The sequence below is a fragment of the Nothobranchius furzeri genome, chromosome 12 (genome assembly GCF_043380555.1).
Source record: "Nothobranchius furzeri strain GRZ-AD chromosome 12, NfurGRZ-RIMD1, whole genome shotgun sequence".
Taxonomy (NCBI): domain Eukaryota; kingdom Metazoa; phylum Chordata; class Actinopteri; order Cyprinodontiformes; family Nothobranchiidae; genus Nothobranchius; species Nothobranchius furzeri.
Window position 1 is genome coordinate 38,577,848 of NC_091752.1, and position 144,179 is coordinate 38,722,026.

Consider the following 144,179-nt stretch of genomic DNA (forward strand, 5'->3'; position numbering starts at 1 on the left):
CGCCAATAAATCATACAACCCATCTCAGAGACATACTGGGAAGCAGAATTACATGTAACGCCACATGATTTATAACAGATGTGATGGAGTAGTGTTTATGGAGTCAGCTTGACGTGCAGTTTTTGCGCTGGTTCGCCTCCCAGTAGTGGAAGTTTTAGGTAGTTTACAACCTCTTTTCTTCATTTCTAGCTACACTTGCCAGTACTATGTTTAAAACAATTTACTGGTATACCGTTTAACATTAAATGACTAATGTGTTTTTTTATTTATTTATTTGTTTATTTAGCCAGTGTGAGTCCATTTGTGAGCAGAGTTTCAACTAAAATGCTGTTTAGGAACGACCAAATTCAAAGAACTTTTAGAGACATAAATATTTTGCTGAAAATAAACATTACAACTAAAATTTAAACAAATTAAATGTTTCAGCTGGCTAAATAGATTGCTGACGTCCCCACTGAGAATCGAACCAGCATCAGCTGAGGGGAAAGCAAAAATTAACCCACACAATCTTGCCACTAGACTACCAGAGCCTAGTCAATGGTCTGTTATGCTGTTGTACACCAGCTTTGTTAGATCAGCTGTGGGCAGATATTCGCTAAAAGAAACCTTTTCATTTCGAGATATATTCAGTCTTTGTCATGTAGCAAGTTATATTTATCTTGTTTAATTGGAGCATAGAACATAGCATTAACGACTGTAAACTAGTAACAGCCGTAATTCATGTGGGTCAGGTCCATAGGCGTCATTTTAACCGGGGACGCCGGGGACATGTCCCCGGCAAAATTTGTGATTGGCAGCTGTGTCCCCCCCACTTTCAAAAACGCCTGCTGATGAGGATTTTTGTTTTACCAGCTCAGATCTTATACCAGGGGTCGGCAACCTGTTCCCATCAAAGAGCCATTATTACCCATTTCCCACGGTAATTTTGGACGGACCTTAATAAGCAGCGACTTAAGTGAAGCAGGCAGGTCGCGCTAGAAAATTTCGTTTAAAAAGACGTCATAAATGTGTTCCCCCGTCATTTTTATTTATAAAATATGAAGTAAAAACTCACAATTTAATTTTCGTTCATTTGTCATTAATATTTAGTCTACAACTGTGCGTTAAGTGGACCATCTTCCAGTAAACGCAAAGCATCCAGCCCACCTCTCCAAATGCGTAAACTGTGCATCAGCCGCTAGTTAGGCGCGTCGCGCGATCGGCCCAGACAAGAGCAGAGCAAATAGAGAAAGAATAGAGGATTATTGTGTCTGGATGTGGATGGAGATTACATTTTACAGCAGCCTGATCATCATTTAAACACGTAAACCATCACCTGTCTTCTAGTCCACGCTGTCAGCATTATTTAATTGGTGTGTGTGTGTGTGTGTGTGTATGTGTGTGTGTGTGTGTGTGTGTGTGTGTGTGTGTGTGTGTGTGTGTGTGTGTGTGTGTTTTCCACTTCAAACACTGGTCTAACCAACCAGACCAGCTTGTCCAGTAACATATTAATGTTACACTTCATGTAGGCTAGGAACGTTTCACCTGCCGTGGCCCGACCGCTTCTGCTCCACATAAACTTTGTGCGTGATCAAATGTCTCTACAGGTGCTTTCTGAGCTGCTATTCTGCCTCAGACTGGATGCGTCATGCGTCTCCATATTAGAGACGGGAACAAGCGCTGTTCAGCCAAAGTTTCATAATTTCATGAAAAGAACATTTTTCCAGGTGACACATCCCTCAGAGAGACCGGGTTTCCAGACCGCTTCAGTGGGAGGAAATCTTATCGCATGCGCCGTTCTGCACTGCGCTGCGAACCCCAGATCTTCAGCTCACTGTCCACCGTGGGCGCTCCAAGCCGCGCTGAACAGTGTCCAGTATAAAGCTCTGATGTTCTGATGGGAATATTTTACCTCCGCGATGTGCGTTAACGATTAAAATGTCAGCTCATCCATGTGCATCAGTGTGCGTCGGGGTAATTCTTTCAAACCAAGCAACATCCTTGAGTTCATCTGTCAAAATAAACAGTCAAATGGAAATATCTGTAACCTGCCGTTTAACTGTTTTGCCTTCCTGTGAAGATTGTTGCAACGAGAAACAATTAAATTTGATTAACCCCAGAGCCACCCAGAGAACCAGAGCGCATGTGGAAGGTTCCTCCCACTGAAGCGAGAGTTTTCCAAACCCTGTCTCTCAGAGAGACTTGTCACTTAGAAAATGTTCCCTGATGATGAAACTTTGGCTGAATAGCGCTTGTTCCTGTCTCCAATGTGGCGACACATCCAGGAGCCGTCTGAGGAGAATCCCAGAATCTCACATCCTCTTCAGCTCATAAAGTGCCGATATGATTCCGCACAAGCGTGACGCGCCAACCCGGTCTCACAGTAAGACCGGGTTGGACCTGTTCAGGTTTACGCAGACAATCTTTACATTTAGAATTGGCATACAGATGTAAAATTAATGCAGTAAAATATAAAGCATTTTATTTAAATATCCATTCATTATTTTACATGCAGAGAGCCGCATCAGATGGATGGAAGAGCCGCATGCGGCTCCAGAGCCGCGGGGTGCCGACCCCTGTGCTAGCCTACTTTGTTGTCCCCAGCAATTTTTAAACCCCACTCAAGTGTATGGTTATTGTCCCCAGCAACTCTGAAAACAAACTGACGCCCTTGGTCAGGTCAGTTTGCGATAAAGTGGAGAACAAACGGAAGTCAGTGGGCTAGGCTGAGTTTGCGTGAGTGGGCGGGGCTGACTCTGGTGCAGCTCCGCCTTTGTGGTTCTGCAGCGAGCACCCTCTCGAAATTCCCGAACACGTAGACGGAGTTTAAGACACGTGGGAAAGTTTGTGTTGTCCTCCTTAATAAGATAAACAAAGGCGGGCGTGCACTGTGTTGCTCTTGGAGACTCTGAACCACATTATTTTATTAATCTACTTGCTTTTCTCTCATTGCCATACATGTCCTTAAACTCTGCTCACACACACACACACACACACACACACACACACATGCTCACTGCTCTCTCCTCCCATTAAGCAGCTGTGGCGAGACCTCCGTGCAGAGATGTTCGCTCCTCAAAGGACACACACGCGGTTCTTTTTTCCCATCCCACTGAGCGGGAGCTCCGTGCTACAGACAGAGCTGTTTACTTAACAGCATCCAGCCTTAACCCTCTGGAGACAGGCGCTGCAGATTTGCAACAGTTAAAACCTACCTACTTGGTTACTCCACATACGTATTTCATGATCATTTTTTAACTCAGAAGTACCCCTGAAGGACTTAGTTGTTCGTCCTCTTATCAAAACTTATTTTGAGCCTGGGCTGAGCAAATGTCCGCGCATGCGGGACCCCCCCCCCCACTGGCTGATCCTACTCGCTAATGAGGCAGTAGGCATTAATTTCAGCTGGCCAATTAGTCCATAGTGTCACCTCGGTCCCAGTTGGATCTCCAAGGAGGAGGTCCAAAAAAAGAACCCTAACCCTTCGAAACGGAAAATGCACATATTACCCAGACGTGAAACCAAACTCCGATCCTGTACCGACTGTACTGACCCTAATGTGCAAGCACCATTAGATGGGTTTCAACTGTTGGTTTAAAAAGCAGGAATGTGACCCATTATTAGGAACCAGGGAGCAAAGAAAGTGACTGACTCTCAAACGTTTGTCTTAAACGTGTTCAGATAAAACTTGTTAAAAACTTTTTCATTAATTTATCTGCCCAAAACAATGATACGTATAAGGAACTTGTTAATATTACTAATCTGTTTAAAAGTAGCCTCGTCGCTCATAGCTCTAATCATTTACTTCCTCAATAAGCAGTGACGAGCGGGTGAGCGCTGCATGTTCCCGCTGAGCAGTGAGCACAGAGAATAACCCGCGCTACTGCTGCAGCTGGGGCAGACACCACAGCTGCAGCAGCGCTGTTACTTTTACCTTATTTTTTTGTCTAGTCCTGTCTCATCAACAAAAACTCCCACACGTCTCGTCATGTTCTCGCCACCAAAAGCTATTTGTAGTTTGCCAGCATCTCGTTTTCATCAGTGTAATATATTTGTGATGGTTAACAAAAACAATACTGTGTTGAAGAACCTCTCACCTTCCAGGATGTACTGGAAATATCCAGGCTATGCAAGTGCACAATTCTGCACCTCCTCACACACCCTCCCCCACTCTCCACGACACTGGCATAAAATATTGGTCTCACACAGTGCTTAATTTGAGCTGGGTCTTGCCAGAACAAGATCCGGGAACTATTTTACTTTGAAAGGACCGTTCCGGCAACTGTCTGCTAGGATCCAGCAACTCAAGCGACAAACTTGTGCTACACGCAGGATTCAAATTACAGGTGAGCTAAAGGGAGCTCCTAGAAGCCCTCAACACACCCAGGGGAGTCCGAAACGATCCTGGTTCTACTTATATTACATTATCTATGTGGACTCTCCAGGAATTATTTTGAGCTAAGAGGCGCAGAGCTCTGATCGTTGATGCGCTCCAGACAGATGTGCCCTGAGCACGGCCACAGTAACATTATCAAGCGTCGCCACCTCAAAAACAAAGTTAACACATGATCGTTTATGTCGGCTCATATCCTTTTATGCTCTCTGTCTTTTATTTTTGACTGATGGGTTTTGCTAATGCGGAGCAGAGTGCATCACCTGTTTTGTCCTCCGGTGACTTCACCGCACCGATGCGGTCTGCGCGCACTCCACTATATTTGCGGTCGGTAGGTCTTTTTGAACTGCAGTTCAAAGGTAACTCATGAGGTGAATATATAAGAAGCCAGGTAGCAGTTTTTCTTTAGGATTGAGAGGAGATGCAGGAAGATAATAAACAGAGACTGGAAAGAAAAATAGTCAAATAAAAACAAGTTCCTTTTTCTACCTGGTGGTTGTAACAAACAGACACCACTGAAAATAATCAGAAGTGTGGAACAGAAAATGAAATAACTCTTTCAATGTTTAGAACAGCAGGAACACTGAGAGGCTGCAGGCGCATCAATGAGTTTGCGGCCGCTGCGCAGGGGGAGGGGGCTGACGCAAGGGAGCAGTAAAGATGCAAAAACTACTGTTGTTAAAAGAAATGTGTGTTAACTTAGAAAATGTGTGCGCAGTTTTAATTACTTATCAACCCCCTCCACCCCACCCCCCGTGCGTGTTCCAGCATCTGTTTTACCTTTAGTGATCTTTGGTTTGACACCAGTGTTTGCGTTCCGAGAACATTTGATTTACAAAGTAAGCACTGGTCACACGCACACACACACACACACACACACACACACACACACACACACACACAATGTCGTAGAACCATCAGGCTAGATGACCAGAGTGCAGCTCATTTAATATTCTATTCATGTCTTGGTCAAGTAGACCATATGCATCAAGGGGTCTCATGTCCAGACCAGACCTAGAGAAACTCATTCATGTGTTCATTTACAGCAGGCTGGACTATTGCAATGGTCTGGTTACCAGTAAACTACAGAATTCATTTCAAATTACTACAACTATTTTACAAATCACTCGGCTGCATGAGGCCAAAGTACATGTTGGGTCTCCTTCCAGTATATACGCCCAGCAGGGCTCTGAGATCCTTAGGAAGCAGTCAGCTGGTAGACACTCGGATCAGAACCAAACAGGGTGAAGCTGCTTTTAGCTACTATGCTGCACACAGATGGAATCAGCTTCCTTGTGACCTCAAATGTGCCCTAACCCTAGTAACATTTAAATTAATATTTAAAACCTTTATGTACTCATCAGCCAGTGAATAAATATTTTTATGCTGTACCTTCTACATGGTAACTGCTCACCCTTTACCTTTGTTTATTTAAATAAAAAAATTATGTATTTCTGTCATGTTGATTTTAATGTTCTTGCTAATGGAAAGCACATTGAATTGCCTCTGTGTATGAAATGTGCTATATAAATAAATCTGCCTTACATTGCCTATTGACTTCAAAGACTTTTTTTACAATGCATTTTTTAATGTCCCAGTGACATAAACACATTACCCTGAATGTTACTAGTTATGTCTTTTGTAACCAATCGCCTTTCATTATCAAATGCCTTCACTACTCCCAGTAGAAAAGTTCCAAAAAAGGAAAAATGCATTTTCATCTTCAGTTGGTTGATATTTTAAAAAGGTCCTTCGATGATGGCAAGAAAAACTTGCTGCCATTTATGTAACTGCAGCTGGAACTTGTAGCCTAATCTTCCAGAAAAATGCCGTCTCGCTCATCTTGTATAATAGAGTATGACCCTGAATGTCAGCCAGACACATAATGAATCTACGTGTGAGGAAAAAATGTAGCAACACTTAAGGAGAGAAAAAGGAAGTTGTAGCAGACTGCCTGCTTTTAGTTGCAAGTACTCACTGACTTCACAAGCTAATACTTCAGTTTAAAGTAATGGTTGAAAAAAAAACACAAAGGAAAGAAAGACCCCAACAAAAGCATAGACCTTTTATAAAGAAGACCTGGTAACATTTCCATAAGACTGCCTGGAAACAGGACATATTGTATATGCACCTTTTTAATCAACCACTTGTGCACTTGTCAGACTAATAGTCATGTTAAATACAGTCTCCGAGGTGACACATTGTGGAGACGTAGTGCTGTATCTAGGCCATCATAAAGCACCACTTAGATGTGCTAATAAAGAAGCTTCTCCCAGTACAGAAATGAAGTCATCATCGCAGTTAGAGGATGTCCTGAGGCGGGGATGAGAAAGAAAAGATGAAAAAAAAGGTGGTTAGAAAATGAGATAGGCAAATCAGCGGAGAAACAGAACTGGGGTTAGAAGACAGAGTTAGTGTGTGACAGTGGAAAAAAGAAAAGAATGAAAGAACGAGAACAAACTGTCCCAAAGGACCACTCATCCAGTGTCTAATATAGTTGTATTCCCTCTGTATATCTGTTAATTATGTCCTCTGTAACCATAACGGTGAAAAGCTTGTACTAGTAGGAATACCTGGGATACGAAAAACTAAACAGAACTACTTATATCTGGGTTAATTACTTTACCTGCTGTTGCAGGGCTGAGAGTTTCTTGCTGACTTCTTAAAGCTGCGCTGCATAGTTGCCAGAGAATGTTGCTGAGAGCACACCAAGTGGCCGCCAGAGGAATTGCAGTCAGCAAAATACGCACTGCTGGGATGTTCAAAGCTATTTGTTATTATTTACCTAATAATTTCATATTCTTCTTCCTATTTAATATAATTTCCTACTGCCTTAAATTCCAGTAACAGATGTAATGAAATAGATTACAGTTTTTAATGAGCCATAAGAAATGGGATTCCATAGGAAATATGGAATCCACCCATCCACCTTATGGATCGGTGGGTTACTTAAACTAAAAGATTGGATCTTTTTATTGCAGGGATTAGATAACCATTACGTATTTGTTGTGAGCCGGGAGGTGAGCACTCTCCACACACACCATTATCTCACCTGTGTTTGAGCTTCTCTGGTTTCAGGAGAGAGAGAGAGCAGCAGCTGCGACCCATCAGCTGAGTAGCAGGCTGCCTTCATAAGGAGGACGGAGGATGCTTCTGGTTGCCGGATGATTACGCCTCACTGGCTGAGTCATCCCTCCCCATAACCTGCATTCTTGTTTTTGGATTCCTACTGCGTTACCATACAGTTCACGGTCTTCCTCCTCGGTCCTCCTCCTCTCAACTGGTTCCACCCCGCTCACTGCACAGTCTGCCCTCTTTCTCCTACCTGCTGGATACCCATCACTCTGCGCTCTAGGACGCTCCCTCGCTCTCCCGGCTCACCCCTCCTCGGACATACCACTCCTCGCTCCCATCCGTAAGTCCTTCCGTCAACACTTCCCCTGTCATACTGCAACTCCCATACTCACGTCTGCTACTCTCCCCTCTAGACGCTGCTTCCCGTTCTCTCACCCGCTGGATTTCCAGTGCACCTTAAGTTATTATTCTAATAAAGATTTTTATTTTTTCTACATCCTGCCTCCGAGTCTGATTCTGCATGTCCTGGGTTAAACACTTGCCACAGAACATGACAGTATTCACTCGGAGACGACAAAATAGAGAGTCAAGTTTCAAAGTTAAGAATTTTATTACTAACAAATTAAACTAGACTGACTTCAAAACTAAATGTATGGTGTAACTAAAATGGATGAGACGGTGGTTGGATGACGTGTGATGTTAAATCAGAACCAATAAATCCGAAGACGCGATTGTTCTGACGGGAACTGAAGATGTTTTTACATTAAGCTTTGGTTAGGAGGTCCATAAACACATGAGACACCATTATGTCAGTCTACCTACCCTTCGTGGAAGTCCTCTGTAGATCAGGAATATCGAGGTCCAGTGGACCCTCTCTGGAACTGAGCCGGTAGGAAAAGCCGTGGTTCCGATCAAACCCGTCTTGAGTTACTTCCAGGTACACAACAAGTTATTGGCGTCTGGTGAGACCCAAGCCTGGGTCCGGATGGTTGAGCTTTTGTTCTGAATCATCAGAACCATCAGAACCACGCCTCCATCAGATCTGTAAGATTCTGATTGGATCAGTGAAAAGAATGTGTTATGTCTTTTTAACACTGTGTGAAATGAGTCCTGTTGGAACACTTAAAGTCATATTACTTATTATATTCTATAGGATCATAATAAAGTAATTAATATTTTGATTTCACAGGTCAGTCACATCTTATTTATTGACTAATACTTTGATGGATTAGCTTTATTAAAATGGAGTTATTTGATTAATTAAAAGAAAAGAGTTCATTCTTCGTTCTTCTGTTGAGCTGAAAATAAGCAGGTTAGAGGGAATGCATGAGACCTCGAGACTTATCTCATGCAGACTAGTCTTGAGCGAAGAAGGGAAAAACCACAGTCTTTCCATTCCGTTGTACAGAAAAAAAGGACATGCCACTTCACAAATGCAGAGATCCAGGATGGAATTATTTGCCTTTTGGGCTGCTTCTGAGCATTGAACTTGCCCAGAAACAAGAGGACCAGTGGCCTGAGACGGAACCAGGCATGAATTGCTGGTAGGATTAATCTTCAAATGTACATTTCTAGCAGCCAGTTTAGCGAGCTTAGCTTATCTAGTGGCTAACTGAAACAAAACACTAGCTACTCTTGAACATTATGTCATGGCACATACTCCCACAGGGTGGTAAACCTCTTCAAAATGGAATGGCTACTTCTACATGCAATTGCACCCACCTTAATACAGCACCTTAATAACTGTTGCATCTCACTAATATTTGGGCTTCTGAAATGAAAAACTAGGCATGAATTTCACAGGGCCAATCAGTTCATAGTGTCACAAGCGTGGGTCACATCAGTCCCAGTCGGACAACCAAGGAAGAGGCCTGAAAAAAAAGAGTCACCTAAGAACAGAAAATTGACATATTTGTCACGATTAGGTAGGGGGAGGTTGGACCCAAAATGCAGAAACCCAGAACGACTCGAGGCAGGAGAGGTTGTAAGAAAAAAAATAATTTTATTAAGGAGGGTAAGCTCCAAAAGGCACGAAGAACCTGAGAAACTAGAGGGGGACAAAAACAACGCTGACATCAATGGACCGACAACACAGAGAAACACAGGCAGGGTATATATACAGACACTGGGTGATAGGAGACAAGGGGCAGGCATGTGGGAATTGGGTACAGGTGAAAACAATGAACTAAGGAGAAGTAGAAATAAGCAGGGGAAAAAAACCCAAATATAATCCTAAAAACCAAAGCTACTGAAGTAACCAAACTAAACTAAAAACATAATAGAAACAAAGACACAGGGTGATCTAAAAAGAAGAAATAAATGATCAAAGTGGGGAAAGGAAACGCACACTAGAGCAGACAGAAGAACTGAAACAATAACCCAAAAGGTGGGGAGATTAACAAAGTTAGGGCAGATTAACTAATGCTAGCGGGTAGCAGGCTCACGATCAAGCGGGTTCCGAAAACAACACGATGGCTGTGAAACTAAGAAAATTTAAACTACAAGTGGAAGAAAAATTTCCATCATCCTGCTTATTCTTAGTTGTCTGCAGCGGCATGGAGCAGAACTGCTGCTGTCTAGTTGCTACTCAGTCTGCTCCACACACTGCAACTGGTATATGGCAAGCCACTGTAGCATGTAATTCACAAATGTGTCTATCTTCAAACATAATTCTAACTGGACTATTGCTAACTTGAACAAAATAGATACTTCACAATTACATTTTTAGCAGCAGAAATTAAATGTTATCATCATTTCCAGTAGCTACTACGGAACACGTTAATGAAATACCTTATGGGCCATTCCCATCTGTACCGGATCGGCCCGGGCCGGGTAGCACCGGTCGGCCCCATCCTGGCCCGGTTGATTCCACACATCCTTGCCTTAAGCCCATGTAGGCTGATTCTACCCACCAATCAGAGGCTTGCTCTAATGGAAGGTGTGAATTTGCTGTCAGCAGTGGGTGTGTTGGTCCTGGTCGGCCTGAAGCAGACCCGCTCGAGAAGAGGGCTGAGAATGAGCCTTGGTTGGCCCGGAAAAATACCAGGCCACCCAGATATATAAACAACCTACGCTACCCGGCCCGGGCCGACCCGGTACAGATGGGAATGGCCCATTACATACTACTGATCATAGTTTAACTGTGGATATATGTAGATATGCTATTTCGACTAAGATGGGTGATATTACTACAAACTTAAAATGTTATTGAAATTTGGGTGAATTTTTTACATAAAATATCTAACTATAAATATCAGGTAGGAAACAGGGAACTAGACACCAATTTAATACACGTTACGGAGCCTTTTATAACAAGAGTCTGACATTTCAGCCTCATGATTTTGTAGTTTTATTTCATATTTTTAGCAGCAGACCATGGTCTCGTTTCACTTGAAACATTGTCAAATGGAATATTGGATTAATCAGAAGATTCAATAGAATATTCAAATACTAAAATATCCAAAAGCTGCAGTCCTATTTTAAACCTTTAACAGAAAAGACAAACAAACAAAAAAAAAAAGAAACAAAAACACAACCTGCACCAAACCAAGGTGCGTCTGAGAAGGGAAAAGTTCATAAATGCAACACGGTGGTGTTGTGCTTGAACAAGTTCGTTTAAAAATCAGTCAAGAACTTGTTCTTTTTTTTTTTGTGAACGTAAACCAAACTTGCACATATTTTGCGTGATGAATAATAAAGTGAGCTCTCATTCTAGCGTGTGTGAACGGGTTTATGAACGGCACTCTCACAGTTTGAGAGCTCCAGATCTCCACGGAGCTAAAGCCTTAGCTAAAATATCCTGTTAACCAATTTTATAAAAAGTAGACCACAAAAATGCAACTATTATACATAGTAGCGATCAACGTGGCATCTACTCTTCTATGTCTATGCCATTGAGGACGGGCCTCTGTAATGAACAAATCTACACTAATTTGAATAAAAGAATATTTTTTTTTTCAAAATTACATTGACAAAAATGTCTGAAGATATTTCAGAATCAGCTTTTTTGTCAAGTACAAGAGTGCGACTCACGCTACCAGGACTCTGCTTTGGTGGTTGTTTTATGCACTACTGGTGTTTTTAGTGTGTATTATAAGCACTACTTTTGGTTTTTAGAGATCGTAACACATTTTGTATGCTTTTTGTTCTGTGCTACAAAACCTGCGACCTTTGTAGCACCAGTGCTATAAGCTAAAAATGTTAATGTACAGCCCTGTTCTAGTGATCCTTTAACGTGGTAACTTTTTACCAAATGGCATTTTTAAACTACAGATTTACTCAATCTGGTAATCTGGTTGAATTATAACATAACTGAATGTAAATAATTTAATTTAAATAGTTCTCGAACTTGTTTACTATTATTCTCCTTTTCGCAAAACATTCAGATGAGGTGAAAGTGATTAAAAGCTGGACTTTTTTGTTGGTAATTTTTTACACTTTTAGGTTTTTCTGTTTTCAGATCATTTGACAAAGGAGAAATCCAAGCTTTCCTTCTTTCTCATGTTGGATAGTAATAAACATGTCAGAAAGTATAAAGTGTTCTCTTTGACCTCTTCTGGGATGTGTTGATTTCTACAGTGAACATATGGCTAGACAAGAAATCACACACAGTTTCAGAGTAAAATCCCTAGTGATTTTCAAAATAAAAGTATTATAGCAATGCAATTTCATATATATGAAGCTTACGTGTGACCTAACAGCTTATTTACTCCCTGTGTCATTCCAGAAGTACAGCGGTGTGTTTTCATGGCTTTAATCCTGGCAGTGGAGAGGTATAACATCATATATGACATCAATCAGTGATAAGAAACATGACTACCTTCTTTTTGGTTTAATGGTGGATTGCATAAACAAACCGTGACCTTTGAAGTCATCTTGCGATGGGTGAATGACAGACAAAAGCATCTCGGGGGGGTTGTAAAACCCTAGAAGGCATTATACAAATACAAGACATTTACCAAGAGAATTTACTGTTTCTATCACATGGATATTCTTTAGGAAATAGACTAACAAGGCCTATAGATGCTAGTTTGAGCACTTAAAAGATAAAATCTACTTCAATACACTCCAGATATATTCTTGGAGCTCAACTTCATATAGTTTCTTTCTATCATGGGAATTTACTCAGAATGACAGCATGTGACGGAATACTAATAGAAGTGTAAGGATTACTAAAGTAACAGCGCATTGATTTATCAGTCATTTGAACAACAGCTATGGCTTTGGCTGTGGTCAAACCAACAACATTGATACTCGACAATTTGTGTCCATAAGCTCAAATTATACATTTTTGTGCCCAAATGGGAGGTCCCATCACCGCCATGTTGACCATGTCACAGGTCCCGTCATGCCCAGACAATCCAAAAATGGGAAAAGAGGTGGAGCTAAGGATGGGACTGTTACGTTTGGAACAGGGTTGGAACAAATTAACCAGTGTAGCTACTAGCTAACTTGGCTAGGCCAAGAAGCTAAGAAAGGCTTCTTGGACTGGGGTATCCCACCCGCAGACTGGCGCCCGTGCAAGGTTGTAGTCATGCTGGTCGCCTGTGGAGATCTAATATGGACTGGGACAGTTAAATTACAAGCGGAACCTCAGACCGCTGCGATCATAACAGGGCACTGTAGCCTTTTACATCAGCTCTTGCTCCATGGTCGTAGATAGGTTGGACATTAGCTACATGCTAACCCAAAGCTAAGAGAGTTTTTCTGGCCATTTTCAGCAAGAAAAACATAGTAGAGCGACTCCAAAGTCAAGTCACCTCTGGCCTGCTTAGTAACAAAATCATAACTAGGTAATGATCTGTGTTCTAGTGACAGCATCCACCAGCTGACAGGTTTACAGCCTGTTTATTTTATTTTTTCAACCAGGCCGTAAATATGTTTATTTCTGCTGTGAAATGGGCATTTTTAACATGGGAGTCAATGAGGATTTGCTCTCTTCTGCTGCCAGACCCTAGTGGATGAGGGTAGAGCTGCAATTTTTGCTACTTCCGGAATGACTTCATATTAAATATTTAATACATTAAATATGTATTCACATATTCTAGTTTTGTCCTGTACTCTTACACATTGTTTTCTTTGTGATAAATATGATTCCATCCATTGTATAGCTGTTGTAGAGAGGTTAAAATGTGACAGTTTGCTCATTAAAATCCGATGATTCACAGTATCAAATGCTTTCCTTAAGTCAAGAAACACTGCTCCTACTACCCCACCAGTATCAATCTTGGACTTGATTCTCTCCATAAGAAAGCAGATGGCTGTGTCAGTCGAGTGATGTTTTCTAAAGCCAAACTGCATTGGATGAAGATTAATTGGACTATGTGCAATAAGTTGTTCTGCGACACATTTTTCCATTATTTTTGAAATAACTGGAAGTATACTTATTGGTCTGTAATTTCCCAGTGACAATGGGTCTCCTGATTTAAAGACTGGTATGGTTACTGATGTTTTCCAAGGATCTGGGTAGACACTTTCCTTTATGGATTGATTTATAATATTGGTAATTGGGTAAATGAGTGAGCGATTATGATTCTTTAGCAAAATAGTATCCAGACCAAATGCATCTTTAGTTTTAGAGTTTCTTAAGTCATTGATGATTCTGTCTGTACATGATGGTGTTATGGTTGACAGATGAAATACTGGAGTTTTTGTATTAGTGGCAAGTATTTTGCAAGTTTGAACTCCACAACTGTTTGTTAAGGTATTTATACTATCTATAAAATGAATATTGAGGCTTTCTGCAGTACTGATTGGATCAGAAATTGCCTCATTGCGTAATTAGATTTCCCTGATAGTTCTATTCACTAAAACATTTCCTGTTAATTTTTTTAAGTTATTCCAGATTTCTTTTGTATTTCCTTTTGCATTGACTATTGTATTTATAGAGTAATCTGCCTTTGCATCTCTCATTTTTATTGTTACTTTATTTCTAAGTGAGGTAAAGATTTGTCTGTCGTTTAATGTTTTAGTTTTTAGTGCAGTCTTGAGGGCGTAATCACGTTGTTTCATTAAAGTCCATACATCCCCTTTTAACCAGGGTAGATGCTTGATTTAATGTGGTCTCTGTTTTGTATTTTTCATGAATCGACCTATCGTATTCTGTAGAGTTGTCATAAATATATCACAATCATCATTTACTTTAGTATGGGTGAGTATTTTTGTCCAGTCTATTTCATTTAATGCAACTTCCAGATTTTGTAATTCGCTTTTGGGAATACTTTTTTGAACAGCTGTTTTATTATGAGGCCGTGTAAACCTGTTTTTTTGAGTTTTCTTGAAAAGATTGTGGTCAGATAAACCTGTAACCATATTTTACGTTTTGTGTATTATTTCACTCCTATTGCTAAAAACTAAATCAATACATGTTTCAGTTGGTTTACTTATCCTGGTGGATCCTTTAATTAGTTGCGAAAAGTCGTGATCAATAGTTAATGATTTGAGCTGCTCAGGGTTGGATTTGTTTAACCAGTTTATGTTGAAATCTCCAAATAGGATTATTTCTCTCTTCCAGTTACAGTGTTTTAGGATTGCTTGTAGCTTATCATAAAATATCTTTTATGAAAAGGATTTGGCAGAACATCACCAGCCAAGAGAAGTATTAGCAGAAGATTAAAGTAACCAAGTAGCGGTCTACCTGCTAGCTCCTGTTTCTGTTCACCTTGGGGTAGCCTAGCATGGCCACGGTCCAGTACTGTTGTGAAGAGCATATGCTAACTCCATTTGGTTGGGTATAGAGTTTGTTTTACCCTTTTTCTTGGCCATAGAGCTCAGAAGAAGATAGAAAGCTATCCACACTATTAAGCAGGTTGTTGATAGAATAATCCAAGGTCTTTTCCGTTTTTTGGATGGTTTGGATGTGTTTTTCAGCAAACTCATAGGAGCTGTCAAACTGTGTGTCTGCACCTCGGCAGCCATCTTGCTTCCAGCACAGTGCTTTGCATCACATGTTCTCTCTGTGCATGCGTCATATTTGCTGCAGAATTATGGGGGTTTGGGTCAAACAAGCTCAGTGGTCCTGTTGACCAGCAAGCAACAGACGCTGTTCCAGAAGCCATCTACACGGTGAGATTTGTAACTAGCACCGATACAAAACTAAAACTGGCTATAATACGGTGGTGGCTAGTGCATAGGGGGCACTAGGGCACCACCATACCAGTCTCACAAGAAGAGGAAGAAGATAGGAATCACCAAAAATAAATGAATGAAACTAAACTGCTTTTAAGTGTAATTTAAAAAGTTCTCTCACACTTTTACCAGAACCAAATCGACTTGTGACGTATTTCTTGTTCCTTTTTGGTCGCAGCAATCTTTACCAAAACCCTACGCTATAACTGGCACATGCCCGCTGGATCACCCTCCAATATAAAGAATAGAGAGAGCCTTTGGGCACAGAGGTTTGCAATGGAAGCATGTGCAGAGGACTGGGCCTTCCGTATTAACCAGTCACAGGAGGTGAAACAATGTAAGCCAAAAAAAACGATGAGATGTAGCATTGGAGATTGGTAAACACTTTCCAGCAGGTTAAAAAAGCCCTAATCAGTCAGGAATCAGCTCAGTGTGATGTTGAGACATAAAATTACTGTATTTTCACGACCATAAGGCGCACCTAAAAGTCTTAAATTTTCTCAAATGTATGCGGCGCCCTATTGTGCGGTGCGCCTATTGTGTTGTTGTGAGACACGAACGTAGTAGAAGACAAGGGGTGTGGCGTGAACGTGCGGACTTGAGCGAAGACAGACCTGTGGATCTGCCACATCGTCATCAACATCCTCGCTATTTGCCTCAGACTCCGGCTGTGAGTCTCTGTCCACTTCCTCTGCTTCCAGTTCACAAAACAGCCGTGCTATCTGAACTGCCTGGTGGACATTTATCCTTCTCATCATCCTTTATTAAAGCTTAATAAAAGCCTACTAAACTGCAGCGACAATATATCTGTCCGGATCGCTCCAAAATATGAAGTTTACCGTCAATATCTGTCTAATTGTTTGTTGTTACTCCGTTCGCGCTACTCCTTTCCCCGCAAAGCGGCTCCTTTTTGCGCACATCTCGTTACTCGTGCAGCTTTCCTCTCTCTCTCAGCTACATAATGATACTTTTTATCAATTGAATATGTGAGACTTCCACCAACAGCAAAAGGATCTCATGATTTTGTGGGGTTTTTCCCTTGCACGGATTACTAAACTGCTGTTTTGACAAGTTATCAGATTGTCTAAAAATAGGTTGTTTTTTTAGTTTAGTATAACTCCGCTTTTACGTTGCCTATTAACAAAATTTAAATACTGGGGTGTAGTTTATAATCTCCTTTTTAAAGCTGAATTGAAACCGAAACTCAGGGAGACGGAGTCTTGCTGCTACAGCGTCCCAAATCAGACCTGTGCAAAAGACGTGGATATGCATCCATGGACCCCAGAGGGTTAATAAAACACAATTCAAATCACACTGTTTTCTTAGGCCTATTAATAAGACACATATGATTTTGTTCACGTGGAAAGTTTATGTGGTTAAATCCACCAACTACCGGTAAACACATTCTGAACTTCAACAGCGGCGCTGCAAGCAGCTGCGACCCAAAAAGTACCAGAACCGCTCTCGGTGCATGCGCAATCATGCATCAACACTGCTCGCCCGCTATTTCCCTAATAACACACGCTGTTTCTCGGTTTTGTGATTGAGAGTGGGAGGTTGAGGTTGATCCAGACAAGATCAAAGCTGTTAATGAATGGCCAACACCCTCTACACGCAAACAGTTACAGCGTTTTCTGGGATTCGCCAATTTCTACCGCCGGTTCAGAAGGGTCTACAGCCAGATCGCCGCACCTCTCACCCAACTCACCTCCATAAAACGCCCTTATTCCCGGTCTTCGGAGGCAGACCAAGCTTTCACCACTCTCAAGACTAACTTCACCCAGGCTCCGGTTCTTTCCCGTCCAGATCCCTGTTCCCAGTTTATACTTGAGGTCGATGCTTCCGATACAGGAGTGGGTGCTGTCCTCTCACAGGTCTCTCCAGCCGATCACACTCTTCACTCCTGTGCCTTCTTCTCCCATCGCTTAACATCTGCTGAACAAAACTATGACGTGGGCGATAGGGAGTTGTTGGCCATCAAAATGGCTCTGGAGGAATGGCGTCACTGGCTTGAGGGGGCAGAGCATCCTATAATCATTTGGATTGATCACAAAAACTTAGCATACCTCAAGGAGGCCAAAAGGCTTAATCCCCGGCAGTCTGGTTGGTCACTTTTCTTCTCCAGATTCAATTTTGTCATCTCTTACAGACCCGGACCCAAGAATATCAAGCCGGATGCCCTCTCTCGCCAATATGCTTCAGACAAGGACACAGAGCCCACCACTGTTGTACCGTCATCCTGCATTGTTGGTTCGGTGTCCTGGGACATTACAAACAAGGTTTTGGAGGCTCAACGGGCAGACCCCGACCCAGGTACTGGACCTCCTAACATGACCTATGTTCCTTCCACTGTTTGCAGTTATGTGATTCATTGGGCCCACACTGCCCAATTTTCCATCCACCCTGGCATCGGCAGGACCTTAGCTCTTATCCGCAGGAAGTTTTGGTGGCCATCTCTTTATAGAGACGTCAAGGAATACATCAACGCCTGTCAGGCTTGTGCCAGGAGAAAGAGTGATCATCAGCCTCCTCAGGGTCTTCTCTGTCTTCTGCCTATCCCCTCACATCCTTGGTCCCATATCGCCTTAGACGTTGTTACCGGTTTGCCCCTTCCAAGGGTTTCACCACCATCCTCACAATAGGCTCCTCCAAGGCCTGCCACCTGGTTCCCCTACAGGGCATTCCCACCTCCACAGAGACCACCAACCTCCTAGTGGACCATGTTTTCCGTCTTCATGGCATTCCCTCGGAAATATTGTCCGACCGTGGCCCCCAGTTTGTATCCCGTGTTTGGCACGGGTTTGCATCAGAGCTTGGAGCCCGTGTGGCCCTCAGCTCTGGCTTTCATCCCCAGACAAACGGGCAGTGTGAAAGCATGAACCAGGAGCTGGGGGCCATGCTCCAGTGCGTCTGTTCCTCTTACCCCACTGGATGGAGCTCTCAGCTGTCATGGATGGAATATGCCCACAACTCACACACACCCTCCGCTACAGATCAGTCCCCTTTTGAGATTTCACTCGGTTATCAGCCTCCTCTGTTCTCCTCTGATTCTGGCTCCCCAGTCACAGCTTCCCAGTTCACCCTGCAGAGCTCGACACACCTGGATTCAGACCCGTGCTGCCCTACAGCGTACCGCTGACTGCAATCGTCCGCTCGATGATCGACACAGACGTCCGGCAGTGTCCTATGTCCCTGGTCAGCAGGTCTGGCTGTCCATCCGGGACATCAAGCTCAAGGACTCCAGCAGGAAGCTCACGCCCCTATTCATTGGTCCCTACACTCGCTCCAATGTCCTTAGTCCTGTCTCTATACGTCTGTCCCTGCCTCCGTCCATGAAGATTCACCCCGTGTTCCATGTGTCCCTCATCAAGCCCGTTGTCTCCAGTCCCTTGTGTCCTCCTTCTGATCCTCCCCCTCCAGTTCGGCTCGCTGATGGTGGTCTTGGTTACCGGGTCCGCCATATATTGGATGTTCACCCCCGGGGTCGTGGTCGCCAGTACCTTGTCGGCTGGGAGGGATACGGTCCGGAACATCGCCAGTGGATCCCCGACTCCTGGATTGAAGACGTCTTCCTCATCCAGGACTTTGAGTCCTCCTCCTCCTCCTCCTCGGCTGGGCCGCCAGGTGGCATCCCTGGGGGGGGGGGGGGGGGGGGGGGGGGGCGGTGCTGTCATTAGTCTGCTGTTTTTCCCTCTGAGTCTCTTTGCAGGTGGGCATGTCGGAGAGCCTCAGCTGCTGCTGATTTCCCATCAGCAAGGCCAGGGGATTTAAGGAGTGGCATGTCCACACTCCAGCGCCGGTTGATTCTCTCACCTGGGAAGCTTCCAGCCTCGTCCTGAACTTGTAATATTTTTGCAATCTTGCCCTGCTTGTCCTTTTTTTTAATTGCCTGTCCTGCCTCCAGATCTACTACCGGATCCCTGCCTGAGTTCTCGTCTTTCCTGGAGTGTGAACCTCAACATTGTCACTCATCTCCCCTGGCCATCTGCTCTCCGCCATTCACCTGCCCTGGATACCCGTCAGCCACAGCCCTCCTGCCTCAACCCAATTCTCCATCGAACCAGACCTGACCAACCCTCTCCTCACATCCATCCTCTGTTCTGGCTCCGTAAGATCTCCCTTCAGTCTATTTATATCTGGTTCTCTCGTTCCTGGTTTGACCTCCATGTGTTTTTCTATTTTTAGACCCCGGCCCGGTTTCTGCTTTGTCAAAGTTTCGCCCTTAGTTCCCGTTGGCTTTTTCCAGCACCGGTTTGGAGCTGCGTCCTCTGTTTATTATTTTTTCATTTAATGAAACCATATTCTTATTTCTTACCTCCTGCGTGTGGTGATTCTTTCATGTGGGTCAGGAAGCTTCCTGCGATCATGACAAGACGAGCCTCTTCTCAATAGGTATGTCTGCAGTTTGCATACATTGGTGAATATAAGCATGTTGTGGAATAACTTTGTTGCTGGAAGTGCTCGTGGACCCAGTCCACCGGGTTCAATTTGTGTGACGCATAAGAATGGTAATTTGACATCTCCTAGTGGTGATATGTGGTTAGAGCGCATCTGCTACCCGACTTGCAAAAATGCGCCCCACCAAAAAATAAAGCCACCAGCCGCCAGTGCTAAAATATCTCTTTTAAATAGGGTTGCAACAATACAGCTTTTTTCCAAACCGGTACGATACAGATACTTGAATCGGAGTACTCACCAATTATAGTTACCGATACTTCAACCACACAAACAAATGCAATGAATTGGAATACAGGTTTTAATTTCTTCTCTGCTTTAAACAGGAAAAGACTGTGAGGAAGATACAAAATAAAATATATTGAGAGAAATGATCACACAACTAAAATATTAGGTGAACAAGAAGGACAAGATACAGTGAAGCCACTTTTAGGCAACTGTTTTGGTATCGGTTCCTGGTATCAGTTAACTTTTACCAATACCAGTATCGGTATCGATGCGTCCCTACTTTTAAATAATAAATCACTTAAATGAACATTGATGGGGAAACCATTCTGATTGAAACATTTTCAACATATATTTTGCGTAATCAGGAACTCTGGTCAGTTAGAAGGACTGGTAACATGTTGCACATCAAATCTGGTTTATCTTCTCTTCTTGGATCTGAGCTTCATTTAATCAGTCTACCTTTCCTCTCATCAGTCACACATCATTTGCTTTCATTCATTCCTCCCTGTCTCTGCATCCTAACTCCCTTCAAAGTGTCTCTCTGCATACCTTCACATGACTTTCCTCCCTTTGCTTCTTGCTGTCAGTGAGAGCTGATTGTGTATACGGGAATGGGCTGACGACAATCTCTACGGAGCCCAACATGAAAGTGAGCAGAAGCATGAAAGAGCGAGGCGCGACAGAGGAAGAGTGGGAGTTCACGCTAACAATACAGTGCTTTATTAAAATGTCAAACACAAAGGGCTACAGAAAAAAGGGATATTACTAGTACCAAAAGCACATTAGTCAGAAGTAGATTTCTTGGAGTGGGAGGCAAATGTCAGCAGAATTTAATATATTCTAACCTCAAACATCTAAGCTGACTGCTGCGCTTAGCTGCCTTCTTAAAACAGAGGTTAGAAATTAAATGATGCCTGAAAAAAAGAAGAAATATATATTTATATTTAAATCATCAAAGATTTTTAATTAAAGGAGCCCAAATACTTTAAATTCTAGCTCAAGTGATGTTAGAGAGAACTGGTAAAGAGGTTTTTGAATTTCAGGTAACGGGTGTAAGAAGGTTACATTTGAAGCTTTAATTGCATTTTATGTTCAGGAATCGTTATCGCTGGCTGAGTATTGCATTTGAGTTTAGAGAAGGTGATTAGAAACCTTTTTACTTCTACTTCTGGAATTATGTGTAGATAACTGCTCCTTAGTTATTTAAAAATGCATGCAGATAATTTGCCTTTGAATATTTTAAACCAGAGCAAGTTGTCAGAAAATAAGAAAAAAAAATGCATTTCTAGTTTATAAATGGGAATTTCCTGTCAATCTGTGCTGGTAATTATTAAAACAACCAACTGAGTCAACATTTTTAAGGATGATTTTGGACTTAATGTTATGGTTGTATAATGAATGAAATACCAATAATAAATCTTGTTTTTAACGTTTGACATAAAAGAGATCATCACCTACCACAACATGAAGTCTTTATTAAAAACAAACAGCAGAAGGTGTGAAACAGAAAATGTCAAGTTTTGGCTCAAGATGAATCCAATTTAAAAATCTGGGAAAGGTGTAAAAGGACAACCTACAAAAGAAGTGTTATTTAAACTGTTATCAGAGATGTGTGATGTGATCACAAACGGGAATTGTGACTCTATTTGAACTCAAGAAGAATTTATTCTAGGTCGGATTTTGTTCTGTCCAAGGATGTTGCAATAGTAGATTCACCTGAGTAGAAGTAAAACTGGTGTGCAAAATACTAGATCAATCACGGGGCTCAGTGTAGAACCAATTGCACAGATAAATAAAAAAAAACAACTGCTGATTTCACACCACAGCAGAGAAGTCTATGTATTCACATATCTTTTTTGCATTATGTAAAAAGCATGAAGTCACCCCGGTGTTAAAGTTCATAGACTCAGAAACCTAGAAACACAGATAAGTGACAATGAGCACATAACATTAACACGTTCACTCCCTTTTGAAGGTAAAACATTCTTGTAAGCAAATGCTTTGAGTCATTACAGACTGGGTTGTGTGAGAGAGGAGTCAGCGCTCTAGCTGAGAAGAGAGACGGGAGGCCCCATCTTGTTTCGGCAAAACAAAACCCAGTGGAGATTTTAAACTTTAGAAACTATGTAACTAATATTAAATGTTATGATTTGTTTGGACTGGTTAGGCTTGCCATTTAATATGGAGCGGTGAGGATTGATTACATTTTTGTTCAGTGATCAATATGATGTGATATTCCATATAAATATGAATCTGATTGATCTTTGAATGTTTGATTAGGTTAGTTGAGTATTCAGGGAACACACACTTAATATCAATTCAGCAGAGTCAACTACATAGTTATAAAAAGGAATTTAGTTTCATTTTCCTACTAATGATTAGACAGATAACAGCCGATGGATGAAATGATGTAATGTAAGCTAGATGTTTTAGTGTAACGGTCAGTTACATAGTGTAATTTGGAGTTTTAATTATGATCAATAAGATGTGATGATTTTACATAAATCGAATATCAACCTGCTCGATCTTTGAATGTTCAACCAGAATAATTTAGGATTCCTTGCCAACTGACCATAAACACACGTTGAATTAATTCAGACAGAGTCAAGTACATAATTAAAATAAATTTTATTTTCTAGACTAAGTTTAATACATGATCAGTTATGGATCGATGTGTGATGGAATGTGTGTGGATGGATGTTTGGTGATGTGTGATCAGAACCTTGTATCTGGAAGAAACTGCGTTCTGGGTGTAAAGAATTTGGTCAGCTATAACTAGAGAGTTGATCATTTATAGAACTACATCAGACGCAATCTTGCTGTGTCTACATCCCCTTTCGGAGACTCTCTTTGGATCCGAGATACCGGGGTGTCGGGTGACCCCAAGGTACCGAAAATCGTAGAAAAACCGCAGTACAACCAGGTCAGTCCAGAGTCGTCTCCAGGTCACAACAAACAGGTGGACTTCTTTTGTGTCTCGAACTGACTCTTAATGAATCTTGCTGTGCCAGCTTTGCAATGTGCAAAAAGGTTTTGACTGTATGTCAGAGAAATGTTTCAAAGAGACTGGTCCCGGATTGGCCACTCTGGAGTCTCAGCTGGAAGCAAACTCAACTCGGCTCAATGAACTTCAACCAACTGAATAACTCGGGAAGTGATCTAAGTTTTATTATTCCCATGTTATGATTTCTGGCAAATCACAACGTGCCATGCAAGGAGGCTTTACCAAGCAAACCTCAGAAACACTCCTTCAGATAAAAGATGCTGATTTTGTGGATAAGAAAATCACTATGTGTCATGACATTTAACCGTAGCCTTGTGTCAGGAAGATATGCACGTGTGTGTGAGTGTAGATCATGATTACCTTGTCATTTCAAACATTACTTAGCATAACATATACATCTTACAATGTAATAATAGTATTCATTTCAACTTCATTGATTTAGGCACAGATTAATCAAAGCATTTAATTTATCACCTTGCCCATTCATTATATGATTATGTATGTATTTCCTTTCACCATATTGTTCATTTCATCATTATTTTAACATTTCATTATTTATAAAGTTCATTCTTTATTCTTTGAAGAAAAGGCTAGACAGCAGCAGCTTGGTAGAGAAGACCTTGGGAAAGGAACATGTTGACAATGTTGTGATCTCGCAACACATTCTCTCTCCCACCGCGTCAAAAACAAACGCTTGGTCAGCCACCCTCTGTGTCAGACCCTTGATGCCAAAAGTGCCCTTTTTCGTCATTTATGTGTGAAAAGGGGTTTTCCCCTTTTCTGACTGCAGATCCCAATGCAGCGTAAAACTGACGTGATGGGATGTCTGCTGATGCGGCACCAAACCAGCTCATTTAACCCACCTAAACCTTAACGTTTTACTATTTATAACCTTCACCCTCATCCTAACCTTTACCCTCTTGCTACCTAATATGTTACTCTCACTGTGATCAAGCGTTTGTTTCCCATGCATTCTGACTGTGAATTTTCGTATTTGCCGCCCAAGGGGAACGTTAGAACATACCATCTGGCGAGGGGGATGTTACAAATACCCTCTACTTTTAACCTCCACCTTGGTAGTTGAAACCTCCCCCTCGCGTTGCCTCGGTCCAAACTCCACCAATGACGAGGCGGCTCCCGCCGTTCACTTCATAGAGCCGGCTTTTAGAGCGACTGACACATCACTTACGTGTTAGCTAGCAAGATGGTTAAGGTTAGGATAGGGTTGAGGGGAAGGTTAAATAACAAGAGGATAAGATTAGGGTGAGGTACGATAAGGTTAGGGTGAGGTACAATGAGGATGTTTGGTTCCCTGGCTGCGAACATCCCATCGTGTCAGTTGTACGCTGCATTGGGATGCAACGGTAGCGGATATCCCATCGTGTCAGTTTTACGCTGCATTGGGATTGGGCGTTTGTTTTTGACACGCTGGGAGTGAGAATGTGTTGGATCTCGGGATGTCAGCAAGCACTGCAGAATTTTTCTTGCAGCTTGGAAGACTAGAGGGCGTCAGAGGCAGAATATAGGTCCTTCTCAAAAAATTAGCATATTATGATGAAGTCCATTATTGTCTGTAATGTACTGATAAACATTCGACTTTCATATATATTAGACTCATTACACATAACTGAAGTTGTTCAAGCCTTTTATTGTTTCTAATATTGATGATTTTGGCATACAGCTCATGAAACCCCAAAATTCCTATCTCAAAAAATTTGCATATCATGAAAAGGTTCTCTAAACGAGCTATTAACCTAACCATCTGAATCAACTAATTAACTCTAAACACCTGCAAAATATTCCTGAGGCTTTTAAAAACTCCCAGCCTGGTTCATTACTCAAAACCGCAATCATGGGTAAGACTACCGACCTGACTGCTGTCCAGAAGGCCATCATTGACACCCTCAAGCAAGAGTGTAAGACAGAAAGAAATTTCTGAACGAATAGGCTGTTCCCAGAGTGCTGTATCAAGGCACCTCAATGGGAAGTCTGTGGGAAGGAAAAAGTGTGGCAGAAAGCGCTGCACAACAAGAAGAGGTGACCGGACCCTGAGGAAGATTGTGGAGAAGGACCGATTCCAGACCTTGGGGGACCTGCGGAAGCAGTAGACTGAGTCTGGAGTAGAAACATCCAGAGCCACCGTGTACAGGCGTGTGCAGGAAATGGGCTACAGGTGCCACATTCCCCAGGTCATGCCACTTTTGAACCAGAAACAGCGGCAGAAGCACCTGACCTGGGCTACAGAGAAGCAGCACTGGACTGTTCTAAGTGGTCCAAAGTACTTTTTTCAGATGAAAGCAAATTTTGCATGTCATTCAGAAATCAAGGTGCCAGAGTCTGGAGGAAGACTGGGCAGAGGGAAATGCCAAAATGAAGTCCAGTGTCAAGTACCCACAGTCAGTGATGGTCTGGGGTGCCAAATCAGCTGCTGGTGTTGGTCCACTGTGTTTTATCAAGGGCAGGGTCAATGCAGCTAGCTATCAGGAGATTTTGGAGCACTTCATGTTTCCATCTGCTGAAAAGCTTTATGGAGATGAAGATTTCATTTTTCAGCACGACCTGGCACCTGCTCACAGTGCCAAAACCACTGGTAAATTGTTTACTGACCATGGTATACTGTGCTTAATTGGCCTGCCAACTCTCCTGACCTGAACCCCATAGAGAATCTGTGGGATATTGTGAAGAGAAAGTTGAGAGATGCAAGACCCAACACTCTGGATGAGCTTAAGGCCGCTGTCGAAGCATCCTGGGCCTCCATAACACCTCAGCAGTGCCGCAGGCTAGTTGTCTCCATGCCACGCCCCACTGAAGCAGTCATTTCTGCAAAAGGATTCCCGACCAAGTATTGAGTGCATAACTGGACATAATTATTTGAAGGTAGACTTTTTTTTGGTATTAAAAACACTTTTCTTTTATTGGTCGGATGAAATATGCAAATTTTTTGAGATAGGAATTTGGGGTTTTCATGAGCTGTATGCCAAAATCATCAATATTAGAACAATAAAAGGCTTGAACTACTTCAGTTGTGTGTAATGAATCAAATATATATGAAAGGTCTAATGTTTATCGGTACATTACAGACAATAATGAACTTTATCACAATATGCAAATTTTTTGAGAAGGACCTGTATGTCTGTTGTTGACCGGATACCAAAGAGGTCGAACTGTAGATGAAAAATTACCCTTTCTGGACATTACATTAGTAAAACCTTGGAAGTATCTGAGAGATCTTTTGATGTCTGGGTTGTAAAATCAGTTTGGCTGTGTGGTTTAATAAGCTAAAGATTTTTCATAAAATCATCCGATGCCATTTGTGTCATGTCTATGCACCCCTGTATGAAGGTCCTCGTGCAATCCAGTGGGTCAAGAGTTTGGGATGGACACTGCCGGTGGTGGGGCCTCTGGGCAGGAAACCGTTAGGTAGCTCCGAGCATGACCTGTCTATTCTGACATACCTTCAGATAACAGCATGAAGCTGGAGTATCTGTTTTGCGTCTGAGGCTGTTTGGCGGCTCTTAAAAGTGACGTGTCTGATATCACTCACAAGCATTGCAGTGAGGCTTTGATCATGGGGTCAAAACAGAGGATGGTTCCAAATGCTTGGAGGCAGCTGGAGAACTAAGGAATCAGGAAGTGATTCCTGTATTTATCAACTTTTTTGTTTATATATTTAGACCAATAAGGATTTGACAAGTTTAAAAGGCGTTACCAAAGACCTCAGAGAATCACGCCTTCACTCAGATACTTAGAGGTCATTTCTTAGTGTGAAGTGAAAATGTTCTTAAACATCTATGTGAAGTGAATGTTAAAACATTAATTCAACAATTATCACGAGGTGTGAATATGTTGAGATTAAATTAATAAATCAACAAATATTAATCTGGTATCACTTAAGACCTGAAATGAATCATTGCAGGAAAAATATTAATTTTAACTTATCATTGATTAAAGTGCACATTATTAAAACACTTTGGATTTAAACATCTTGTTCATTCAACACATTTGATTATATCAACCTATAAAGTTTTAAAGTCGTTTATGATTCAAGGAAGATGAACTTTATTCAAAGTGAAGGTCTCATCTTCTGCTGGTTTGGTTTCAGCTAAGATAAAGGAATTCAGAAGAATGGTTTATTATGGCTTCCCTTCTTGGCAACAAGGTCGTAGAGCACTGTGTTTACTGGTTTGGAGACAAGTACAGTTAAGGTGTGTCAGGACGTGTGTTTGTGCCTGCAAGTCAAAAAGTTAACTTCTGGTCATTTTGATGAAATAGAGGAAGTGTCTTACACAGGTTACCCAGCGAGATGAGCGTGGGTGTCTATTTTTCTTTGACACAGCCCTGGGTGTGGGACTGAGTTTTGAAGGTGATATGAATTGTATCAAATATATAAATATTTCATATAATTATTGCTTTATAAAGTTTTAAAAAGTGTAGTGCACAAAGCTACCTTTTCCCTCTTCAAGCCCATTGCTTTGTTTTCTTGTTTTTTATTTGACTCTTTTCCTGTCTGACTTTTGTCTTCCTGCATCTCCTCTCAATCCTGCAGAAAAACTGCTGCCTGGTTTCCTACTGTTTCACCTCATGAATTACGTTTGAACTAAGCTGATCCAAGGGATCTACCGACCACAAAAATTGTGGCGCGCGTATTGCGTGAAGGAGCAAGTGAGAAGTCACCGGAGCACAGGTGATGAGCCCCACAGCAGAGGAGTGCATCAGGCACAAATTAAAGGCAGAAAATACCAGAGAGAATGGGCGGACATGAACAATCACATGTTAAATATATTTTTTTTGGTGGCGTCACTATGAGAATGCCACTGCGACTGTATGCAGGACGCAGCTGCCTGGAGTCCGCTAACAATCAGTGCTCTCCTATCCGCGGTCACTGAGAGTCCATATAATTATCGTCTGTCCCGACGAATGTGAAAGTGGGGTGGGGCTTGTGTCGGCCCAAGCTGGGCAAACGGCCCACTTGGCTAGGAGGCCCACCGGGACTGTGCCAGAATACCAGATAGGCCAGTCCACCCCTGCTCACACACATACACACTCGTTCGCGTGCCAACAACCTAGCTGCATTTCCAGACAAGAACTCTGTGACCTAAAGGTTTCCCAACAAGAACAGAACCAGACTCGACTCTGTAAAACATGTAAAACAAGGAGATTTGTAAACTGAACGGAACATTTGTCCCTGACACTAGGCAGTTCAGCTAGCTTCTCTTCCTGTTCAGCTGCTGCTCCGCCGAGAACGACCATTTCATTCACAGAGGATGTGCTGAGCAACAAGGTGAAAATGTTCAGATGAGCAGTTTGATGGATGAATCATGACCCAATTATATAGCTGGGGGACCAGCGCTGGAATGGATGAGGTTTTTCAGGGATAGTACATTTCAGAAGTGATTAAATGTTTTTTTTTTGACGAAATGTTTTATTTATTGTTGCCACCAGCATGTGAAGATTGCAAGCAATGTTGTAAATAAAAAAAAATCTCAGACTGTAACTTTAAAGTGAGGAAAAGGAAGTAAAATATTGAGGAATTGTTATAAAACTACAAATCACTAGAAGAAATAAAGCCATTTGGGTGTTTATATTGGGTAAAGGTGTGTGCAGCTGCACACTCTTTCACAAAGAGAAGTGTGGGAATAAAAACTATTCAAGAAACTGAGTGTGAGAACGAATCAATGGAATGAAAACATAGTGGAAGTTTTGGATTCTCTTTGCGTTTTGGAACGATTCCTCCCTCCTGATTTGCTGCCAGGAGAAACTATCAGCCGGAATGTTCCGTCTTCAACAACAGAGGCAACGAGGAGATAATAGAAATTTTACTGGAAGTGGAGATTTTATTTTCTTGTTTAGTGGCAGGAACTCGCAGACTGATGCCAGAGTGGATCAGCTGGAGGGATGCGGCTCCCTGACTTCCTGTGAGGGTTATAGTCGGTTGCATCAGACAGCAGAGCGGATCCAATCTAGCACCAAGTGAAGTCTATTGGAAGTAATATTGTCATCCCACTAAAGTGTCAAAGGACTAAAACAAAACATAAAATATAAAGCGTCAAACTGCCATCATCTTTCTTCATCTTTATATATTTTTTTCATCTTCCTGCAGCTTGCTGTCTCTGTTCCTCTCTACGTTTTTCTACTGTTTTTCAAAGCTGAAGGTTTGGGAAAATGGAAACCATATTCAACCTGCAAAACACAAAAGTAACAAAGACGTGCACTCTAAAAGAATCTCATATGAGACAATGATGTGGCTCATGCTTGAGGTAAAAATAGGCTTTTTTAAAATCTCTCATTCACTTCTTTTCAATAAATTATGGATATTTCATGACTAAAAGGCAAAGGTTTCATGGGCTGATGTGGGAAAACACATGGAAAATGAATTGCTTTGAAAACTTTCAAAATAAAAATAAAAAACATAATTTTCACACAGATAATAGTTTAGATCTGTTCAAGTGGCTTTGTGCTGAATAAGTCTTTAAATGACCTGTTTGAAAAAAAAGGTGACTTCTAAATGAATAGATTAGCAGGAGCCATAAGACTTCAAACGAATGTTCACACGTTTTACTTTAACTTTCACACCATCGTACATCTCTAATTATATGATTATTTAGAAACTTGTGGTTATTGCATTGGATATTCACCTACCTAGCTAACCTGGCTAGCTTACCAGAAAACGCAGCCAGATCAACCATGAAATGTGAAATTCATTTAAATCTTGATGCTGATCAGAAATAAACTTTGTTTTCTAAAACTAAACCAGTAAATTATTACTTTGTAGAAAAAAGATTAAAACATTTCACAAGAAAATCATTCATCTGCTCACAAATAAAGATTTTACAACATCTGTAATGTTCACATTTGAAACAAGTTTTTTCCATAAAAAATAGACGTAATTATTCTCATTAGCACTCAGCATTTATCGTTTATATGAGACCAAATTAGTGTAAAGTACTAAGTAAAGGCTCAGAAATTAAATTTTCAATATTTGGTATTGGTACACGTGAATTGGCCAACTGCCCCCTCCCTGAGCACATCCCATCAATTTGTTTCTGAGACACGGTCATAAGACTTATTCAGAACAACACAAGTGGATTGGCTGTGAAGACCATGCCACTTCCAGCACCCTAACAAGGGTACCAAGGGTCCGCAGTTTCACAGCCACACTGCCCATAGTTTTTATTGTTGGATTTGACGACAGCATTTGATAAAGTTGATCACTCGGTTTCTGGGCTGACTGGTCCAGCTCTTCAATGGATGAGGTCTTATCTCACATATTGGGGGCCTTTTCATCTGTCCAGGCTTCACTGATGTGGGGGAGTTCCTCACGGGTCGGAGCCAGGGCCCCTGTTATTTTCTATTTATTTGCTTCCCCAATTACTGCTTCTGCTATGATATGAGGTATTGTCTGTATGCTAATAATAATCAGATATATCTGCCAATCTAACAGAGGCTGGGAGGCTAGATTCAAGCTCTAAAGGATTATCTCGGGGGGATTGTGGATGGCGGCTAATTATCTCAGTCTTAAAGACCCACTCTGATTACAATCATGTTTTTTTCTGTTTTTAACATATTCTTGAGGCATTTATCTTATGCTGCAGGACATATCTAAAGAAATGTAAGGTCAAAATTGCATTTCTGAGTATTTCTGCATCCAAATCGCTGTGAATCAGTATCAGACGAAACATTTCAGTCTTAAGCTACTGGCTTTGTTATGTCACAAAGCCACTGGGCGGAGCACAAACTCCACTAGTAGATAAGAAAATTAATATTTATCAACTTCAAAAATTTCAAGTGGAACGCTCAGGCACCTGGCTTAGCACAGCGCAACGCCTGAGCCTATGAAGGGGAAGCATCGGGTGGAGGATAGAATCGGACACGTGGAGTGAAGGAGGAGCTCAGAGCAGCAGACAGAGCAGGTGGATGACTTCTAAGCAACAAAAATAATGATCTTTTTTTTTTACCCAGAAGGAACAAACACCTGGTGATGATCTCAGTGGTCCCGATTGTTGCCTGGATGGCATCAGACCTTTTCTTTCCAAGAGGACTGTCACCAATGTTTTTGTTCTTTCTGGAATTGAAATGTCCTATATGGCATAGGACTTTTACTGTTTTTATTTTAATTTTGTAATCCTATTTTTAGAGGGGTGAAGATTTTGCCTAAACCTCTTTTTGTTGTTCTGTTATCTTTCATGTTTTGATCTGTTTTTATCCGTTCACTTGTTGTTAGGGTGCAGCACGCTGGGAAGCCTTGACTGGTGCTATAATGGTACTCTATAAATAAATAAATGATTATGAATGTTTTGAACCGATTAATTGTCTTTCTATATCGACTAAATAATTAGGGATGTTCGATTTTATATCGACTAAATAATTAGGGATGTTCGATTTTAGCCTTCATTCCAGATACACCAATATTGCCTGACTCTCAGTTTCCAATTATGACATACACCAATACCGATATATGCTGTCTCCCTGTCATAAAAATAAAATAAATAAATAAATAACATTTTAGGTCACTAACATTACATGTCTCCTATCATGCATCCTTACATTTTAAAAATTTTTGTGCAAAATGGCAACTACTTCAATTAAAGTTAGTAACAGGAAAAGTGCCATGTTTATTTTGTCTCCAACAGCAGCTGAATCTCATTCTCCCTAAGCGGTACGCCAAGATGTGTGATTGTGGCATCAACAAGTCATCTCCACGTTGTTTTTCTTCAGCTCAGCAACTAAACCAGGTGATTTCAATTAGCACAGTGAATGAACCTGGTTCAGTTGCTGAGCAGAACAAAAACAACGTGGGGATGACTTGTTGATGCCACAATTCCCCTCACTGTTAGTTAGTAATGTATTATTTTCTGTATATTACATATACATAAACATTTATACCACATAAACAGAAATATTTTGGAAACTTTACCTCAGATCTGTCATTTTTACATTTTGAGAGAGAGGGGAAGTATAAAGAGCCTGATGTACAACATGTGAATGGTAAGTAAAAGCTATGTCATTAAAACACTGAAAACCGATAAAGATATTTTCCCATATTAATGGTATATCAGACATCCCTATGAAATATTAACTGGAATTATTCTACAATAATCATCTATGCCTAGTTTTGAAAATAAAAGATCAGTGTTGGCTCACATCTTGAAATATTTTTGAAAAAGACAAATTTCCACTAAACCGCTTTCACAGAAACAGAACACACTCACATTACATTGGCTGCTTTTTGAAAGAAACTTTAATCTCAGTTGAAATATGCACCAGAAAATCAGCGCCACTGACTCCCTGTCACAAACATTACACTTTTAAACGTCTTTAGCCAAGTGTCACACCGTCTCGATTTTTAACAAGACCACATCGGACTCTATGACAGAACCGTTAAACTTTCAAAAAGGATGGCAGAAGCTCGCTGTCAGAGGAATTAATGATTTAAAGAGACGTCTCCAACCTTTGAGGCTACAATAAATTCACTGCCTAAAACTCTGCATGTATAAAATGTGACTAAGTTTCACAAATGATATATTGATTCATTCTGAGACAGCTAAGGGATTTTTTAGAAAAAAATGGGTCTTAGTTGGAATGAATGAACATAGGGCCACTGAATATGTCTATGATGTTACAACTGGTTTGTATGCAGAACCGTGACTTTACAGTTTACATGTTCAACAGACATACATTACTCTAACCCTACAGACTAAAACAAAATGTTCATTTTAACTGAAATTAGAGCTTAGCTGAAAATGCTGCCATTGAAAGAGTAAATTAATGCAGACTTGATGCCTCTATGGCAGGAGTGGGGAGCCCTGGTCCTCGAGAGCTGGTATCCTGCACGTCTTTGCTCCAGCTCTTCTGATTCAGTGGTTGATTCACCCGTTCCGCAGCTCATCGAGCTTTGCAGGAGCCTGTTAATCACCTGCTGATTGAAATCAGGTGTGTTGAAGCAGGGTCGAAACTAAAATATGCTGGATAGTGGCCGTCGATGGACCAGGGTTCCCCACCAGGGCTGGACTGGGACAAAAATTCAGCCCGGGCATTTTGACTGGAGACCGGCCCATCACCTGTTTTCTTTGGAAAAGACATTAAGCCTTACGCTGTTTCTAACACACACCAACGTACACTTTCTTATTGGTAGTATTTATGTATCAATCTAATAAACGTAAACCTACACCATCCTTCCTATCCTGGTATTCTAAAAAGTAGGGTTGGGGGTAACTGATTATTTTTAAAATGATTATTCTGACGATTATTTTATCAAATAGTCGACTATTCTAATGACTATTTAGATGATTAATCTAGCGATTACTTTTCTATTGCACAATTAATAAAATCCAAAAAATTCTTAAATAAATTCCTCCAAAAAATTGATAAGTTGTTACTGTAAGAGAATAAACACTACAGGCCTTCCATTTTGTATAACACTGCTTTTATTGTGTTGTGGTTGGTTATGTTCTGGTGACGTGTAGAACTTGGGAGTGCAGGCTGCTGCCTGAGAGGTGGTAGAAGATGGAGTGTCTCCATGCTGCTTTGTTTTGTTCACTTATGTGCATGAGGCAAGTGGTGTTACGACCCTTCCTGGGGAGTCACGTGTTTCTCCTATTTTAACTGTAAATCCTTCTAGCTGTTATATTTATAACAAGAAACAGATATTCGGACACTAGAATATTTTCACGTTTATTCGAATATGATTGTGGAACACACCCAGCATCATAATAAATGAAGTAATATTTATGCCAATTTAAGCCTTTATGGGTGACCAGGACTCTGTGTTTATGAATGTGGAAGACACCCAGCATCCTGTGATGGCACTAATAACATCAAGAGATAATAAATAAGGTAATATTTAGGTCAATTTAACCCTTTACAGGTGACCAGGACACTGTAATCAATTTTTGGCAAGGGAAATTATCTTCTTTTCTTTTTTTTTTTTTTTTTTTTTTGCCATTTTTGGGGTGTTTTTGATGACACAGTAGGCAGTATGAGTACAGTAACATCAACAGATAATACATAAAACCCTTATTTGGTCAATTTTAGCCTCCATGAAAATCTTAGCGATTCAATCACTTTTTGGCAAGTAAAATGCCATTTTAGTTGTCTACAATTAAATCATCAATAAAGAATTTAAAGATATTTTGAGGCATTTCTTATAGGTAAACGGGAGGGTGTAGTCTATTTGGCAAGTGACAATCTTAATTTTATGTGCTGAAGTGCTTTTATCTTGTTACTTTTAAATAGAGCAACGTAATGAATAGCAACCTACACAGTGTCATTGTAAAGCCAAAGCTTGATCATTTTAAATACTTTTTTTCAAGTAAAAATGTGCCCCAAACTAGTTAACTGTGGCTCCATGTCAAGTGGACTAAAGAAAGGAAGGGGAAAAATTTAAATCGCTGGAGAATTGTTTATTTCCATTTATACAACGTTTACATTCAATACAGGGTGCCATTTTACATTGTTTATTTATTTTTTTAGTATCAAGGCTGTAACATAAAGAAAGCCAGTTCTTACCACAAAGTTTGTGGCACAAACCATCTTTCAATCGCAAATATTGCAAAAAGGATTAATATATCCTCATTGTTAACGATTAAGACAAATAGCAACACTTAAAACAACTTCCGAACTGGAAAAACTAATGTGGCAAGGTGCAGAAACGAGTGCCCGGGCGGGATTCGATCCCCAGACTCCCGGGTGAGACTCATATGCTCTAACCAGTCAGCCAAAGAGACATCTCCTTGGCTAAGTAGCCAGGGCGCATGATCTATCGGGACATTGTGGATGCTCACACTGCCACATCTTCCTCCCTCTTTCCACAAGCACGTCCTCGTGCTCCCGCGCAGGGTGCCACAAACACTGCCACACTAATATCCGCGATAAACATCTGTTTAAGTACCGGAAGAGGTTATCTTTGCTTTCTGAATGTCCATATTGCTAGATATGCTGAGTTTTAGGGCGAAATCCTGGGGAGTTTTGTCTAGAAATGCAATTACCTAACCGTGCGCGATCCCGCGGTGGCTAATCATTTTTTGGCAGCGAGTCAATTTCACCGGCTCGGGTTTCTCCTCCTCCTCCCTCTTTTCTTCTCCAACCTGTCGCTGGGCTGAGGCTCCATCACTTCCTAAATTGATTTTACTTGAACCTTCACTACCAAACAACTGTGAGATTTTAACACATGTGCCAGCATCAGCCTGAAGGGCCAGTTTCTTTTTTAGTCGAATTTTCTCCGCTTCTCCTTTCCATTTTTTGTTCTCCATTTTGTTAAGCTCGTCTGTCTGTTTACTGAGATTCACAAACAACTGGCGGGTGCATCAGACCTCTGGCTATTGGTCCAGCCCAAAGTGTATTATTACCAATTGGCCAATCCACCAACTTTTACGAGGCGTCGCGTGGGGCGGCGCGGACAAGTTGTCCGCAACAACTAGAGGCCAGGAAAAAAAAAAAAAAACAGACACCGGCCCATAAAAGATGAAAGGGTCGGCCCAGCGGGCAGTTGCCCGCTATGCCCTATGGTCAGTCCAGCACTGTTCCCCACCCCTGCTTTATGGGCTGCACGCAACATACAAATAGGTTGAAAAAATGTGAAGTTCCAGGATGTAAACTTTGAAGAAAAAAAAGAAAGAAAATTGATGAGGGTGCTCATAACCTCAGCAATTAACTTAATTTGCAATCATGATTAAATGTTTACTAATTAAAATTATGCTGTAATCACTGAAATCAGTAATAAGCAGCCACTAATTGTTTCTATGTAACAGGGACTCACTTCCTGTGGGGAAAATAGGACAGCGACAGTGTGCTAATTGCTTTGTTACAAAATCTGTGCTTTTTCATTTTTCTGTTCTGGTAAACAGATCTAGTTTAGGTTAGAAGTTCTATTTTTGTATTTTTGCATGTTGCCTGGTTGGACCCTCTTTTACCCTCAACACGGTCTTAATTCTTCATGTCATAAATGCATCAGTATTGGAACTGTCTTCAGAAGTCTTGGTCCATACTGACATGACAGCACCATGGAATCTCCAGTTCCACCACGTCCCAAGGGTCCTGGACCGGACAGAGATCTGGTAACTGTGGAGGCCGTTGAGTCCAGGGTCATGTTCTAAAAACCAGTCAGAGATGATCTGAGCTTTTTGACCTGGTGCGTGATCCTGCTGGAAGTATCCATCAGCAGCTGAGTCCATGAGGTTATAAAGGGATGGACAAGGTCAGCAACAATGCTCATGAAGGCTGTGGGGTTCAAATGATGCTCAGCAGGGAGCAGCACTTATAAATGCAGGATGGGTGCATGCTTTCATGTTGGTGACACATGTCACAAATTCTGACCCACCAATCATGTTGCAGCTGAAATCATGACTCATAACACTAGTTTCTTCTGATGCAGTTCTGGTGATCCTGTGTAAACTGTAGCCTCAGTTTCCAGTCCTGCTGACAGGAGTGAGACCTGGTGTGGTATCCTGCTGCTGGAGTCCATCTGCTTCAGGGCTCTGTGCGTTTTGAGCAGCTACTGTTGTGTGTGCTGCTTTTGCTTTCTCTACCATCTTGAAAAATTCTGCCCATTCCTCTCTGACATCAATGAGGCATTAGTGCCTCTGAGTAGTTTCCCTTTTTCAGACCCTTGCCTGTTAACCCTACAGATGGTTGTGGGATAAAGGTTAATCTGCTGCTGTCCATTTAAACTTAAGTGTTGACTCCATGGGCGAACCAACGCTGACACATCATTATATGAAACGTACTACTGGGTTATTGGCAGCATGAGTCAGAAATTGTAATAATAATAAAACATGATTTTATTTCATACTTCAACCAAGTGATCACTCTGATTATCATCTGCAGAGCAACAAGTAACAACACTAAATTTTCTCTGTGTATGGCAACAATAAAATAACATTTATTCAAAATTTAAAATGTCTTGTTGTATCTGTTTGCTCTCGGGTTTTCTGCAGCTGCACTAGTTTACCTCACTGTAAAGCGCTTCAGTAATCGTCTGTTTCTCTGTTAAATGTGTGATGGATTGTCAACCTTTACCGGGGTGAAACCTGCTTTAAGCCCTGAGTCAACCATCTGCAGCCCAAGCTGAGTCCCCAACAGAATAAGGAGCTTGGTGGCATGTTGTGTTGTGTGTTTGGTTCTCAATATTCTACGTGTGTTGAGAACCAAACTCCTGCTAATAAGGAAAAAAATGACAGACATGAGATTTGCCATAATCACTTTATTTAGGCTTTTTGACTATTTATGTAAGGGTGTAGCAACCAGGGGGACATCCATCCATCCATTGTCTGAACCCGCTTTGTCCACATATGGTCGCGGGGGGGTGGGGTCTGGTGCCTATCTCCAGCAGTCAGTGGGCAATCAGGCGGGGTACACCCTGGACAGAGAGCCCAGGGGGACATGTCCCCCCAGTATTGGAGAAACGCACATCTTTTTGCAACATTCTGGTGGCATACTGTCATCTATTGTGTTTAATTTGGGAGCTGTGATAGTGTTATGGGGTCCCTCGTCAATTCACCACACTATACAGTTTTTGACCCGCGGTCCGCTGTTGGATGTACTGACTGCATTTTGCTTTACGGATGGGTCGCAATCTCTGAAGCAGGGACTATAGAAAAGTACAAGTCAATGCAGAGTGAGCAACTTGTGTCAGATTTTGTGAAAACGCTTGATAAAATGTGTTTTTTAATTGGGAAGCAACTTCCTTGTAGAAATTAATGCACTGGGGCGAATGGAGACCAATCGAAAATGGCGGCCAGCAATTACAGCAGCGCTAGTCCACAGGGCGTTTACGTATTTATGTCTGTGGTACTCTGTAGTTTAGAGACTTGAGCAATGGCAGATCCACCACAGAAAGCTAGAAATCCTTATCAGAGGAATCTAGGAAAAGAAAAAGAGAACGCGATAGAGCAAGAGCAAAGACCAGAGTTAATATTGGGCAGGCTTTTCCTTGCTGGAGAGCTCTTGTCAAAACAACGACATGTACTACGGATTCTGACCTAGCCGTGCTGCTAATGGATAGGTAAGTAATAAATGATTTCACCGAGGTTATTGTGTTTGTCGGGCATAAAGTTATACGGTCCTGATAAAACTTTATTCAATGCTGAAATGCAGCTTAATGTGTTGCAAAACAGCCAGTAAACATGCCTCTTGTGCTGACAGAGAGATTTAATTTTACGACAGTGGCGTTATGCAGCAAGCCTGGAGAGGACGACAGGGAGCATATATCCGCAACATTCAGGAATGGGCCTTAACAATACTATTAACGTTACTAGCCAAGGCAAACATGAAGCACTTTCCAGAAACAGAAAAAAGGCCATTTGACACATAAATAAGATTGTTGTTAATCATTTTCTATTAACTTGAGCCACGTGACTACAATTAGTAACGTGCTTCTTCCACATTAAAAAAATGTAGTTTTTCTGTATGATTTTTGCCTGTTTGTGACATTCCTATATGTTTATTTTTAAACCTTATTTGTGTCAGTTTTAATATTAAAGATGAGAGGAAGTTCAGCTGGACGATGGTAAAGGTGAGACAGGGAGAGCCAGACCTCCTGAGGTGCAGGTAGTTACTAGGCTGAGGAGATTTTAGATGGTTGATGATGATGAGGAACATTCCAGAATGAGAAGAAGAGAACACGGTTGAATTAGAATTTTGCTTAAAATTAAAACGCAGATTTTTTCATTCCTGATTAATTAGATTATTTTCTCCCTCACCTTTTTAAAAACATTTCAGAATGATGGCATAATAAACTTTGAAAATATTTGTTTTTATTTTAACCTTTTCTGCTGGGGGTTCACCTGATTTTACAGTCCAACTAAATACTAACTGTAAACCTGCTGTTAAACCAATGTTGTATAATTTACAAAAGCAATCTTTCTGTGCCTGTGCATTTTTTGACATGTTTGTGTAAACTTGATTAAATCTAGAATTTAGGTCTAAAAACGTCTTAGTGCTGCGCCCTATGGCAGAACAGCAGTTACTGCATTTTAAACTTGTGATTGGCTGGGGCTGGAACGATTTCACGTCATCAGTACAGTCTCCTCCCACTTCCCCTCCCTCCCAGGATGGAAATTCCCCACACTTGGCAATAGGTGTGTCCGAAACCAGGGGCAGGATGCTTGTGAGAACAGGTCCCCGCTAAAACCGGTACCCAGCGGCTCTGAATTCGTACAGTCTAGCCTTCGTCTCTACAGTGGCCCGTAGGTCCTGTCACAGCCGTGATGGCAGCTAACACGCAAAGGAAAAATGCTAAAGCTAGCGAAAATTGAGCAGGAATATTTAGGAGCTACAGCAGCTTCATGTCCATCAGCAGTGTTTGTTCATAGCGGTTTACAGATAAAATAATTTTGTTTATTCTAGAAGCTTACAGGACTTACATGTTAACTTTAGATGGTCTAATGTATGTTTTAAGCTACAGAATAAACTGTGGTTAAATGTACACAACACATTTCTACAGAGTATTAACATGTAGGTAAATAAAATAAATGAAATGCATTATAAATGTTGAATGCAGTAGGATATTTTCTAATGTAAATATGACCTTAGAACATCTTATTTTGCATCAAATGGGGGTAAAATGTTTTAAAAACAAGCTTTTTTAATAAAATAGCATTGAAGTGTTTTCAATGTGCATTTGTTTATTCAACTTAAGCCTAATAATGATTAGATCTGTCTTAAAAATGTCAATTCTCTGTAGTTTTCCCTGCTGCTTTTCTTTTAAAAGAACAAAACCAATGTACTGCAGGTTATACGTTTGTTTTACATTTTTCAATGAAAAAAACTCTTTTAATCTTATTACAGGTCAGCATGCACTGTGCTGCACATCTGCACCAGTGCTGGTGAAGTCGTGGTGAAGTTGTGTCCGTGCCCTCTCAGCATCAGACAAGTTCTTGTATTTTTCCGAGTGTTTCTTGTCATAATGCCGACTCAAATTGTAGTCCTTAAACACAGCAATCTCCTCCCCGCAAACCAAACACATGGCTTTACCTCCGACTTTAGTAAAAAAAAAAAAATACTTAGTAGTCCTATTTTTGTTGAAAATCCTGCATTCGGCATCTTTCTTTCTTTTTTTTTTTTTTTTTTTTTTTTTTGCATGAGCGGACATTTCTGGGGGCTACAATCACCATGTCAACTGTGGGCACTTGTTGCTATACGTATTGCGTCATTGTGCACGTAAAAACAACTTCAAAATAAAAGCAATGCAGCCTTAGTCCATGCATGAGGTAAAATGAGAAAATACATTTATTTTGTAATTTCCAATTAACCTTACGCAGGCCGGTCAAAGTCAACCAAAGGGCCGTATGTGGCCCGCGGGCCGTAAAATGCCCATGCTGTAGATGGACGATGGAGTGGACAGTGAGAGGAAGCATCCCAAAGCTCTCTCTGCAGACTGCCCTGTATGATGTTCCTCTGACCAAAAACGTTCAGCCATGGGTCTGTTCCAGCCCTCCATCCATGTCTGGATCCTCCTGCAGCAGATCCAGCTGCACTGCCAAAGACCTCCTGGTCACTCAGTTTAAATAAATGATCCAGGTAACTCAGTTTAATCCTGCTTTAACCAAACATAACTGGTCCATGTTGATTTTGATCTGTAAATAACTATAACCTATTATAAATTATCTTGTCTCCTTACCTTCTTTTCATTTTCTGTTCACGTAACATGTTCAAAAACATCTGTAATAATAAAACTGGTGACAAAATCAATGACCAGAAAGAGTTATCAGTTAGTATTTGCTTTAATAAATGTGTTCAAATATCAAACAGCTAAATAACATTAACATGAAAATAGAAGGCCTCTCTCCCAGGAGGACCACCAGGTAAAGCCTCTCCTGACCCTGGACACCTGCAGTCCTAAACACAGAGAGAATCAGAGATCACAGATGACAAAAGGCAATAAACACATTTTTACATTTATCCGCATGAGACGATAAAAATTATATTCTTCACACAAACTATTGTAACTGTTCTTTAAAACGTGTCAGCTGTGTAAATCCTTGAATGTCAAACTACTTTTCACAGAAGAACACAAAAGAACTGCTGTACTCATGTGTAGACAACTTCACTCTTCACCTCTAAGCTTCATTAAAATGCTCTGTTGTCCCTAAAACAAATGACAAGTTTAATTCGACACACACACACACACACACACACACACACACACACACACACACACACACACAGAGGAATAACTATGGAACCCACGATACAAGCTCCGTCTGGCTGATTTCTGCTTAAATTGTATGTTTTTTTTTTTTGATAAAGTAATAAAACTTTAAATTCAGCGTTTGCACAGAGCTGCTCACAGATGAGTTTGACTTTACTTCTGCTTTAATAAAGACGTATTTTAGTCGATACCAATAAAAAGTAAATGGTAAACTTTGATCCACGTCTTATTCAGACTGAATATTTACTGCTTTAGTCTTGTAATGCATCCGTTTGCACTCCTCTGTTTACATGTAAAAGATAATATATCACCATTTACATTATTTAAACAAACATAAAACAAGACTCCTAAGAAAACTGCTTTTCTCAGATTACAAACGTCTGCATTAGGAACTGAATCCAGATCAGGCTACTGTTGAAATGCAGCAATGCCAACTGCAGTACCACCAGCACTCATAAACAAACAATTTCATTTAAAGCTATCTTCTAGTGACCAGAGAAGCTTTTGTATGTTATGTATCAGATGGTTGGGATATCAGTCATCTAGCCAGTTTGCTAATATTGTGGTTAGCTAAGTTGACTTCAGTGCAGGGTGCTAATGCTAGTTTTGTCAATGTCTCAACACAGACTTATAGTTGCTGTTTCTCATGTATATCAGGATAAGCTAATAAGTTTATCTGTGGCTGTAAATGACAGGAGGAAACCACATTTTTGCTCTTTAACCTCACACACACACACACACACACACACACACACACACACACACGACATGTCAGTCCCCAACGCCGAGCCGGTGTGCCCCCAATATTGTAATATATGTATTTATTTATCTGTGTATCCATCTGAAACTACACGTGTTTCTGTTAAACTACTGAAATAGAAATGACTGAGGCAAACCAACGCATCAGTCCCCAGATCAACCAACAGGGGGTCTGCACTGGGAGGGAAGCTTTATTTGTCACTGTGTAGACCTTGGGGATTTCTGTAAGAAAGGAACAAGCCTCACATCAGGGTTTCATCTAAAACTGTCCTTCCTGATCAATGGATGATAGCATGTTGGTCCAAGCGTCCTAATCCTTTACAGTAATGTTTTACGTCGCTTTTCTGTAAATGCTCTAAGAACAAAAAGATATTTTTTACTCTCAAATTTGTTATGCTAATGTGATTTAATTCTTCTCCAAGCACCTATTTTTTTGTTTTCTTCAGTCAGTTTCATTTTTTTAACACCTCTCTCCTTTTTCTTTTCTTTTTTTTCCTACATTTTATTTTTAACAGTAGTAACTACTAATCTTTGTTGTCGTGCTCGCAGCTTTAACTTTTATACTTAGTTGTTTTATGATTATCTTAGGTGTGTTCTTGCTGTGTCGTATTTCTAATTCCATGCTGTAGTTCTTTTTTAAAACTCAGAAAAGTGATCCGCGTCATTCCCTCTTCCAGGGAAGAAACGGACTCCCACAGAGACGCGTTCTCAGCGGAGAGCCGCTCCACGTGCTCCTGGCTGCACTCCAGAGACTGACAGAGGTTCTGAAACTCCTGGTGTAGAACCTCAAGCAGATGAAGTCGCCCCTCAAATCCCAGAAGCCGTTTATCTATAGAATCTAATAATTCCAATATGTCCTTACGGGAAGATGAGGCCTCAGGCGAGTCCTGAGGACGGCTCCTCTTGGTCCCAGGTGTTTCAGGCTCAGCTGCTGATTTCTTCGGACCCATAACGAATAACTCAAAAACTTTGTCAATATAATTTAGTAAACTTTTTAAATTTTCTTCACTTACCTCCAGGTTGAGTGAGTTATACTTACCAGATTATTTTTTGCATTGTCAGTAGATAAATTAGGCAAAAATGCGTCTTAATTGTTTGTGGATGTTTGCTAACGAGCTGCCATCAGCTTCAAACGCTGCCTTAAAAATTTAAGCTCAATAAAATAGAATTACAAACACCACCAAGGGTATTAGACTTCTATAATCTCAAACCCCCCAAACTACTGTCCAAAGTATATAAGACACTGTCCAAAATAAACGATAGAATAGCAATCCCTATTGAAAAATGGGAGGTGGATCTATCAGTTAGCTTTGACCAGAACTTCTGGTCCCAAACTTGTTTAAAAACTTTTGAAATGATCAGACACCCCAATTTACAATTAATTCAGTACAAAATTCTACACAGAGTACACTATACAGGTCATCGGATGTTCAAGATGGGGTTTGTGTCGTCTGACACCTGTACACACTGCACAAACAACGTTCCTGACAATTACATTCATGCACTGTGGTCCTGCCCACCTGTCCAGGAATTTTGGGGTAGAGTGTGTGAAGACCTGTCAAAGTCTCTGAAATGTCATATCCCAACCACCCCCTCTCTTTGTTTACTGGGAAACCTGGACGATGTCCCGATTGAAACATCTTTGGTTCACGTGGTTCTGACTGCCATATGCATTGCTAAGAAAACTATCCTCTTGAATTGGAAAAATAGAGAAACTCTCTGCATTAACCAGTATAGAAATCTTTTGTTAGATCATATTACACTTGATTTAGCCTCTGCTTCCACTTCAAATCAATCTCTCTGGGCTCCTTTGATCGGTTCCATCACATAGCGGGGGTGGGGGACCGTTGATGTTGTCCTGCGGGATGGTGTGGGTGGATGGGTGGGGGGGTCTGAATTTTGGAGTGTCCGGATGTTCCCTGGAGGTGGGTTCACTGGGGGTGTCTGGGACTGGGGGGCCGTTGCCCCCCTCTGGAGGTGCTTGGGTTGCCTCGGGGGGTGGACTACTGGCGGTTGTGAGTGGGGCCCCTTGGAGGACTTGGCGGGGACCATGGGTCACTGCCTGGCAGCTGCATTGCCCCTAGGCGGGTCTGGGTGGGGGCCTGGGGGCTCGGGGTTTGGGGGTGGCCGGCCCCGTGTGGGGATCTGGGCGGGGCCTTGGGGGTTGGGTCCTGACATATATGCTGCCGGGAAGAAGGCAGGAACATGCAGTAGTGCCTGGCCCGGGTTTGGGGGCCTCGGGTAGACCTTGGCTCCTCTGCTGTCCCATCACAGGGGAGGTCCAGGAGGGGGAGGACCCAACCTTACCTGGATGCCGCATGTCTTATATATTCTGGAAGTTGTGCAAATGCAGGGATGGGCATAGATATTCTGCTGGGGTGGGGGTGGGTTGGTGCCCTCAGACTCCGTGAGGCTCTGTAATGCTGCTGCTTTGGGCCCTGACAGGATGGGCTGGGGTCTCCATGCCCTGGGTGGCAATTTGACAACAGAGGTGCCTATTGGGGCCAGTGGGGGAGCTGGCTCCCTGGAGGGCTAAGCCCAATCAGCCATTCCTCCCCATCCCCACATATTTCTCTCCCCCTGCTCCCTCACATCATCACACAAACATACACATAGGACCTTGGGGGTGACAAGTGTTATGTACAGTGCCCCTTTTCGGCCACAAGATGGCCTCAGTGGCTTCTGCCTTGTCTGTCTCCCGGTGCTTAGCTATGTGCAATTTGACAATCACTTGAGCAGCTGTTAGAAGCTGCTCTCTTGCTCTGTCAGGGAGAAGGTACAGGGAAGTTTGGGCAAGGAAGTGTTCTTACATCTCTCTTCTCCTCGTATGCTTGAGTGTGTGTTAGTACTTCGTTGACTTTGTGATTTAGACTCTCGTTAATTAGGATTTCTGGTACTTTGATCGTGGACTGGCCTTCGACTCCCCCTTTCGGATTTCCCCTGAGCGTCTCTGCTTAACAGGACGTCTCTTGTTTAGTATTTGTATATTTATTGAGTTTAGTGTTTAATATTTTTGTATATATTGAGTATTTTAGTTTTCCTCCTCCCAGCCCTTTTGGCTTGGCGCTTTTTGTTAACCTTTTTCCCTTTTTAGGCTTCTTTTGTTAATAAAAATCCTTTGTTGGCGACACAATTACTCTGTTATTATTTCACCTACACACACCATCTTTTACTCCCTCCTACACATCACTCCTAGCGAGCTGAGGGACGTAACAGAGTGGGGGCTCGTCCGAGATTTATTCCATTTTATCCCATTTTTGTGTGTGTATAACAATATTAACTTTGTTTTTGTGTACCTTAGGAACGGAGTAATGGCATCCTTTGATTTGTCTGCATTTGTGACGGTCTGTCGCGCCGGCTGCTGGATTTGCTGCAACACCAATCTGCAGCAGGTTGCCGCCCACTTCAGTTTATTATGGCGCGGTATGGGGGTCAAAATTAAGGCTACTGCCCAGCAGCAGGAGGCTATATAAATTCCGAAGCAAACTACCGATCTGATTAATGATAAGCTGGCGCCAGTAACTGAGAGGCTGGCGCTGCTGACTGAGGAATAGCACCTTTACCGGCGTTACTACTAAATACGCTAGGGACTAGCAGCCCTCGGCTGGTCATTGACTGGTTCAAACACTCCCTCTGCTGTCTATTAGCATGGATAGGCTAGCGTTAGCCTGGACGGGCTGGTGCTAGCATTGGAGAGGCTAGCCATTAGCATGCCTAGGCTGGCCACTAGCTGGATTTCTTACCCCCTCGATGGACCTTTAGCATGGATAGGCTGGCGTTAGCTTCGGAGAGGCTAGCCATTAGCATGCCTAGGCTGGCCACTAGCTGGATTTCCTACCCCCTCGATGGGCCTTTAGCATGGATAGGCTGGCGTTAGCTTCGGAGAGGCTAGCCATTAGCATGTCTCGGAGAGTCACTTACTCTATTAGATGTGTGGTTTTTTTGTACATATTATATAGTTTTAATAAAGATAACATCACAATTTAAATAATCATTAACCTGTAATTCAATACAAAGGATTTAAAATCCAAAGATGAAAAGTACTAACTAGTTAGCTCTGGCTTTTTCTCTGATATGTGCAAGAAAACCAAACTATATAAAAAGAAAACACCATCAACCTGTAATTAAGAGCAAAATGGAGTTAACGCAGCACCTAATCAATGCTAACAGGCTGTCGGCTTTACAGTATGCTTAAAGTTAAAGTGTATAACAACGCGTTCTGTCAAAGGAACAACTGTGATTGTAGGTCATAGTATGTCATCCGTTTAACAAATGTAAAAAAAATGCATCTAGTAGAGTAAGTGACTCTCCGAGACATGCTAATGGCTAGCCTCTCCGATGCTAACGCCAGCCTATCCATGCTAATGGTCCATCGAGGAGGTAGGAAATCCAGCTAGTGGCCAGCCTAGGCACGCTAATGGCTAGCCTCTCCAATGCTAGCACCAGCCCATCCAGGCTAACGCTAGCCTATCCATGCTAATAGACAGCAGAGGGAGTGTTTGAACCAGTCAATGACCAGCCGAGGGCTGCTAGTCCCTAGCGTATCTAGTAGTAACACCGGTAAAGGTGCTACTCCTCAGTAAGCAGCGCCAGCCTCTCAGTTACCGGCGCCAGCTTATCATTAATCAGGTCGGTAGTTTGCTTCAGAACTTATATAGCCTCCTGCTGCTGGGCAGTAGGCTTAATTTTGGCCCCCATACCGCGCCATAGTTTATTAGTCCCGAAGCAGCTAACTAAAGATGCACTTCGCCAGCTGGTGGTGGACAATCTGAAGACTCAGGGGATTCTACCTCCGCCATCCCCTCCTGGTGTATCGCCGCCTTCGTCGGATGAAGAACGGGAACGGCCTGACACAATGAGGGACACCCCTGCCGCTGAAGGATCTCCGCCCACCTCCGCTTCGCCTGGAGCTTCGCCTTCTCGCTCCCCGCTAACCAGCACTCGACTACAGCTACGCCTCCCTCACCTTAATTTACAGGCTGAGGAAAAGACTCTTGAACAAACTCTTCAACACGAAATCAAACTCGAACGTATGTACACTGAGGTTCGCCCACGGAAATAGAGCTACAGATGAGGACTCTGGAACCCGCCGCTTCCCCGAACCAGCAGACTGCCGACCGTCCTCCGCCCTCGTCTTCGCCTTCCCATGTTCTGCACCGAGACACCGTTCCACCTTCGCCCAGTTCCACATCGTTTCCGCCCACTTTCGACATAAGCAAGTGTATCTCCCTCCTTCCACCATTTAGGGAAACTGAGGTGGATGGGTTTTTCTCTGCTTTCGAGAGGATAGCGGTGACTCTGCAGTGGCCTCGTGACGTGTGGTCATTGCTTTTGCAGTGCAAATTCTCAGGTAAGGCCCTCCAGGTTATTTCTGCTCTGTCTCTAACGGACAGTGCTAGTTATGAGTGTGTGAAGAGTGCTGTGTTGAATGCGTATGAACTCGTTCTCGAAGCATACCGTCAGCGTTTCCGGTTAGAAAAACCTAGGCTTCACCAGAGCTATGTGGAGTATGCTCACTCTAAAACCGTGCTCTCCCTATTTCTATATATTATAGAAATGGTGCTCAGCTTCTGGAGTTAACTCCTTGGACGATTTGAAAGAACTTATTTTAATTGAAGAATTTAAGAGACACGTGCCTGAGAGGCTAGCTTTGTATCTAAATGAGCAAAAAGTTGCTTCTCTTTCTTCTGCGGCCTTGTTAGCCGACGAGTTTGCGTTGACTCATCAGCCCAGAGAGTCGAAACCCGACTCGGTTCGAACAGTGAGACCCTCCCCTAAGCCGTCTGACCATAGTGACCTTCCCGAGTGTTTTTATTGTCATAAAAGAGGTCATTTTATTCGGAATTGTTATATGCTCCAGCAGAAAAACAGGAGAGGTAAACACTCTCCTCAAGCTAAACCAGAAGCAGCCTGTTCCGAAGAACCTAAGTCTGTACAGATGTGTGAAACCCCTCATGCTAGCTTCAAGCCCTTTTTGTCCTCTGGTGTTGTGTCTTTATTAAATGGAGGAGAAAATCAGGACGTGGTTATTCTGCGTGACACGGGAGCTTCTCAGACTTTTATTAAACGAAGTGTGTTACCCTTTTTGGCTACCAGTCACACTGGTTATTTGGTGTTGCTCCAAGGAATAGAAATGGGGTCTGTTCCAGCTGAGATGCATGTTATTCACCTCACTAGTCCTCTGGTTTCCGGTGAGATAAAAGTAGCCATATTGGATAAGTTACCTACTCCTGGGGTAGATATCATTTTAGGAAATGATGCTGCGGGTGGATTAGTTTTACCTCCTCCTGAGCTCATTTCGCCGCCTGAAATCGATAAAAATCTGGATAAGCTACCTGCTTGTGTGCTGACATGCGCGCAGCTTAAGAAAGACCCGGAAGTCTCACTTAATGACTCCGTGTTATTTAAAATATTGTCTGATGTTACCGAGACAGGTCCGGCTGTAAAAACGCTTGATCTGGGCTCTAGAGGTCCTCAAATGGATCTACCCATTTCTTGTGAGTCTTTAGCTGACGCTCAGAAAACAGACCCAAGTCTTGCATCTCTTTTTGCTCTGCTTGATGTTGCTCCTAAATCCGGTCAAGTTTCTTATGTGGTAGAAAATGACATTTTAAACCGTTGCTGGACTCCTCCCTCTGCTAAAGGCTCCGATTGGGCCAAAATTAAACAGATTGTGGTTCCTGAAAAATTTAGGCCTCATGTCCTTTCCCTAGCTCATGACAGCGAGTGGTCCGGTCATTTAGGGATAAATAAAACATATAATGCCATCCTAAGTCATTTCTTCTGGCCAACTCTGAAGCAACAAGTTTCCGAGTTTTGTCGCAGTTGCCCTACGTGTCAGACTGTGGGAAATCCAAATCAAAAGATTCGACCGGTTCTTCTGTGCCCTACTCCGGTGGTCTCTGCTCCTTTAGAGCACATAGTTATAGATTGTGTGGGGCCTCTTCCTCCCTCTCGATTAGGGCGTAAATACCTGCTAACTCTCATGTGCTCTGCCACTCGTTTTCCTGAAGCCATTCCTTTATCTTGTTTTACAACAAAGAATGTGATTAAAGCATTAACTGGGTTCTTTTCTGTTTTTGGGATACCTCAGGTCATTCAGTCAGAAGAGGGGACTACCTTCACCTCGCGGATCTTCACCCAAGTAGCAAAACCCCTCAATATTAAACATGTCACCTCCTCCAGTTATCATCCTGAAAGCCAGGGTGTGATCGAGCGGTGCCATCACACGTTAAAGACTATGCTCCGAAAACATTGTTTTTCCTCCGGTCGCAATTGGGAAGAAGGTCTTCCCTTCGTTTTGTTTGCAGCCAGAGATGCTGTTCAGGAATCTACAGGATTTAGCCCTCATCAGCTAGTGTTCGGTCATAGCCCTAGGGGCCCTCTAAAGGCCTTATGAGAAAAATTTCTCTGGCCAGTTCCTTCGGTGGGTTCTAGTCTTCCCACATATGTAAGCTCCTTTCAGAAAAGGCTAAAAGAAGCTAATCAGTTAGCTCAGGGACATCTGAGGACTGCAAAAGCCTCAATGAAAACTCGCTTTGACCTGAAGTCTAATTCTCGAGACCTGCAAATAGGAGACCAGGTGCCCCTTCTGAAACCAACTGTTGACTCTGCATTGTCTCTGAAATTTGAGGGGCCATTTGAGTTCCTAGAAAAACTAGAAAGAGGAAATTATGTAATTAAAACCCCTCTCATGCGCCGAAAGACAAAAGTCTGCCACATAAACAGACTCAAACTATTTTGCGTCCGGGACCCAGTCCCCTCTCAAATTAGTACGGTCACCACCTCGGTGATTTCACCTCCACCTGAGGAGCCTGACTTGTCCTCCCCAGCCACAGCTATGGGTCCTCCTACGACCCCTCGGCTCTCTAATTCTGAAGCGCTTAGGAATCTGCATGCTAGCTTGAACCATCTTCCACCTTTTCAGCAGGTAGAGCTACAGGAGTTACTCCGCTCCTTTCCCGAACTATTCTCGGACGTTCTGTCTCAAACTCATCTTATCACTCACAACATCATGCTTTCAGATCCAACTCTAGTTCGGATGCACCCCTACCGTGCCAGTCCACAAAAGCGTGAGCTGATGAAGCAGGAAGTCCATTATCTTCTGGAAAACGGCTTAGCTGAGCCCAGTACGAGCTCTTGGAGCTCCCCTTGTTTGTTAGAGAACAAACCTGATGGGACTTGGAGCCCCCCCCCCACCCCCCCACACACACACCCACCCCCCCCCCCCCCTCCACCCCCGTCTCCTACACATCTTTGGGGGCCAGATCTGTGGTCCCTCACACTCTATTGGACGCTCCTATAGAGAAACCTTACATAAACAAGCGCGTGTACACACACAGGTGCTCACATGGTGCTCTCAAAAGTATGGGCTTGGGCACGCTAAACACAGGTCTTAAGACTATGGTGGGCACTTAATGCACTGTGATTTATTATTGTGTGATTGTTCAGTTAAACAATGTTGATTATATATTTCTTCATCAAGTTGACGCCGTGATAGCTTGATCTTGTTGTATTGTTGTTGTGTCCCATTTTTTTTTGTTCTTTTGCTTTTTTTTCTTGTCTCTTTCTGCAGGTCTAGAAGCAGACTCTTGTTCATTATTGCTTATTTTTGTGGATGCCCCCCACCCCCTTCCCCTAGAGCCCTGCACTGAAGCCCTAGGCCCTCGGGTCGGCCCGGCCCGATGTGCAATTACCTCGGCCAACGACTGTGCAATTACCTCGGACACGGGCCGGGCCGGGCTCCTTTATTTTTAATCGAAATCATTAAAAAAATTGAAACACTTAAACGCAGCAGTAGGGTTGTCACGGTAACCGGTATAGCGGTAAACCCCGGTAAAAAAGTTGACAATAAAAATAACCGTCCAGTTTTTAAAAAACTATATTATCTCGGTGGGTTTACCGTGGCCGCGGTTTCGGCGCGATGACCCTTACCAGCCACCGTCGCTTCAGCTGAAGTTCCCGCTGCGCGCACACGCACTTTTTAATTTGCCTCGTCTCGTCTCTCTCGTCTTCCTCCGCTTATCCGGGTCCGGGTCGCGGGGGCAGCATCCCAACTAGGGAGCTCCAGGCCGTCCTCTCCCCGGCCTTGTCCACCAGCTCCTCCGGCAGGACCCCAAGGCGTTCCCGGACCAGATTGGAGATGTAACTTCTCCAACGTGTCCTGGGTCGACCCGGGGGCCTTCTGCCGGCAGGACATGCCCGAAACCACTCCCCAGGGAGGCGTCCAGGAGGCATCCTGACCAGATGCCCAAACCACCTCAACTGGCTCCTTTCGATCCGGAGGAGCAGCGGTTCTACTCCGAGTCCCTCCCGAATGTCCGAGCTCCTCACCCTATCTCTAAGGCTGAGCCCGGCCACCCTACGGAGGAAACTCATTTCGGCCGCTTGTATCCGCGATCTCGTTCTTTCGGTCATTACCCAAAGCTCATGACCATAGGTGAGGATTGGGACGTAGATCGACCGGTAAATCGAGAGCCTGGCTTTCTGGCTCAGCTCCCTCTTCCCCACGACAGATCGGCTCAGCGTCCGCATCACTGCAGACGCCGAACCAATCCGCCTGTCGATCTCCCGATCCCTCCTACCCTCACTCGTGAACAAGACCCCGAGATACTTAAACTCCTCCACTTGAGGTAGGACCTCTCCCCCGACCCGGAGGTGGCAAGCCACCCTTTTCCGGTCGAGAACCATGGTCTCAGATTTGGAGGTGCTGATCCTCATCCCAGCCGCTTCACATTCGGCCGCGAACCTACCCAGCAAGAGCTGAAGGTGAGAGCTGGATGAAGCTAGGAGGACCACATCATCCGCAAAAAGCAGAGACGAGATTCTCCTGCCACCAAACTCGACACACTCAACACCACGGCTGCGTCTAGAAATTCTGTCCATAAATGTGATGAACAGAACCGGTGACAAAGGGCAGCCCTGGCGGAGTCCAACCCTCACTGGGAACAGGTCCGACTTACTACCGGCTATGCGGACCAAACTCACGCTCCTCTGGTAAAGGGACTGAATGGCCCTTAACAGAAAGCCACCCACCCCATACTCCTGGAGCGTCCCCCACAGGGTGCCCCTGGGGACACGGTCATAAGCCTTCTCCAAATCCACAAAGCACATGTGGATTGGTTGGGCAAACTCCCATGCCCCCTCCATCACCCTAGCAAGGGTATAGAGCTGGTCCACAGTTCCACGGCCAGGACGAAAACCACATTGCTCCTCCTCTATCTGAGATTCAACTATCGATCGGACCCTCCTCTCCAGTACCTTGGAGTAGACCTTTCCAGGGAGGCTGAGGAGTGTGATCCCCCTATAGTTGGAACACACCCTCAGGTCACCCTTCTTAAAGATGGGGACCACCACCCCGGTCTGCCACTCCCTAGGAACTGCCCCCGATGACCACGCAATGTTGTAGAGACGTGTCAACCATGACAGCCCTACAACATCCATAGCCTTGAGATACCCAGGACGAACCTCATCCGCCCCCGGGGCTCCGCCGCTGTGTAGTTGTTTGACTACCTCAGCAACTTCTGCCCCCGAGATCGGACAGTCCATCCCCAGGCCTCCCAGCTCTGGTTCCTCCTCGGAATGCGCATTGGTGGGATTGAGGAGCTCCTCAAAGTATTCCTTCCACCGTCCGACTATAGCCTCAGTTGACGTCAGCAGCTCCCCATCCCCACTGTAAACAGTGTGAGCGAGTTGCTGCCTTCCTCTCCTGAGGCGCCGGACAGTTTGCCAGAACCTCTTTGGAGCCGATCGATAGTCTTTCTCCATGGCCTCACCAAACTCCTCCCACGCCCGAGATTTTGCCTCGGCAACTGCCACTGCTGCACCCCGCTTGGCTATCCGGTACCTGTCTGCTGCCTCCGGAGACCCACAGACCAGCCACGCCCTGTAGGCCTCCTTCTTCAGCCTGACGGCTCCCCGAACCTCTGGTGTCCACCAGCGGGTACGGGGGTTGCCACCACGACTGGCACCGGCCACCTTACGACCACAGCTAGCAACAGCCGCCTCGACAATCGCAGAGTGGAACAAGGCCCACTCGGACTCAATGTCCCCCACTGCTCTCGGGACGTGGTCAAAGCTCTGCCGGAGGTGGGAGTTGAAGACCGTCTTGACAGGTTCTTCTGCCAGGCGTTCCCAGCAGACCCTCACTATGCGTTTGGGTCTGCCAGGTCTACGCGGCATGTTCCCTTGCCATCTGATCCAACTCACCACCAGGTGGTGATCAGTTGACAGCTCCGCCCCTCTCTTCACTCGGGTGTCCAAAACATACGGTCGCAGGTCAGATGATACGACTACAAAATCTATCATCGACCTGTGACCTAGGCTGCCCTGGTACCAAGTGTACCGGTGGGCATCCTTATGTTCGAACATGGTGTTCGTTATGGCCAAACTGCGGCTTGCACAGAAGTCCAATAACAAAACACCGCTCGAGTTCTGATCAGGTGGGCCGTTCCTCCCAATCACACCCCTCCAGGTCAAGCTGTCATTGCCCACGTGAGCATTGAAGTCCCCCAGCAGGACAATGGAGTCCCCTGATGGAGCACTATCTAGCACTCGTCCCAGGGACTCCAAAAAGGGTGGGTACTCTGAACTGATATTTGGCCCATACGCACAAACAACAGTCAGGACCCGTTCCCCGACCCGAAGGCGCAAGGAAGCTACCCTCTTGTCCCCCGGGGTAAACCCCAACACACAGGCAGAGAGTCTCGGGGCTAACAAAAAGCCAACCCCAGCCCTCCGCCTCTCACCCGGAGCAACTCCAGCAAAGTAGAGTGTCCAACCCCTCTCCAGGTCTCGGGTTCCAGAGCCAATGCAATGTGTCGAGGTGAGTCCGACTATATCTAGCCGGTACCGCTCAACCTCTGCCACAAGCTCCGGCTCCTTCCCCGCCAGCGAGGTGACGTTCCATGTCCCAAAAACTAGTTTCCTTGTCCGGGGATTGGACCGCCAAGGCTCCCGCCTTGGTCTGCCACCCGATTCACATTGCACCGGACCCTTCATGTTCCTCCTGCGGGTGGTGGGTCCACAGTTGGACGAGCCCATGTATCCGGTTCGGGCTGGGCCCGGCCGGGCCCCATGGGCGAAAGCCCGGCCACCAGGCGCTCGCTCACGGGCCCCAACCCCAGGCCTGGCTCCAGGGTGGGACCCCGGTAACCCTCCGGGCCGGGTACTCCGACTCTTCGTTTTCACCGCCATGAAAGATCCTTCGAACCGTTCTTTGTCTCACCCTTCACCTAAGACCAATTTGTCATGGGAGACCCTACCAGGGGCACTAAGTGCCCCAGGCAACATAGCTCCTAGGATCATTAGGGCACTCAAACTCCTCCACCACGATAAGGTGACGGTTCAAGGAGGTTTAATTTGCAACGGCACCAAAACTTTGAAGCTGAAATAATGGCCGAAGGAGGCGACGGCAGCGCCCAGGACATCCATCAGCCCTCAAAGAAGACTAAATCGGAAGTATGGGCATATTTGGGATTTCTGAAAAATGCTGAGGGACAGTTAATAGAAGACGGCTATCCCGTTTGCAGAACGTGCAGGAAACAAGTGTCTGCAGAAGGCAGCAACACTTCAAATCTCATGGCACATCTGCGTGACGATCACCCACGTCTCCACAGCCAGTGCAAGGTAAGATAACATTAGCATTTTAGCTGAAATGCATGACGTGAGGACTTTTGGTTGAGGGAGAATGCAACGAGTCACTATATACTGCAGCCGCAGCGTCCTCTGCCAGCATTTAAACCGTGTCACGGACACCCTGTTGCTGGATGAAGCATCTTATTTGTTGATGATGAAGATAAATATACAATTAGTTCCTTGTCATGGATTTGTTTACTTATTCAATGCCATTTATACTTGAACATTTGGATTTGATTACATAGTGTAGTAGTTATTTTAGTAATTTGTTTAAAGTGGATATTTATTTTAAATACATATTTTTTAAGGTTGACTTGTACAGTGCTCAAGTCAAGTGTGGACTGGAGTTTTAGATTTTCATTTTGATAATGAAGAAAACAAGTATATGAGAAAACAAGTGGTGTTTCTTTGATTTGTTTACATATTGTTTATGTTTTGAATGTTTGGATTTGTATAATTTAAACCTGCACTGACTACTGTAACAAGTTCCAGAAAAATAAGCTATTTGTTCCTTTACTTGTGAAAAGTTGCACTTTTGCTAAGGCTTTGTGTTATTTTAGGTTTAATAAACACTGTTAAACCTTTTCAGAACTATTTCAGTTTGTGTAGAACAGGACTATCAATGCTTTCTGAACATATGCAACACCGTTTAAAAAAATACCGCGATAATACCGAAAACCGTGATAATTTTGGTCACAATAACCGTGAGGTTAAATTTTCATACCGTGACAACCCTACGCAGCAGTAGAGCCATGCGCGGGACTGTTTTCTTCATCCCGCTCCTGCCCGCTCTGCTGAATTTCTGACCATTACCGCCTGCAACCGCAACGTGTTTGTTACACTCCCGCCCGCACCTGCAGCGTACATGTCTACTCCCGCCCGCAACCGCAAAACTCGGAGAAATTATTACCTCACAATAAAAGAGATGTATCGAGTTTGCGTCCTCAACATGTCATTTTATAGGTTATCCGCTTTCACCGCAGCGCTGCGCTCCGTTTCAATCAGGCTGTACAGCAGGATTTCCCCTCGTAGCGATATTTTCTCTAACTCTGATTGCTTTATGCTATAGATCATTGGAAAGCTGCTTTTATGTACTTTTAGGAACCGTTTGAATTATTTGAATCTGATCAGCCATTCAAAAGTTATACAACGGAGCATTTTGGATGACAAACTCGGCACGTCTCTGAATCTGTGTTGTGATTCGTTGCGCTCAAGACAGGGAATCCCGGTGGCTACCGTAATGTATTGTATATGCACGAAAAGCCCCATTTTTAATCTTTTCAGCACTTTTGGAATTTTAATGATATCTTGAACTAGAGCAGGGATCGGCAACCCGCGGCTCTTCCATCCATCTGATGCGGCTCTCTGTGCTTGTAAAATAATGAATGGATATTTAAATAAAATGCTTTATATTTTACTGAATTAATTTTATATCTGTAAGTCAATTCTATGTGAAGACTATCTGCGTAAACCTGAACAGTTCCAACCCAGTCTTACTGTGAGTCCGTGTTGGGTCACGCTTGTGCGTAATCATATGCGCTTATGAGCTGAAGAGGATGTGAGATTCTGGGCTTCTCCTCAGACAGGCTCCTGGATGTGTCGCACATTGGAGACAGGAACAAGCACTATTCAGCCAAAGTTTCATAATCAGGGAACATTTTCTAAGTGACAAGTCTCTCTGAGTGACAGGGTTTGGAAAACACTCGCTTCAGTGGGAGGAAGCTTCCAGCATTCGCCCTGGTTCTGCGACGCTCGGATCCTGCACGTCTTTTAACACATTGGTCAGGATTGACGCACTTTGTTTTCATTTAGTTGGTAAAAAAAAAAAAAAAAAAGTCGGGCTTGGGCTCGGGCCGGGCCAGAGAATCCTGAAAACCTTTTCGGGCCGGGTTGGGCTGGGGCTCCACCCCCTCGGGCCGGGCCGGACACGGGCTCAGATTTTAGGCCCGTGCAGGGCTCTACTTCCCCCCTCTCTCCCCACCTTTTGTCTTTTCCTTTCTCTTTCACCTCTGACTCCGTGTCTGGTCGGAATTACAAAGCATTCAAAAACAATAACAATAAAGTTTTAAGTATCAGACGTGACATTAAAAGCAGACGGTTTGATGCTCCACCTGAGAGTAAATCTGTAAGGCTTGTTACCTTGCCTGGCAAGCCAGACTAAATAAATGTATTATTTAGTCTGGCCATGCTCCACTGACGGCTCTCTGTTGTGGGGCGGGTTCTACCGTTGTCTTTCAAATGATCTCTGCATTCCACTGGATAAAGAATGTGACATAATCTTGTTTCACTCTGTTGCATCATCCCACCCACCAGGTATAGAGTGCCCTGATTGGCCCACAAAGCGGATAAAGCTCTGTGATTTGTTCACTAAGCAGATAGAGCACTATGATTGGCCCACCATTATGGACCAATCACAGGTCTTTATGTCTTTGAAACCCCTCTAGAGAGTTGTGATTGGCTAGCCAGAGTCCTGGTAGGAGCTGTGGAGGTTCCTATGGAGCATGCCTAGACCAAACTTTGCAAAGCAAGGATTTGGTCTAGTTCACTAGGCTACTTGTTACCAGCATTCAGACATCATTTCTGTTTGCTTCACAGCCAGAAAGAACACGGTAACAGAAAAACACAGAAAGGGTTTGTTACCTGTTTTCCCGCTACGTTTTGTTTGTGGCTGCAAACTTCCTCAGGCTGACGCTGATGGTGGCGTCACTTCCTTCTCCGTTTATCCGCGGGCAGAAGAGGACGTTGTCGCCCTCTGCTGCCCGCTCTCCCTCTCTGACGACGCAGTCCCATGCGCGGTCCGACATGTAAACTCCATCGTCTCTGTTCATGGTCCCACATCCACGTCTCCTTATCTTGATTGCTTCTTTTATCCCTCTTTTGTATTTTTGTTGTTCGGTGTTTATGATCCTTGTGTTGTCCCAGACAATTATATGGTTTTCTCTTATGCAGTGATCTGTTACGGCTGACTTCTTTATTGTACTTTCTGCTTCTTCTTTTGCTGCTCTTGTGTGTTTTCGACTTGTCTCTTTCTCGCACTCCTTTCTGTGTTCTATTGTTCGTGTGTTGAGTTGGCGTCCGGTTTCTCCTATGTATGTTTTATTACTTTGTTTTATATGTTTGGCAAAATACATCTTGCTCAGGGACAACAGTTGAAAATTAGCTCTGGAGCTAACACTGACACATTTACAAAAAGGCCCATTAGTGTGTACTGTCCCTGTCAAATAAACAAATAAATAAATAAAATGTTTGCACTAGTCATTTTTAATCAAGCACAACCACTTCTTTAGATGCTGTTTTTTTAGAGTTGACTGAAACACAGAGGCAGCTTTACTGGGACATGAATGTTTGTTGTCTGACCATAAAAAGCTGGCCGTGGGTTCAGAGCTATAGTTCAGAGACGTTATGGATGGGGGTTTGTTCCATAGCACCCCAATGATGCTCAATCACATTGAGATTTGGACTTTTTCCCATCTCCTCCAAGCTGTTTCTGAGCAGTTTCCTGTTGTGGCTGGGTACAGGAAAAAAGGTGTTTCCATAGATGATTATTATTGGTGTTTATAGCTTGGTGGTTGGTGGTGAAGCAAGACCAACATAAACGCTAAAAAACTCCCATTTCTCATCATAACGCTTACGTCGCCCTATTTAACAAAATAGCTCATCCTGGATCATTTGCATTTGAGCAATGAGGACAAGTTCAAATAAAAACACTTTTGACATTCGCTGCTTTTAATTTCATGTTAATTTCCTAAAAGGAAAACAGTTTAACCTTGAAATATTCCCTCTACCATTAAAGCCTCATACAAACAGAAAGAGATGCTCACATCAATCATGTGTTTAACCCATCTGCCCAGTGTTGAACCTTGTAATAGCATGGCTATTACACACTCACATGAATAATGGAACCACAAACTGAGCTGTTGATCCTCGTGTGTGTGTGTCGGACAGCTTGTCAAGTGCATGCGTGTATACAGTAGCCCTGTGTCCTTGTGTGTGTGTGTGTGTGTGTGTGTGTGTGTGTGTGTGTGTGTGTTTATCTAGAGAAGAAAGCTCAGTATGATTCTGACAAGCAAGAAAGCTGATGGTATCACCAGTGGAGCTATAAATACACACTCATTACTGACAGTATCAAAGCTGGAGCTATCAAGCCAACGTGATGGACACACACTATCACAAAATGCACATCAGAAAAAGACCAAGGGTGAGGCTGACATCATCAAGCTTTCATATCAAAGATGTGATTCTACCAGCTCATGCTGTCTGCATGTCAAAGTGTCCTTGAGGAAGACGATTCAGCCCAAATTGCTCCCAGTGGCTGGACCACCATCTTCCTGCTTCAGGAGGTGAAGGTAGCTTTCAGAATCAGAATCAGAAAAGGTTTATTGCCATTGTCAGTGAACAAGCAGTTCACAAACTAGGAACTTGCTTCAGTACTAATGTGCTACATATAACATGAATAATAAATTTCAAAAATAGAATAAGTAGAATAAAATATAAAATATAATAAAACTAGCATAAAACATTCAGCTATAAAAAAAGGCAGGTAATGGTAACATGGCCGATAACGTGACGTTATGTCAAGTACAGAAGACGAGCATGGTTGTGTGTTTATAATCTATTCACAAGTCTAACGGCAGATGGAAAGAAGCTGTTCTTATGGCGGGAGGTTCTGGTGCGGATGGACCGTAACCTCCTGCCTGAGGGAAGCGGCTCGAAAAGTCTGTGTCCCGGGTGAGAAGGGTCAGCTGCTATCCGGCCTGCACACCCCCGAGTTCTGGAGACGTACAGGTCCTGGAGAGATGGAAGGCTGCAGCCAATCACCTTCTCAGCAGAGCGCACAATGCGCTGCAGTCTATGTTTGTCCCTCACCGTGGCTCCAGCGTACCACACAGTGATGGAGGAGGTGAGGATGGACTCAATGATGGCCGTGTAAAACTGCACCATCATCTGGGACGGCAGCTTGGCCTTTTTCAACTGCCGCAGAAAGTATATCCTCTGCTGGGCCTTTTTGATCAGGGAGCTGATGGGTGGCTCCCACCTAAGGTCATGTGTGATGGTGGTTCCGAGGAAGCGGAAGGAGTCCACAGTGGTGACGGGGGTGTCCGTCAGGACGAGGGGGAGAGATGGGGCTGTGACTTTCTTGAAGTCCACAATCATCTCCACTGTCTTCTGAGCATTGAGCTCCAGGTTGTTGCAACTGCACCAGTACACCAGCTGTTCCACCTCCCTCCTGTAGGCGGACTCATCACCGTCAGAGATGAGCCCGATGAGGGTGGTGTTTTCAACTTTTCGCTTCTCTACATGAGTTTGTTCTTATTGCATCTGTTCTTCTGAAAATGTGTTTTAAATGGCAAAAGGATTACCTTTTAAAGATTGAGTTTGGTACAATAGTGTTAAGCAAAAAACTGAAAATTAGGAAGAATAATAGAATGAAAATAATAAGAATCCTTTATAACAAACCAAACAAAACTCTGGTAACTCAGAAGAAGCACTAAAATCACATGTATGTATACATATATTGATGGGCAGAATATTTATTAATTTATTTGGTCATTTAAAAAAAATAAGAGAAGAGAACATAATAATAATAATAATAATAATAATAATAATAATAATAATAATAATATACCAAAATCACTGAAAGAAACCAAAAGGTATAGGTTGAAGCCTAGCTTTTGTATGCTACCCTTTCAGATTTCCATTAATAAGGACAGAAATAAAAATAATAGTAGTAAAAAATAAAATAATACAGCAATAAATACAACTGCAAGCATACTTTACAAATAAATAATATTATGTTTGGATATTTCCCCTGAAAATGAATTCTTACATGTGATTCTTACATACGCACAAAGTAGCAATACAGAAATCCACTGGATCACAAACATTTAGTCTTGTGATTTGATCTCATCCTGCAGATGTACATTTTTCTTAAGATTTAACTGTAAGATAAGATACACTTATTTCAGTAGTTTAACTCCTTCTACTGAACAACTCTGACCTCTTAAATTTGATCTAACTCTCCATCATAGCAATTGTCCTTGTTCTAAATAAACAGCATTCAGAAAAAGAAGTTTTCACATCTCTGAGTACGATGTTGGTCTGGTGGAACGTGTTTTATGCTCAATTGTATCTTATTGTTTAGAACTATGCAAATCCTTATCAGCACTTCCTAGAAAACTACTACATAAAATAGCTTAGCTGGAGAAAAAATATGAAATTGCATCAGTTTTTATGTTAATTATGACTTAATTAACAACGTTTTTTTTCAGTTATCTCTCTTTTCAACCACCCACTGTTCTATGTCAAATTTCTATATATTCAAGTAAAAGTCAGTAAGTTTACAAAACTACCTTCTGTTAATACTGTAATTCTGGCTTTAAATTGAATAATTAAATATGTTCTGGTGAATTTGGGGTTTAATCTCTCTTCATTTTACAACATTGCTTAAATATTTCATTTATCGTCTGTTAGCAGTAAAACGCTTTTGTGAAAACTCCAGATGATTTAATTCTTCTCCAAAACTGATGACACACAACTGACTTGTAATATTAGTGGCACGTGGCTGTAGAAACATAATGATAACTAGCTTTTCAACTTGTATACTTTATATAAAAACATTACTCAAGTTCATGTGTTTTTTATCAAACAGAGCTGCTTTAGAGAGACTGGTGAGACATATGGCTCCAGACCCACAGCTAATAGCACTCAGTAAGAGAGACACACACTCCTCTATCTGCTTCCTCTCCAGCACATCCTGGGCTTTTATAGGAATCTCACCATCTTTATGCAGATAACATCCAACTGTACATCTCATTTAGGCTCCTTGAGACGCTGCAGCTGTTAGACTCTATTAAAAAAAACTTTCTCTTTAACTCATTTGCTGCCAGCCATTTCCTGATCGCTAAAGGCCTTCGTTGCCAGCGTTTCTCGCCATTTTTACTGTTTTTTTAAGAGTCACAGAACGTTGCACGCTAGGATGATGTCGACGCCAAAACAACCAAAACAAAACGGAGACTCACCTCTTACATCAGGAAGAATCTGCGTGTTTCAAGCGTTATCCGTTCTTTCATAATCCGTTGTCGTATTGTGATCGGCAGACGCTTTTCCGGTTCGCGCCTCACTTTTTTTACAGGAACGGCCCAAAACGATCTCCTAACACATGAATTTTCTGCTTCCTGATCATGTGACGTGTGGCGTATGCAGATGGAGATCTCAGAGCTGAGATGTTTGTTCTCTCAGCATGGGGGCTCGTTTCAATACCTAAATAGCAAAAAAAAAATGCAAGTGGACGGTTGGATCTAAAATGACAACTTTAGTTGTCAATGGCAGTGAATGAGTTAAATGTTCCTGTTTGTGGCATCATTAATGGAGACTTTTTGAAATTGTTTGTTTTAGGCACGACTCCTAAAACGCAGGAAAAAAAATAACAGTTGGACTTTTTTTTCCACATTTGGAGTGTGCATAAAGGCAGTAGAGACTCACATGGCAGCACAAAAGGATCAGCTGGGTGAGTTTCCCCTCTAAAAAGCTCACTGTTCAGGCTGACATTTGTGTGAAATAAAATGCACAAACAAATTTTTGTACAATAATGTAGCTCAAAATCCACTTCCAATGTTAAAGATCACATAGCAGGAAATAGTGAATCAAGTCATTTAAAATAGGCTTTGGTTCAAATAAAACGTAGTGTACTGTAGTTTTTAATTAACTCAGTTCTGAAATTAAATGATCATCATGTGGTGCAGGCTTCAGCTAAAATGTGTGATGAGTTCCGTGACGTTTTTAATGGGAAAGTTGCTGCGCTCCGGGCTCCCATGTGTAGGGCACCGGTATGTGGCCGTTCTGTTACTGCCATCAGAGGTTTGGTAGCATTTCAAGAAAATAGTCTTGATGATTTGATCAAGATCGCTGGGGAGGCTAAGCCGAGTGGCTCGCCGGATGAAGTGATGCCAACGCGCCTCTTTAAAGAAGTCTTTCCAGTAGTCGCCCCTTTAATATTGCACATAATTAACTTGAGTCTCAGTTCTGGTATAGTCCCTGACGATTTCAAAAAGGCGGTTATTCAACCTTTGTTCAAAAAGCCTGGACTGGATGCTTCGCTGGCTGCAAACTACAGGCCCATTTTGAAACTTCCATTCTTAAAGAGCAAGTCACCCCCAAATAAACTTTTTCTTTGCTGATAAACTAAATAAATGAATGTCTAATCATGCTGCAGACACGTGTAGTCAATAGTTTGGCACTTCAGTGCATCTTAGTTAAAATTTAAAGAGCAGGTCAAGTGTGCCTCAGAGTCCTTCTCCACCCACGTATCAATTTTAAAAACTGCAACATTAGTAGGCGTTGCCTGACGGACCGAGACGGCGGAGCCGCGGCAGTGACGAAGACGATGGGTAACGAGACGATGCTAGCTCCCTTCACTCTGAGCAGAGGAGGTTTCTCCTCCTCCTTACCCAGACACTCGAGAAGAGAGGGACCAAGTCTATTTGGAGGAGACAAGTGGACCTGAGCCTTATTGTTTTGAGCTTGTGAGTTGCCTGAAACTACCGTAACCGACCCAACAGAACCAGCGCTGAATGGTAAGTAGCCGTTAGCCATAGCATTAGATTAGCTGCAGGGTTTGGCTCCACGGCCCTAGAGAGCTAGTATTCAGCATGTTTTTGAGGTTTATCTGCTTCAACACACCTGGTTTTAATCAGCAACAAATAGCTGAGCTGCTTAACAGCTAATCTAACCTGTTAAAGCAGGAAAACCACTGAAACGTGCTGGATAGCAGCTCTCCAGGAGCCCTGGACTCAAGTTACAATCTGCTGCATAGAAAGTTATAAAACTACCCCATGAGAAAATTATTCTGTAATGTGTTCAGCCCACTAAAACTGCCCTGATTTCATTATTTACTGATACCAGCTGCTCTCTTGGTTCTAGGTCCTCTGGTGTCTGCAGCTGGTCTCCTGCTGGTGTCGTCAGGATCAGGAGCTTCAAGAAGGATGTGCCTTTCAATGACTCTTTCCCCTTTAATTGTTATATTAATTAAATAAATCTCAATTTTTACATTTCCTGTTTTTGCTCATGTCCATAAATACTTAAACATGCTAGTTTAATTCATCACAATAGAGCTAGTTAAACATGCAACGATGTGATAATTCAATTAATGTAATTTATAAATATCCATTAAAATATCAAAACTGGAATCAAAATGAGATATTTGGCAGCACAAAAACTTGTCAAACACAATATTTATTATAATAATTGTAGGCAGACAGGAGACAGAGCTGATGGAGGTTCTCAGTCATCGAAGGATGGCTGAAGGCTTTCCAGGAACAGGAGATGTGGTGTTGTCTCTTCTCTCTCCATTCTTCCAGATGAGCTGATAGGTTACAGGTGTGTGAGGACATCCTCATGCTTTCACAACCAGATGACTAATGATGAGATGCAGAAAGAAAACAAATCCAGGACAGTGTACAGTAATAACAATAATGATAATCTGTGGTGTTGCTGACCTTATGTGCTCTTATAGAATATTAACGTGTGCCTGCCTCATGGTGTAGAGTCCATATTTTGCTGAGTGTCCTGCAATAATGCAGGTTATTAGTTAATTTACTATTGATAGCAAAGAACAAAATATTTCATGTAAAAGGTATTTACCAGGCAAATCAGCTCACACGTCACCACCAAGTGTCACAGGGGCAGAATCAGTAGCCTCCTTCATGATGTCATGATGTAATCACATACTTATTTAATTGTTAATATCTTAAAATTGCTGAAATGTTTTAATTTTTTTTTTTACCTTGAACAGTTCACTGATCTTGCACTGTCACTGAGGTGGAAGCTGGAATCAACAGCAGACACCTCACATCTTTGAACATCTTAGGTGTGTTCTTGCTGTGTCGTATTTTTAATTCCATGCTGTCATTCTTTTTTTAAACACGGAACAGTTGTGTTACCTGTTTTTATAGAGCGGGCAGGAGAGGGTAACAACGTCCTCTGCTGCCCGCGGATAAACGGAGAAGGAAGTGACGCCACCATCAGAGTCAGCCTGAGGAAGTCTGCAGCCGCAGACAAAACGTAGCGGGAAAACAGGTAACAAAACTTTTCTGTGTTTTAAAAAAAGAACGACAGCATGGGACCTCACATCTTGGTCTTTTCAGGGGGTGTGGACGCTGCTCTGGGACTTTCTGGAAGATGAATTTCCGTCATGGTCCCTGTGTCACAAGACACACTGAGGCTGGGAGCTCTAAACTGGGTGGCTATGTGAAAAACAAAGAAGCAGCACATTTATAAATGTTTAAAAGAGCATAAAATCACATGTAACAATAATCTGTAAAACAAATTAAAACTAGAAGGTAATAATAAAATATTTGCATAGAAGATTATTAAAAATAATTCACCTTTGCTACGCTGGTAAGGCTTCACGTCAGCCTGGACAAGTGCATTCTTGCAGACTACTAAATCAGTCTGACAGCCAATGTCTTGGGTAGATTTAGCCTGAAAAAAATAGAAGCACATTGTTGTTGGAGTTTATAAAGTCAGATAATATACAAAATAAACTGTCCTATATAGGCGCTTTATAACATTCCTAGTGTGTGATCGTTATTATAACGTAAAAGTCAGTCACATATGATGTGGAGAGCCTGAAATGCGACCTCCTGAACAGAATTCCTCACAGAACCGGGTCATGCTGTGGTGTAAAGCTGGATTTCACACTGTAATGCTGTCTGTCAACTAGTGCTGCATTAGTTAGAGCCACTGTTGCAGAATTACCGACTGACACAAAAACAACCAGAATTTTCTCCGAGCCTGACAGTAATAGTCATGTGGACCGTTTCATCAGCCAGGGCTTCGAGATATGTTCCGATTCGCTGCTGATTCTAACCTTACATCCCGTTCCACATTTTGTGAACTTGACAAATCAGCCCGAAGGCAGTGCAGACTGATATTAGCTATGAAGTTAACCACATCTCTGAAACTTTGCATTTAGGTAGGGAATTGTCTTTAGAATATGTCAACATTTTTATTTAGCTTACTCACCTCAGACTGGAGCCCGCCGTGTGGGGGAGCAGAGTCGGTGGGCTCAAATCGCGGAAGAGCCACTGTGGGCACGGCCTCCATCTTCAAACGGAGACGTGCAGAATAACCCAGGTCAAACTCCATCATGTTGGCGAAGGAATCGCGGGTAAAATGCTGGTTATAAACAGCACCAGGCAGGAGCTGACTGTTTTCCAGTACACCGATTGCGCGCAATCACTGGCGCCTAATTTCTAAGTCCAGTGGAAAGGAGTGCAACCCCACAGAGCCACCGCAACCACACTACACTACACCTTCTCACCATACTAACACGATATGGAGCACTAAACCTGAACTACTTTCTTAATAACACTAACAGCTAAACACTAACTAATCTACAATATCCAACAGCCAAGCTAACACTAAATAAGTATGTATAACACTAAAAGCTATGCTAAAGATTAGGATAATGCTGTATGCTAATGCTGAACTACGGCTAACCGTCCTACACTCGCTTGCAAATCCAACTCCCAACTCGCCACAAGGCGTGGCCGAGACTCTCGATGCTTTTATAACTTTGAAACAGAGCTGCTACGTAGTACTCTACTGGTTTACATAGTATCTTTCTCTTTAGCCATTGGCTAAAGTGTATTCAAAATGACTGAAACTCTATGTTTTAAGCTGAAGGTGGCGCTATACTGTGGTATTTAGGCAGAATTTTTAATTTATAGAGAAAATGCACCAAAATGCTAAAATTATGAATACACACATTTAAAACACTGTTAGACACTTATTTATACAGTTCATCAGCAAAAAGAAGTTAATTAAGATGTTACTTGCTCTTTAAATATTCTGCCTAAAACTGGCAGTGTTGTGCCGTTGTCAGGTAAAAACTCTGCACTGTATTTGAATTTAAATCTGCCCCCGCTATTGGCTAAGAGGTATGCTATGATGTAAACTGGTACAGTATGATGTCACAATGCTGCCGTGAGCCTGTGTGTGTGTGTATTTGTTAGCAGCTCCGCCCTCTCGGTCTGCCAGGCAACAGCATTTGTTGCATTTTTCAAACATGAAGTGGGTGTGGAGTTAGACTCTGGTAGGGGGTGTAACGTGAGGAAATATGGGTTTTCTGTCACAAAGCTGGTGTTTGACCCGACTGGGTCACTCAGAACTTTAACACACAGATTGGGACCTTTGCAGACATGAAGTCTGCGAGAGTCTGGAAGAAGCCATAACATCAGCCACCTGCAGCGTCCAGAAGACGTGTTTCCATGAGTTGTACCCAGAACAAGTCAAAACATAAAGTTTAAACTTCCTTTTCTTGTTTTGAATGTTAAAAGTTTAATCATCAATTTGCTCATTATAAATGTGTTTTAATCAAATGAATGACTATTATGCTTTGGGTAATTATAAGAGATTTAATTAATCCATTCTTAATTAAATGTTAATGTTGAGAATGTTTGGTAACGACCTTCACACTCCTGCTTCTTCACACACCCAAACACGCCCACGCACATCTGCTCACAGTAAACTCCAAAACACATTTGCTGACGCACACGTTTGCTTTGAGAGGAGAAAGGCTTTTGGTAAGTTTCAGTTTATGATTGCAGTTCGTGCTTGACAACGAAAGAGAGAGGACCTGAGTAAACGCTGAAAGGGGGGAGCCGGTTGGCTCGTTTCTCCCCCCCTCTCACGCTGTTCCTGTTAGCCAGACAGGACAGCTGAATCGCAACTTCTAACGTAGACTCATTACCGAGTATTTTGATTTCTGAGTGAACTTAACTTAAGAAAGCGCGTCGACAAAACGCTTTTCCATCGACGTGTACCGAGGGCAACTCTGGACCGGTTCCGTTCGACACCTACGTCTCCCCTGTCAGCCGCTGGTGTCATCTGGATGAACCATCACCATCCTCCACGGCCCGGATCCGAAAGAGGGTCCACAAGAGTTCGGTGAGACAGAACACGGTGTTTAGCATTTGATGCAGTTCTCTGATAAGACCTAAGTTTATCCAAACCATCACTTCACTCAGACACCTGTTCTTCCTGAAGCAAAATCAGACTCACACACGCATTCATATCACAACATTCTCAATCTTCATAAATTCACCACAAGGTCTATTTGATCATATCAACTGTTAAAGATTGTCCCACAAGTTGCCAATGTTGATTGTTATTTCCTGTTTGTCAATTTCAAAATCATTAGTTTAATTTGAAGAATTAAAACTTTTAATTGTCAAACTGGTTTCCTCATTGAACTGAAACACAGACACACAGATATTATCGTCAGTTTATCGATGAAAACAACCTTTGAGTCTTCTTAACAATATAAAATTTGGTTATTGATTTATTAAAAATTAATATTCCGAATTAATACGTAGCATGGTTCCTCTTTCATAAAAGAGCATAAAACCACAATGCTACAATATAACTGAGCCAAGCCAGTTTCTCCTACAGGGGTGACTTGCTCTTTAAGTAAGGTACTGGAGAAATGTGTTTACCACCAGCTCTTGGTTTTTATGGATGAGAATGCCATTTTTGAGACTTTCCAGTCTGGCTTCAGAGATCTACACAGCACGGAGACTGCACTGGTTAGAGTGCTCAATGACATTTATCTAGCGACTGATAGCGGTAATTCTGTGTTGTTACTTCTGCTGGACCTCACGGCTGCCTTTGACATGATAGATCATGAAGTGCTGCTTCACAGTCTACATCATTATGTCGGGATTTCAGGGTTAGCCCTGGAATGGTTTAGATCATACCCGACAAATAGAAAAATGTGTGTTAGGATGGGAAGTTATTCCTCAGAGTACTCTGATCTACCCTGGGGTGTACCTCAGGGCTCGATATTGGGACCACTGTTGTTTTCTGTTTACATTCTGCCCTTAGGTGACATCTGTCGTGAGCTTGGAGTTCAATTCCACCTATATGCTGACGATTGTCAGCTGTACCTGCCTCTGTTTTATTCGGTGTGAGCAAGGCCTCAATAGCCAGGTTGCAAATGGTGCAGAATGCTGCTGCCAGATTTTTAAAGGGCAGGCGCAAGTATGACCACATTACTCCTGTCCTGGCTGCGCTTCATTGGCTGCCCATTGATGTAGGGATTTGTTTCAAATACTCTTATTGGTTTTTAAAACGTGAAATGGTTTGGCCCCTCCTTACTTGGTGTCACTGCTTCAACCGTACACCCCTGCACGGTCTCTCCGCTCGGAGAACCTCATGCTCCTCTCGGTCCCAAGAACGCGCCTAAAGACACGTGGTGGTAGGGCCTTTGCTGTGGCAGGTCCTAAGCTTTGGAACGAGCTTCCTCTCACCATAAGGGCCTCCACCTCTGTTGCGATTTTTAAGGCAAGGCTAAAACCCTACTTTTATGATCTGTCTTTTAACCTTTCTGACTAGTTTTATTGTTTTACTTATAGCAATCTGTGTACTCACTGTATTTTTTTTATCTGTATCTTGTGAAACAATGTTTTTATTTTCTGGACTTAATGTTTTATGTTTTTTACTTGATGAGTGTAGCGCCTTGGTGGCATCTTTTCACCTGTAAGGCGCGATTTACAAATAAAGTTGAGTTGAGTTGAGTTTAATAATTACTATGTTGTTTTATATAGTTAAGTAAAAGCTTTTTTCTAAAGAAAAAGAAAGAAGCAACTAAACTGAAGATATAAAAAAAGAAAATGCTGAGCATGATGGATAAGAAACATAGCTGAATTAATGAGCTGATAAACTGAAGGTAACCATCTTCTTCACAGCAGGTGGTCACTCATTATGACACTGTACTGGATCCATATTTCATTATAAAATTTTCTCCCATATCTTTAATTATTTATTTTGTGATTCTGAGCTTTTTTCTGCCACATTACACCTTTATGCCCTTTAGCATCTTTGGACTTGTCTCATTTACACCTTTCATCTGCTCTTTTTCAGAATGTTAAGTTAATTTTGCAAATGAGTGCAATTTTAGCCAACTCCAGAGCTACTGAGAAAATAAACACTCAAATAAGGATATACCGTAATTTTGAGCAACAGAATTCCACTTAAAGTTTTCTGAATACAAGCGAAACTCAAAAAAATTGAATGTTGTGTAAAAGTATTTCAGTAATTCAAACTAAAAGATGAAACTAATATGTGAGATAGACTCATTACATGCAAAGTTTGGACATGCCTGAAAAGCCTCACCAGGGAGGCATCCAGGAAGCATTGTAACCAGATGCCTGAACCTCCTCAACTGGCTTCTCTCAATGTGAGGTAGCAGTGGGTCTACTCCAAGCCCCTCCCAGATGGTCGAGCTTCTCAACCTCTCTCTAAGGGAGAGCCCAGACACCCTACGGAGAAAATTTATTTTTGGCTGCTTGTACCTGTGATCTCATTCGGTCACGAGCCTTGGGTAGTGACTGTTAGAACGTAGACTGACCAGTATATCGAGAGCTTTGCCTTCCAGCTCAGCTCTCTCTTCACCACGACAGATCTATAGAACGCCTGCATTACTGCAGACACTGCTCCAGTCCACCATTGATCTCATGCTTCAACTTTCCCTCAGCTGTGAATAAGACCCCGAGATACTTAAACTCATCCACTTGGAGCAGGACCTCATCCCTGACCTGGAGAAGACATTCGACCTTTTTCTAACTCAAGACCATGGTCTTGGATTTCTAGTAGCTGATACTCATTCCAGCTGTTTCAAACTTGACTGGAAACTACGCTGGAGATCACAGTGTGATGAAGCCAAGAGGACCACAAAATGTTCTAAAAGTACCCCACCCCCCACCCCCCCCAAAGGGCTTCCCGAGGGACTTGGTTAAATGCTTTCTCCAAATCTTCTAAACAAATGTAGAATGGTTGGGTGAACCCCCACGAACCCTTCACAGCCACCCTAAGGGCATAGAGCTGGTCCAGTGTTCCACAGCCAGGACAAAAACCACATTGCTCCTCCTGAATCTGATGTTCGACAATCTGATGGATGCTCCTCTCCAGAACCCCTTAATAGACCTTACCAGGAAGGCTCAGAAGTGTTATCCCCGTGTGTGTGTGTGTGTGTGTGTGTGTGTGTGTGTGTGTGTGTGTGTGTGTGTGTGTGTGTGTGTGTGTGTGCGCTCTGTCTTCTCGATCCCCAGTGAGTCGTGGAGGATGGCTGCTTATACTGAGCCAGGATCCTCTGGGGGTTTCTTCCTGTTAAAAGGGAGTTTTATTCTCCACTGTCGCTATATGCTTGCTTAGTATGAGGATTGCTGTAAAGTCACTGACACTAGTCAGTGACTTGATGCAATTTGCTGGGTTCCTTATATAGGAAACATTATTTCTGATTGGCTTAATGAACTGACCTGAATTGGAATGTTTATTATGTGAAGTGCCTTGAGATGACTCTTGTCGTGATTTGGCGCTATATAAATAAAATTGAATTGAATTTAACTGTAGTTGGAACACACTCTGCGGCCCCCCTTTTTAAATAAGAGAACCACCACCCCAGTCTGCCAGTCCAGTGAGACTGCCCCCGATGTCCACGCGATATTGCAGAGCCATGCAGGCAACACAGCCCTTCAACATCCAGAGCCTTAAGGAATTCCGGGCAGCACTCATCCACCTCGGGGGCCTTGCCACAGAGGAGCTTTTTGACCACCTCCGTCACCTCTGCACCAGAGATTGGAGAGCTCAACTCAAAGTCCCCAGACTTTGCTTCTTCACTGGAAGACGTACCGGTGGGATTGAGGTCTTCGAAGTATTCTGCCCACCGATCCACAACATCCTGAGTAGAGGTCAGCAGCACACCGTCCCCACTATAGATAGTGTTGTTTGCACAGGGTGATGATGATGATGATGAGAAAACTTTACAGTGATCCCTCGCTACTTCGCGGTTCGTTTATCGCGGATTCATGACTTCGCGGATTTTTTCTTTGGAGCCTTATTCAAGGGAAATTCGCCGATTCGCGGTATTTTTCACCGATTCACGGTATTTTTCTATGCAAAATATCAAGAAATTCCTGTTTTTTTTTTCATAAATTTCATCATAAAATGCACTTTTTGTAATAAAACTATAAAAAAAACAAGTAAAAATACAGTACTATGTAAAGGGAGGGTTGTAAAAGTCTGAATACTGAATACGTACCTGTTGAATAAATACTGTAAATATGGTGTCCCTACTTCGCAGATTTTCACCTATCGCGGCCAGGTCTGGAACACATCTACTGCGATAAACGAAAGATCACTGTACTTGTATATCATATAGCTGAAGGGCTTGCAACACACATAAAGCCCAACAAGGTTCCATCATGCCCAACATGATTTACATCCTGCTGTTCCACTTTAAGAACAAGTTTAATCCCAATGCTGCCTGACAGCATACATAAGTGGTGATGGACATCTGCAGCACATCCAGCTCACTGCAGGACACTGTGTCCCATAACTGTCACTGAACTAAATAATCTCTTGGAAGTGTAATGAGCATGGACTCAATCAAACCTTAAATACAAAGGCGTCACACCAGACCACTCTAATGGAGGTCAGTTCTGAAACAGTCATGTGGGTCATTTTAGAGTCAGCTAATTTCAGTTTGGACTTGCAGCTATTAATATCAGTTAGAGCTGCACTGTTGTGGTTCTGTTGTGTTCTATTTGCGCGCACACGCACGCACGCACGCACGCACGCACACACACACACACACACACACACACACACACACACCCTTCCTGGTGGCTAGCTAATGCAGTGTGACCCCATCTGTCTTTCAGCGTTATCTCCCCTAGAAAGTGTCTGGTGGGACTGACTGACTGTCTGAGTGTGTATGTGTGTTTATGTGTGACAGAAGCAAGGAAAGCAAGGACAGTGGGATTAAATGAAGGAAAGATATTGCTCCCTGTGTGTCCCGAGGCTTCTCCTCTTTTCCCTGGTATTCTTCTCTTTCCTCCTTCTCTCTTGCCTTGTTTCCTCCTCCTCTTTCTAAGCTCCCAAACTGTCATCCTCACACAAAAGCCCATGATTCATTGCCCACACACACGCACACACACACACACACACACACACACACACACACACACACACACACACACACACACACACACACACACACACACACACACACACACACACGTGCACTGAGTTGCACTCACGGGATTTCGTCTTCACACAAGCAGTGCAAGAGGACTCACATTGAAGGAATCCTGAGCAAAATGAATCGTGTTCCTCCTTCTGGAACGGTAAATGTTAAACACAAACTTATGTGACATTTTTCATATTTTCCAGTAAGATTTATTTATATACTTTAGGAAAAAAATAAAACCACAAACTCCAGCACTTTTAATGTGACCAAGCATTTATTTTAGTGGGTTGGAAAAATAAAAATTGAGTAAAACAATCAAAAGAAGCTGACATTTTCTTGTCAAATGATCAAAAAGCTATTTGTCTTTTTATTGTGATCCTGATTAAGTTACTGCAGTGAGAAGTGTACTTATTTTTAGTTCAATGTTCCAGGTGGACATCTACAGTATTCAACTAGGAAAATCGTACACCATGTTAAAAGAATCAAAGATATATGGATGTACTTGTATGTACTTTTATGATAATTAAAATGAGTCAATTTTTGTGACAATGGTCTACAGCTAAACAGACCTCACAATTTAGTGTTTCTGGTCATTTAAAGCTACAATGGCAAATTTGGAAAATAAATGAGCTTAAAACATGTTTTCATGCATCTTAAAAATGTTCTATAAATAGCAATGAATGTAGTGTGGAGATTTAAAAAAAAAGTGAAAAATATTAATAAAGTGGTTTTCTCATGTTTGTCCACAAACCTTTGCCAAAAACACCTTTTGGACCGAAAACAACAATTGGACCATCCAGTTGTTGGTTTGACCAAACCACCACACATTTCCTGGGTCCTCCATTCATTTTGCATAATAACACCAAAGAAGAAACAGCCAGCTGCCACCACTTCAACTTCTTCTAATACAGGCCTGGGCCTGTATTTGACTCAAGCTCATCAAGCTCCAAGCCTTTATTGGAAGAAGGGCCAGTATTAGAGGCATGCCTCTATTTCTATTTGAGCAAAATGAACTAATGGTTCGTTGGAGTTTTTGACAATTAATATTGAGCCCACATTTTCAAAGTTAAACACATTTCTTTTAACAACGGTAGTTTCTGCTTCAGCCCTCTCCCCCCTCCCCCTGCGCAGCGGCCGCAAACTCACTGATGACACCTTCAATGGTGTCTGTTTGTTGCAACAGCAGGTACAAAAACTAACTTGTTTTTATTTGACTATTATTCTGTCCTGTCTGTTTATTATCTTCCTGCATCTCCTCTCAATCCTAAAGAGAAACTGCTACCTGGGTTCATATATATTCACCTTATGAGTTACCTTTGAACTGCAGTTCTAAAAGATCTACCGACCGCAAAAACAGCGGAGTGTGCGCTGCTTGCCGGCCGCATCAGTGATCGGTGCGTCACTGGATGACAAGTTGATGCGCCCCGCTCCACAGCCAAACGCATCAGGCGCAAATAAAAGACAGAAAACATCAAAGGAAATGAACCGACATGAACGATCGCGTGTTAAATAATTTGGCAACACCTGATTGTTACTGTGGCTGTGCTCAGGAGGCAGATTACCGACCGCAAAAACAGCGGAGTGCTCGCTGCTTGCTGGCCGCATCAGTGATCGGTGCGTCACTGGATGACAAGTTGATGCGCCCCGCTCCACAACGAAACGCATCAGGCGCAAATAAAAGACAGAAAACATCAAAGGAAATGAACCGACATGAACGACCGCGTGTTAAATAATTTGGCAACACCTGATTGTTACTGTGGCTGTGCTCAGGAGGCAGATTACCGACCGCAAAAACAGCGGAGTGCTCTCTGCTTGGCGGCCGCATCAGTGATCAGTGCGTCGGAGGACAAGGTGATGTGCCCCGCTCCACAGCAGCGAAACACATCAGGCGCAAATAAAAGACAGAAAACATTAAAGGAAATGAACCGACATGAACGATTGTGTCAGTACCGACGCTCTGGCAGTAAAAAGTCACTATAGTGAAGTCGACTAGTTCATATAACCCCTATTGCTCCCCAGTGTTCTGCAGCGCACGTTGTCTTTGAACTTGATATCAAATTTTCGCCTCCTCTTCGTCTCTGCACGGTTAAAGTTACCCTCGCGGTCTATCACTGGCATATCAAAAGTGAGACGATGACACAACTGCCCCTGTACTTGCTTGTTACCACATTCCACCCGGCCACAATAAGAGACTGGCCATTATTCACCTCCGCCAACTCCGACACCGGCCAAAATTGGAGACCCGGCCTTTAATTGAATGCCGGCCTGTATTGGAGGATTTACGGTATTTGGACTTAGAAAACAGCAACTGGTGTTTAGCACAATTTTGTTTCTCCTGGCATTGCGGGTTTCCGGTTCTGGCAGAAGTGTCTCAGGAAAGATACCTGAGGAGAGGGGTGAGTGTTCCATGGCCATGTTTATGTTCAAAACCTAGCTTGTTCTATAGATTTGTTACAGCTTTAAATGTTAAAAAAAGAAGAACAATATAATTGACTCATGCTGTCATTCTTCTCAGCAAAACCCCTCATGTATAATTTTTTTCCTAAATGACTTAAAAGGGCAATACATTAAGGCAACTCCTTAGATTTTACGTTGTCTGCAGAGATTTTAGAATATTTAAATTATGTCTCAGTCTGTTTCAGTTGGGTAGGCAAATGATGTGTGAATGTTTTTACTTGACATTTGTCCAGGAGAGTAAGTCATTAATGGGTCAAGCCTACAGTAAATGGCTGTATTTGTCGCAATTGGCTGGATGGGAGCTGGCTAAGCAGGAGTTAAAATGTAGCGTTGTTGTATGACCCAGATGCGGAGTGACTGACGCTGTGTTGGACAGAGCATGGGGTTTGATCTGGGAACTGCAACACGAGTCTCGAGAGAAAATGATGCCGAGCTGCGGTTCCGAAAAAGGAAAAAGACTGACTTACTTTTCATAGACAGCGCAGATATGTTGGTTGGTTGTTTCAGGTGGCTTGATAGCCTGAGAAAACTCTGACCAAGGTTCGTAGTGAATGATGACTGAGTGCTGAGTTGTGGGGAGGCCCTTCCGTATAGTCTCTGGTGAATGACGTGAGTAGATGCGCCAGAGAGGAGATGCTAGGAAGTGGAGTCCTAGAGTGGAGTGAGTGGTGGCAAGCTGGGATAATGTAACCATGCCAGTATCCAAGCATGTTAATGAATGGTTGAGCATAAAGAAAAGGTAAGGTGGAAAAGGTGCAAATGCAAAACAGATAACCATCAACCAGCTGCTTCCTGTAAATTCATTAAAAGACAACAAAAAATAAAAAGATATTTATCGGCAGACATTGAAGAACACGTCAGGGAAGATGTTCGAAAATATGAATGTTTATTCACCCGTGACTGATGAGTACAAAATATGGAGCAGACATTTTATTCATGGACGGAATGACGGAAACATGGGTTTAGAGCACATATGTCAGAGTCAAGGCCCGCGGGCCAGATGCGGCCCGCGGAGCATTTTTATGTGGCCCGCGAGATAAATATCAAAAATATATTAAAACTGGCCCGCTGGCCGATTTTACCGCAAAGACTTCAACTCCCATGATGCTTTGCGGCGTCAGCGCAGAGCCGACGAAGCCCCCTCCTTTGTGTTTTTCCAGCGCGGACACCGGTCTCTGCAACTCCGCTGTCTCGGACAACCTACACTCCTCTCACTCAGCGCCGAGTTCACTCAGCTGTTTTCTGACGTTGAAGCCCAGAAACGGAGATTCTAGCCGCTCAGTAATGTGTTCACGACTGAAAGAAAAAGTGTTCCAACTAACGTCCAGACAGAGCTGATATAACTCCAGCGAACAGCGACACGCTCAGACCAGCATGACTCTGTGGCTGCTGTCGTGTTTCCTCCCCGACACACAACAACGTGGTCAAGCTGCTCAGACATGTTCAGCAGCACAAACCTATGTGAGCACCTGTTGTCATCTAATGTTGTCATTATTATGATGAAGATGAACAAAACAACAGGAGTCTCCTCCTCAGCTCACATCAACCCCATGATGCAGGTATCTGGCTGGAGCAGGTGAGCATCACAGTAAACCAGTGGAGCAAACTCAGCTTTAAATATGTTGGTTTTATGCTCTTTTTCTGCTCCAAAACATGAAAGTTAACAGGTGAGATGTTGCATTTTCATTTAAGATAAAATGATATTTTTATTTTGTTGTTGGCCCGTGAGAAAAGATTTAACCTACAGTAAACAGGAAGTGGAAAGGCTGCAGATAGATGAATAGAATAGAAAATCCCTTTATGGTTCCTCAGTGGGGAAAGCTAGATGTCACAGCAGCGCTGACACTTATTACAGGAGAAAAAAGGAGAATAAAAATAAGAAAAATGAATAAACAAGAAAACATAAATCCTGAATAGATTTTAAAAATGCTGAATATACCACAAGTAATGAATACCACTGATGTGTTTTATTTGTAACTGACTTGCTTGTGTGTAATTTGGTTATTCCACATTCAGTGTTAATGCAGAAACAAGTTTGTTTCCAAATTTAAAGGTTCAAAATTGCATATATGTTGATAAAGAAAATGTGCAAATTTGCCGTCACTTTTTCAAAAATATTAAGTTTGGCCCTCGACTCCGTCCCAGAGTTTCATTTCGGCCCCGTGTGAGTTTGAGTTTGACACCCCTGGTTTAGAGCATCGTTTAGATATGGTGACTGCATGAAGAGGTGGAAGAGAATGAAGAACATATTTGCCTGTGTTATAAAGTCTCTGAAATATATAAACATATTAGTAAATACGCTATCTTACATGAGTGTAATGGTGGCATACCACAGAAAAGTGCTACGCTCTCTGTTGTCCAGGCGGGTAATTGCTTTGCAACACTCCCCAGGTGATGGACAAGTCAGAGAGCAAAACATCTCTGTCAATGCATGTTGGTCTCTCCCTTGCAGAGCTGACGACGAAGAATAGGCTTTCATTAGAGGTGATGATCCTCATCTCAGTTCCTTCACAATCAGCTGAAGACTTTTCCAGTGCCTTGCTTGATGTGCTGGTTCAATAAAGCAAACAGGTTCCCACTTTCTGCAAAAAACAGTGATCCGTAGCCTCTCTTGCCTCTTGCTGCAACTAGAAATTCTCCTAATAAAGTTAAGAACCAAATTGGTAATAAAGCAACACAAAGGTGCAGTCCAACACATTTTATCAGCAACGCAAACCAAACTTACACTCTGGTTGTACTGGGATCATACCCCTAAAATACTGCCCTTGACAACTCAAGGTACAAGTCTTCTCCAAGTCAACAAACCAAATGTATAAGAAGAAAAATGAGAACCAGTTTCTAGCTGCTGGCAAAATGATCAGAGAGCAGCGAAAATATAACAAGGGAATACATTTGTGAGCCAAATGTTTTACTAAAGTTAAATTTTTGGAGGCTGATTGTTGATTATTCTTAGTTTGTACAATGAGACTTATGATTAACAATTCTCCACACCTCACTGCACGTTATTTTAAAGTAATTGTCTTTAATAGGAACCAAACATGTTGCAAAATTACAAAACTAAACTTTATCTAACAACTTAGAGGCAAAATGGCAAAGTTCGGAACAAGACGAAATTATGAACAGAAACACATATTTTCTCTCTCTCTCTCTCTGAATGTCTTTTAGAGTTTTGTGAAGTACATGCATTTTAGGAAAAGTGCAATCAAACTGTTTATTTTTTACATTTTGTCTGAACAAACTATTGTTATGTGTGTTATGTGTTGCGGTAACAATTCTATTAACAGAACTTTAAAATCTATCAGAACCAGTGGTGTTGCAAGGTTGTCGTGAGGCCCCTAGCAAAAGCTGTTTATGCAAAACAATGCTGTCAATTTGCCGCAATGTTGAGGCAGCTTCAGTGAGCATAGGTAGTTTATAAGTGGTCAGACCGTGGCGGTAATGTTGTGTCCCTTTTTGCAAAAGATTATGCAATGGCAGTAAAAAGGGAGTATGGGGGCAGTCTCTGCGATAGGCAAAACTTACATCCCGTTTTTACTTTCATTTTCAATATAGTTGCCGGCCAGAGATTGGCAGTGTCTCCCCACATGACCATGACACCTCCCTCTGTTGCGCCAAAGCACAATCGCTGTTTATAAGACAGACAATTACCATGGCATGACACGTTTATAAAACACACCGTTAAGGTAATTTTACGCAGATTTGCCGGCATGGTGTGTCTTGTAAAAACGACCAAAGAATACTGTGTGATGCAGGTTGTAACGTCCAAAAGGGTCAGTTTTTCACCATCTACATTTACCAACATAGTGACCTTTCATCTACAGAAATATATCCACTTTCTATTTGGCCATCCAGACCCAGAAGGTTCTGCAGTGCTTGTTTACATTCCATGAAGACAAAACATTCAAACAAACAGGTTTTTGCACTCACTGTGTGAACGCCAGACATCAACATTCTTCACTCTGAATAAGTGAAGACTCCAGGATTTTATAGTTATAAGTTAAATAATCATGAACAAGATGTTTAAATCAAATGTTTGAATAACCTTTGCTTAAATTAATGAATTTGAAATGAATATTGTTCTTACAATGAAACATTTATATCACAAATCACTGTGTGTTTGATTAACAAGTTAATCATTGTTTACACTCATACACCTCACATAAGGTTAAATAATCTTATTCACAGTGTTAAGAATCTTGCATCTGAAGGAAGGCGTGGCTTCTGAGGGATGTTGGTAAATACTCAGAAACGTGCTAAATTCTGATTGGCCAAACTTGGCCAGAAATCATAAGTAGTTTAATAAAACAAGACTTACTCCCTGATTAATTCATTTTCTCACTGACCCTCAAACTGGCCAATTCGGGAAAGAAGCATTTTTGAAACATTCTTCTCCTTTGACCTCTTGTCAAAGCCTCTCTGCAACGCTGCGGCTGATACCAGACAACCGACTCTCTAAGAGCCAAGCAAACATATACCTCAGATGCGAATAAGCATTCTAGCTTTCGGCCATCGCCTCGAGGGATCTCAGACTGGACGGGTCCTATCAGAACTGGCTATGGGTTCCTGATATCAGAGGGTCACTCCACCGGCAGTAACCCGCAAGACCTCCCGGATCGAACGAGAACCTCCACACCAAGGGTGCGTAGACTTGGCACGACAGATTGCGTCTGATGCTGTTTTTAAAAAACAACTCTCTAGTTTATAACAAACAACAAATTCTTTTACACCCAGATTTCACATTTTCTCTCAGATACAAAGAAAGGTTGCTACAAAATCTAGCTTCCATCACAAAACCTCACATCCACCACATCGCATCTAATTATTCATATCTTGTCATGTATAAATTGTTAGTTTAGTTTAAAGGATTAAATTCATTTTATAAACTATATACTGACTCTGTCTGAATTAATACAAAGTGTGTTTATGGTCCCTGAATAAGCAAAGAACTCTACAATCTTCTGATTAAACTTTCAAAGATCAGTCAGATTGATATTTCATATTTATATGGAATATCACATCTTAATGGTCATAATTAATATGTATTAACTGCTACAATGTGCTGTTTCTGCGTTCGGTTGGATGTACCAATGAGGAAATCTATAGCTGTGCAGTCTGGAGGGAAGATGAGGGCCCAGTCGTGGAAGATAGGATGGCCAACGGCTCTGCCAAATGACAGCTTTCCACTGGGATAGGGTTAAGAGTTTGAGAAATCTGTAGAGGCTCGACTCTTTATCTTTTTCCTGTCCTGAGCATGTTTCTAGTTAAAACCTGAAAACGTCTTTTCTCCACAGCTTTATTTACACAATCTAAACCTAAAACTGGTTCCCACAAACACACTATCCATCTTTAAAGGTCCTAAATTCACCCAGGGCTATCTGGGTGATGTTATTATGAATATAAATTAAGAGGCACCATCCATCCATCCATTTTCATCTGCTTATTCGGAGTCGGGTCATGGGGCAGTAGACTAAGGCAAGAGGCCCAGACTTCCCTCTCCCCAGCCACTTGGGCCAGCTCCTCTGGGGGAATCCCAAGGCATTCCTTGGCCATAATCCCTCAACCGTGTCCTGGGTCTACCTTTAGGTCTCCTCCCGGTTGGACGTGCGCAGAAAACCTCACCAGGGAGGCGTCCAGGAGGCATCCTAACCAGATGCCCGAGCCACCTCAACTGGCTCCTCTCGATATGGAGGAGTAGGAGTAGGTCTACTCCAAGCCCCTCCCGAATGACTGAGCTTCTCACCCTATCTCTAAGGGAGAGCCCAGCCACTCTTTGGAGAAAACTCATTTCGGCCGCTTGTATCCACGATCTCGTTCTTTCGGTCACTACCAAAAGCTCATGACCATAGGTGAGGGTAGGAACGTAGATCGGCCGGTAAATCGAGAGCTTCGCCTTCTGACTCAGCTCTCTCTTCACCACGACAGACCGGTACAATGACCGCATCACTGCAGATGCAGCGCCAATCCGCCTATCGATCTCACGCTCCAGTTTTCCCTCACTCGTGAACAAAACCCAGAGATACTTAAACTCCACCACTTGGGGCAGAACCTCATCCCTGACCCGGAGAAGGCATTCTACCCTTTTCCGAATCAAGACCATGGTCTCAGATTTAGAGGAGCTGATTCTCATCCCAGCTGCTTCACACTTGGCTGCAAACCGCTCCAGCTAAAGCTGAAGATCACGTTCTGATGAAGCCAACAGGACCACTTCACCTGCAAAAAGCAGAGACCTGATCCTTAGGCCACTAAAACGGATGCCTTCCACACCTTGGCTGCACCTAGAAATCCTGTCCATAAAGGTTATGAACAGAATCAGTGACAAAGGGCATCCTTGAAGGAGTCCAACTCTCACTGGGAAAGAGCCCAACTTACTGCCGGCCATGCGGACCAAGCTCTGACACCAGTCATACAGGGACCTAACAGCCCGTATCAGAGGGCCTGGTACCCCATACTCCCGGAGTACCCCCCACAGGGCCCCCCGAGGGACGCAGTCAAACACCTTCTCCAAATCCACAAAACACATGTAGACTGGTTGGGCAAATTCCCACGCACCCTCCAGGATGCCCCTAAGGGAATAGAGCTGGTCCAGTGTTCCACGGCCAGGACGAAAACCACATTGCTCCTCCTGAATCTGAGGTTCAACAATCCGACGGACCCTCCTCTCCAGAACCCTTGAACATACCTTACGAGGAAGGCTCAGGAGTGTGATCCCCCTGTAGTTGGAACACACCCTGCTGCCTCCCACCCTGCAGCCTCCCTTTTAAAATAAGGGGACCGCCACCCCGGTCTGTCAGTCCAGTGGGACTGCCCCCGATGTCCATGCGATATTGCAGAGCTACATCAGTAAACACAGTCCCACAACATCCAGAGCCTTTAGGAAATCCGGGAGGATCCCATCCACCCCCAGAGCCTTGCCACAGAGGACCTTTTTAACCACCTCAGTGACCTAAGCACCAGAGATTTGAGAGGCCAACCCAACGTGCCCAGACTCTGCTTCCTCACTGGAAGACGTGTCGGTGAGATTGAGGAGGTCTCCGAAGTATTGTGCCCACTGATCCACAACGTCCTGAGTAGAGGTCAGTAGCACACCGTCCCCACTATAGATAGTGTTGGTAGCACACTGCTTCCTCCCCCTGAGGTGCCGGATGGTGGACCAGAATCTCCTCGAAACCGTACGGAAGTTGGCGTAAGAGGCACCAATATTTCTTAAATTCCTAAAGTAATCAAAATCAATCAAAATTTTAGGAAGGCAGTTTACTGGCAGCACACTGGATGGTTGGCTGACATAATGAACCAATGACTGACTTAATTTGAGAAATTATCAATGGTAGAACAACTACTAAATTAAATTTTGGAAATTATTAAGATTGTTTAAAAGGATGTTTAAACCATTTAGAAAAGTCAAACTGATTTTACAACCCAGACATCCCAAGATCTCAGAGATACAGTACTTAATAAAGTTTGCTACAAAACATCTAAGCTTACATTTCATCTTTTCATTCATTGTCTGTTATCTTATCCATCCATCGTTCATCATAATTTGTCATGTCTAATCATTAGTTTAGAAATATAGAATTAAATTCATTTGTATAAACTATATCCATGACTCTTTCAGCATTAACATGAAGAGTGTCTGTGTTCTCTGAATAGTTCAAAGAACCTAAGGTAATATTAAGTCAAATATTCAAAGACCAATCCGTTTGATAATTCATATTTATATGGAATATCACATCTTATTGATCATTTAATAATATGTAGTGGCATCCATCACACTACCCAGATGGTTGGGACCCACTACAGAAAAGTAAAAAGGAGAGGGTGTATTGCTTTCTATTTTAGTCGACTAAAAAAGACTAAAACTAAAACAAATTAGATGACTAAATCATGACTAAAATAAAATAAAAAAATTACATATATATATATATATATATATATATATATATATATATATATATATATATATATATATATATATATATATTGATTAAGACTAAAACTAAATAAAAATATCTTGATTCATGCAAGGTTCACTGGAAGTGATACGATCAGCTTCTGCCAGGGACGTCAATGGAACTGAGAGATAGAGGGGACTTAGCCCCAGGAGTTTGGTGTTTACATGTTTTTCAACCCTGCAAAGACTTTGTCAATTAATTCATTATTTGAAGAACATTTAACAAAACCTTTTATTTGATCTTTTCTTTGTCTCTGCCTTTCTTGCATTTTCTCTCTTCTTTTTCTCCAAAAATAACCCAAAATCAGTTCATTAGCAGGGTCTACGTAGAGGCAAAATGTTATCTATATCCATAAAAAATTAGATATGTTATATTTCCAAATAAAGATATTAATTTCAGTCTACTGCACTTAACAGGGAGAAATGGTGTAGTCATATATGTGTATTAGTTTAATTACAACTAGCTTAGTTCAAAATCCTACTGAAATCTGACAATAAAGAACAAATTAAGTTTAACTGTTTTAGGAAGTGTCTCTTTTTTGGAAGTCAAAATATGTTCACCCTAATCATGACACATAAATTACAACAAAGAATCACGTTTGCAGCCATTGGACGGTGACCGGTTGCTAAGCAGCAGAAAGCAGTTCAATAAGCTGTTGACTAAAACAACTAATGATATATATGTGTATATATATATATATATATATATATATATATATATATATATATATATATATATATATATATATATGTATATATATAGACATACATACATATATAATTTGAATAAATCACTCTCTCTCTCTCTCTCTCTCTCTCTCTCTCTCTCTCTCTCTCTCTCTCTCTCTCTCTCACACACACACACACACACACACACACACACACACACACACACACACACACACACACACACAGTAGGCAGACAGACTTAGGCCAGTATGTATGGATGTTTTCCTCGTGTTTTCCTCATTTATATTTACACCAATAATAATAGTATTATTGAAATGCTATGAAGTAAAGACAAGATACGCTGGAGTTGAAGGTTTATGCATTTAACAAGACAATTCATAAATGATAACCATGGCTGCATTAAAATCTATTCTTTATTCCACATCCAGACAGAATTATCATCTCTTCAGTCTCATGATCAGCATCAGATGGGTTGTTTATGATTACAAGTTGTTGGGTTTTTTCCAACATCATGCCCACATTCAAGTGAAGCACACTCCTCTTTTGACATGTTATTTTTTGTGTTTGCTCACAATCTATATTTGTAGTCTGAGGGAGCTGAAGTCACAGACTGATGGCCACCTGGCTTTGTTGGTGGACTTGTACGTAATAATCTCTTTTTTTTTTGTCCAACAGTGTGGATTTTTAAAATTTGTGACTTATTCAGCATCAGATGGCTCATTTTAGCATTTGCTCACTAGCAAAAAGAGGACACGGCAGGGTTGTTTACAACAGTTGAAATTCTGCTTTTAACCAGTAGGAGGGAGAAGCAGGAAAACGTTTTAAGTAGGTCTTTAGATAAAAGTGCTGGTTGATGATTAAACCTAATCAGGGAGCAGTGGTTATTGAGACAATCATAGAAGCACACAGAGCCTCCGTTAAGCTCTCTGATAGAGCCAATCAACTGATGAAGCATACAGGAAGATGTATGGATGTAAAGGCTCCCACTATCACCATGATTTCCTCACATTGCCTTGTTCACTTAGCCCTCCCTCACCAACCATCGGTTCTCAAGGCTCCTCTCCTCCTTCCGATCATCCCTCTTTTCCTCCTCGCTCTCATATGATGTGAAGGCAAGGAGTACAAAACTGCAGGAGGAGAACATTGATGAACAGACACAGTCAGATAATGGACTATCCTATTACTGAAACAAGCAGGGCATTGTGCTCATGAATGACAGGGGTGATTGCTCGGCCATAGGGAGAGGACAGAGGCAGGAGAAATACTGAGGGAGGGATATGCTTTGGGAGACGGAAAATGGGGAAACAAGAGAAGAGATGCAGGACAAAAGAGTTTATAGTGGAAATCAACATGAATGAGGTGGAAAATAACAGAAGCGGGGGAGAAAAAGAGAATCTCATTGAGACATGGATAATAGTCAGCACACACTGGAGATGACCTCCATTATCCAAGGCAGATTTGTGTGAGACTGTGTGTGATGGAAACCTGATGAGATAATAGTAATATTCACACAGATGGAGCCTTATTAAGCCTATATCTGGATCTGCTTTTTGAATAAGAAGCCTGGTGATCTCATGTGGGTTTGGAAATACTTTTAATTTCACCTGTCTGGTTTAAAAAAGGAGAACTTCCACAGGCTGGTGCTGAGATTTCACTTCAGAGATGCACATATTTCCCCACTCTGACAAACAGAAGTCTTTGAAGAAAGGCATATGGCCTTCTCCTATTTGTGTCTATTTTAAATGAACACACTTTTATATTATTAAAGGAACTACAGCTTTGGTCTAATACTGACTACAAAATTTGACACAAACCCTTAAAGGTGGAATTTGTGGTCCTGGGAAAATCTGCTCATGAAAACTGCATTATGAAAAAAATCAATTGTTACCCACTCGTTTCTTCTTTTTGGACGGTTCCCGCCACATCTGCACATCACCACCAAGTACTTATATAGAAAGTGTTTTTATGTTTTAAAAAAGGAAGAAAAAAAACAGGATTTTCTATTTGTCCATGTTTAGGTGACGTTCCCAAGACGTTCTGGCCAAGACGTTCCCTAGCTAGCCGTCTTGGCCAGCCGAGAGACATAGTTTCTCCAGCGTGTCCTGGGTGTTCCTTTAGGCTTCCTCCTGGTTGGACATGCCCAAAAAAGCTCACCAGGGAAGCATCAGGAGGCATCCTGACCAGATGCCCGAGCCACCTAAACTGGCTCTTCTCGATGTGGAGGAGCAGCGGGTCTACTCCGAGCCCCTCCCGGATGACCGGGCATCTAAGGGAGAGCCCAGCCACCCTGTGGAGAAAACTCATTTCAGCCGCTTGTATCTGCAATCTCTTTCTTACGGTCATTACCCAAAGCTCGTGGCCATGGGTGAGGGTAGAAACGTAGATCGACCGGTAAATTGAGAGCATCGCCTTCTGGTTCAGCTCTCTCTTCACCACGACAGACCAGTACAACGTTCACATCACTGCAGATGCAGCACCAACCTGCTTATCGATCTCACGCTCCACCTTTCCCTCGCTCGTGAACAAGACCTGGTGATACTTAAACTCCTCCACTTGGGGCAGGACCTCATCCCTGACCTGGAGAAAGCATCCTCAGAAGTGTTTACACAAAATTAAAACACCTCTTTAAGTTTATCGTGACAATGTTACTAAATTAGTTAAAGACAGCCTGTACAGTCATTTTCATTTTTCTTGTCCACTGGCTGCTGCTCACGTGGTAATAACTATAATTTTAAGTTAAGCACATATGAGGAAAGAGCCTCAGCCTGCCTTGAGCAGGAGGATGTGCTTTAAAATGCTGGGTGCATGCTGGTGTTTCCAGGAGGAATTAGAATTAATGCATCTTCAAAAACAGCTTATGCTTCTCACGGTTGCAGGCCTTAGTCAGCAACTGGCTTGTGCATTTCTCCTCCACGTGATGCGTTCCTGAGATACTTTCTCTGTGAAGGTTTAATAAATTGTCTCACCTGGAAAATGTCAAATGCAACCATGTTTTCTGTGTCAGCAGGAAGTAGCTCACCACAAGTGTGTTTCATTATGCCTCTTCTTTGCTTTTTAGCGTTTAAATTTGAGGGGTGTGCGAGGAAGAAAGAAAAAGAATGCAGCAATATTCTTGATATGGAAATATCAACATGTAGTGATGCACTTTCTAATTTGTGCTTCTTAACACTTCTGCGAAAGTTGACTCCCTTCCTGCTCCTTGCCTCTGTGAGGTTAATTTCTGTGATTAAGAGTTTCCTTGATGGAGAAGGGAGAGGATTTCCAGGTCACAAGAACACAGATGATGTGAAGAAGCAAGCTGCTTTAATGAAAAACACTTTCACGTAATTTGACAGTGAGTTAATTAAGTTGTAACGCTCAGCATCATAAACCATGACCTGGAGAAAAGAAAAAATCTAAAGACTCTGCAAACTAATTCTGATTTGTTTCTCACAGTTTGTTTCAGGATGTCGAACATCCAGTTGTGACCAGTCTGCCAGTGGAGAATCCTGCTTTTTAACTTCATTACTACAGGTAACAATGGTCCATAATGGAGAGATTATTGAGAGAAGTACATTTATTAAAAATATATTTAATTACTGATAATTAACTTTTATTTGATAAGTGCAGAATTGGGAAGAAAAGTTGGTATTATGAGCTGATTTAAATGACCCACAGACAGAGCTCGGTTGAGGGGCGGCATCTACAGTTCTATGGTCTTTGCTTGCTGTCGGACAAAGAACAACAGATGCCAGTCAACGGGGCAGTCCATCATACACTGTTGAAGAAGATGTAAATAGAGCTCCGGACCCCATGTGACTCTCAGTTAGTGGACGCCATTTTGGCATGCAAAAAAGGTAAACAAACACGGATGTAACCATGAACATTAACGGGATCCGCTTGGATTTTACTTCGCCGGAGTTTACTTCACACTTTAAAACAGAAGAAATCGTTTTATATAGTCAGAAATTAAATAGACTAAACATCTCCGACCCTTACCGTGCCCCTGGGATACTTTTTAAAAACGCCAGAAGATGTCGGAGCGGACTTCTTACCGGCACAACACCGGACCTGGACGGGGGAACCCCTTGGGATTCCCCCGGCCGGAGGAGCTGGGGAGAAGGTCTGGGACTCTCGACTCTACTGCCCGCTCCGACGCCAGAAGCTGTCGGAGCGGGCTTCTTACCGGCACAACACCGGACCTGACCGGGGAACCCCTTGGGATTTACCTGGAGGAGCTGGCTCCGGCGGCTGGGGAGAGGGAAGTCACGCTACTGCCCCCGCAACCCGACTCCGGATACGCGGATGAAAATGGATGGATGGACGGACAAATAACAGATTTACACGCAAGTAGTCTCGGTGTGTGATCTGTCAATTGATCAACCATTGCTTAAAAATTAAATACAGCTTAGCCGGTTAATTGCTGTGATCATAAAACATGTAAACGGCAGCACGCAGAAATCACGAGGCAACGTTTTACGTGATGTTTACTTGCTGCTATGAGTAATAAGGCAGAAAAAGCCACGCCAAAATAAGTTTAGGAAGCCCACTAAGAATCATAATAAAAGCATTTAAAATAAATACCACACACAGTTGAGGAAACGTTGGTTTAAGTACCTGATATGAAGTGGTCGCTGCATAAGCGAAAACCTTTACTCTCGGGATCCCACAGTTTCATTTTCGCCCGGTCACTAGCGCGTTTTATTACAATGATCCAACGTTTGCGGCGCTCCGGATCTTGGGGAATCCTGTAGATGGCTCATTCCTTATGTCGTCCGCGTCTGTTCTGCATCCTGGGGCACAACAGGAAACTACCATAGTTCCCGTTTGATTGAGTTTTCTGACAATAACAAATAGTCCAGCTGCCGGCTTCTGCATGCCAATATGGCGCCGTTTCGATTTGAACTGTTGCATGCCGGGAGAAGTGACGTAAACTCCCGGAGCTCTATACATCCGGTTTCTAAATAAATGACTTAAGTACCTCTATCAGCTGTCGACTCAAAACAAAGCCCACATCTAAATAGGCCTTAATGCCAAAGCCATTTCAACTGAGCCAGCGCCATCTTAGTTGTTTCGCTGAGTTGAATCATCCTGTCCACCAAACCAATAAAGTGCTGTTATTGGCAAGGCTCAAGACTGTTAGGGCCTGCTAAGGCTCTAACGGAGTGTGGCTAGACCAACCTGCAAAGCAAAAGCCCTTTCTCTCCTCATTCTGTTTTAGATTTCTAGGCTAACATTTTGCTGCTGCTGTCATATTTACATTTAAAATGAAAACAGAATCCTGTGCAAATTAACTTGCAACAAAAGGAGTTGTCAATGCTAACGTTAGCAGGTGCAGTGTGTGACGGGTGGCAGTCGAGGGCGGGGGACCTTGGCGGTCTGATCCTCGGCAACAGAAGCTAGTTCTTGGCACATGGAATGTCACCTCTCTGGTGGGGAGGGAGCCTGAGTTGGTGTGTGAGGTTGAGAGGTTCCGACTAGATATAGTCGGACTCGCCTCAACGCATGGCTCTGGCTCTGGAACCAGTTTCCTTGAGAGGGATTGGACTTTCTACCACTCTGGAGTTGCTCCAACTGAGAGGCGCCGAGAAGGGGTGGGCACACTAGTTGCCCCCCATCTTGGTGCCTGTATGTTCAAATCACTACACCCCGGTGAATGAGAGGGTAGCCTCCCTCCGCCTACATGTGGGGGGATGGGTTCTGACTGTGGTCTGTGCTTATGCACCAAACCACAGTTCAGACTACCCACCCTTTTTGGAGACCTTGGAGGGGGTGCTGGAGAGTGCTCCTTCCGATGACCCCCTCGTTCTGCTGGGGGACTTTAACGCTTACGTGGGCAACGACAGTGAGACCTGGAGAAGTGTGGTTTGGAGGAATGGCCCCCCGATCTGAATTCGAGTGGTGGTTTGTTATTGGACTTCTGTGCCAGTCATGGATTGTCCATAATGAACACCATGTTCAGACATAAAGGTCTACTCTTGGCACCAGGATACCTTAGGCCGCAGCTCGATGATTGACTTTGTTGTTGTTCCGTCTGAACTGCGGCCACATGTCTTGGACACTCGGGTGAAGAGAGGGGCGGAGCTGTCAACTGACCGCTACTTGGTGGTGAGTGGGCTCAGATGGTGGGGGAGGATGCCGGTCAGACCAAGCAGGTGTAAACGTATCACGAGGGTCTGCTGGGAACGACTGGCAGAGTCTCCTGTCAGAAGGAGCTTCAATTCCCACCTCTGACAGAACTTCCAAAATATTCTGGGGGAGGCGGGGGACATTTAGTCAGAATGGATCCTGTTCCATGCCTCCATTGTTGAGGCGGTCGACCGGAGCTGTGGTTGCGGGATCGTCGGTGCCTGTCGTGGTGGCAACCCCCGAACCCGCTGGTGGACACCAGTGGTTAGGGATGCTGTCAAGCTGAAGAAAGAGTCCTGGGATGAGGTCCTGCCCCAAGTGGAGGAGTTTAAGTATCTCGGGGTCTTGTTCATGAGTGAGGGAAAACTGGAGCATGAGATCGATAGGCAGATTGGTGCTGCATCTGCAGCGATGCGGGCATTGTACCGGTCTGTCATGGTGAAGAGAGAGCTGAGTCAGAAGGCGAAGCTCTCGATTTACCCGTTGATCTACGTTTCTAACCTCAACTATGATCATGAGCTTTGGGTAGTGACCGAAAGAACGAGATTGTGGATACAAGCGGCCGAAATGAGTTTTCTCCAAAGAGTGGCTGGGCTCTCCCTTAGAGATAGGGTGACAAGCTTGGTCATCCGGGAGGGGCTTGGAGTAGACCCGCTGCTCCTCCACATCGAGAGGAGCCAGTTGAGGTGGCTCGGGCATCTGGTCAGGATGCCTCCTGGACGCCTCCCTAGTGAGGTTTTCCGGGCACGTCCAACCGGGAGGAGGCCTAAAGGTAGACCCAGGACACGGTGGAGGGACTATGTCTCTCACCTGGCCAGGGAATACCTTGGGATTCCCCCGGAGGAGCTGTATAAGTGGCTGGGGAGAGGGAAGTCTGGGCCTCTCGCCTTAGGCCACTGCCCCCGCGACCCGACTCCGGATAAGTGGATGAAAATGGATGGATGGATGGATGGATGGATGGATCAATGGATGGATGGATGGATCGATGGATCAATGGATGGTAATTACTTATTTACAAAGAGATTAAGCAGACAGAATAATTATATACAACTACACATCTTATGACAAGAATAACAGATACTAGTGATTTTTTTTGTTCTTAAACGGAAACTAAAAAATAACTTGTTTTACATCAGCTCAGAAATTTTAGAGAATTAACATGATTGGGAGCCTGGGATCTGTCATTGGGTACTTTCTGATTGACACTGAAATATAATAACAGCCATGGTAAAGTTATTTTTAATTATTTCTTCTAAATAATCTCTATAGACATACTCAGTATGAAGCTCTAAACTCCAATGCAGTCCACAGTAGGGAGCTGACAGTAAACATCTGTACACTTTGTCCCACAAGCATAAAACTTATTAAAATAAACCATACATCAGTTCTAACATGGACAGTTTGACAGTCCATCACTAGCAGCTGGTCGTATTTGCCCAAACAAGTGCTCAACAGCTGTATTCTAAAGACATCCCTTCAGTCTTGTGACTGGTGAGTTTCACACACATTTTCAACAGAATGTGTAGTAAATACAAATAATCCACATACATTAAGAACAGAGGGCAAGTTATTTAAAAATTAAAGAAATAGTTTGGAACTGGGTGAACATAATTTGAGTTGTAAGTCTGACACCTCACATCTTCAGTAATTAGTCACCTTAGTATTGCTAATTAAAACTTACCACTTTAATGTTCAGCTAAACCTTGGTGTAGTTGTGACTGAGTGTCTGCTTCATCACAGACTGAGTGGCAAATATAAGATCTTGAGATTTTACGTGAGACTTTCCATCCATCCATCCATCCATCCATCCATCCATCCATCCATCCATCCATCCATCCATCCTTCCATCCACAATGGACATTCAAATTCAAAAATACTTTATTAATCCCAGAGGGGAACTGATTGCTTTATTTTCCATAGAACCAGCATCCCAGTACAATGAAATGTAGTTTCAGTACAACCATTCCAACATGTGAAAAACGTAGACAGGAAAACTGTTTACTGTGGGCATGCAGCCATTTTAGCGCTCCCATTATGCAGATAAATGAAAATGGACAACATGAGGGTGGAGAGGGATGAGTGAGAAAAAAACATGCACCTCCATTCTGCTCCCTACATCTATCCATCCATGCATCTATTTTTTTCCACTTATCTAAGGTATGGTTAGTGGTGACATCAGGTCCAGGAGAAACACATTCAATGACTTCTGCTGAGATACCAGAGTATTTCTTGGCCAATGGGATATGACTGAAAAATTCCAGAGCAAGGCTACCAGTCACATGTACTTGTCACTTGGCCTAACTACTCTAGCTGACTCCGTTTGATGCAGTGAAGCAGCAGCTCTACTCCGAGCTGCCCCCAGGTGGCAACTCTCCTGATCTCATCTCTGAGGTTGAGCATGGCCACCATACAGCGGGAACTCAGTTTGGCCACTTGAAAGATCTATGATCTTTTTCTAGTGGTTGCTTTTCCAATCAGTGACATTGATGAGGGTTGGAATGTGAACAGATCAGTAAATACAAAGCTTTTTCTTTCAGATTAACTTCTTCACCACAACAAACAGGAGAAAATTCTCCAGTACAGAAGAAAAAGCCTTGACCTGTTGGTCCAGTTTTTGCTCCATTCTGAAGTCACTTGCAAACAAGACATCAAAACACTTGAACTCTTCTGCTTTTTTATGGAAATTGTCTCAACCTGTCGTTTTAATTTTCAGATAATCACATAAAGCAAGCCATCATACTGAACCATTAGGAGCGCCACATCTGGTAAGAAAAGCTGAGTAATCTTGGTCTCCATGGATGAAAACTGAGCTGAGAGAAACTTTGGAGTGGAGTTTCCAATCTTCTCTACAAGATGAGAGTGTGATTGGAAGAATCCTGTGAATCACTAACAGTTTTCATCTCACAGACAAATCTGTAAATGAAAGCTCAACAAAAACTGTTGCACCAAAAAGCATGACTAATTTAACAAAAATTAACCAGCACCTTCATCTGAAGGAAACTGTTTCAGTTTCTTGTTCAGAATCTGCAGCAAATTGTTGGGAATTTATGTTTTCTACTTCTTGAAAAATCTTGAACTTGAACTTCCCATTTTAGCTCAACATTCACCTTTAAACTCAACCAGGTTTCTGTAGAAGTCATTCAACAGGGAAAGCTCTTCTGAGAGTCTCTAACAATGTTTTGGTGTAAAGGGACACATTCAACTACTGTCCACATGTCGGACCTTTGATATATCTGACCACCTAATCCTACATGACATAGGATCATGATGTGGGTGGTTTTTCCAACATGGCTCTGGGTGCGCTGATCATAGCGGGGGGTGGGATGCACCTGCATGCATGACCTGATCTGCACCTGACACCAAAGTTGCATGTGGTGATCTGTATGTCACGACAAAAACGCAACACGGCACAGCATTGGTGGACTTGGTGGCGATGTTAAAGATTTTGCTAAGTTGATAGCTCGCTGTCAGACTCTGAACATGGAAACAGCTGTGGGCAGCAGGTGATAAACTCTTGAAAAACCAGTGAGGTCTTTCCCTTACCAATCAGTGACCAATGATCGCTGACGTCATATACTTGGCCCAGCTCGGTACACTTGGACCCACATGAAAGCGGGTACTGAAAAGTCCACAGCAAACAGGAACCTATTACTGATGGAAAAGCTCTCCAACTGAACTGTTGAGTGGCACTCAGGGTTGTTGAAGCATTCATGTGGCTGCTGTAAATTCTAGGTCATCTTTTATCATGGTCAGCCTTTGGTTCTCTAGTGTTTATATCATATTGCAAACATGGCTGAGTTAAGATCACATGCAGATTGTATTAAACGCTGCTACCAGACCTCTGACCAAATCATCAAAGTCATCACACTGCTTCTCTTCCAGATCCATTGGCTCCTTGTCCAATCAAGGTTACATTTCCATATATTAGGTACCTATAGGGCTTTTAATGATCAAGCAATGGTATTTCAAATCATTTACTTTTGTATGTCCCTCACAGATCTCTGAGGTCATGTAATTAAAGCCTACTGGTCTGTACAAGGCTTATGACCAAAAGTCAAAGAACCTTCTCAGCAGCAACACCTGGGGCCTCTTTTATAAAACCTTGCATAGAGTCCTTACTAAAATTCCACTTAGAGAACACCTATAAAGCGTAACTAAACCCCAAAATAACTTTTTTTTTGCTTATAGAAAGTATAATTGGGTCTTTACAAATGCAATATTTCTGTTTCTGTGCAATTGTTGACATGTTTGTGTAAACTTGATTAAATCTAGAATCTTGGTCTGAAAACGTCTTAGTGCTGACCCCTGTGGCAGAACAGCGGCTACTGCATTTTAAATTTGTGATTGGCTGGGGCTGGAACAGTTTCACGTCATCGGTACAGTCTTCTCCCACCCCCCACCCCCTCCCAGGATGGAAATTCCCCACACTTGGCCATGCTACTCTGTGCCTCCTGGCAACGCCCACTTTCATAGCATTTTTCAAATCTTTACTAGGGGTGGAGTTACATTTTCTGATGGTGTGCAGTCCATCTTTAATGTTCTTTAAAATGGTAGAAAAGCACCATCTAAGGTTTAATGGTTATGTTCCAACTACAGTTGTTACTTTTGTTATCCTTCCAGGTTTTCAGATTAGCAGCAGGTGTTTAAAAAAACTAAATCAAGGGAATTGGGCAGGCTTCCCTAAAAAACGCACGGCTTTGGAGTCACATGACTCATCCCATACTTCAGGGAAACCTCAGAGGAAGACGTACTCCACTCTGGTTATTTTTAGTTGCTGAGATAACACAGACCTCATTCGCTGTCAGCCATTTCCTGATCGATAAAGCCCTTCGCTGCCAGTGTTTCTCGCCATTTTTACTGTTTTTAAGAGTCACAGAACGTTGCACGCTAGGATGATGTCGACGCCAAAACAACCAAAACAAAGAGGAGACTCACCTCTTACATCAGGAAGAATCCATGCGTTTCGAGCTTTATCCATTCTTTCATAATCCGTAGTTGAATTGTGATCAGCAGAAGCTTTTCCAGTTCGCGCCTCACTTTTTTTACAGCAGCGGCCCAAAACGATCTCCTAACACATAGATTTTCTGCTTCCTGATCATGTGACATGTGCCTTATGTGGATGAAGATTGGCTTTAGAGCTGAAATGTTTGTTCTCACAGTGCGGGGGCTCGTTTCGATGCCCACACAGTAAAAAAAAAGAAGCAAATTACGACTTTAGTCGTCAATGGCAGGGAATTAAACTACTTCAACAACGGTTAATGTTTGTGTTTGTTGTTGTTGTTGTAACGTCCAGAAATGGTCAGTTTTCACCTACAGATTGACCTACATGCCACCGGTCATCTACAGACATGAATCTACCTTTGTGCGTCTCTTAATCTTCCAAGCTGCAGGAAAATATTCGACACTGCATGTTTACACTCAGATTGTCATCATGTTCCCTTCTCAAGGTTCTTCTCTGCCAAGCCTGTCTGGTTATCTAGGCTGTCCTGCACAGAATAAAGGACTGACTGTTATAATAGTAAATAATCATATGGTTGAATGAACAATAATGGTTGATGAATAATAATGTTTTAATTAATATGTGCTAAAATTAATAAGGTTGATTCATCTGTGCATGAATTACTAAAATTGAAATGAATATTATTATTACATTGAAAGATTTATATATGATGATAAGTAATGATATGACAAGGTAATCATGATCTACACCACAAGTGTCAGACGGCCAGATGTGGCCCGTGGAACATTTTTATGTGGCCTGCGAGATAAACATAAAAAATATATTAAAACTGACCCTCTGGCTGATTTTACCGCGGAGACTACAACTCCCATGATGCTTTGTGGCGTTAGCGCAGAGCCGAACCGCCCCCTCCTTTGTGGTTTTTCCAGTGTCTGCTGCTGGTGTCTGCAGCTGTCTCGGACAAACTAAACACTCCTCTCACACAGCGCCAAGTTTACTCAGCTATTTTCTGACACTGAAGCCCAGAAACGGAGATTTTAACCACTCAGTAATGTGGAGGATGTTGTCAGCCTCAGGGTACTTGGTCCGGTAGAGAAGACCAGAGTGGAACAGACTCTCTAGTCCAGAGATGTCGCAGGGTGTCGAGCTTGCGTCTGGCTTAACTCTGAAGGAGTTTTGCGTCAGCTGGTTACAGGTGTGTTTATTCGAAGCAAGTCTATCGGCGTGACAGAATGCTTAGTAGAGACTTGGGCGGCCATCCCTCGTCCCTTGGTATGGTTCAAGAACTGGCTTTAAGCTGTGGGAGATTTGGTTTTAACAAAACCTCATAACACACCCTCTCAGCATCAGAAAGCTTGTTGTCATGAAGTAAAGACATGTGAGGTGGTTAAAGTGCAAGCGACCTTCTGGTTTACTGAACACACATTACTGATTATCATCATAATTATTATTATTACACAAAGCATAATAAGTCATTTCAGTAATTAAAATACATTTATACTGAACCAAGATGATGATTTATGATGATTGTAATAAACAGTAATAAAGTCAAAGAGTTTATTAAATTATTATTTAAAACTATTATTGTAAAATCTTGAAGTGTCCTTCATCTTGGGATGGAACAGCAGCAGATAAAGATGGTGTTCAGCAGACATCACGGCTCCTGGCGGGTAATCTGTGGAGCAAAAGTTACGGCACGACCAATCTTGACCCAGCTGGGAAAGTGTGACCTTTGTCACAAATTAGAGGCCATTCATGACGCTACACCAATGACCATCTGAATGATCCAGAGGAGGCATAGGAGAAAGTCATGTGGTCAGATGAGACCAAAGTAGAACTTTTTGGTCTAAACTTCACTCGCCGTGTTTGGAGGAAGAAGAAGGAGGAGTTGCATCCAAAGAACACCTTCCCTTCTGTGAAGCATGGGGGTTGGAAACATCATGCTTTGGGGGTGCTTTTCTGCAAAGGGGACAGGACAACTGCACTGTATTAAGGAGAGGATGAATGGGGCCATGTATTGTGACATTTTGAGGAACAACCTCCTTCCCTCAGTAAGAGCATTGAAGATGGGTCGTTCTGGGTCTTCCAACATGACAATGACCCGAAGCACACAGCCAGGATAACCAAGGAGTGGCTCCGTAAGAAGCATATCAAGGTTCTGGAGTGGCCTAGCCAGTCTCCAGACCTAAATCCAATCGAAAACCTTTGGAGGGAGCTGAAACTCTGTGTTGCTCAGCACCAGCCCCAGAATCTGACAGATCTAAAGATCTGTGCAGAGGAATGGGCCAAAATCCCTGTTGCAATATGTGCAAACCAGGTCAAGAACTACAGGAAACGTTTGATCTCTGTAACTGCAAACAAAGACTTCTGTACCAAATATTAATACTGATTTCCTCAGGTGTTCAAATACTCATGTGGAGCAGTGCAAAACAAATAAATTCTTTACAAATCATACAATGTGATTTCCAGATTCTTTTTTTTTTTTACATTCTGTCTCTCACAGTGGGAATGCACCTGCAATGTGAATTTCAGACACCTCCATGATTTCTAAGTGGGAGAACTTGTAAAGTCGCAAGGTGTTCAAATACTTATGTTCCTCACTGCATATATATATATATATATATATATATATATATATATATATATATATATATATATATATATATATACATATATATTGCCCCATAGCCACGCCCTTGTTTGTGGGCTGGGGTTCTCGGGACTTAGAAGGGGGTGCACGGCTAAATAAGTTTGGGAATGGCTGTAAATGCCGTGCTCACATTCAGTAAACAGGAAACATAGTGTGTACTCAGAGTTGGAAAATAGCAGCGATTATGATTTTATTACTTTAGAAAGTCATGAATTACAGAACAAAAAATATTTTTATGGAAACATATTTGATGTAATATGCCAGGGGACAAGTTTCTGCTGAAATATATTTTTAAAAATGGTGCTTGGTTAAATAGTTAAAGGTCGGTGACCCTTGTCATTTTAGCACATACTCGCTCAAGAAACTTATTTAAAAATATGAAAATGTAGCAAACTGTCCCTTTCATTTGTAGTTTGATTTACAAATGTGCTGTCACCTGCCACACAAGTAGTGCACCAATCAGTAATTTGAAGTAATATGAAAGTTATATCTTAAAAACATTAAATTTTCATTACTGATATAATTTTTATTCCCAGTTCAGAGATGGAGGGGGGGGGGGCTGATTGTTATAGAAGAAAAAAATTTGATGATTGATGTACTGACATGTAGTTTTCTTTATTTATGGTATTGTTCAGCTGTGGCCAATGTTCTAAAAGGTGCTATAATAAGAGGAGTAAGTGTTGGTGTTTGACCTTGGACATAATTAATCCGTGTGTAGTGTGTGAGTCTTTATGACTGATTACACGTATGTGTCTGCTGTGTGCTCCTAGAGTTTCCTCTGTGTATTTGCATACATGCTGTGTGAGTTCCTAGATGAGTACTGGTGTGTATCAGTGTGTGTACGTGCTCTCAGCGGCCACATCTATCACAAAGTGCGGAGAGTTACAGAGTGTGAAATCAACTTTGACATTCATGGCTCTAACCTCCCAAGGCCATCCTAAGGCGGAACACTTAGACTGGAGTGTCACTTTTCAGACAGAGAATAATAACAGAGTCTTTGAAAACGACTTTTCATTCTCTCGCCGACTCTTATTCATTTTGACCTAGCCAGTGGAAATAATAGACTTAATACTCCCGTCTCTCTTCTCTAACTGCTAATACCGTCTCATTGCATCGCCCTACCCGTTTTTCGCACATTGTCTCCTTGTCTCTATCTCGCCATTCTTAAAAAACTCTACTTGGCAGGAGGTTTAAATATTCAACAGGGACGAAATGGAGCACCCGTAACTAAAGTTAGCAGAAAAATCAAACCCATTTAAAAATGTTTGGACAGTTTTTAAATAGAAGCTATTAAAATGTTGTTTTATCTCTCACTTAAATACTTACTGAGTTTCAGCAAATTAAATATTGCTCGTTTATTCCAGCCGATCTAAACATTTTAAGTATTTATTAAACATGCTATTTGCAAAAATCGTCGTCGTCGCCTTCCTCCACTTATCGGGGTCCGGGTCGCGGGGGCAGCATCCCAACTAGGGAGCTCCAGACTGTCCTCTCCCCGGCCTTCTCCACCAGCTCCTCCGGCAGGACCCCAAGGTGTTCCCGGACCAGATTGGAGATGTAACCTCTCCAACGTGTCCTGGGTCGACCCGGGGGCCTCCTGCTGGCAGGACATGCCCGAAACACCTCCCCAGGGAGGTGTCCAGGAGGCATCCTGACCAGATGCCCAAACCACCTCAACTGGCTCCTTTCGATCCGGAGGAGCAGCGGTTCTACTCCGAGTCCCTCCCGAATGCCCGAGCTCTTCACCCTATCTCTAAGGCTGAGCCCAGCCACCCTACGGAGGAAACTCATTTCGGCCGCTTGTATCCGCAATCTCGTTCTTTCGGTCATTACCCAAAGCTCATGACCATAGGTGAGGATTGGGACGTAGATCAACCAGTAAATCAAGAGCCTGGCATTCTGGCTCAGCTCCCTCTTCACCACGACAGATTGGCTCAGCGTCCGCATCACTGCAGATGCCGAACCAATCCACCTGTCGATCTCCCGATCCCTCCTGCCCTCACTCGTGAACAAGACCCCGAGATACTTAAACTCCTCCACTTGAGGTAGGACCTCTCCCCCGACCCGGAGTTGGCAAGCCACCCTTTTCCGGTCAAGAACCATGGTCTCAGATTTGGAGGTGCTGATCCTCATCCCAGCCGCTTCACACTCGGCCGCGGACCTACCCAGCAAGAGCTGAAGGTCAGAGCTGGATGAAGCTAGGAGGACCACATCATTCGCAAAAAGCAGAGACGATATTCTCCTGCCACCAAACTCGACACACTCCACACCACGGCTGCGTCTAGAAATTCTGTCCATAATGGTAATGAACAGAACCGGTGACAAAGGGCAGCCCTGGTGGAGTCCAACCCTCATCGGGAACAGGTCCGACTTACTACTACTTACTATGCGGACCAAATTCACGCTCCTCTGGTAAAGGGACTGAATGGCCCTTAACAGAAAGCCACCCACCCCATACTCCTGGAGCGTCCCCCACAGGGTGCCCCTGGGGACACGGTCATAAGCCTTCTCCAAATCCACAAAACACATGTGGGTTGGTTGGGCAGACTCCCATGCCCCCTCCATCACCCTTGCAAGTGTATAGAGCTGGTCCACAGTTCCACGGCCAAGACGAAAACCACATTGCTCCTCCTCAATCTGAGATTCAACTATCGATCTGACCCTCCTCTCCAGTACCTTGGAGTAGATCTTTCCAGGGAGGCTGAGGAGTGTAATCCCTCTATAGTTGGAACACACCCTCAGGTCACCCTTCTTAAAGATAGGGACCACCACCCCGGTCTGCCACTCCACAGGAACTGCCCCCGATGACCACGCAATGTTGCAGAGACTTGCCAACCATGACGGCCCTATAACATCCATAGCCTTGAGATACCCAGGACGAACCTCATCCACCCCCGGGGCTCTGCCGCTGTGTAGTTGTCTGATTACCTCAGCAACGTCTGCCCCAGAGATTGGACAGTCCATCACCAGTTCTCCCGGCTCTGGTTCCTCCTCGGAATGCGCATAGGTGGGATTGAGGAGTTCCTCAAAATATTCCTTCCACCGTCCGACTATAGCCCCAGTTGACGTCAGCAGCTCCCCATTCCCACTGTAAACAGTGTGAGCGAGTTGCTGCCTTCCTCTCCTGAGGCGCCGGACAGTTTGCCAGAACCTTTTCGGAGCCAATCGATAGTCTTTCTCCATGGCCTCACCAAACTCATCCCACGCCCGAGATTTTGCCACGGCAACTGCCACTGCTGCACCCCGCTTGGCTATCCGGTACATGTCTGCTGCCTCCAGAGACCCACAGACCAGCCACGCCCTGTAGGCCTCCTTCTTCAGCCTGACGGCTCCCCGAACCTCTGGTGTCCACCAGCAGGTACGGGGGTTGCCACCACGACTGGCACCGGCCACCTTGCGACCACAGCTAGCAACAGCCGCCTCAACAATTGCAGAGTGGAACAAGGCCCACTCGGAGTCAATGTCCCCCACTGCTCTCGGGACGCGGTCAAAGCTCTGCCGGTGGTGGGAGTTGAAGACCGTCTTAACAGGTTCTTCTGCCAGGCGTTCCCAGCAGACCCTCACTATGCGTTTGGGTCTGCCAGGTCTACGCGGCATCTTCCCCTGCCATCTGATCCAACTCACCACCAGGTGGTGATCAGTTGACAGCTTCGCTCCTCTCTTCACTCGGGTGTCCAAAACATACGGACGCAGGTCAGATGATACGACTACAAAGTCTATCATCGACCTGCGACCTAGGCTGCCCTGGTACCAAGTGTACCAATGGGCATCCTTATGTTCGAAAATGGTGTTCGTTATGGCCAAACTGCGGCTTGCACAGAAGTCCAATAACGATACACCACTCGAGTTCAGATCAGGCGGGCCTTTCCTCCCAATCACACCCCTCCAGGTCAAGCTGTCATTTCCCCTGTGAGCATTGAAGTCCTCCAGCAGGACAATGGAGTCCCCTGATGGAGCACTATCTAGCACTCGTCCCAGGGACTCCAAAAATGGTGGGTACTCTGAACTGATATTTGGCCCATAAGCACAAACAACAGTCAGGACCCGTTCCCCAACCCGAAGGCGCAGGGAAGCTACCCTCTCGTCCCACGGGGTAAACCCCAACACACAGGCAGAGAGTCTTGGGGCTAACAAAAAGCCAACCCCAGCCCTCAGCCTCTCCCCCGGAGCAACTCCAGCAAAGGAGAGTGTCCAACCCCTCTCAAGGACTTGGGTTCCAGAGCCAATGCTATGTGTCGAGGTGAGTCTGACTATATCTAGCCGGTACCGCTCAACTTCTGCCACAAGCTCCTGCTCCTTCCCCGCCAGCGAGGTGGCATTCCATGTCCCAAAAACCAGTTTTCTTGTCCGGGGATCGGACCGCCAAGACTCCCGCCTTGGTCTGCCACCCGATCCACATTGCACCGGACCCTTCATGTTCCTCCTGCGGGTGGTGGGTCCACAGTTGGATGAGCCCATGTATCCGGTTTGGGCTCGGCCCAGCCGGGCCACATGGGCAAACGACCGGCCACCAGGCGCTCGCTCACGGGCCCCAACCCCAGGCCTGGCTCCACGGTGGGACCCCAGTAACCCTCCGGGCCGGGTGCTCCGACTCTTTGTTTTAATATCCATGAAAGATCCCGAGAACCGTTCTTTGTCTCACCCTTCACCTAAGACCAATTTGTCATCGGAGACCCTACCAGACAACAAAGCTCCTAGGATCATTAGGGCACTCAAACTCCTCCACCACGATAAGGTGATGGTTCAAGCAGGAGTATTTGCAAAGATAAAAATAAAAATGGAAAGACATCATCACGTTTAAAATTTTAGAAAAATCTTAAATTGTTCAGGCACCATTTTTTTCATTTGACAGTGAATGTTTGTCGCTGTGACTTGGTTTAATTTACAGTTCATTTTTTCTCCAGAATCCTTTGAAGTTCTATTTGTTCCTTTTATGATTAAATGCTTAATCTAATTTGCTTTTCAACACAAAAAATACCGTAATTTCCGGACTATAGAGCGCATGTACTTATATAAGCCGCACCGGGCTAAAAGCCGCAGATATCTACCAGATATCTACTGAATTGAAAACGTAGTTTAACTGAACGTAACTGAACTGATCAGTATCAAACAAAACAGAAAAGTTATTGATTAGTTTATTCATCATCCTCCTGCGCACTGAAACCACTGAAGTCCTCTTCTTCAGTGTCGGAGTTGAACAGCCTCAGAAGAGCTTCATCACACACCTTTTCTGTAGCGATGTCAGTGTCGCTGTCCGTGTTGCCGTCATCCCCGGGTGAAGCTGGCTTGAATGTGCTCTTCCCGCTGTCGTCTCCAGCGCCAAACCTTGGATTAATTCATGCCAAGCTTACGTGTGGCAGCACTGTTTCCCTCCTTTACTGCCAGATCGATGGCCTTCAACTTAAATGTGGCAACATATGAACTCATACGTGTAGTTACCATGATGAGGGGATATGGATTTGAAAAAAAATTATTCGTAGTGCCGGCTGCTTGCATGTGCTAAATTAAAATGAGCACTTTCTTCGATTTCCACTTTTGACTTCCACCTGTTTCACTTTCTGCTAAAGCGCCCCCTGGCAGGTGAAGGAAAATCTTCAGTAAAGCCGCACCTCATTATAAGCTGCATGGTTCAAAGCGTGGGAAAAAGGTAGCGGCTTATAGTCTGGAAAATACGGTACCTTTAAGCAATAAAAAAAGCAATTGATAATTTGCCTTGTAATGATAATTTTATTGAAGAAAAGTCATTTTAGGATTTTCCTTTCTTTTTCTGCACACTGAGTAAATAATTCATCAATATTTCAAACATCAAAATGTGTTTTGTTTAAAAATGAGGCTTTAAAAATCCTCTAATGTTCAAAACAGAATAAAACAGTCGTGGCGGCTTTAATGTAGCTATGTTTCAGACTGTGTGAGGATGTTGGTTTCTCAGTGGAGAGGAGGGTGTCTCCTAACTAAAGGACTGGGGTTTGATCTCCTATGTCATCTATCTATCTATCTATCTATCTATCTATCTATCTATCTCTCTCTCTCTCTCTCTCTCTCTCTCTCTCTCTCTCTCTCTCTCTCTCTCTCTCTCTCTCTCTCTCTCTCTCTCTCTCTCTCTCTCTCTCTCTCTCTCTCTCTCTCTCTCTCTCTCTCTCTCTCTCTCTCTCTCTCTCTCTCTATATATATATATATATATATACCTTCCCCTCAGCTTAGTTTCTGAGTCAAATGCGCAAAAGAGCGAGATAAGTTCAGGAATAGTTGACAACAACGTCGCACATAAAATGAGTGTGACCTCTCCAACAAACCAGTGAGTGGTGTGTAATGTAATAAAGGCATTTTCTTTGCTAGCTAAGTAAGTAGAAAGTAAGTACATTTTATTTTTACAGCACGTATCAAAGACATAGAATCACAAAGTGCTTCACTTAGATCAAAACAAAATAAAGCAAATTCATAGAATCATAATGATCTCAAAACAGAAATAGATTAACATCAGAAAAAATAAAGTCATAAAATTATAAAATTTCACAAACAGATGAAAGATTAAAAATTTGAGTAAAAAATAAGAAAATAAAAGATTTAGGTCAAAGCAGCTTTAAATAAAATGGTCTTTAGCTGTTTTGTAAAAGTGTCCAGACTGTCAATGCTGCGTAAGGTGTCACAGAATCACGGAGACTTGCACTTCCTCAGTGATTTTGGAAGTCTACCTGAAAACAAGCAGAGACAGTTGGCTGGATGTATCCAAAAAGGTCTGTGGTTTGTTTTCTGTTCTGTTTACCTCAGCTACGAAGATTTCACAGGTACTTTTTTTTTGTTGTTAAGCAACTAACCTGTCTGGCCTGATCTGAAATGCAGATGTGGGTTAGGGTTGTGTTGTGTTCTGGAAGCACAGAGTATAAACAATAGATTGTAACCATAAGCAATGCCTCCTGCTTCTGGATGTCTCTAAAACTCGATGCCTCGCAGCTGGTGGATTGAAACCCGTTCCCTACGACGGCAGCTAATTACCTTGAAGTACGTTTCATGACCATTTCATGTCTGGTGGAATGGGGGAGGGTACGGTAACTAATTCAAGTCTGGCCAAGATTCTTTAGTAAAGGTTCTGGTAGGTTCATAAAAAGAACAAAGAGGTATTTGTTATAATTCTTGAAGATATTTAGCTTTTCATCCAAGCAGCTTTTTTCAAATAGAAAACTGTGAATTGCCAAACTAACTGTGGTGAGAGCGGTGTTGATGTGTGCTAGTTTATGAAGAACTCCCATCATCTTCATTTCATTCATACATTTTCATTTATTTCATTTATAAAGCACCTTGCACTACCTCAGTGGAAGCCCAAGGTGCTGAACACAAGCATTTGATAAAAACAGCATTCAGTAAGAGTAACAATAAATAAAACCACAAAATATAATCTAAGAAATTAGTGCAATGTTACAGATCCCAGTGTGGAAAAGGCTTGAACATAGTAGTGTGTCTTCAGGTATGAATAAAAAAAACTGCAATGATGACGCCTGTCTAATATTCAAAGACAGTTCATTCCAGAGTGTAGGTGCCAAAACAGCGAATGCACAATCTCCTCATGATCTATACGAGGAACCATCAACATGTCACGCTCAGCTGAGCTAAGTGTGTGTGAAGGGACGTGTCTTTGTATTAACGCTAACACGTAAGCAGGTGCAAGCAAGAGTAAGAATTTTAACTGTCTTCTCTCCCGTGGGGGTCGTGAGTATCTCTTGCTCCATATGAGAAAAGCTCTGATCACATTCCTGGGATGAGCTAAAGAGAAATGGGCAGCAGTAGCTCAGGAGGTACAGCGGGTTGTCCAGTAAGGTTGCAGGTTCGATCCCAGCTCCCAGCAGATATTTCTGTTGTTGTGTCCTTGGGCAAGACATTTAACCCACCTTGCCTGCTGGTGGTGGTTGCTGGGACTGGTGGCACCAGCACTCGGCAGCCTCGCTTCCATCAGCGGCGCCAGGGCAGCTGTGGCTACGTTGCAGCTCATCCCAGCGTGTGAATGTGTACATTCATGGGTCTTGGGGGTGGTAGAACCCTAGAAGGTGCTATTCATTAATTTATACAATTCCCCTGTAAATAAAACTAGTAATTAAGTAAAACTGGAATGTTGTGTCTCAGACTAGCCCAGTAAGACTCTGGCTTTGTGGTTCAGTCGTTTCACTGAATCCCTCCTCATACACTCAGCCCTCCTGAGAGATCATCCAGCCAAGCTGCTGTTAAAGCAAAGCAAAGCTGTTCGTCTCCTGGGACAGACCCAGTCTGTAGCAACAGCATTAGCCACAACCAAGGGAAAGATGGGAATTTGCAGCATCATTACATACATTTAGGTTTCCTGCTCTGAGGCTAAATGACTGAAGTATATCTATCATTAATGTTCTTTTTTCAGTGAGCGCAACACAATAATCTATCATTTCTGATGGGGGAGCTTGCTGTGTCAACATATTTTGAAAGCTGTTGTCATTAGGAAAACCTTCAGCTCAAACCTTAAAGTTATTCTATTTAGATTTATTTTAGTCAGTGAGCGGCGTGTCTGAGATTGCCTCATGGTTGCTTAAGGATTGCGTCATCATCCTAATGACTGCTCAGCTCAAACCCCGTTTTATTAGAGAACGAAAGACATTTCTTTTCTGTTTTTACTAGGACTTTATGAGACTAAAACAGGAGTGGTTGGGCTGTTTGCATTTTTCTTGGAATGTCCTTTTTACATAGAAGAAACAAAAACAACTGCAGGAAGCAGGCTGAGGGGACCATGGGAATCTTCTGAAGTCATCCTGTTGTCCGTAAAACCACTGAGGGTATTTTCTGCAGCGTGTACGGAAGCATCTTGTAATCATCCCTTTGAAAAGTGCAGACATCATGAGAACATATTTCCCAGGAATGATACAGCTGAACAGTCCAATCATGGGCTCCAGCCACCATCCATGTGGGTGGACGGATGTGGTTTGGACGTGCCATGCTGTCTGTTTAAATCATTATGACTTAACCCCTTTCCTCATAAACATTTCATTTGTGTACCCGCACTTCTCTTTTTGATCCACCTCGGGAAAAGAAACCATCAGCTGTTTTATTTGCTCTAATGTCCCCTCAAAACTGGATCCTGCCTTTGAGAAAACAAGGATCTGCTTTGAACTTAAGTTTTAAAAGTGACATTTTGCAAAATCCTAATTTTTGAAATGCTAATACGTAGCTAGGGATGCTAGCAAACATCTGGCAAATGAAAAAAGACAGAACATCATTTCAGAACTTATGAATTGGTCATTCATATGCAAACATCTCGCTCCTCTCTGACTACCCACCTGAATCACTCCACCACCTTTGATTCAGTGCTAACATGGCTTCTAGATTTATATCTCTATGGATTAACGTTGTAATGTCCACAAATGGTCAGTTTTCACCTACAGATGACCTACAGGTCATCGGTCATCTACAGACCTAATTCAATCCTATGAGGTGGATTTTATATTCTAGCTGCCAACAAGCCACAAGATCCTGAACTGCTTGTTGACATCCTGGAATCATAACATTGACATCCTGTTCTTTCCTAGGTCCCTCACAGAGCACCCTTTTATCTAAACTCCTCGCTTTCAAAGAAGAATGAAGATTTTTAAAATTAAATATGAACTTCTGAAATTTGCTGGATAATCATTAAATAAACATTTGTTTACTGCTACTTATAATTATTATAAAATAATGAAATATTTCATTAATCTGTGCTCAATGATTGTTTAGGCATGTTTACTTGACAAGGTCATAACATTTGCACTCACACAGGTAAAAAGTAAGGTAAAGTTAAGCCCATGACACATAATTAGCCTTTTACCCAGATCAGAGCTTCCGGATCAAAGAAGGCATGTGTCTCTGAGATTCTTGGTAACATCCAAACTTGTCAGCTTTTGGTTGGCTACACAATCATAACATCATAACATTAAAACCAGGTCACGCTGGTGATTCTTGAGTTCTAGAGAAGCTTCAGGTCGGCCACCTGAAGCAAAAACCTCTTTAACCCACCAAAGCTTTTGACACGTCTTCAAAACCTTTTTTCGCACCTGCGAAGCGGATACAACAAAATAGTTCCTGCAGAACAAGCTGATTTGTTCAACTCCTTAAGAGTTATTCCTGAGATGCAAACTAGTTCCAACTGTCGTTACCTAAAGATGACTCTGGTCCAGACATCACCTTTAGTTCCATCCACTCACAGTAAATAATAGTTAACCAATTTGTCAAGTTTTAATTGCTTGTGAAATAAATTCTTACTTTTACAAACCTGACTGTTTCCTGAATCAAAACGAAGTGTGTACAATCCCCTAATAAATAAAGAGTCCTAGAATCTTCTGATTAAACACAATAAGGACCAGGGAGGGTGATATTCTATATTTAGATAGAGTATCACAGCTTATTGGTCACAAGTAGATTTGATATACCGTAATTTCCGGACTATAGAGTGCACCTCAATATAAGCCGCACCAACAAAAAAAAAAATAAAAAAAAAGGTTTTCTACACACGACGCACTCAAACACAAGCCGCGGCGCAGCAGCCACATGCAGGTCTCCGGTGCACAGCGCATGTATGGCCATAACATAGATAATTAGAAAGAAAGACGCTACACAGAGGTTTTTCGTTGTTGTTTTAATTCAACAAAACAAATTTTAAACACGGGTGAACTGCTTGCAAGTTTAGAAAAGAAAACAGCACTGACAGCATTCATATTTCTGGATGGTTATAAAATAAAAACAGAACTGTCACATTACCGGTAATTTGCATGTTTAGAAGAAAAGAACAGCGCTGACACAGCATTAATAAGCCCTGGATGATTAGAAAATAAAAACTGCTCACAAAACATGCCTGGTTAGTAAATAAAACACACTTGCCTACCAGAAGAAGTCATTCGCTCTAATCTTCCACTTGCGCACTAAAGCCATTAAAGTCGGAGTTGAACAGCCTCAGAAGAGCTTCGTCACACACCTTTTCTGTAGCTATGTTAGTGTCGCTGTCCGTGTTGCTGTCATCATCCCCGGGTGAAGCTGGCTTGAATGAGCTCTTCCTGCTACCGTCTCCAGCGCCGAACCATGGATTCATTCATGCCAAGCTTATGTGCTGCAGCACTGTTTCCCTCCTTTACTGCCAGATCGATGGCCTTCAACTTAAATGCGGCAAAATATGAACTCATACGTGTAGTTACCATGATGAGGGGGTAAGGATTTGAAAAAAAAAACGTTGTCGTGCCGGCTGCTTGCATGTGCTAAATTAAAATGAGCACTTTATTCGATTTCCACTTTTGACTTCCACCTGTTTCACTTTCTGCTTAAGCACCCCCTGCAGGTGAAGGAAAATCTTCTGTAAAGCCGCACCTCATTATAAGCTGCATGGTTCAAAGCTTGGGAAAAAGGTAGCGACATATAGTCCGGAAAATACGGTATATACTGAGCTAAAGTACCCAGTTTACCTAACCCTACAAAGTTAATGAAACATGAAAACATTCAGCAACGTTACTTTACAGATGGTTTTAAAATACACATCTGCCAGTCATTTGTCACCAAGAAAGCCTGAGATACAGTTTGAGGGCATCAGAATCCGTCTACGGACTAATTATTGTGAAGCCTCGTTGAAACAACCTCTACATTGGAGGTTAATTATCCACACAACAGGTCTTTGTTAAATCAGAACTGTTGTAGGCAGATACGTCGGCACACATCAGACAAGAAGGACTTAAAAACAGTACAACCATCGACATATATACTGGAAAAATCATTTCTATGGGCTCCAATAACACGTTTTTGAGGAGAAATGGGAGGTGGCCACCACCGCCATTTTGACCGTGTCACAGTTTTCGTCAAGCCCAGACAATTCCACAAAAGGGAAGAGAGGTGGAGCTGAGGGTGGGGCTGTAAGGCTGGGATCAACTGATGACACCCGGTCGAACCAGCTACAAGCTAACCTGAAGCTAACCCAAAGCTAACGCGGAGGTGGGAGCTAAGCTAATGGAGTTAGCAACCTAGCTACAACCGGAATTAACTGTGCACAACACCAGAGCTTCTGAGTCAGAGATACGCCGGGCTGACCGCTGGGTAAAACCAGGTGGAACACAGAGGTCTCCCGAGACCTCCACAAGCCGGCAGCCGCACAGCAGACAAGCGCCGCTGCGATCTGAGATGCGCAGAGCTGCCGCTGGGGAGAACCGGGTGGAAAGGTTTCCATCCCAGAGCTCCACAAGCCGGCAGCCCGCGCAGCAGACAGGAGCCGCGATCAGACAGATGCGCCGAGCTGCGTGGAGGGGAGAACCGGGTGGAAAACATCGGTTTCCATTTAAGAGCTCCACTAGCCGGCAGCCCGCGCAGCAGACAGGCGCTGTGGCGATCAGGGATGTGCCGAGCTGTGGGGAGGGGAGAAACGGGTGGAAAACATTGGTTTCCCGAGAGCTCCACAAGCCGATAGTCGGAACCCAGCTCCACCAACATGTTATATTTCAACCCATTTTCTAAAGTGCAGCAATATGTTAAATGCACTGGGTTTTACCCTATTACATTTAAATTTCATGGTTAAACAGTACATGTTAAAATCTAAGCTCAGCTCGGGAGTGACCTAAAATACATAAATATGATTTTACTTACCGAAAAAAATGAAATGGAGACTCCTTGGACGCTCTATTATTGCAATTAATACCACAGCAAGTCATTTTGTCCAACAATTGCACAAATAATATCCAAAAAAGAATACACAAACGCTACAACTAATGGTCTAAGTTGAGAGACTGAAAATGATGGAACAGTTTTCAGGCGAGGCTGAGGCTCCGACTGAGGCCTTTCCCCGGCGCTAGCTCTGTGGTCACGTGGGTCTGATGCTCATTAATTATACAGAATTTTAGGCTTTTAATACACTTAAACAGAAGAGTGAGAAAAAAATTCACCCCCCTCAGAGTTGTCATGAGTGTAAACTAGATCATTTAAACCAAAAACATGTTTTGGTACCAGGCTGTAAACATGTTTATTTCTGCTGAGAAATTGGTATTTTTAACATGGGAGTCAATGAGAATTTGCTCGATTCTTACACCAGCCCCCAGCGGATGAGGGTGGAACTGCAACATATTTCACTTCTGCATTGGCCTCAATTTCTGTCCCGCATTGTGGGGGCTTGAGTACAACATGCTAAAATACACCACCATAAACGAATTATCTATTTGGATTGTAAACGCAGAGCAGCTTTTTTAATCACTTCAAATATTGTATTTAATAGCATTTTATTTACTCAGCTAAATTTTACTGTCATTGTGACCAATGCTGCAAACCTCATTAAAATAGCAGGTTCACTGATAAAACAAATGTTTTACTTTGTTTTTGAAAATGATCAGTCACTCTGAGTTTAACATGCAGGCCTTCAACCACTAGCTTCTGATAGAAAATAGATGCACAAATGATCAGTTCAAAAAAGCCTGACAGATCTACGACACAGTGTCACTTAACATGGTCATTCTTCCGGGGACCCATGAGCCGACTAGAAAGGGAGGAGACTTAGGATCCCAATAATGCAATTTAATTTTACTATTTTACAATTTATGAAATGATCCTATCAAACTGTCTACCAAACAGCCCTGAAAAATAAAAAGTAAGACATTGTGTCATTCATAGCAAGAACAAACTGAACTGTCTCTAACAGTAACAAAAGGCAACAGCTGACTACCCATCATTACCTACTTTATGCTAACAGATGCTACTAATGCTAACACATTGCCACTAAGAAAACGGTTGAATGGGAGAGACTTGCATCACAAGACCGCGGCTTCCGCAGCGGTCACATAGGCTATGTCTCAATTCAGGGTCTGCATCCTTCGTCGGCCGGATTCGTCGGCCGGTTACGTCACAGCGCCGCGACCAGGCCTGTCCCAATTCGAAGACTCCTTCAAATGCGGTTGACGAATTCGGCCTTCTTTTTGCCTGTATGAAGGATGGGTCCGGTGTATCCTTCAATAGGTAGCATTTCCCAAGATGCCTTGCGGGCCGGACGGCAGAACTTTTAAAAACAATGGCGGAGAGTGGAGCTGTTGGAGAGGATTGCGCATATAAATGTCAGTGTAAACTTGAAAACTGTTAGGTTAATTTTTGTGATACATGAATGTTATTTTAGTTAGAAATGCAGTAAAAGTGCTTGTATTGCGGTCTCGGCTCGTATGTTTAACCGCTCGGTGTCGTACTTCTGCTACGTTTTCCCCCTGATTTTAATAGAAGTTTGTATTTTAGGGACAAAAGAGAAAACCAGGGAGTTTATTAAGCTTAGGGCAGAGATGGACCACATGTTCACCGGAGCTAAGTATTCGGCAGCTGTGGCATGGAGGTTCAATAACAACATCTCATCTTTTAAAAACTTTCGTTTGAGTTTAGTTTTTTCTGCGAAAACATGAAAGGAATAAACCATTGTCCTCTTCTATCTTTTCTCTTCCTGTTTGTTTTCTTACATGTTAGGACTCTTCTGGAGAAAATGGCCATCCAGGGAAAGGTGACCCCCATCCAGGCAAAAAAAAAAAAAGGGATAATTTAAAGAAAAAATATAAAGTATGTAGATGTGTGTGGGAAAATATAACATGCTAAATCTAAAAAGGTTAAACAGGTTTGTAGTTATTTGTGTAAACTGACATTTTTTTTTTTTATCTAGGATTACAAGTATCCAGGGTCAGGAGAGGGGGTTAGTGGGAAGCTCACTGCTGCTACTTGGCCCTGGTTTGACCTCATGGATGAGGTATTAGGACAGAGACCCTCAACCAGTTGCCTGTCCTAATTGCCTCTATCCGTGAGGACACTCCAGGGCCAAGTACAGCAGTGGAGGAAAGGGAGGAGTGTGAGGATGAAGATGCTCAGCCAGGAGGAAGTCAGCCAGGTGGAAGAAAAAGGAGAAGGGACAGCGATGACCAGCTTCTGGAGCTGATCAGGGAGGACATGAGGCTACAGAGGGAGGCGGGAATTCAAGAAAGCTAGGCCTGTCCAAATTCACATCCGTTAACATCCGGTCTACTCGGCCGATGGAGGACCCAGCCCACGTCGGGTGAGTAGGCTGGGTCCTTCGAAGGATGCAGACCCTGAATAGAGACACAGCCGTAATGTCATGTGTCCCTGCTCAGCTAGCTAAATGGCTAGCAAATGGAGAACACACGCCTCGGTAGAACATGAAGATTGGAACATGCCTTGGCAGTTCCTGATGACGTTTCTCCTAGGCAACCTGGACGGGACCAGGACATCAAGGCAAGGTGCCTTGGCATTGAGAAACACCATTCTTCTTGAACACACCATTATAGGGCAGGAAGTGATCAGACTTGGAATGTGTCACATTTAAAAGGGTCCAGGCTGGAGCAGCTCTAAAATGTTCCATTTTCAGTCTTCCTGACAAAGTGTGATTATTGTACTCTCTCATTTGTCCACAATTCAACACTTTCTAAATCTTCCTGATTAATACTGCCATACTGAAAACCCCTACTTATGTTTTAGCCATGTGTTACAACCCGTCTAGGAGGGCACCTGCACACTCAAAACAACATTAGAAATACAAATAGTATAAAAATAAAAGAAATAACATTCCTTATGACCGGGGTCATAACACCATGGTTCGTGTGTTTACTGTTTTACAATATTACTGTGTTGTTGCCTATAATTTTGCCATATCCTAGAATTTAGATTTTCAGTTGTTTTATAACATTCATTTCCAGTTGAATAAAAAAAGAGAAATTCTGAGTGGTGTTTGTATTGGTAAAGGAGGCTTTTAGTGTAATATGCACATTAATATGAAATGGATAGTGGGCGTACAAAGCATGCTGCTGTGACACCAGAGACTGAGGTCCCACATTTAGCTAGGTGAATGCAACACAATAGTTTATAAAGAGAAATGTCAGAATCATGTGTTCCCCATTAAGCCATTAAAACTGATCACTTGTCAGCCTTCTCTTTCACCCTCTCAGGAGCTTTTAACCATTTCATCACCAACTTTATATAATTGGCCTAATATTAAATTAAACCAGTGAATGGCTTAATTTAATGGTTTCAGTCACTTAAAGTTTTAGATTAAATACTGAATGTATTTTTAATTAGAGAGATCAAATCCCTACTTGGACTGATTTATAAAGGCTTCAAAATGATCAAGAAACTGTTGATTTAGGTTGCACGATCAAAATAGAAAAGAAAAATAACATTACAATAATCCTAAAGGCATTCCACCTTTTAAAAAAAAGGCAAACGTGGCCAGAAGTAATGAGCAGTAAACAATTGCATTTCTACTAATTAGGTGTGAACGTGTACGAGTTTGAGGATTACCAATGTGCATCCAGCACCTCCAAGCTCTCTTTGTTTTTTCTTTTCTTTTGAAGAACAAAATATTTTTTTTCTGAGAGCCACGTACAGGTTTTTATCACTTTTAGCTGCACACCAACATTCTGCATGTTTGTGTGGAAGGAACTATTGCCAACGTGTGAGTTAGAGGCAGGGTGTTAATTACTAGTCTGTCTCACTAATAGACTCAGAGCATTAATGCAATCAGCCTCAAAACCAATTAATTCAGCATCTGCTCTGATCAAATTTGCCTCTGCCATGTTTTGATGATGTATCCACACACAATTATTCCCTTAATCTGATGAGAACAATTAGTCTTTGCACTGTGGTGGTGCCGTCTAATTATCAGTTATCACTGATCCGCATCCCACAAGTCCAAACTATTTCTTTATCTGCTGTTTGGAGATTTTTTTTCCTTCCCAACCAGTCAGTTATCATAATCCTATTTTCAGGTGGGTTAATCTATTTTTTTAAGTATGACATACTCACTCACTCACTCACTCACTCACTCACTCACTCACTCACACATCAGACATATTTATTCACACACAGTGTGGCAAAAATGTTTTTGGCTGCCACAGATTGTGCAAGATGCCCCACTCAATAAGATGACAGAAGCCTGTAATTTTCCTCCAAAGTACAATTTTACTGTGAGAGACAGGATGTAAATTAATCCAGGAAATCACATCTGTAATGAATAAAGAGGGTCAGGGTCCATTTTCACTATCGAATTGACACAGTAACCTTTCATACACGCCAGAACTGCTAAGTCAAGGTTACGCCAGCTGGAGGATTCAGACGCACAAATCAACCTTTTGCTCACTTATTGTTCTTCAACGCAGACAGAAATAAACTGTCAAGGTCTCCTGCAAAAGCCTTATCTCTCTGCTAAACGTCAGACTGCTGGATTCCTCACTCTCTGAATAAAAGTGAATCCTACAAAACGTTTACAAGTCATATGTCTCCTGCAAAAGCCTTATCTCTCTGCTAAACGTCAGACTGCTGGATTCCTCACTCTCTGAATAAAAGTGAATCCTACAAAACGTTTACAAGTCATATGTTAAATGAAATGAAATGTTCGAATAACCTGTGCTTAAATCAGTGAAGTTGAAATGAACATTGTTCTTACAATGATCCATTCATATCACAAATCACTGTGTTTTATTTAACAAGTTAATCATTATCTACACTCAAACAGATCTTCATAAGATACAAATTAAGCTTAAGGTTCACCTCACGTAACGTTTAAAGACTCTTCATTCCCTGAATTAAGAATCTTGTATCTGAAGGAAGGAGTGGCTTTCTGAGGAATGTTTTGGTACAGCCTTCCAGACATGGCACGTTCTGATTTGCCAGAATGGCCGGAAATCATAATATTGTGGTTTATTAAAACAGGATTTACTTCCCGATTAATTCAGTTTCTAGCTGATCCCCGATTCGGCCAAATCGGGAAAGAAGCCTCCTTTGAGACATCTCTTTTGACATACAGTCAACCTGTTTACACGCTGCAAGCTGACACAGCCAGACGGCTCCCTAAGAGCCACATCCACTTTGGACGCAGACAAGTGTTTTATACTGTAAGCTGTTTGTTTACCCATTTTCCATTTAAAGACATGCAAAGTTAAATGGGTTGTTAATCACAACTAAGGTCCTTAAGGTATTAGAGGTAGCATAAGCATTTCGTATTATATTTCAGTAGCCTGTAACGGACACAGGTGTATAAATGTATTGAACAATATTGAAAGGTACAGTGCACCACAATATGTGCACAATCATATTGCACTTTGAAAAGTGATTATTTAAACAGTGCTGTTCTGTAAATGTTCCCTTTATTGCTAAAGGTAGTTTGAATGTGCAGTAGTCAAATATGAGAAAATGAGAAAATTAAAGTGTTTTTGCTATGAAACTGAAACTGTGAAAAGGGGACGTTGCCCTGGGTTTATCAAAAGTAAAGCGATTAAACTACAAAGACAGCTGAGATTAAATGAGATGTCTTATGACTGTTTGTAAATAATTTTGGTGGTAAATAAATACGCAGATGCAATTGTATTCTGGAAAAGAAAACTACAAGTCCTGTTTCCTCATTGCTCCATTTCTCCTGTTTATTCAGGTCTGGTCCACATCAGGACCAACAGTAATTGTTATTTAGGCTCTCAGCTCTCTGGGGCCGGTAACACAAGCATTCCAGCTACTGTTGTGACCTGGAGACATCTCAGGACTGGACGGGTCGTATCGAAGTTAATCTACTGGCTTCAGGTGCCGTGAGGTCCACCCAACTTCTGACAGTCCGGATCTGCTGGGGGTCTCCGCCAGGGTTTGCAGACACAACAGATTGGGTCTGATGCTGTTTTATTAATAATCAACTCTCTAGTTTATAGCAGACATCAAATTCTTTCACACCCAGATTTTACAATTTCTTTCAGGTACAAAGATTCTGATAACATCTAGCTTACATCACACCACCTACACATCACAAGCCATCACCGCATAGCCACTCCATCACATCTCATTATTCATATCTTGTCATGCATAATCATTAGTTTAGAAAATAATAAAATTCCTTTTTAACTATATACTTGACTCTATCTGAATCAAAACGAAGTGTGTTTATGGTCCCTGAACAAGCAATGCATCCTAGAATCTTCTGATTAAACATTCAAAGATCAATCAGATTGATATTTCACATTTATATGGAATAATCACATCTTATTGATCATAATTAATTTGCAGTCGTTACGCTATAAAGTGTGACAGCTACACATCGTAGGATTATGTATAGTCTATAGTCAAAAATATAGGTTCACCTCAATACTTTGTCACTGAAAACAAAACTTACATTACAGAGGTCAAACATTTCCTGTAGGCTTGAAAACACTGTAGCTGGTATTTTGCCCATTCTTCCACACAGATGTTCTCTAGAGCAGGGGTTCCCAAATTGTGGGTCAAGTTTGCTGTCGAGTCTCCACAATTTTGTCTTTGTTAAGGTTGTGTGGTTAACAAGATTTTGTTTGAAAGAATTACATTTATAAAATGGCTATAAACATACCCTACTGCATAATTAGAACTCCATATAACTCTATAAAGATAGGAAATGATCACATTTAATGTGTGTATGTGTGTAGGACTTGGGGTTGGGGTTCCTGGCTTGTCTTGGACACAAGCAAGGGGGTCCTCAAAGAAACGTGATGTTTTGCTGGGCAACATGGACTTTCAAATCCCTCCACTGGAGACTGGCTAGGCCACTCCAGGACCTTGGAGGGATACTCCACTCAAAATTGCAATTTTGTCTGTTGACACATTTCCCAGTATAGATAAGTGGGAAAAATCCATTTTTAACCAGCCCCGTCATTTTCCTAACCCAGCTGTACTCGTTTTGCTTTAGCTTAGCATAAAACACAGTAAGTGAATGGATTAAACTAGCATTGTGATTAAAAAGTCCTTAAAATCAGTATAGATCCCAGTTCTGCTTGGTGACCTCAGTTATCAAACTGACTGCAAGTGAAACTACTGTAATTAGTCACATAAAGGAATCACAGGCGCCATTTTAGACTTGGGACTACTTAATGACAGAGTGCAACTGTAAGCCTCCTCTGAAGGTGCGAGGCAGCCCCAAAGACACCTGCTTCCATAAACACAGATGCACACGAGGTGCTTATACCAAAGAGTTCTGCTTGGACTAGATTTTTAGGAATCTTTTTTATCATGATGGCAGTTAGAATAGAATAGAATAGAATTCAACTTTATTGTCATTGCACATGTACAGGTACAGGGCAACGAAATGCAGTTTGCATCCATCCAGAAAGTGCTTTAGCCGTGATATAGATGTATTACAACATATGTTAGCAATAATATAGATGTGTAAGTATATTACAGAAATTGATATATTATGTATGTTATAATGTACACGGTATGAAGTATGTAATGAATATTCTATAACTATAAGTATGTACAGGCTGTAGGTAATACAAGCAGTCCATGAGTTTAACGTGGGTCATATGTCAGGAGGCAGAGTTCAGGAGTTTGACAGCTGTGGGGAAGAAACTGTTCCGGTACCTGGTGGTCCTAGTCCGGAGGCTTCTGTAACGCCTCCCAGAGGGCAGCAGGGTGATCAGTGCATGTGATGGGTGACTGTGGTCTCTGATGATTTTCCTAGCCCTTTTCAGACACCGCTTCCTGTAGATGTCCTTTATGGCAGGAAGTGGTGCTCCGGCGATGCGCTGGGCAGTTTTCCCGACCCTCTGCAACGCCTTCCGGTCCGAGGCGGAGCAGTTCCCATACCAGACTGTTATACAGTTGGTCAGGATGCTCTCGATGGTGCAGCGATAGAAGTTCACCAGGATGTCTGAGGACAGGTTGTTCTTCATCAGAGTCCTCAAGAAGAAGAGGTGCTGGTGAGCCTTCTTGACCAGCTTGGAGCAGTTTGTAGTCCAGGTGAGATCCTCGGAGATGTGGACTCCCAGGAACTTGAAGCTGCTCACACGCTCCACAGCTGTCCCCTTAATGTGGATGGGTGGATGTGGGTCAGCATTCCTCCTGTAGTCCATGATGAGCTCCTTAGTCTTCTCAGTGTTGAGCAGCAGGTTGTTTGTGTCGCACCACTCAGTCAGATGGTCCACCTCCTCCCTGTAGGTGGTCTCATCGTTGTCACTGATGAGGCCAATCACTGTGGTGTCATCTGCAAACTTAATGATGGTGTTGGAACCATCAGCAGGTCTGCAGTCGTGGGTGAAAAGGGAGTGGAGGAAAGAGCTCATCAGCCTTGTGGTACACCAGTGTTCATTGTGATTGTTGATGAGCAGCGGTTATCCAGTTGGACATGTTGAGGGCGGTTGGTCAGGAAGTCCAGTAACCATTTGCAGGTGAGGGAACTGATCCCCAGGTCTGTCAGTTTCCTGATGAGTTGTGAGGGGTGGATTGTATTGAATGCTGAACTGAAGTCTATAAACAGCATTCTGGCGTAGGTGTTGTTGTTGTCCAGGTGTGAGAGGACAGAGTGCAGTGCAATGGAGACTGCATCCACTGTGCTCCTGTTCTGGCGGTATGCAAATTGGTGGGGGTCCAGGGTGGGGGGGAGACAGGATTTGAAGTGTGCTAAGACCAGCTGCTCTAAGCACTTAGTGATGATGGGGTGAGTGCTACTGAGTGGTAGTAACTGAGGCTAGATGGGTTGGAGTTTTTGGGTATCAGGACGATGGAGCTGGATTTGAAGCAGGCCGGTACCACAGCATGGGCCAAGGACAGATTGAATATGTCTGTGAGCACTCCTGCGAGCTCCCCAGAACACGCTCTGAGAACATGCCCAGGGATGCCATCAGGGCCTGCAGCCTTGTGGACATTGATCCTGCTCAGCACTGCTCGTACATTGGTGGGGGAGAGAGTCAGAGGTTGGTGGTCTGGCGTCACGTCTGTTATGGTTGTGGTTGTGAGGTTCCCTCGCTCAAAACAAGCATAAAAGTTGTTGAGCTCATTGAGGAAGGAAACATCAGAGGATGCGGGGGAGGGTTTGGTGATCCTTTAGTCTCTGATGGTCTGGAGTCCTTGCCACATGTGTCAGGGGTTGGAGTTGGAGAAGTGTTCTTCTATCGTCTTTTTGTAATGGCGTTTGGCTTTTTTGATGCCCTTCTTTAGATTAGCCCTGGCTGTACTGTAGGTGTGTGCATCTCCTGACCTAAAAGTGGTGTTGCGGGCCTTCAGTAGGAGACGAACATCCCGGTTCAGCCAAGGCTTCTGATTGGGGTACATGGTGATCCTTTTCTGTGTGGTGACACTGTCTGTGGTTACGGAGATGTAATCCAGTACAGATTAGGCGTACTGGTCCAGGTCTGTGTTGGTGAACATATTCCAGTCTGTGTTTTTAAATCTGTCCTGGAGCACCGCGTCTGTCCCCTCTGACCACACTTTAATTGTCCTCACAGCAGGTTTCACACGTTGGATGAGTAAGTTGGTGTGGTTGAGGTCGCCAGCAACAATAAAAGCAGCCTTGGGGTGTTTATTCTGGTGTTTGTTAATGGCTGCAGAAAGTTCTTTCATGGCCAACCTAGCATTAGTGTCGGGGGGTGGGGGGGGGGGATATACCCTGCAGTAAGTATGATTGAGGTGAGCTCTCTGGGGAGATAATAAGGTCTGCATTTGACCATTAAAAACTCCGCATTGGGTGAGCAGTGACTCTTAGTAGTTGTGGAGTTCATGCACCAAGCATTGTTAATATAAATGCACAAACCTCCACCTCTGGTCTTGACGGAGTCAACTGCTAGCCTGTCGGCTTGGTGTGTGGCGTCCTGCTAACTCGATAGCATTGTCCGGGCAGCTGTTGTTCAACCATGTTTTGGTAAAAAAAAACATGGCATTTGAGTCCATAATCCGTCTGTTGTTAGTCATGGAGAGCCGTATCTCATCCATTTTGTTTGCCAGAGAACGGACATTGGCGAGGAAGATACTGGATAAAGGCAGCCGATGTGGTGTTAGCCTTAGCTTGGCCCGTAGCCCTCCGTGCCTACCTCGCCTTTGTTTACGTTCTCGGCGCCATCTGCATGCACTTCCGCCCGGCCGGGGGGTGGGGGGCAGCCTCCGGTGTTCTGGAGATCTCTGGGATGAGTCGGAGATCGGCGATAGAACTGTTGGAGTTAAAAGTCCAGATGTCCAGAATCTCTTGTCTGCTGTAGGTCAGCAACGCACAGCAATTCTGGATGAGTAATCCAGTTAAAAAGAGAGTTAAAAAATCCGGCAGTTAGTGACCAGTTTTAAAATTAATAGATGGTAGAGAAAAAAATATATTTTCATGCTGATGCTTTTCAACTCTATCTACCCCAAAAGCCTGATCAACCCAGACTAGAAGCTGTTCTAAACACATCAAAACGTTTAAGGCAAGAATGGCACAAATGTAGCCCCCAGGACTAATATAAAGAACATTACATATAACAATTGGAGTCTATATTAACTTTTGGCAGAAAATATTACATTGACACGCATCCTTGAGTTAGATTTTCACCTGAGAAGCTGTGGAGTTGGTAGATTTGTTTGATGTACAGAGTTCATCTACATACAAAATACTTTAGGTCAACAGGAGACAGTGAAACTGATGGCAGATTACAGCAGTAACATGTCACTTCCAGCTCCTTTTTTACCCACAACTGTTGTTTTTATTTGCGTTATGTTTGCAGAGCAAAAGATCTCTTTGAGAATGCTGACTTCAATCAGACTCCAAATGAGCTAGAAGCAAACAAACAGCGTTTCTATAAATGCCTGACTTTATTTCGTTTTGCAGCAGTAACTGCCTTGTTGCCTCACATGAACAGCAATTGGCTCAAAGCCTGGTGCCTGTGTGGGCTCTCATGTCCAAAAACACACATGCTTGGTTAATTGATTTTGCTAAATTGCCTGTGTGAAGGTGTGTGCTGGTCTGCCTCTTTGTGTTAGAGTAGGCAACCTGTGCAGAGGCTCCCCGCACCTTGCCCAGCCAGAATTAGCTGGAGCATCCCGAGACCCTTTTAAGCAGTTAACAGATGGATGTGAATATAACACAGAGATGGAAAACATGAGTGGGATAAATTAATGAGATTAGTGTAAATTTAATGTTCAGTAGTGGGATAATTAAGGTCACATCTGTGAATCGCAGAAACAAAAGGTGAGAATATTCTAAATACATCATATAATTTTCTTTTTCTCATGCAAGTCACAGGTGGTTTGGTAGGTTCCAGTGAACAAAGACCTTCTTACTAGTGTAGCATCACTAAGAACAAGATACAGACTTTACCTGGATGACCAACAGAAACGAAAAGAGGTGGCTAAGCAGAGCTTGAAGAGAAAAAGGGACAAAGAGGAGTGGGAACAACTGAGAAAAAAAGAGGAAGGTACTACAAGATGTCTTGTCATGCACTGCAAAAAGATGCAGATGACCTTGCAACAAAAACAGAGGACAAATCTCCATCTTTAATGGCACAGTTGATAACAAAATCAAACACTTTAAGGGCAAGCCAGAAAGAAAAAGTCAAAGAGCTCAAGCAAACAGAAGAGATGATTGACAGAAATGCAAATGAGCTAAGGCACATGTGAACCAATGCTTGTTTTGTCTTGTGAGCTTTATTTTCTTTACATATTTCTTCTAACCTGTGAACCGTTTAAGTACCTGGTTAGTCATTTGTTAGAGCAGACTTCGCTCTCTAAATTTTAACGGATTGTACAATGTGAAAATGGGGAAAACTGGTATACTGAAGCCAAAGTTTGTGGGAATGTTTTGGGGAAAAACAAGGGTTATTCCATTCTATTATTTTTATGTTAATAAAATTGTACTTTTATTTTTTTAGTAACCTGTCTTGCCCCCAAATTATTAAAAAGCTGCCAAAAATAGTAATAGCTCAAGTTGTTAGAAACAATGAAAGTGCCATAATATCAACTTTTTAAAATACTTTTTGATACTTTGGCATATTTGAATAAACTTTGCTTTTGGTTAAAGTTTTGTTTGAAAATTTGATTTCTTTCTACCTAACAAAATATGAGTGTTTTTTAGTTTATTAATTTGTTGCAATAGAGTGTTAATTTAATTTCAGAATGTCTTAAAAAGTCTTGAAGAAGTCTTAAATTTAATTTTGAGATTCCTGCATATACCCTGTATACAGGCTGGCCACGACCTGTTGACCAAGCTCGGTTGTGGGGCAGAATCTACGACTGTTTCAGTTTCCACAAGCACTTGGATCAATGAACAACGTGACATATTTATCACTACAGAAATCAGTCAACAGGGTTGTCTGCCATACACCGTAAAGGAAAGGTTCCTCTATCTACTCATGTCTCAGATAAAAGCCAGAGTTAATGAAAGTTGATACAAAAGCCTGAGCCGACGCCATTTTTGTTGGGGTTTTTTTTCATTGCAACACTTTGATGCTAACATCTCTCTACAGACATAAAGCGCTGCAATTGTCATAACATAGAACTGTTTGAGCCAACGGTAGACCTGCTGAGGCTAAAACGGAACGTTACTGTACCGACTTGCAGAGCAAAGTCTTTTGCTACGGTCAGTTTAGATTTCTAGGCCACAAAAATGACTAATTAATTGTAATTTTACAGCAACTCACTAACCAACCTAGTCCTGATAAATGTTCTCTAACAAGGCATGGTAATCCTAGCAGGTTAAAAACAAGACAACTGGACCTCTTGACTTCCTTAACAATCATGCATTACTCATTTAAGGAGGTTTTTCACATCAAACAGATAAATGCACAGTAACTTAACTTAAAAGTTTGAGAGCTTTGTTATTGCTACCTAGTTTAAAAATCACCCAGCATAGTTTTTTCTTCACACTTGTCATGTTCTATAAAAATTCTATAACATGAAAAACAAATAATCTTGAAATTAAAAGAAATAATTGTGCCATAAACAAACAGAGAAGATGTCTGAGGTACAAAATGCAGCTCAGAATATCCTCCAGACATTTCAAACAATTCACACCTTCAGGAATGTGAACATCTAAAAAAGGTAAGATATGCAGCTGGTTACTGAGAAAAAAAAATTTACCGGGTGAAAAACCTTAATCAGTTTTAAAATGGTATAAATGAATCTTCCTGGTATTCTTTTAGAAAGTGAATTAAGTTAAGTTTCTTTGTTTTTGATCAAATACAATAAAATCTACAAATACATGTTATATTGCAAAGTTCACAAAGAATCTGTCTTCTGTGTTTAGGTTGTATGATTTAGCTGTACATCCTTCTCCATCTTACATCCTTTTGAACAGATAAAAACACAGCTGCAAAAAAGTATTACAAACAAGTATCTTGTTTGATCTGTCAGTGAGAGCTTATGGTTGTATAAAGATCCATGTCTGCTGAGAGGGAAGCTGTGGAGGATAATTAAGAGTTTAGAATGAAACGGAGGATCGGAGGCGTTTGAGAGAATTCAATTTGGGAAGTGTCAACCATTTCTTCTGCAGTTAACGTGAACCAGCTAATTACAGATTTGCATTTTATTCTAAGTGGACTGATTGCAGGTGGTGGAAATGAAACAGGAACGAGATAAAATAAGAGTTGGCTGAAAATGACAAAGAAGTGAAAAAACTGAAAAAAAAAACCAGGTGAAAGACAAGAAAATTAATACTGTGGTTATTTGAGTTAGGCTTGGAATTGTAATGAGAAGATACTAGTGTGGAGCTTATTCAAGCTTTATTTGGAGCTTTTGTGACATGGAATGATTTCTATACATACATGTAAGGCTGCCACAAACGATTATTTTAAGTTGACTAATCACCAGTTTTTTGGCGATTATTCAACTAATCACGTCATGCATAAAGTATAGCTTATTAAAAGTATTATTAAAGTATAGCGTATATATATATATATATATATATATATATATATATATAACTCAGGTGCATGGCCATATCTTAGATCTGGTGCTGTTACTGGGTGTAGCAGTCTCTAACCTGCAGGTTACAACCCCGACGTGCTGTTAAAATGGGGCTAACATAAGAAACATGATAGTGGGTTAAAAATTGGGTTTAATTGTCATAAGGTTTAAAAACAAGTGTGCAAACAGATGGTAAGCATTATTAAAATAATGCCAAACAAAAAAAAACTCTCAAAAAGTTCACATTAAAAGACCAATTACCAACATTTAAACACCTGGTTAAAACTTATGTTAAAAGTTTAACCAAACAGAAGGTGTTTAAAACCAGAGTCAATAAAATAGCATCACCAAGTTAACCTTTAAAATGATCCCTCTGGATCACTCAGAGTTTTAACTCTTTAAACTCATCAACTCAGAGTTAAAACTATGAAAGTTAAAACTCTTCAAAACGAAGGGGTTTAAAACAAAATCTGAGGCCTGGAGGACAGCAGAACCCCTGCACTGCTGCCTCCTTGACTGCTGAAGGCACAGCTTTTTTTCCAGGTGTGGGTCGTCAGTGGGATTCATCTCAGCGGTGCACCTCAGCAGCCTGGAGGAGAGGAGGAGGAGGGGCGGTGTCTGGCTGATCACCGGGGCTGGGCGATCCTGGCTCCTGCACCTGAAGAGGCCAGGCTGGTGGCCATAACAGAGAAGCCTATTTCTCAGACCACAGGCCGGTGTTAATTCGTGTGGCCCTGAATCACCAACATGGGAAGCGTTGTCGGTGCTAAAGGAGTCTATAGCTGCTGATTTAGTCGCAGTGTTTAGTTTGAGGGTGTGGAGCAAACCTCCAGACCATGGACTACAGATGAGCTTGTCATACACTTTGCATGCACCACAACACTTGACACCGTAGCACCAGTGTGGGTAAGGAAATTCAAGTCTAGAAAGGAGACATGAATAACTGAGAGTACTTAGACACTTAAAAGGATGTGTAGAAAGGCAGAGCAAAGTTAGGAAAAGGATGAGCTCCAGAGCTCGCTTGATCTATAGAGCAGAGCTATTTAATTCTGGGCCTCGAGGACTGGTATCTAGCAAGTTTTAGTGGTTTCTCTGGTCAAACACACTTGATTCAGTGGTTGAATCACCTGTGCAGCAGCTCATCAGGCTTTGCAGAAGCCTGTTAATCACCTACTAATTGAAATCCAACACATTCTCACTCCCAGCGCGTCAAAAACAAACGCTTGGTCAGCCACCCTCCACGTCAGACCCCTGACGCCAAAAGTGCCCTTTTTCGTTACTTATGTGCGAAAAGGGTTTTTTCCCTTATTTGACTGCAGATCCCAATGCAGCAAAAAACTGAAGCCATGGGATGTCCGCTACCGCTGCATCCCAATGCAGCGTTACACTGACGCGATGGAATGTCCGCAGCCAGGGCACCAAACAAGCTCATTGTACCTCACCTTAACCTTATCCTCTTATTTAACCTTCCCCTCACCCCTATCCTAACCTTAACCATCTTGCCAGCGAACACGTTAGTGATGTATCGATCGCTCTAAAAGCCGGCTCTGTGAAGTGAACGGATGGAGCCGCCTCATCATTGGTCGAGTTTGGACTGAGCCAACGCGAGGGGGAGGTTTCAACTACCACGGTGGAGGTTAAAAGTACAGGGTATGTGTAACCTCCCCCTCGCCAGATGGTATGTTCTAACGTTCCCCTTGGGCAGCAAATACGAAAATTCACAGTCAGACTCTGACTGTCAGAGTCAGAATGCAGGGGAAACAAACGCTTGATCGCAGTGAGAGTAAAGTTTTAGGTAGCAAGAGGGTTAAGGTTAGGATGAGGGAGAGGGGAAGGTTATAATAGTGAAACGTTAAAGTTTAGATGCGGTTAAACGAGGTGGTTCGGTGCCGCATCGGTTAAACGAGCTGGTTCGGTGCCGCATCGGTTAAATGAGGGTTAAGGTTAGGATGAGGGAGAGGGGAAGGTTATAATAGTGAAACGTTAAGGTTTAGGTGCGGTTAAATGAGCTGGTTCGGTGCCGCATCAGCGGATATCTAATCACGTCAGTTTTACGCTGCATTGGGATCTGCAGTTACAAAAGGGAAAAACCCTTTTCGCACATAAGTAACGAAAAAGGGCACTTTTGGCGTCTGGGGTCTGACGTGGAGGGTGGCTGACCAAGCGTTTGTTTCCGACGATTAGGGTGTGAGAATGTGTTGTGAAATCAGGTGTGCTGAAGCAGGGTTAAAACCAAAACGTGCAGCTGGCCCTCGAAGCCTGGAATTGAATATCCCTGACTAAGGGTATACTGGATTGGCTACCAGAAAGTGGTGAAAGAGGCAATGATGAATAAAACCTGATACTTTACCAATGTTATCTCCTCAAACTCATAGGATGCTTGGATCCTTTTTAGGACTGTGGACTCTTATATAAATGTGAATGAGCCTGCTGCCAATGAGTACACAGTTGAATCATGTAACAATATTTTTGATTTCTTCATGAACAAGGTAGTGAGGACAAGGGCCTCGATTCCACTACTTAAGCATGACCCCTTTTTTTGACTGCTCCAGCTGCCCTGGAATGTTTTTGAACATTAACTTTTGCAGAGCTCAAGGTTGTGAGACCTAAGCCAACATGGGCTGTAACTAATGTTCTCCCGCCCAGGATACTGAAAGAAGTATTTTTCTGGTGGTGGGTGACCATGTGCTGCAAATTGTGAATAGCAGCCTGTTATTTGAAGAAGTCCTCATTCCCCTTAAGCAGGCGATAGTACAAACTCTGCTAAAGAAACCAGGACTAGACCCAACAGACCTGACTAACTTTAGGCCTGTATCTACACTCCCTTTCATTTCTAAAATCATAGAGAGGGCTGTTTTTGTCCAACTGATGTCTTTTCTACAGGAATGGGGAACTGGAGAAGTGGGTTTAAACCTTTTCATAACACCGAATCCGCATTACTGAAAGTTCTAGATGACATCTTACTGGCCAATTATTTCGGGGATGCCGTGGTTCTGGTGCTCCTGGACTTGACATCAGCATTTGATACTACTTACCATGGCATTTTAATAAATTGACTTGAGCAGTGTGTGGGTATTACAAGCCAGGCGCTGAAATGGATACAATCTTACTTATTGGAGAGGGGATTTTGTGTGGTTAGGTGGGTGATTGTTCCTCCAGCACAGCTGAGCTGCCTTGAGGAGTCCCCCAAGGCTTGATTTTTGCCAAACAATTTTTCTCCTTATATCTTCTACCCCTGGGTGACCTATTCTGCAAGCATGATGTGACATTCCATCTACAGGGAGTGCATAATTATTAGGCAAGTTGTATTTTTGAGGAATAATTTTATTATTGAACAACAACCATGTTCTCAATGAACCCAAAAAACTCATTAATATAAAGCTGAATATTTTTGGAAGTAGTTTTTAGTTTGTTTTTAGTTTTAGCTATTTTAGGGGGATATCTGTGTGTGCAGGTGACCATTACTGTGCATAATTATTAGGCAACTTAACAAAAAACAAATATATACCCATTTCAATTATTTATTTTTACCAGTGAAACCAATATAACAATTCCACTTTCCCAAATATACATTTCTGACATTCAAAAACAATACAAAAACAAATCAGCGACCAGTATAGCCACCTTTCTTTGCAAGGACACTCAAAAGCCTGCCATCCATGGATTCTGTCAGTGTTTTGATCTGTTCACCATCAACATTGCGTGCAGCAGCAACCACAGCCTCCCAGACACTGTTCAGAGAGGTGTACTGTTTTCCCTCCTTGTAAATCTCACATTTGATGATGGACCACAGGTTCTCAATGGGGTTCAGATCAGGTGAACAAGGAGGCCATGTCATTAGTTTTTCTTCTTTTATACCCTTTCTTGCCAGCCACGCTGTGGAGTACTTGAACACGTGTGATGGAGCATTGTCCTGCATGAAAATCATGTTTTTCTTGAAGGATGCAGACTTCTTCCTGTACCACTGCTTGAAGAAGGTGTCTTCCAGAAACTGGCAGTAGGACTGGGAGTTGAGCTCGACTCCATCCTCAACCCGAAAAGGCCCCACAAGCTCATCTTTGATGATACCAGCCCAAACCAGTACTCCACCTCCACCTTGCTGGCGTATGAGTCGGACTGGAGCTCTCTGCCCTTTACCAATCCAGCCACGGTCCCATCCATCTGGCCCATCAAGACTCACTCTCATTTCATCAGTCCATAAAACCTTAGAAAACTCAGTCTTGAGATATTTCTTGGCCCAGTCTTGACGTTTCTGCTTGTGTGTCTTGTTCAGTGGTGGTCGTCTTTCAGCCTTTCTTACCTTGGCCATGTCTCTGAGTATTGCACACCTTGTGCTTTTGGGCACTCCAGTGATGTTGCAGCTCTGAAATATGGCCAAACTGGTGGCAAGTGGCATCTTGGCAGCTGCACGCTTGACTTTTCTCAGTTCATGGGCAGTGAGTTTGCACCTTGGTTTGTCAACACGCTTCTTGCGACCCTGTTGACTATTTTGAATGAAACACTTGATTGTTTGATGATCACGCTTCAGAAGCTTTGCAATTTTAAGACTGCTGCATCCCTCTGCACGATATTTCACTATTTTTTACCTTTCTGAGCCCGTCAAGTCCTTCTTTTGACCCATTTTGCCAAAGGAAAGGAAGTTGCCTAATAGTTATGCACACCTGATATAGGGTGTTGATGTCATTAGACCACACCCCTTCTCATTACAGAGATGCACATCACCTAATATGCTTAATTGGTAGTAGGCTTTCGAGCCTATACAGCTTGGAGTAAGACAACATGCATGAAGAGGATGATGTGGACAAAATACTCATTTGCCTAATAATTCTGCACTCTCTGTATATGCTGATGACTGCCAGGTTGATTTTCCTATTAGACGTGGTGGTTTGTGTGCCATCCAATCTGTGTTGAACTTCCTGGAGGACATCAAGGTATGGATGGCTCAGAACTATTTGTGTTTCAATCAAAATGAAATTGAAGTGATTCTGTTTACTCCACCCAAAACTCTAGCTCTAGGGCTTGACTTTTCCACACTGGCCCTGTATCAGAAGGCTGTGGTCACTAACATGGGGGTAAAATTGGATGCAAATTTCAAACTAGATTCTCAGATGAAAGGAATCATGAGATCTTGCTGTTTTCATCTCAGGCAGATAGTGAAGACTAAGCCATTTCTGTCGCATAGCCATTGGGAAACTGTGATCCATGCCTTTATTACCTCCAGTATGAATTTTTGTAACACTTAGGCAAGCTTCCATAGCATGCTTCCTTGCTTTCTGTTTCTTATCGTATCAGGTTTAAGGTAATCCTGTTTGTGTTCAAGGTGTTAAGAGGGGGAGGGCAACTCAATACCTGTCAAGATGTCATCCACTGTTATGTCCCGGTGCGTAGATCAGCTGACCAGGGACTATTAAAAGTGCCCAGGTACATGTTGAAATCTTGTGGGAGCCGTGCTTTTTCAGTGCTGGGACCAAGGCTCTGGAATGCTATTAAAGTTATCATCAACAATTTTTTTGTTGACGTCATTGTAACAAATAAACTAATCATGGCAGCTTTACATACATACAGATAAAGCTGTACACCAAGAGCGAGCGAGACATCGACTCACTGTTCCTCACCACCAGGATCTACTGCACTGATGTTGGAATGCCATTCGGACTTGAGAAGTGTGGTTGGATGGTGACGAAGAGAAGGTAGTCCACACAGAAGGGGTCTCACTCCCAGAAGGAATAATAGCAGACATTGAGGACAGCTACAAGTACCTTGGAATTCCACAAGCAAATTGCAACCTTGATGAAGCCGGAAGGAAAGGAACCACAGCCAAATACAGACAACGAGTAAGGCAAGTCCTAATTAGTCAGCTCAAAGGCAAGAACAAGATCTGGGCAATAAACAGCTACATCCTTTCAGTAATCACATACCCTGCAGGAATAATAAGCTGCCTGACCAATCCCGGTGGCTGCCTGGTGGGGTCTGGGTCCCTGGGCTCTGCTGGGTCCCCGGCGGGGGTGGTCGCCCCTGGGTCCTGGGTCGCTGGGTCCTGGGCTGAGCCAGCTAGGGGGTGGGAGGCTGCGGGCGGGCCTGTGGGCTTGTCGCCAATATCTCCCGGGACTCTGCCAGCTGCTGGTTGTGGCCTCCTGGGGCAATCCTCTGTGCCTCTCGAGGGGGGCAGGGGCTTTTCTGGTCACAGTCTCCTTGGGGTTCCTGTGCTCTGGGGCAGCTCCTGGATCTCTGGGACTTGGAGCTCCCTCCGTCTCCTGCACATCTTCGGGGGGCAGATCTGTGGCCCCTCACACTCTCTATTGGACGCTCCTATATAGAGAAACCTTACATAAACAAGCACGTGAACACACATAGGTGCTCACATGGCGCTCTCATAAGTAACTCACAGGCAGAGAAGCACATGAGGGGTGGGACTAGCCAGCTCAAAAATATCCAATAATCAGAAAAAAGGCGGAAATGCCGACTGTACCATGCAACACTGTAATTTTTTAGTTGTAGTCAAAAGTGGCGTCTGGCGACAGCACAAACACCCTTTTTTGAAGAAAGGCTTTTAGCGCTTCTTCTTGTTGTGGTTTTAAAGTCCAAGCCATTTATCAATCAATCAATCAAAGCTTTATTTATAAAGTGCCCTGTCGGGAAGCCCAAGGCGCTGAACACAGTGCATGAGAAATGTGAAACATGATGAATAAATCGATAATAAAAGCAATTCAAATGGTGCAAAAAAAGCTAAAACATTCAAGTAGAAAAGAAATGGGTAAAACAAGGGATAATGAGACCATTGAAAGCAGGGAAATAAAATCAATATAAAAGAGGGCCAAACTCAAACACGTTCAGGGAATGCCAAGCGGAGGGGGCGGGTTTTTAGGCGACTCTTAAAGACTGAGATGGGGACAGCCTGACAGAAGGTGGCAGCTGGTTCCAGAGTGATGGGGCTAGGACTGAGAAAGCCCGGTCCCCACGAGTACAACACCTAGAACGAGGGACAGCGAGCAGGCCTTGGTCAGAGGAGCGCAGAGCGCTTGATATGGAATGTCTGTTCAGGACTGTGGCTAGATAGGGGGAGCACTACCCTGGAAGAAATTGTAAACAAAGTGTGAACGATAACAGACCGGAAGCCAGTGCAGGGATGTCAGAACAGGACTGATGTGGTCCCGTTTCCTGGTCCCAGTCAGAAACCTGGCTGCGCTGTTCTGCACAACCTGTAGGCAGCGCAGTGATGATTGACGCAGTCTTGCATAGAGAGAGTTGCAGTAATCAAGCCTAGAAATTACAAAAGCATGGAGTACCCGTTCCAGCTGGGCTCCTGACAGCATAGGCTTGATTTTTGCAAGGCGTCTCAGATGAAAGAAACAGGACCGCATCACAGAGTTGATGTGAGCATCAAATTTAAGTCCAGCGTCAATTTTCACCCCCAAACTGGTGACTTGTGATTTAGAACAGAGGAAGGAGGCACAGTGAACTCTGCTTCAGACATCTTCATTGCTTATGAGAAACTGTGCGTCGCGGTGTGTAACATACTCTGCTCAGTGCTGACTGGCTCGGTTAGATTTCTCAGGGAGTGGGGCTATTTGAATAGAAGCGTTCCCGGCCCTATGCTTCCTAATGGGAAGCTGGCTGGTCAGGCTAAACAATTTATAAAAGAAAATCATGAAGATAAACAACATCGCATCCCACTGTATTAAAAAATCTGGATTTGGGGGTTTGATTTTCTTATCAAGATTTATGTTTGAATTTAACCAATGAAAATCCAAAAGAAAATCTGGGAATTTTTTTTAAGTTTAGTCATTAAAAAAAAAGACTATGTGATCTGTTCGGGCACCACGAAATTCATCTCTATCAATGTAGATGCATCCTCTTTTAAATGACTAAGTATCAGAAACTAACTTTCTCTTTATTTAACCAAAAATAATAACATCCATATTTCATTAAATTTCTGTAATAATAACGTTTAAATGGGGATGTTTTCAACTAGGTTTCAATCTGAGGTCACATTTTTTAAAACTCTTTTGGATTGCCTATTATTTTTACTTCAAACTGAGGAGTTTGAGTATTTCTGGGTGTTGTTAATGAATGAAAGAAAGAGGAAGTGGGAGAAAAACAGGTGAGTCAGATCATGGCCATTTCTGCTGCGATGTGGTTGATTAACCTGTCTATTGTGGAAAAGAGAGAGCATGAGCTTTGGGTAAATGTCCCAAAAGCCAAATCACAAATGCAGACAGCCAGAATAACTTTAATCCAGAAGATGGCTGGGTTCAGATTAGAGGTGGGGTTAGGAACCTGGGGTCTCATTTATCAAACATTGCCTAGAATCCTCACTAAAACCGTACTTAAGCTCAGCAAAAAAATGTACTTACACCAAGTATGTTTGTGATCTATCAAACATGGAGTACGTACAGCTGCACGCAATCTCCACTTCATATATTAGAGACTGACTAAAAAGGTTCTCAGCTGCTTTTTAATGACATGGCACAGCGTTGCTGAAGCCGTCAATGTTGTGAATTCTTCAGAGAGATCTGTGACGGATATAAAAAAAAATGGTCCAATCGGGATTCAATCCCCAGACTCCCAAGTGAAAGTCACGTGTACTATCCAGTCACCCAAACGGAGATCTCCCTTGTCCAAGTAGCCAGGGTGCATCATCAATCGGGTCACAGTGACAGGACACACACTGTCACAGACGCATGACATTCTGTCTCAATCTGTCCCCCTGCTGATATTTTGCATTCCGTATTCTGCGCTTCAGCTGTGTGTGTGTGTGTGTGTGTGTGTGTGTGTGTGTGCACGCGTGTGTGTGCGTGTGGGGGGGGGGGTCTTGTTCTGTGTGAAAATGAAGCGGTACAAGTGATAATGCTGCAGGATTTCATAATTTTATCCTTCTCAGCAGCAGCACTGCTGGTGCTCTCCATGTCCAACATGCATGTAAGCCAGGTCCTTAGTCAACTTAAAGTTGCGCACATTTTTCCGCTAAGTTTTTTTTCATAAATCCCAAAGTTTGCGTGGAATGTTGCTTACGCAGTTTTCCGACCCCGTTTTGTGTGTAAGCAAGCTTGATAAATGAGGCCCCTGGACATTAGGAGGGACTCAGAGTAGAGCTGCTGCTGAGGTGGTAGCATTCCCTTCTGAGAAGAGACTCTGGAACTGATCCAGGATGAGATGAAAGACAAGTCTATGTCTATCTCTAGCTACCATTGGGTCGTTGAGTTAGAGGCGGAGTTAGAGGCAGGTCACTAGTTGATCACAGCGCCACACAGACACAAACGACAATTCACTTATACATCTCGAGCCTATTTAGAGACACAGTCAGCCTATCATGCATATGCTTTGGTCTGTGGAAGGAAAAGAGAGGGAACCCGAAGCAAACCTACACATGCACCTGGAGAACACGCCAACCCCATGCAGAAAAGTCCCAATTAGATTTATGAAATTTTTTGTTGCAAGGTCTTTGCTCTGGATGTGTCACAGTGCAGCTTGCAGAAAAAACAGAAATGTAAACACTTTTTCTGTGGTCCTTTTGTGATCACTCCCAATGTTTTAATTTGACATTTATTTTGTTGGTTCCTCTAACTTAAGGGCTTCTTTTCATCTTTCAGAATCACTTTCATTTGTATCCAGCATTGTACGTCAACGGAGGACAATATTCCAAAGCTTATCAGTGTTCGGTTCTCTCTCTCTCTCTCTCTCTCTCTCTCTCTCTCTCTCTCTCTCTCTCTCTCTCTCTCTCTCTCTCTCTCTCTCTCTCTCTCTCTCTCTCTCTCTCTCTCTCTCTCTCTCTCTCTGTCACACACACACACACGTACGCATACATGCATGCACAAACACACACACACACACACACACACACACACGTGCACATGCACACACTCACTTGACACTTGTCAGACTCAAGAACACAAGGACAAGTTTGGATCTCAGATGACACGAGTGCCAAACTTGGTGTCACAGACACAAAACTTTGACGGCTCTCTGCATCTGTACAAACGCACATACAGCCAGAGCACTGAGTCGAGTGGAAAGCTTTGCCAACGGCTACAAACAAAAGAAACTAATTAACATTCAGCACCCTGAACACAACCCTGCTTCCTTCTTGCGCTCTCTGCTTTACTCATCTCCTCTTATTTGTTTTTCCTTCCCCCTACCACCACCCTCCAATGATGCTTTCACAGCACGTGAAGAAGACAATGGAATAAAACACCAGTGTGTGTGTGTGTGTGTGTGTGTGTGTGTGTGTGTGTGTGTGTGTGTGTGTGTGTGTGTGTGTGTGTGTGTGTGTGTGTGTGTGTGTGTGTGTGTGTGTGTGTGTGGACATTAATGACTAGAATGGAACATAATGACATATAGTTCTGAGATGACAGCATGCAGCAGGCCACAGTTCTGCCTTTGTCCTTCTCGCTGTGCTGTAAACAAATGCAGAGTACAACACTGTAACCACAATCCCCATGGGGTTCTGTGGAGCCTCTCGCTCTTGAAATCTATCCCAGTCTTCCTTTCATTTCTCTGTCCCCTCTAGTGTTAGGCCACAGCGGACCAGTTGTGGCTCGGTTGTAATCATAGAGCTGAATGATTTGGCTTGTACCGCCATCGACTAGTTTTGTTGCCACTCTTGTTTTTTGCCTAATCTGCTGGAATTTTCTGGCGTTCCCTTTCCTGATTTGCTCAGTAGCTTCAATCCGAGTCTGAATCAATACGTTCTCTGGGCCGAATTGTTACACAAACCTAACAAAGAACTCAGCAGTGCTGCTTTAAACTTTTCTGCATGAGAGAAAGGTGATTAGCGGGGCACAGCCAGATGATCTGCTCACAAGATGTGTCCACTGACTGCAGACATGTTGCCGCTGACAATTGAAACACGAGTTAGGGAACACATCAAACATGTACTTGATTTGTTTCAACCAAAGTGCTTGCATTTTTCATGGAATATTGATTTAATTTTTCTTCAAATTTTCATTTGTCTCAAGGCAGTGTTAGTGTTTCATCTTGTCCCTCTATTGCAGGGGTGTCTAACTCAAATTGGCACTGGGCCAAAATGAAAAACTGGGACGAAGTCATGGGCCAACCTCAATATTTTTTAAAAAGTGACGGCAAATGTGCAGATTTTCCTTTATCTATAGATTTGAACGGTTGAACCTTTTCATTTGGAAACAAACTTGTTTTTGTTGTAACAATGAATGTGGAATAACCAAAAAACACACGAGCAAATCGATTTTAAATAAAGCACACACACATTAGTGGTATTCGTTACTTATGTCTCAATTTAGTTGAAATATTTTTATTCCTTAAAATCTGCATCTATTCAGCACTTATTCTTATTTTTTATCTTTTGAATCTTTTAAGTGTTTCTATTTTATGTTTTCTTGTTTATTCTTATTTTTACTTTCCTTTGTTGCTCCTGTAAAGAATGTTATTGCTGATGTGACACCAAGCTTTCCCCACTGAGGGACAATTAAGGGATTTTTTATTTTATTTCTATTTCTATTCTATCTGTAATCTGTCCTGTTTTAAAGAAGGTGAAATCTTTTTTCACAGGCCAACAACATAAATAAAAAATAGTAATTCTCTTAAATGAAAATGCAATATCTCACCTATTAACTTTCATTCTTTGGAGCAGAAAAGGTTAATAAAACCAAAATAATTAAATCCCAGTTTTCTCCACTCTGATTTGCTGTGATACTCACCTGTTCCAGCCAGACCTGCATCTGTGGGGTTGGGCTCTGAGCTGAGGAAGGAGTTCATCAGTGGGAAACAGTTGCTCACACAGGTTTGTGCTGCTGGACATGGAGAGCATCTGGACCACACAGTTGTGTCGGGGAGGGGGATAAAAGCTGCAGCAGCCACAGAGTCATAGTCACTTGAGCGTGTCGCTAAACTGAAGTTAAATCATCTTGGTCTGGAAGTTGGTCGCTGCACTTTCTATGTCAGCAGCAAACATTACTGAGCTGTTAAAATCCATTTCTGGGCTTCAAAGTCGGCCAATGCTGAGTAAACGTGGCGCTGAAGAGGAGTGCTTTCAGTTCGTCCGAGGCAGAGGAGGTAACACTGCAGACGCTGATGCTAGTAGCATGGACACTGATGACTGTAAAGACATGCAGGTTTTTCTCCTTGAAGCATCAACATGCTCCATCTTTGTTGAAACATCCTTCCTTCTGCATCAATCTTTCTCTTCCTGGACTTGTTGGGATGATGTGTGGACAGTTATTTTCACTTGTTGCACTAATTAAACACGGAAGCGGATACACTGCGACCGAGTGGTGACTCACTGCACTGGGAACACAATCGCCATGCATTATAGAAAATGTAATTTATAGCCAGTGTGCGCTTAGAAGCGGCATAGACCTATTTTAAGACACTTGAATCTCTTGCAGGCCACATAACATGATGTGGCGGGCCACATCTGGCCCGCGGGCCTTGTGTCTGACACGTGCTCTATTGCAACTGCTGAGCTAATCTGCTGAATCTTTACTCTGTAAAATCATCAACAAATATACTGGACAAATAATGTCCATAAGTTCCAATTACAAGTTTTTGATTGAAAATGAGAGGTTTCCACCACCGCCATTTTGACCGTGTCACATGTCTCGTCACGCCCAGACAATCCAAAAACGGGAAAATAGGTGGAGCTGAGGGTGGGGCTGTTACCGTTGGAACAAATGAACCAATGTAGCTACTTAGTTAACCCAAGCAGCTAAGATGGGCTCCCGGTATTCCGTGCGAGGATGTAGTCATGCTGGTTGCCTGTGGAGATCTATTATGGACTGGGACTGTTAAATTACAAGCAGAGCCTCAGACCGCTGCAATCGTAGTCTGGCGCCGTGGTTTGTACATCAGCTCATGCTCCACGGTCAGAGATCAACGGGTCATCAGCTACATGCTAACCCAAAGCTAACAAAGCTTTTCTGGGCACTTTTAGAAAATATAAAAACACGGTTGAGTGACTCCAAAGTGGAGGCCCTCCCAGCCTGCTTACTAACAAAATGACAGATGAGAAAAATGTGGTTGAGTGACTCAAAAGTGAAGCAACGTCAAACAAAAGGAGCTACAAGTCAAAATGTCCCCACAGGACAAGTTAGTGTAAAGGTTTTTAATGCAGCTGGTCAGGAGATTCATTCTCTGTTACTATTAAATCCTAATCAAACCCACAGCTTCCTGTTGGTCTTTATTTATTTTTATTATTTATCTCTATCCATCTATCACAGTTAAGAGCTAGAGATAGATGCCTCAAATGTCTCACAGGCACTTTAATCTGTTATATATTTAAAATTAATATAAAATAAATTAATTATACAGGGAGTGCAGAATTATTAGGCAAGTTGTATTTTTGAGGAATAATTTTATTATTGAACAACAACCATGTTCTCAATGAACCCAAATAACTCATTAATATCAAAGCTGAATGTTTTTGGAAGTAGTTTTTAGTTTGATTTTAGTTTTAGCAATTTTTTTTTTACCGTGTCCTGTCTGGCTGTGAAGCAAGCAGAATTGATGTCTGAATGCTGGTGACAAGCCTTACAGATTTACTCTCAGGTGGAGCATCAAAGCGTTTGCTTTTAATGTCACGCCTGATACTTAAAACTTTATTGTTATTGTTGTTGAATGCTTTGTAATTCCGACCAGACACGGAGACAGAGGTGAAAGAGAAAGGAAAAGAAAAGGTGGGGAGAGAGGAGGGGGGGGGGGGGGGTTCCACAAAAATAAATGAACAAGAGTCTGCTTCTAGACCTGCAGAAAAAGACAAAAAAAAAGGGGGACACAACAACAATACAACAAGATCTAGCTATCACTGCGTCAACTTGATGAAGAAAATATATAATCAACATTGCTTAACTGAAGAATCACGATAATAAATCACAATGCATTAAGTGCCCACCATAGTCTTAAGACCTGTGTTTAACGTTCCCAAGCCCATACTTTTGAGAGCACCATGTGAGCACCTGTGTGTGTACATGCGCTTGTTTATGTAAGGTTTCTCTATAGGAGCGTCCAACAGAGAGTGTGAGGGACCACAGATCCGCCCCCCAAAGATGCGCAGCAGACGGGGGGAGCTCCAAGTCCCAGAGATCCAGGCGCTGCCCCAGAACACAGGAACCCCAAGGAGACTGCAACCAGGAAGCCCCCCCCCCCAAGAGGCACAGAGGATCGCCCCGGGGGGCCACAACCAGCAGCCGGCAGAGTCCCGGGAGACATCAGCGGCAAGCCCACAGGCCCGCCCGCAGCCTCCCACCCCCTAGCCGGCCGAGCCCGGGACCCAGACCCCAACCGGCAGCCACCGGGATCTATCAGGCAGATGCCTGAAACTTAGACCCCCAGACCCGGTTGCCACGAACACTCAGGCAGACCATGGCACAACCCCTCACACCAGGTGTGGCAGGGGGAGGGGGGACAAAGATCTATATCATCAAGAGAGGTTCCAGGAGAGGGGAGGAGTCAAAGGCCCCACCTGACATATACGATCATACACAAACACAGTCACACACTCCCTCCCTCATGCTCACACATGCACATACAACCCAAGACTTACAAAATGCACGCCGGACACCCACTCATGCTCCCCACACACACACCCTATTCACTCTGGTCCCGGTACTGCTGCACACTGGGTACAACCATCACCGGTAACCAGAGTTTGACCCTTTCTGCTGGGGTGCTGATGAGCAGGATCCCCCGCCCAACGCTGAGCACAGCAACCCACCACCCCAACCAGACGGCCAGATCTCCCTCCTAGCCTCCAGCCCCAGGGAGCCAAGCAACAACAGAGGTGGCTAAGACCCCTAGTCTCCCTCCACCTGCTCCAATATAGTGTTGTGTGATCATGAGGTGTATTCCATGGCTGTGGTGAGTGGGCATTGCGGGCATCATCCGGCCTATGCCAGCTGGTGCCACCGCACCACCCCACTTACACCCTCAGCCATCAGTGTCTAAGTGCAGTTTAAAATTGGAAGTGGGCACCAGCACCCGGGAGGAGGCTGAAATATCCCCCTGCCAAATGCCGTTGAATGTGCTCACTCCCAAGGCCCTAAGTGTGTGTTTGTGTGGAATGTCGTCAGTGGAAGTGTATAAGGTGCAAATAAAATTGGGGGGCAGGTTGCCACAGGAATGCGGAAATGGGGTCCATACCCGCACTCCCTGACTTGCCCAACCCCAAGGTCCTATGTGTATGTTTGTGTGATGATGTGAGGGAGCAGGAGGAGAGAAATATGCGGGGATGGGGAGGAATGGCTGGCTGGGCTTAGCCCTCCAGGGAGCCAGCTCCCCTACTGGCTCCAATAGGCACCTCTGTTGCCAAACCACCACCCAGGGCATGGAGACCCCAGCCCATCCTGCCAGGGCCCAAAGCAGCAGCATTACAGAGCCTCACGGAGTCCAAGGACACCAACCCAGCCCCACCCCAGCAGAATGTCTATGCCCATCCCTGCATTTGCACAACTTCCAGAATATATAAGACATGGGATATCCAGGTAAGGTTGGGTCCTCCCCCTCCTGAACCTCCCCCTCCCCTGTGATGGAACGGCAGAGGAGCCAAGGTGTACCTGAGGCCCCCGAACCCGGGCCAGGCACTGCTGCCTGTTCCTGCCTTCTTCCCGGCAGCATACATGTCAGGACCCGACCCCCAAGGCCCCGCCCAGATCCCCACACGGGGTCGGCCACCCCCTAACCCCGAGCCCCCAGGCCCCCACCCAGACCCGCCCAGGGGCATTGCAGCCGCCAGGCAGTTACCCATGGCCGCTGCCAAGCCCCCCAAGGGGCCCCACTCACAACTGCCAGTAGTCCACCCCCCGAGGCAACCCAAGCACCTCCAGATGGGGGCAACAGCCCCCCAGTCCCAGACACCCCCAGTGAACCCATCTCCAGGGAACATCCGGATACTCCAAACTCAGACCCCACACCCCCCCACCCACACCATCCCGTAGGACAACATCAACGGCCCCCCACCCTCGCTATGTGATGGAACCGATCAAAGGAGACCAGAGAGATTCATCTGAGGTGGAAGCAGAGGCTATATCAAGTGCAATATGATCTAACAAAATATTTCTATACTGGTTAATGCAGAGGGTTTCTCTATTTTTCCAATTCAAGAGGATAGTTTTCTTAGCGATGCATATGGCAGTCAGAACCACGTGAACCAAAGATGTTCCAATCGGGACATCGTCCAGGTTTCCCAGTAAACAAAGAGAGGGGGAAGTTGGGATATGACATTTCAGATATTTTGACAGATCCTCACATACTCTACCCCAAAATTCCTGGACAGGTGGGCAGGACCACAGTGCATGAATGTAATTGTCAGGAATGTTGTTTGTGCTGTGTGTACAGGTGTCAGACGACACAAACCCCATCTTGAACATCCGATGACCTGTATAGTGTACTCTGTGTAGAATTTTATACTGAATTAATTGTAAATTGGGGTGTCTGATCATTTTAAAAGTTTTTAAACAAGTTTGGGACCAGAAGTCCTGGTCAAAGCTAACTGATTGATCCACCTCCCATTTTTCAATAAGGATTACTATTCTATCGTCTATTTTGGACAGTGTCTTATATACTTTAGACAGTGGTTTGGGGGGTTTGAGATTATAAAAGTCTAATACCCTTGGTGGTGTTTGTAATTCTATTTTATTGAGCTTAAATTTTTGTTTGACTACAGATTTAACTTGGTGATATTCTAAAAAGCTATTCTTATCCATTCCAAATTGGGAGACTATTTGATTAAATGGAATGAAGTCCAATCCTTCATATATGTGTTCCAGGTATAGGATTCCTTTATTTTTCCAGTCCGGAAGGTTCATCATTTTGTTGTGTTGCAAAATGTCAAGATTATTCCAGATAGGTGTGCGTCTGCATGGTACTAGTGAAGACTTTGTCATTTTAAGATACTCCCACCATGCCGTCAGAGAAGTGCTGATACTAATACTTTTGAAGCTTTCATGTTTTCTTATGCTTGAGCTAATAAATGGTAAGTCTGAAAGCTCTATCGTATTGCAAAGTGTCTGTTCTATATCTAACCAGGACTCATCTAGTGGGTTATCTTGCAACCATCTTGGTATATATAGCAGCCTGTTGGCTAAGAAATAATAATAAAAGTTGGGTAAATCCAGTCCTCCTCTGTCTTTGGTCTTCTGAAGCGTTTTTAAGCTAATTCGTGGAGGTTTATCCTGCCAAAGGAATTTAGTAATTGAGGAGTCCAGAGATTTAAACCAGTCAGCTGGTGGTTTTTTTGGGATCATCGAGAATAAGTAATTCATTCTGGGTAAGACCATCATTTTAATTGTAGCCACTCTCCCCATGAGTGATATTGGTAAGGATTTCCATCTTGCAAGATCATCTTCCACTTTCCTTAAAAGTGGGATGTAGTTTAGTTTGGTTAGATCTGCTAACTTGGGAGAGATATTAATTCCCAGGTATGTGATATTCCCTGACTCCAATTGTGTATAAAGCAAATTGACAAATGAGAAATTAATTGGTAGAACTGTGGATTTTAACCAGTTTATAGAGTAATCTGAAACTCTGGAAAAAGAGTTTATCAGTTCTATTGCTTGGGAGAGAGAGGATTGAGAATTCTGGAGAAAGAGTAAAACATCATCTGCATAAAGACTGATCTTATGTTCTATTTTCTTACACTTTATCCCTTTAATATCTGTTGTTTGCCTACTTGCTGCTGCTAGTGATTCAATAAAGATAGCAAATAGTGAGGGGGAGAGTGGGCATCCCTGCCTGGTCCCCCTCTGAAGACAGAAGCTAGCTGATATTTGGTCGTTCGTCCTGACACGTGCCGTTGGTGAACTGTATAATGTTTGTAGCCATTTTATGAAGAAGTTCCCAAAACCAAATTTATGTAAAGTTGCAAATAAGAACTTCCAGTTTACTCTATCAAAAGCCTTTTCTGCATCTAGAGATATTATACTAGTTTCTATGTTAATACTGTAAGAGAAATCTATCAAATTAAGTAATCTACGTGAGTTTGTGGATGACTGTCTACCCTTAATGAAACCAGTTTGGTCAGGGTGTATTATGAAGGGGGTTACCTTCTCTAATCTTTTGGCCAGGGCTTTACAAATTATTTTGAGATCAACATTAATAAGAGAAATTGGGCGACAGCTGGTTGGAAATGCTGGGTCTTTGCCTGGTTTTAACAAGAGACTAATATTGGCTGAATTCATGTTTGGCTGTAATTTGCTGCTCTCTTCGATTTCCCTCACCATTCTGAAAAATGTTGGAGCCAGAATGATCCAGAATTCTTTGTAGATTTCTACTGGGAACCCGTCTGGACCTGAAGCTTTCCTATTACTCATGGATTTAAGGGCTTCCTGGAGCTCCGCTGAGGTTAGTGGCGAGTCCAGGACTGTAACTTGGCTGTCTGATAATTTAGGAAGTGTTATCCTGTCAAGGAACTCATTGATCTCATTATCGGATGGGTTTATCTGTGGTGGGTACAACGTTAGGTAAAAGTCTCTGAAGGTGTTGTTTATTCTTTCAGGGTCATTAACTATATTCCCGGTTGAGTCTTTAACAGCAGATATGGTAGTTTTCTCTTTATTTATTTTTAATAGGCCAGCTAAGAATTTACCTGATTTATTACTATGTTCGAAGTTTTCTATTCGTAGTCATTGTGGTAAAAATTGTGTCTTTTTGTCAATAATTCCATGAAGTTCTAGTTTAGCTTTACGTAATTTGCTCATTGACTCTTCTTCTGTGGATGCCTCTAAAGACTTGATGATTTCCTCTAACTCCTGAATACGTTTGTTTTCTGTTTTTTTCTTATGTGATGAGAAAGAGATTATTTAACCTCTCATCACTGCCTTTCCTGCCTCCCAGAGAATAGATGCTGATGTTCCAGGCAGGTCATTATGTTCTAAATATAAAGCCCACTCCTTTTTAAAAAATTCTATAAAACCTTCGTCTTTAAGCAGTGATGTATTAAACCTCCAGTTTCTGCTTGGTGGGATTGTCTTCTTATTTACCAGAGTTAAAGAAACCGGAGCATGGTCGCTGACAACTATGGGGTGTATATCAGTGTCTGAAATGTCAGCCAACAATGAGCTGCTGACTAGAAAATAATCCAAATGTGAGTGAGAGTGATGGACTTGCGAAAAAAAGGATACTCTCTACGGTTAGGATGAAGAGATCGCCATGCATCACAAAGCCCATAATAACTCATGTACTGTTTAACTATATTAGTGGATTGCCAATTGCGCTGAGTCCCAGCTGTACTGAGCCTGTCTGTTAAGGAATTCATCCAAAAATTAAAATCACCTCCAAGTATAAGTGGACAGTCCAAGTGTTCGGAGAGTACATAGAAAACATTATGAAAGAATGGAGGGTCATCAATATTTGGACAGTATATGCTGACAATACATAAGCTTTGGTTCTGTACAGGTATTTTTATTATTATTATTTTTTTTTTACCGTGTCCTGTCTGGCTGTGAAGCAAGCAGAATTGATGTCTGAATGCTGGTGACAAGACTTACAGATTTATTCTCAGGTGGAGCATCAAAGCGTTTGCTTTTAATGTCACGCCTGATACTTAAAACTTTATTGTTATTGTTGTTGAATGCTTTGTAATTCCGACCAGACATGGAGACAGAGGTGAAAGAGAAAGGAAGAGAAAAGGTGGAGAGAGAGGAGGAGGAGGGGGTCCACAAAAATAAACAATGAACAAGAGTCTGCTTCTAGACCTGCAGAAAAAGACAAAAAAAAACAAAAGGACACAAAAAAGGGACACAACAACAATACAACAAGATCTACCTATCACTGTGTCAACTTGATGAAAAAAAAACAAAAAACAATATATATATATATATATATATATATATATATATATATATATATATATATATATATATATATATATAATCAACATTGCTTAACTGAAGAATCACGATAATAAATCACAATGCATTAAGTGCCCCCCATAGTC

The 144,179-nt window shown here is 42.9% G+C and overlaps 1 long non-coding RNA gene across 1 annotated transcript; it reads right to left on the bottom strand.

Moving 5' to 3' along the window:
- Nucleotides 1-64,012: 64,012 nt before the first annotated feature.
- On the bottom strand, nt 64,013-64,490 carry LOC129154777 (uncharacterized). Its single transcript, XR_008560015.2, has 2 exons — nt 64,296-64,490; nt 64,013-64,197 (listed from the first exon to the last, which is right to left on the bottom strand). It is a non-coding gene; the product is annotated as an uncharacterized lncRNA (long non-coding RNA).
- Between the last annotated feature and the right edge of the window lie 79,689 nt (nt 64,491-144,179).